Raw genomic sequence first — 144,179 nt, 5'->3', positions numbered from 1 at the left:
ATCAACTGGAAACCGGATAAAGATGTGGTTTTTTTATAAAATGGAGTACTACTCAGCCATAAAGAATGAGAAACTAGAGTCATTTATAGCTAAATGAATGTATATGGGGCCATATTCCTAAGTGAAATAAATAGGACACACATATGTGAATACCAAATAGTTTCTCTAGTGTGAGAAACTGAGAGTGTAAATAAGGATTAAATGGATTAATAATGAGTAATTGATACTTTGAAATAGGAAAAGGTCCAAAGGGGTAGGGGTGGTGGGAGGGGATGGGGAAAGGAAAGAAAGGAAAGGAAAAATTACGAGAAAAGGAAAAAAATGGAAATGATGACTATGTAAATAGGGAAGAGTGGAGGGGGTGAGGGGCACCCAGATAATGGGGGGGAAAAATGAAAACCAAGATACATCATGTACAGGTACAAGCACCCAATGATAAATATAAACTCATTGTATACCTAAAACATACCAATAAAAGAATTTAAGGGAAAAAATAATTTATTGATTAATAGCAGCTTGCCAATAAGTAAGAAAAATATATCTGAAGACTTTATGAAATAACAAAGACACAAGCAAAGAATTCCAAATGGTTTACAAGGAAAACAATAAATAATAAAGAATCAGATAGTCTTTGATTTTAATTGATTTTAATTCTACCTTTGAAAAAGTTGGTATTTCTCAAATATCCCTATTCACTTAATATTTAATATTTTTTATTATGAGTGAAATGTTCTTTTCTAATAATTTTTTGAAATTAACCTAAACTTGGAATTTGTGAATTAAGATGACTCTTATTACTATATTCTATCTCTCCATTTCCTATCAAAAATGCTATTAAAATGGAAGAATCCTGCTGAGAAAAAAAGAATATTTAAACTACAGATTGTCAGATCCTAGAAGAATTATATGTATAACACATTCATGGAGCTACAAGAAAGTCAAATCCATGGCCTGTGCACAATTAGACCTTGAAACAAATAGGCAAATATAAAGAGAAATGAGGGAGAGATTTTAAAGCATTTTATTTTTTGTCTATCAAATATCAAAGCCAGAAACTAGGAAAATGAAGCAGCTACTCCTTTACTGTGGTGAAGGACATTTTCTTAGATGTCCAAGACCTGAATGGAGCTTTCCTCCTTTGAAGAAAAGAAATACTTAAGTCTGGATTAAGAGATGAAAGGAGGGAGGAGGAAAGGGGAAGGAGTTGAAGCAAACGAATTCAAATGCGTAATGTCCATGTACTGACTACCCATAAAGAATGTAATTACTATTGTACTGGAAACAACTATTAATGAAAAAAACTGAAAAAAAGGAAGAGAAATGCAACTATCATAGAAATCAAGCAGACAAACATTTTTAAAAGGTAGTAAATAATGGCCATGTCTTTGGAAAAACAATTACTCTCAATTTTTGCCTCACATCATAGCTTCAACAAATTATATTTTATAAATCCCAAATAATAAAATATAGAATATAAATCTAATCTTAATTAAGAAATGAATTTAAAAGCTTAAAAAAGATCTTTCAAAGAGAAGATGAAATTATTTGTAAATAGTGTGTATAAGATTAATCATTTCAATATGTATTAAGCTGATGTCAATTGGCAAGAAAAATATTAAAACCCTCTAATAAATAATGGGAGATGTACATAAAGCCAAATAAAGATGCATGCACATGGAGAGATGTAAAGAGCAAATGAACACATGAATAAATATTCAAACTCTGCTAATTTAAAATGGCAATGAAATGTCACACTTTGCCTTTCAGTGCTAGAAAAGATGCCATTGAGCTAGGCACTTTATTTTTATAAACTTCTAGTACCCTAAATAACTGCACATACTTGATTAAATAATAGTATTTTGAGAGGTCTATTGTAAATATGGAACCTAAAATCCAAGCAAAAGAGTTCCATAAAGGTTCACTATTCAAGTAAAAATCCTAAAACAATTTAACTGTACACCATTGATAGTGAATTAAGTTATTCAACACCCAAATAATGACATTTATTATCAATGAAAGCCATCTTTGTGGACTACTGAAATGACAGGGAAATGCTCTTGGTACATTAACTGAAAGAAGTACTAAGCCTAAATATACACATGTAAAAATATAAATGTCTAGAGAAAAAATATCAGCAATATTTTATAATAGATTTATTCATAGTTAAGGTAATTCATTTATTACTGTGTTGTAAATATTATAATGGCTAAGAATTAATTTCATTGGTATATTTACTTATTTATTATGTGTTTGGGGGATGGAAATATTTACAAGCCATCTCATTCAAAAGGGTGAAAATTTCCCTATCAAAGCTTGACCTTAGGGTAATCAGATGTAAACAATATTTTTAATTTCTTACATATACTTTCAAAGACCCTCTATGTGTATAACAAATAACCTTTAAAAATATATGGTACTATACTATACATATGGATCTGATATGTTCATATTTCATCCTTTTATTCACTTAATTTTATATTGGAACTTACTTTCTGGAATTATACCATTTATTTTTCGATCACTGCATGTCATTACTCTGTAGATGATTTCTAACCTTTCTCAGTACAATATTCACATTTATTCATAATATCTGGAGGATAAACACAAGAATGAATAATTTGATCAAAGTCACATGAATTGGTAATTTAATAATTATTTACACAACCTTCCATAGAGATCACACCAATGTATGCAACAAGTATTAATGTATAATTTTTACAGTGAACAATAATGTTTCCTATAAATCTTTTGTTTTTTTAGCCAAAAATAACATTATATTTCATTAGTATTTTGTTATTATAATAATTTAATAGTTTTAATAGGTAAACTTTACTATCACTCTCTAAATGATTTGTCCTACAAAAATCATCTTTGCTTTACATTACAAAGTTTTCCCCTTTACTTTCAATTGTCCTGTTCTTAAATTGTAGATGGGCCTATTGCTCACACATTCCACCCAAATGTTCAATCAGAGCTCACTCCCTTTTAAACTTAATGTTTCAAAAGGACATTTTAGAAGAGAGTAGAGTTGCCTACAGTCCTACTCCTCACTTTGACAGCTTCCTCTTTGGTGTTAAAGATACAGGTACATCCAACCTAAAACTATACCCTTTCCTTCAATAGAATAGCAGTTGACCCAGGAAATAGCTTTCCTTTACCTCCCTCACTTTTAAATTTTTACTCATAATTAAACACAGATATGAAGAATGATCATAACTCAGTTATTGACCCACCCTAGACTGGGCTGGGTTGTGATGAGAATTGGTCCCATAATTAGGCTGGGAGTCATGTGATTGAAGTATAGGGTCAGTAGCTAGCTAGGTCTTACAGGCCTGTTCTCTTGTACAGATCTCAGAAGTGGAGATACCATTTCACGGATTCCTATATACCATGAATGATACTCCTGCTACTGTATTATCACCTAAGCAATAGAATGTGATGACATTTTCAAAATAATTCCCTTTCCTTCAACAGAAATGCCAGGTTAGAATAGCTCCAGGTGTTTGTTTGCAAGTGTTCCCTGAAATCAAGGGGCATGAGATGCTCTAAGGCTGGGAACTAGGACCATTTCTCACCTACATCTTGAATTTAAAGGTAAACCATTAAGGGGCCAGGGATGTAGCTCAGTGGTTATGCCACCTGCCTTGCAAGTGCAAGGTCCTGAATTCGATCCCCGGTACCAAAAAAAAAAACCAAAAAAAACCCCCAAAAAACAGATAAACCATTAATAGAAAGGATCTTAATTTATGCATAATGAATCAAGGAGAAGATCCTAAATTAATCCAGAAGTCATTCTAATTTCATTTTAAAGGTCAAGAAATTTAGCGTGACATTACATTAGAGCAGTTTATTTGTAGAAAGATAGCTGTTTTCTTTAATCAACCTTTTTAAAAGGGAGCTATCTAATCTTCATCTGCCACAGAAAAACAAGAGGGGCAACTGAAAGGTTGTCAACCAAAATATTTTGGTTCTGTTTTCCAAAAGTACCTGAGCATTGTAACAGTAAACTTTCCTGTTGCCAGCACAGACATTGGACACTCACAACTTAAAGAAGAAAATGTTAATTTACTTCATGGTTTCAATCCGTGGTCACCTGGTTCCAAAAGGGAACATCATGTAGTTAAGGTGCTTAGTTCACAGAAGCTGAGGGGTGGAGCAGGGAGCAGTGCCAGAGAGGAAAGGAAGAGGGGCTGTACCTAGTCTCCAGGGTCCTGTCTCCACAACCACCCAGATACACCCAGGAGCCAGGAGCGTCCTTTACTAACCAGTCAAAGTAGAAACTTAAGCCTACCAGTCCCAGTCATACAGCACACAGTTTTCAGTGTATCAAATCACACTTTCCTTCTGATTATTCCCTTTATCTTTCAAATCATAGTACTGAAGACTACAAAAAAGTAATCCTCTCTGGTGTCACTTTACTAATTCCAAAATTCAAGGAAACAATGATTTACAGGACTTTCACATCTTGGGAAAATATCCAAAAATCCTACCAGTCCGTGCTACCTGACCTTAAATATCCTCCCAAATGAAAGGAAGTCCAGAGCAGGCCCTACTTTTGGAAATATCCAGCAGCTTGTTGATTTAATTTCTTAGTATCTTTTTTCTATTTTGGTGTCTGATCTCAGTTCACTGCTGACAAAGTTCTCCCTCCGCCCTTGCTTGAGTATGTTACACTCAACCTATTCCTATCATTCTGGCATTCCATCTATCATCCACTGACCAATAATTCATTACTTTTGCAAGCTTCAAGTTAACCAAAAGTTCTGCATTCCCTCTATGATGTTTAGATGAGATGGAAGGAAATTTACAAATGATATACACTACCATCCTTTTTTATAGATAAAAAAAAACATCCTCCAAAGACTAAAGAAACAGCAAGCATCATTCTATAGCCATGTTTTGTGTTAGTGCCTAAACAGGGATAAAATCAAGGCATGTAGATGCTGGCTCTGGGCATGTGCACCACAACATGCCCCTGCCCAATAAAAATCTTTTCCTCATTTTAATTCTCAACAACCTGGCCTAAAATACTTTCCACTTTCTTTGTAAATGGGCAGTGTATTGCAGTTACACTTCAGAGTAGAACTGAATTAAACACAGCTATCACCAGAGGTTTTTCTTTTTCAAAATTAATTTAAGATAGTGATTCAGAAAAATAAGAGAATTCAGTTGTTATGAGAATTCAGTAGAAGAAGCGGTAAGGTCAGTTAGAAAGAATCATCTACCATCTGAAGATTACTCTCAAATGTATAGACACGATTGTTTGCCCACTGCCCATTTCTACATAAGTATGGAAACATTGTCATCATAAGAATAATAGCTGACAATCACAATGGTATCACTCTGCTAGTTAACAATCACCACATTCCTCAAGCAGGTGCAATTATGATGTCCATTTCACAGGCACAGCGCAGTCATTAGAGGCAAACACAGCCAGATCCGAGCCGTCTCAGTGGGTACCATCAACAATCATAATCCCGTGAGCCAAATCTTGTCTCCCCCTATTCAGTGATTCATCCTTAATTTTTGTATCCATATTTATATCCCTATAAATATCGGCTAAGCCAGACCCTGTTAATTTCTTATCTGAATTATTACAATCGTCTCTCATATTTGTTTCTTCAGTCAAATCTGTGCTCTTAGATTAATCTTTAAGTGCAACCTTTTGGAGATGTTCCCAGCCACCACTTTAAGTATGTTTTTATCTGTACTAATGGTTCTAAATTTTTAACCGAGACGTCTTCTGAAGAAGAGGACTTCCTTACTGAGAAAATAAGTTTTAAAACTACCGTCTATAAAACTAAACTAGAAACTCTTCAGTATGGCACTTAGACCCTCATTGTCAGGTAAACCATTGTCCAGCTTCTGTATCTTCAACTTTTCTTCAAGTCCTACACTTCTGCGTACTGAACTGTCCACACTTGTCCAAATGCCACATTTCATTGCGCCGCCATGTTTTGGGTTGTACTGCTGTTTTGCCCAGAATTCCCTTTTTCATCCTGCCCAATTCCTTCCAAGAGACCACACCACCCAGTAGTGTAGCTGGGGGAGGGCTGGGGAGGGCGCAGTCCGCCGGGGTGGGGGGGCACATATTTTGATGGCATTATTGGCTAAAAGGAAAATTATAACAATTCACTCCATTTTAACACAGCAAAGATTTGCTTATATCAAAACAGGAATGTTACATTTGTAGTTTATTATGCTCTTAAAATTTTATCTTATTTTTTAATGAATGCATTCTTTGCAACATTTATAATTTCTGTAAAGAATTCTTTTAAAATATTATTGCTAATGCGATTATTAGTATTTACTCACATCAGATAACTACTATCATACCTTATGATGAAGCATGATAAAGTATGCTAATAATGTATGGTTCTTTTGAACTGTATTTGATGTTAAGCTAAGGTTTGCTATGTGCCTCTGCAGGCAGCCGTGTCTCCAGCCTCCTGATTGTGTGCACACGAATTGGGTTGAGCGGTTTCCATAGGCGTCTCCACACGGCAGCCGCCCAGCGCAATTCCTGTGCAAACGTGGCGCGCGTAGAGACCACGCTGCGCTGACCAGTAGGCCGGCCTGGCGTAGAGATCACACTTGGAAGCGGTTTGAGGTCCCTTAAATATATTTTTCTAGCTGTAAGATATTGCGAGCATTTCGCAGCAAAATTATGTTAAACTAATAACTAAAACGTGGCTTGTGAGTGTGTCTACTATATTCTTATCTAGTTGATGCTTATAAATAATTATATGTGAAAATTTAAAGCAGGTAAGGTAATACAAGAAAAGAAACAATTGCGGGGAATTTAGCTCAATGATCCCACTGCCCGCCTCTCAAGCGAAAGGTCCCTAGTTCAATCCCTGGTACCGAAAAAAAAAAAAAGGAAATAATTACTTTTATTTATATCTCATTGCTGTCTCTGCTCATTTAATTTAACATATATAATTTTTACATATAGTTTATTGTTTTCAAATTTCCAGTTATACTCATTATAAATGAAGTGAATAAAGATAATTCAAAGAAAAGAGCAAGAAAATTAACATTCTAGATATTGCAGGTTTTCTATATAATGAATAAATCACAAAAATTATCTTAATTTTTCTGTACAGGTCCTTCTAATTTTTTTTACTTTAAATAACAATATAGATTACGGTATTTTTATTTAATAAATACTTGTAAAAATTATCTAAATTTTTTCTGTACATCATTTTAATTTTCCATTTAAATAACATATTCAGATAGGTTACATGGCTGAAAATTGAAGGATCCCCCCGCCCAGCGGCTACCACTGCCAAGGCCATTAATCTTTTGGAGTTAATCTACTACTGAAAGCTTTCTTGCCCCATGTGACAGAAATGAATCCACCTCGTTTGATTCAACTTATACTGATTTCAAGCATATACTTGTAGCATTTGCAACTAATTTGTAAATTTTTCTTCCCACACTAGACTGTAAGCTCTGTACAGCAAAAACTGCAAAGAATTTTTATTTGTGTGCTCACTGGCTATATGTTATCTGATACTGAGTGATTGTCAATAAAAGAAAGAAAAGCATAAAAATGAATGCTTTACTCTGGGTCTAAACTTTAGCTCTCATTTTGGTTAAAAAAAAAAAAAGGGAAACGAAGTCAACAAATTCATAGTGTTTTACAGAAATAAAAGGTGACTAGAGTTCAAAAAAGCTTATTATATAATTTATGAAGAAGCAGAGGAGAGGCGTTCAAAGGCTCCAGACATACAGAACTTACAAGGACCCTAATGTGATCAGTATGCACTATATGTATGTGTTGAAATATCACACTCCAATCAATAAATATGTACAACTTTTACATGTTAATCAGCAATTTGAAAGAAATGGTGGCTGATCTACAAAGGGGGGCAATCTGTGATAAGTGGGAAGTTCTATGAAAGACATAAACACAAATGCATGGAAACGGAAAGAGCCAAACTAATTGCTCTGGAATCCCTCCTCAAAGCCTGCATTTGGAAAGGGAAGCAAACACAGGGCCAGATCCTGTCTTGAACACAGAGGTCAAACTCCTTGGGCACAGATGCCAGACACAGCGGGGGCATCACTGAGAAGAGGAGACACTGATGCAGAACTTGGAAACCTCAAGGCCAATTTGGAGGAGCTGAAGACACTCTCCATGAATAACTTATATTTCTGCAGTTCAGGTTCCTGAGCGAGGCTATTCCCAGCCAGTTGAGGTTTCTATAAGCAAACGTTTCAGAATAGGAAATCTCAGATACTCCTCTCTTCAAGAGGTGGCCCAGGTTAATACAGATAAAGTACCCTCGTTGCCTTCCCAGAGTAAATTTGTTTATATTCAATACTTTATCTCTGGAGAAGAGAATGAACAGGTCACCAGAAGCTTCATATACAATAAATGCTATTTTGCTTTTTTTTCAGTTTCTAGCTTCTTCTTGTAATATACTTCATATCCATGTACTATCTGGCCTCACCAAATAAAGCTAAGTAGAATGGGATTTAGGAAAACAATATATACTAGTACTCTGGGTGCCATTTTACTGAGTAAGTAAATAACTGTATCTTTTTCTTCTGACTCAAAGATCTTCTGTTGTCTGTCATTATTTAACCCTATTTAAAATATATACATATTTTTCTATATGTAAATCATTATATATTACAATCAGTTAAGTGTAGCTTCTAAGTAGGTTCAATCTCAGAGCCTTCACAATTCTCACATAACCTCAACCTATACTTAGGGTCTGTTTACAAAGCAAATGGTCTTGCCCAACTTAGCATGGAACTGAGGGCAGAAAATTTAGTTAACAAATGGGCATTGCTCTACTTTATTTCCTTACTTTAATTTTTGATGACCTAATTTCTGTTTCTTAAAATTAATGAAAGGCAATTTCAAAGTTGCTTGTTAGATAAAGGAAATGTATCTTTTCTTAGGTTGAAAAGTTAAAAATTTTTAAATGGCATGAACTCTTCCTGATGGATGAAAAAGAGAAAAGCAAACTAAATAAATATGCCTCTATTAAAATGACTAAATTTTAAAAATTCTTTTTACTTGCAATTCTGGAGTTTATTCAACTTTTTAAAAAATTTAATACATGAAGTATAAAAATTCATTGCATGTGAACAGCAATAGTATCATGGCACATTCATTTGGAGAGTTAAGAAGTTTCCAAATAGAGATAGCTAAAAGAAACAAACAAAAACACTTCCATTTTTAATGTGAGGAATACCAATTTATAGGTGGAAGACAAAAAAAATGAATAACAGAGTTAAAGTAATCAAAAAGAGCAATCATTCAAATTTTGCTAATATTTGGGTATTTTACAGCAGGTAAAACATTCTTTCTACTATAAAGACATTTTCTAACCAAAATTGAAAATATTCTTATACTACCATATCTTCCTATGTTCCCTCCCACATCCAAGCACAGACTACGATTAAGTTATTGATTTCACATTAAAATGTAACCCTTGTTTAAATTAATCTAAAATGATATAATGTTAACAAAGGGTATAAACTTATTTATTTATTTATTTATTTATTTGATTGAGGTAACTCAATTATAGCAAGCTTAGTTAATATATTTTGAAAATAAAAGTAAACCAGGGTCCGCTTAACAGTATAAACTGAGGATCATGAGATTCTAAATTTTTAAATTTCTGGAAAACTACAAAAAGAATATGATTCCACATTGCTATTGGCATAGAACAATTTTAAAATTGACTTAAAGTAATTAGTTTCATTTGATTAAAACGGAACCATGTTTGAAGGCGTCTTTCATGGATCTATTTTCTTTGATATGTTTGTAGTTTAATACACTGCAGGGTACACTGTTGTTAAGATTTTTCAGATTTAATTATAGTTACTTTCATTTCATATAACGAAAATCTCAAATGGATATTCTGACAAAATTTTATTTCCCAACATAGAGCACTGTGCAGCACAACTTTCAGCTCTTTATCCGCAAACCACTTTTTCCTCCTTGTCTTCTACATGTTTGACATGTGTATGACACAAACTATGGTCAAGATATAGATTTCAAATTTGATTGTCAAAAATGTAACAAACTAAAACAAAAAATAACACTGCTGCTCTCAAAGCTGAAAAGACTGTAACACTATCTCTTCTCTCCTTTCAGACACCTGGCAGATAAGTAATAGGACTGCATGTAAGGACAGATCACTTGGTGAACTGCAGAGTCCTCTCCTCTAAGCATCCTCCTATGTCACTTTAATTTTTACAGCTGGTGAGTATCACGGGACGTGAAATACAAAGAAGTCAAGAATGGATGGTGTATTGAGTAATCCTCAGTGTGGTTTTAAGATCATCACTTAAAGAAAGCACTAGAAAAACAGTCATTTGGATGATGTAAAATTAGACTTTTTAAGACACTCAGGAATATACCTTAGGTAATAATGCCACACCATTAGATGAATTGATGAGTACCCTAATGGGTACATTTCTCATCAGCTTTTTAAATTATGCAAAATTGTGTGTCAAGCTTCTATATAATTTGTACAATTAGAAACAACTTCTGCCCTTTATTATGCATATTTTCCTTTAATTTTGACATATGTTAACACATTTGAATATCTTGTCCTTTTAAAAACTTGAATGTATGTACTTACGTTACATAACAAAGGCTGAGTCACTTTTCTTTGTCCCCTCACTTTGTTTCCAAATGATTTTTTTCTAGAGGACCCTTAACCACATAATTATTTTATGAGCAAGAATCTAAATCCACCATCACTTCCCTTTTCTGGCATTTCTAACCTTAGTGAATATATCTGTTAACAGTCTGGTGCTAATGACTCCAGTATTATCGACCTCTTTGCTTCTCTTCTTTATCGGTCCAGAAAAATTCTAATTTTTCTGGGACAGTACTCCTAATTCTAACTATACATCTTATAAATTAGCTCTTGGCTATATTGAATACTAAAAAGAAAATTTGAGTGGGAAAGAAAATATAGGATTGCTATCGTAAAAATATCTTACAAAAACTACCCTACTGACAAAGATCAACACACATGCAAACACACACACAAGTACCTCTTGCCATAATGTGCAAGAATATACACTTGACCTAAGCAAATGTAAAATCATAACTATATTAAACATTATTCATTAAGGGAAATAGTGTTTAGCTGACCACACAAGAGGTGTACCACACCGTGAGGAGACACTTAACCTTAACAAATTTTTATATAAAAACAATATCAAAGCCAGGTATACCTGTAATCCCAACACTCTGGGAAGCTGATGTAGGCGGATCCCAAGTTTGAGCCCAAACTAATTAATGTAGTGAATTAGTAAGACCCTTTCTCAAAAAATATTTAATGGCTGAGGAAGTAGCTCCAGTGTAAAGATCCAGGGTAAGGTCACCAGTACAAAAAAAAAATCTGTAATGTCCCTATTTCTAATTATATGTTATTAGTCACAGATTTAGTCAAGTGATATTAATGACCTCTCATATGGTCTAATTACTACTTGATTAATATTTCATATTATTATTTTCCTTTATTATTTTGGATCTAAGTCAAAGCTGATTTGGATAATATCTATCATAATTTTAGATTATATAAATTCACAGAAGATTGTATGCATGTCTATATATTCAGTATGATTACAAAGTATGTGAGAGTCACTATGCCATAATACTCTTCTTAGCTGCAGTAGACTATAAGTAACTTTATGTAAGTCAAAGATTTATTTCTAAATAATTTTTCAAATATGAATATTGATATAAACAAATCAATTCTTTCACTGACCTTTGTTTGTACCCATTATCATAAGTTAATTTTCTATTAAAGTCTTAAAATAATACTTTGTCCCAGATCAGGTGTATCTGTGTGTGCCTGTGTGTGCATCGTCTATTCCATTCTATTGATCTGCATGTCTGCATCTGTGTGAATACCATGCCGTTTTTATTACCACAGTCTTGTAATGCAGCTTGAGATCCTGGATTATGATTCCTCCTGCTTTGCTCTTGCATCTCAGGATTGCTTTTGAAATTCTGGATCTCTTCTGGTTCCATATAAACTTCAAGATTTTTTCCTAATTCTGTGAAAAATACTATTAATATTTTGATTGGGATTCCATTAAATCTATAAATAAGTTTGGGTAATATAGTCATTTAACAAAATTGGTCCTGCCCATCCAGGAAGAGAGGATGTCTTTCCACTGTCTGTAGTTCTCTAAGATCTCTTTCAGAGTACTAAACCTTTCATTGTAGAGGTCTTTTGCTTCCTTGCGTAAGTTAATACCTAGGTATGTAATTTCTTTGAGACTATTATGAATGGTATGGTTTTAATTTCTCTCTCAGTGTGTTCATTGTCAGTGTATAGGTACACTATTTATTTTTATGTGTGTTGCTTTTGTATTCTCCCACTTTGAAGAGTGTGAGGAGAAATGGCATTGGATTTCCTTGAAGTTCTTGTAGAATTCAGAGGTGAATCCATTGTGTCCTGGAAGGTTTTTTTATTACTTCATCAATTTCATTGCATAGTATTGGACTTTTGGTATTTTGTATCTTTTTGATTCAATTTTGTTAATTCACATGCATCTAGAAATCCATCCATTTCTTCCATTTTCAATTTTTTTTGAAGTACAAGTTTTCAAAGTAGTTACTTGTAATTCTCTGCAATTCATGGAGTACATTGTGACTTCACCTTTTTTATTTTTAAGTGCATAGATTTGAGGGGTTTTTTTTTCTTTTAGTAAGTTTAGCTAAGGGTTTATCTATTTTGTTCACCCTTTCAAAGTCTAGCTCCTCAATTTATTAAATATTTGTATTTCTTAATCTCAATTTCTTTAATTTCTGCATTGATCTTTCTAATTTCCTTCCTTGTACTACTTTTAGATTTGCATTGTTTTTTGTTTTTCTAAAGCCTTGAGGTGAATCATTAGTTTACCTATTTGGAATCACTGCTTTTCTGAAGTGGGCATTCACAGATATAAACTTAACCACTTAGAACTGATTCCATTGTGTCCCAAAAATTCCAGTATGTTGTACTGGCATTACTGCTTGATTCTAGAAAGTTTTTGACTGCTTCTGTGAATCACTGATTATTCAAGAGTATATTGTTCAATCTCCATGTGCTTAAATAATTTCTGTAGTTTCTTTTGCCATTGATTTCTAGTTTAGTTGCCCTATGATCTGATAGTACACATGGGATTATTTTCATTGTTTTGTATTTATTTAAGCATACTATGAAAAATAAACACATTGTACCAATTTTCTTAACACATTGTAGCAAAATTTACAAGCTAACAGAGACTTATAATTATTTTTCCAGCAAAGAGGTAGTAACGTGTTCACTTTTAAATATCCCCAACTTAATGGCTATAATCTCATGAGAAAGAACTAGCTTATATCAGTGTTGTTACCTATGCATAATATGGTGAAGTAATTTAAAATCTGTGCTAGTATATTGAAGGGAATTTTGGAAATTATTGCATTTCCAAGTGTAGAAACACTATTTATTTATTTATTTACAATTTCCATGACATTGAATAATGCTAGTTTCTTCCTATTCTTTGTTCCAACTCTTTTGGAAATAAATCAGGGCAGATGAATGGCACACACTTGTTTGTGAACCTGAGACAGAAGTATCCCAAATTCCAGGCCAGTCTGCACAACAAAAATGAGACCCCCATCTCAAATTCCATGGGGAAAAAAAAAAGAAAATCAAATATTTCATTGTCCATCCTACACACTACAATTATTTATGTTGTGTTTTCAGTGTAATGATATCTGGATGAAAAAATCATTCTATCAATTTACATTATATCCTGTTTGAAAGTTCACAAATAAAGGATTCCATCAATATTTTCACAGAATTCAGTGGCTTTTTAGATTGAAAATTCTCTTTCAATCAAGTAAATACAGTCACATAGCTATAAACCAAATAAATTAAATCATTCAGAAAAAGCACGAGAGGTCTGTACTCTCAATACATCACTGAATTTTCAAGTAAGACAATCATTCATTATCATGGCCTATAAAAATACTGACTCAAAGGATTTCCATTTTACTAAGTATGATATGATGACTGCCAACATATTTATATAGCCTTCTCTCATATTTTGATGTTATTAGAAAATAATGAAGAAACCAGTCAACATCATGAACATTGTTTCAAAGTTATAGGTTTCTACATTTTGAGTTGCAATTCTTTGTAAAATTTTCTACAACATTATTAACATACTTTAAAAATCATCTGCCTTTTAATGTATAGGAAATAATGCTGCCAGGGTTTAGTCTCTTTCCATTCTTTTGTTATCACAATGAAATTGTAGCCATTAAATTGAACATATTTGGAACATTAACAAATTTGGAGATTATACCAGAGAAACAAAGGCATAAGATAAAGTGAAATCCAAATGCAGTGTGCCTTTTGATGTATTATTAACTATTTTTCTTTAACACACTGTATTTCTAGCATACAGAATAAATAGCACTCATAATGTGCTATTTTAAAGACACATAGTAAAATGTTTTTGGCCTCTGTGAAAATTGTAAAAATGGAATTATTCTTATAAACATGATGCATAAATGTTTTAAATACCTATGCAATATCAAATTTAAAAAGAGCTATATTTCCTGAGCCAATTTGTGAATTACAAGAATCATCAATCACCCTCAGAAAAAGTATAGTTTTTGGTGCACTCATAGAAAAACCATTGAGATTTTTAATTATGGTTATGATTTTTTGATGATTATAAAAATGTTTCTTTTTATGGAGTTTGAAACAGCTGCAGCTGTCTTTTTCCTTCTTTCTTCCCTTTTTAGGTGTTTTTTCTTTCTTTTTTGGCTAGTTAAAATGAAGGGAATATTGGCTGGAAGCTAGAAATGTAATTCCATTGTTTAAAGGGTGGGAGCTTGAAAATATTTAAAGAAGAAAGTGATTTTCACTTGCTGCTACCATACAATAGCAGCAGCAAACTTTGGCAAGAGGTTTTGGGTTCCACGTTATCATAACACTGCAGACATGGAACTATTCACTGACTAATTTATCGTAACACAGCACTGGTATTATTTCCTCTGGGAAAACCATAGAAAGAGATGCAAGAAATTTTTTTATGTTTGAGTTAGTAATAGGTGACTATATAAATTTATTATAGAATCAGAATTAATGAAGCACAAAACAATTGATAGGTAACTTTCAAGGAGAGAAAAAGGGATGAACTTATCTAATTGTTTTATGTAAATTTTCCAACATCTTAGAGTTTCTTCTTCTCATTTGTTAATATCATCTTTAAGCATACATTTTCTTTGTATCATCATTATTTGTACTTTGATATGTCATAAGATTTTTATCAAGTGATAATAAAACTATTCAGTGAGTGTGGACTAAAAGAATCTCCAAATTCTATGTTTGGTGCTGTAACATGGTAACTGATAAAAAAGCAAGAAATTATCATTTTATTTTTTGGTTGTAGTTAAAATTAACATAAATTGACCAGAGTATAGAATGTATTCCATTGTGTGGGGTCAACTTGGAGTCATTAAGTGAAAGAACTATAATAAGTCAATGATTTTAACTTAAAGAGCATTTCAGAAGACAGAAAGTTTGAGGCCAAAATTGGGAATGAGTTACTGTTTTATTGCAGTGAATTTTCTTCCCCTACAGAGTAATAATGAGTATTTAGCAATGTACGACAGCAATGCATTTATTTTAACATATGTTATTGGTAGGATATCTTTGTAAAATGTAGCCTAAAATAATACTTTGCATAAGATTCGTGTCTTCTTCCTTCGTTGATGCATGTTAGTTTTACAGATTTATGGGTTTCATATTGGCACATATGTGTGCATGTAACATACTGTGATTATTTCCACCACCATTACTCCCTTGCTCTTCCATTCCCTCTGCCCCTATTCCCTTCCTCACCCCTAATAAGCCTCCTTCTGCTTTCCTGTCATCTCTCTCTGTTTTGTTTTGCTGGTTTTGGTGTTGTTAACGTTGTTGCTATTTTAGATTCTATTTATGAGAGCAAACGTGGTAGTTGTCCTTTTGACTCTGACTTATTTCCCTTAATGTGATGACCTCACATTCCATCCATTTTCTTGCAGGTGATATGACTTCATTCTTCTTTGTGGCTGGGTAATACTTCTTTGTGTAAATATGCCATATTTTCTTTGTCCATTCATGTATTCACAGGTACCTAGACTGATTCCATAGCTAAGCAATTGTGAATCAGACCACAATAAACACGGAAATGCAAGTATCCTGACAGGGTCCTGACTTGAAAATTTTCAGGATTATACCAAAGAGCAGTATAGCTGGATCAAGTGACATCTCTATTGTTAGTTATTTGAGGAACCATCATACAGTGTCTACATTAATTTACCTTTCTACCACATTATCTCCAGTATTTATTACCTTTTGGTGGTGCCCTTTCTGAGGTGACAAGGAATCTCAATATAGTTTTGATTTGTATTTCTTCAATGGTTAATGAAGTTGAATTATTTTTTCATATACTTATGGACCATTTCTATTTTGTCTCGTGAGAAGTGTCATTTTGGTTCATTTGGCACTTTCTTGCCTTTATTTTGGTGTTAAGCTACTCTGAGTTCTTTATATATTCTTGATATTAAACCTCTATCAGAACATTAGCTGGCAAATATTGTCTCCCATTTTGTAGGCAAACTGTTCACTCTGTTAATAGTACTGCACAGAAAATGGTAAAACTAAAAGTGGATATACCAGTATATTAACTTTGTGAAAGTGATTGGTAAACAAATAAATTATAACCAGTAAAATAATTTATCATTCTTCAAAATAAGACAAAATGGTTTTCAGGATCATGTTTCTAGTTCATCTTTTTAAAGATTATGTAGTGTTATATAAAACTCCAGCAAAATTTGTGGTATTTTTAATCACATAATGTTGCCTATGAAATCTTACAATAGAAACAAATCAGCATAGAAAAGTATGGAGTTTCTTTCTTTTCCTATGAAGAAATATTCAGATTTTATAACAGACTGAACACAATGAAGGATCAACATCAAAGACACAGAGTTCATAATACTGGGGAAAAAATAGGACAAATGCCTTATTTTAAAAATAGAAGATGCAATTATCCTTCCTTATGTACAATCCTCTATGTACAAAAATATATAGATATACATCTATCTTACATTTTATTTATCTATTCATCTGTTGCTGAGCATATAGACAATGTTCATAATTTGGCTCTTGTGAATTGTGCTTCTATGGATATGGGTATGCATACATCATTATAATACGAAAACTTTACTCTTTTAGGAAAAATGCTTAGAAGAGATACAAATGGGTTAATTTCTAGTTTTAGTTTTATTTGTAGGAAAATGAGTCTCTCTTGATGTCATAATTCTATGAAATTTTCAGATACAGAGGTTAAATATTGCATGTTTTCTCTAATATGAGAAACCCAAACTATAAATAATTTAAAGAGTAAAGTAAAAGAGAAATGGCAGGGAACACCAAGGTAGACTCTGTGGAGATGTGAAGGTGATCTGGAGGATGGGGAGAGGAAGACAGGGTGCGGGGAGGGAGTATCCATGATATGTATACATGCACCAATATGTATATGCACCAATTCCTCATGATGGATGTACTTACTATGTATCTCAAATATGTATCAATAAAAAACAAAAACATATAAAAATAAAATACCAGTCTTGCTTCCTGCAAAGCCAAGGTGAAAACCCAACACCTGACACCTACAATTTTTTAAAAAACAGGTTAAATTTGGCTCATGGTTTCAGAAGGTTCAGTCTGTGGTTGGCTGGTTCCATGGCAGAAAGATGGGATCGAGCAATGCTACTTGGTTCATGGTAGCCAGGAAGTAGAGAAGGTAAAAAGAGCCAGGGAGAGAAAGGCCCCTTCCAAAGTCATGGTCCAGTGACCCACCTGCAACTGGACTCCACCTCCTAGCTGCAAATTCAGCCAGGAACATCAGTGGATTAATCTCCTGAAGATAGGGCCCTCATGTTCTAATGACCTCTCCAGGAATCTCTGAATCCACTCCAGTTGACAATTAAGCTTAACAGTCACAGATTACTATTACTATCCTCTAATTAGGTTTAAGTCTATAAATTGTACAAAAAAATCCCTGCATGGAATAATGTCTGACACAACACTATGTATATGTTTTGATAATGGACTTGATATGACATTTTAAAATATTGTCTCTTATTTCTCAACAAGGTAGCTTTGGAAATTTTGTTCAAACTAGAGAAATTAATTACTTAGTCTTTAACAATTCCAGTGACTGGTAAAATGAAAGGGCAAAATACATTAATTAACTTTCCTGCTGATATGTAACACTGAGCTCCCACTGATTGATTGTCCAAAGGAAACAGCAGTTTTTCTGCAGGGTAGAAAAAGAACAAGTACTTTGATGAAAAGAAGCTAGGCCAAAGCAAGGAACCAATCAATGAGGGTAATTCAGCTAACTGAATTCCCTTCATTTGGCTAATCTTGCTGAAAAAAAAGTTGCAGTCTTGAAAATGGTGAAAAGTAGATGATTATGCTAATAGGAATTCAGTGAGGACAACATTTTGATAGTGTGTATGCTATTTCAGATAAGCATCATTCTTACAGGAAAAGGCTTGAAGAAAATATCCTAATGCTCAATAATTAACTTACTACTGTAAAAGACTTATTAGTTCTAAGGTGCTTCAATTTCAAAAAGAGACATCTCCTTCATTAACTCATAATTTGAAGTTTTTTGCTCACATATAGAGGAAGGGGTTCATTTTAAGTGTGACACTAGTGTTGGACATATCAATGGTATTCACTCAGGTTTCACACGTAGCAATCTTCAGTGAAGATGCTTGTAGCCCCATGTGTATCTACCCATCAAATAAGCAGGTCCTTCTTTCCATGTCTCTGCCTTGGTTTCCACTATAAACACATAAGAGCTCTGAGCACTGGATAAGAGACAGTAGTATAAAATTGCAGTCTTTCTGACTCTGGCTTTGTTCATCTTGGATCAAATCCCAGAAATAACAGTAGAATGGTGAAGGGTGAAAAACATCCCTTTCCTGTTCTCCAGCTCCATGATTTGAATGTGGGTGATCCTATGTGCAGTTCCAAAGACACAAGCCAATTATTACCCAACTGTCACTGGGAAATGGTCATTCATTCTAATATCTAACCTTGTGAAGATTGTCTATAGTTTAAATGGTGTTTTCTAATTCCTTGAAAATATTTATCTTGAGAATCCATGATAAATAAATAAAGCAAGATAAATTCAAGATAAATAAATAATGTTCCTCGAAGATCTTTCAGCCAATTAGCAATCATGTAAGTATACTGATGAAAACCAACAACAGACTTTCAAAATAAATATGGTCTTCCTTTTTCATATATTTGACACAAGGAATAAAAAGCTCACATATTTCTGATTAAGACACTTGAACGCCTTTTATAAAGCAAATAATTTTAGCTATGTTATATTCATTATTATCTCCACAATATATCTTGGTGAGACAAAATCTTAGATCTTTCTCAAAGGAAAGGGGATGAAGACATGGAGAGAGAAGGAGGAAGGGGAGGGAAAGGGGATTAAGAAGGAATTAAGATGTGGTGCTTATGTTCACCTGTAAACATTATTAATGAAAACAGGTATTATAAGAATATTATTAATGGGCCGGGGATTTAGCTCAGTGGTTTCACCTCCTGCTGCACAAGCACAAGGACCTGAGTTCGATCCCCAGTACCAAAAAAAAGAAAAAGAAAAAGAAGAATATTATTAATAGTCAAATTACATTACATACAAGAGTAAATAAAATAAATAAAGTAAGGGAATGAAAAAAAGTAAGACCTAATAAATACATTCTTAACCTCTTTGATGACTAAGTAAAGGCTTTTTCTAGAGAAATAAACAGAGGGACACGTTATTTTGTGTGCTGTTATAGGGAGATCGTGGTTGCCTCCTCCTGCATATATGCCCCAGCTTAGGAAACCCTCCTGTGAATTCAAAACTCTAAATCACCCAAGTACTTAGTTCCTTGTGATAACAGTGTTTCAAAATACAGTGGCATCCAATAAAAATAAAACTGTATTTTAATAATGAAAAGGTCTTTTGAAGGGGCATTAAAGGTACAGGGCCCACAAAATGATTGGATATACACTCAAAGAACACATCAGCTTTGCACAAGATGACTGCTTTGTTCCACAGAATATGATAGCAAATACCAGGAGATGTGTAGTTATAGTGTTTACATGACACTGTAAAGCACAGAGTAGAGAACATTTTGGAAAAAACATTTTCACACAGCAATATAATCACTTCACAGACATTGATTAGATTGCTTTCCCGAAGCTAAATGATTTTATTTCAGTGTTTTGAAAGCATCCTTAAATTTCCTCTTTTGTTAAATCTCCTTTCATACACTGGCTCTCAAAAGTAACCCTGTCAAGAGAAATGACCTAAAATAACAGCCAGAAAATAAAACGAACAATGAACCAGGAAACAAATTCCATCTCCACAACCCTAGTCGGAGGCAGTCCTTGAAAATGTCACTCTCAGTGAGCCGAGGGACCGGAGGGGTGGCAGGGGTATCCACAGTGTTTTAGAGGATCCAGGGCTTCCATAACTTAATTAAACCACACAAATACTAGTTCTTACTAAAGCAACTGCACTTAGGGAAGATGGATATTTTAATCTGACATGTCAGAAAAACCTCCATATTGGTTTCATATCATCCTAGACAGCATTTCTGTAATAATTTCAGGAAAAGTTGAAATAGGGTTTATATAAAAATAATAGAGGTAATATAAATTAATCACTGCAAAAAAGCTCAATCTACTTAATATGAAATTACCTTCATAATTCTAAAAGAGAAATATATGACTTATTAATATTGAAACAATGAAAAAAGCAAATAGGGTGTGATGTAGCACATAGAAGTGTTTTAGTAAGTTTAACATCATATTATCTTGGACAAAATAACTTAGCCAATGAGTATAGTATTAAAATTCTGTCTAAAAACTTTTACACAAGACAAATCCCCATGGTAACTCAGCATTTCTATAAAATCAAAGTTCATGTGAGGTCATCCTCTTCTGTGTAGTTCTGAGAACCACACGGCCGTATATAGAACAGATCCACATCATCTGATTTCAGCATACTCCAAATTGTAGAGAGTCATTCAGCATCCTTTAAAGAGTTCAAGTTAGATATTTTATGATGTAAAATACATAACAATTTCTTTGTAATATTGGCCTGAAGGAGCAATCTAATAAAATGTCTTAAGTATGGGTCATAATAAATGATAGCCATTATGATGAGCTCTATGCTTCTTTGAAAGGTTGACTGCAAACAAGTGAAACTTCTTATCCCAAGAGAAATTATCTCCTGGTGCTGAAAACACCGAATCACCCCACTGCAGACAGGCAGGTCTGCAGATGCAGTCCCAAGGTTGCCAGTCCTGCTGAAAACACTGAATCATCCCACTGCAGACAGGCAGGTCTGCGGACATGGTCCTGAGGTCACCATTCCCACTGAAAAACACCGAAGCAGCAATCCACTGGACCCCCACCCCCAACTCCTTTGGCCTCTTCTCTGTACAGCCACCTGGTTCCACACTAAAAAGATGCAAAGGACACCAGACCACTAGACCACTGTGCTGGAGCTAATCAAGTTCTCAAGATTGAAAGAATTCTGGCCCAGAGGTAAGGGGGTCCTGAGCTGCCATCCCACTGCTCCTGGTCCAGAGGAAGGGGCTTCTGGGCCACCAACAATCCCGCCACTCCCAGACCAGATGAAGGGGCTTTCAGGCCACAATCCCTACTGACGCTCCCAGCACCTGGCCCACCTCTCCCAGCTCAGAGGAGGTGAGCCACATGGGCGCCAACAGTATACGCTCCCACAATCAAAATGAGAAAACACGTAAACAACTCTCAAAACCAGACTTCCAGATCACCTACAGCAACCCCAAAGGGAAATGAGATGGAACACTCTGATACTAAACCACCTGGACCCACTGAACTGGCAACAAAAAGGGATCTGGAAAAAATGAAATCAGAAATAATATCTCAGATAACAGGAGAGATTGTGCTCCTAGTCCAACACATGATTAATAAATCCAGAGAGGAGCTGAGGAACATGATGGAATCCCAACATAGAATACGAATGGAATCTATAAAACAGATGCAAATAGATTTCCAGGAGATGAAAAACTACACTGAAAGTCTACACAGCAGAATGAGCCAATAGGAGGACAGAATTTCAGATACAGAAGATGAGATTACAATTAATGACCAGGAAAAGAAAAATTTTTTAAAAATTATAAGGGAGCAGGAGAAATCAATCCAGCAGCTGCTAGACAACACACTTCTGAATATTGGGTGAAAGAAGAAATTAAAGAAGAAATCAGAGAGTTCCTTCAATTAAATGATAATTACAATACAACATATCGGAATCTATGGGACACAATGAAAGCAGTCTTACAAGGGAAATTCAGAGCAGTGAATATGTGTATTAGGAAAAAAGAATGAGCCCAATTAAACAACCTGATGCTGAACCTCAAGCTTCTACAAAAAGAAGAGCAGGAAAACCCCAGAGCTCATACAAGGGAGGAAATTATAAAGATCAGGGGAGAAATCAATGCAATGGAGACTAAGAGAATGATACAAAAAATCAATGAAGCCAAGAGTTGGTTCTTTGAAAGAATAAACAAAATTGACAAACACTTAGCCAACCTTATCAGAAAAAGGAAAGAAAAGGCCCAAATCCATGTAATTAGGAATGAAAAGGGTGAAATTACAACAGACCCAGCAGAAATCCAGAGGATCATCAATACCTACTTCCAGAACCTATATGCCAATAAAATGGAAAACATAGAAGAAATGGACAGATTCCTAGATACATATGAATTACAAAAGTTGAATGAAGAAGACCTAAAAATTCTAAACAACCCAATATCAACCAATGAAATTGAAAATGTAATAAAAATATTATCAACTAAGAAAAGTCCAGGCCCTGATGGCTTCACTGCTGAATTCGACAAGACATTTAGAGAGGAATTACTGCCACTACTGTTTAAACTCTTCAATGCAATTGAAAGGGAAGCAATACTCCCAATTTCATTCCTGGAAGCAAGCATCACCTTGATCCCCAAAGCAGAGAAAGACCCAACCAAAAAAGGGAACCATAGGCCAATCTCACTAATGAACATAGATGCAAAAATCCTGAAGAATATACTGGCAAATAGAATGCAGAAGATCATCAAGAAGATCATATACCCTGATCAAGTGGGATTCATCCCAGGGATGCAGGGATGGTTCAATATATGCAAATGAATCAATGTAATACACTATATCAATAGAGCCAAGGACAAAAGCCATATGATTATCTCCATAGATGCAGAAAAAGCATTTGACAAAATCCAACATGCATTTATGATAAAAACCCTACAAAAACTTGGAATAGATGGTCTCTACCTCAAACTGATAGAAGCCATCTATGAAAAACCAACAGCCAATATCATACTAAATGGTCAAAAACTGAAATCCTTCACACTCAAATCAGGAACAAGACAAGGATGTCCACTATCACCACTCTTGTTCAATATACTTCTGGAAACATTAGCCATGGCAATTAGACAAGAGAAAGAAATAAAAGGAATAAAGATAGGAAAGGAAGAAGTCAAATTGTCATTATTTGCAGATGACATGATACTCTGTATAGAAGACCCCAAGAACTCCACCAAAAGTCTTCTAGACTTAATAACCAAATTCAGTATAGTAGCTGGTTACAAGTTCAACACACAAAAATCAATAGCTTTCCTCTCCACCAATGATAGACTCACTGAGAGAGAAATAGGGCAAATAATTCCTTTCACAATCGCATCCAAAACACTGAAATACCTAGGAATCAACCTAATGAAAGAAATCAAAGACCTCTTCCCTGAAAACTATGGCACTCTGAAAAGAGAGATTGAAGATGATATCAGAAAATGGACAGACATTCCCTGCTCCTGGGCAGGAAGGATCAATATAGTGAAAATAACCATACTTCCAAAACTGCTATCTAGATTTAATGCAATTCCAATTGAGATCCCAGCAGCATACTTCACAGACATTGTGAAAACAATCCAAAAATTCATTTGGAACAAGAAGAGACCCAGAAGAGCAAAAGCAATTCTAGGTAACAGAGACATGGCAGGGGGTATCACAATCCCCAACCTGCAACTATACTACAAAGGTACTGTGATAAAAACAGCATGGTACTGGCAAAGAAACAGACCTGAGGACCAGTGGAACAGATTAGAAGATGCAGAAACAACGCCAGACGCACTCAGCCATCTCATCTTTGATAAAGGAGCCAAGCACCCTCACTGGAGGAAAGATAGCCTCTTTAATAAATGGTGCTGGAAAAATTGGGCTTCAACTTGCCAAAGATTAAAACTAGACCTATATCTCTCACCATGCACTAAACTAAAATCAAAATGGATTAAAGATCTAAATATTAAAATAGAAACTGTGAACCTGTTGGAACAGAGGTTAGGTAGAACTCTTGAAGACATCGGTGTAGGAAAAGATTTTATGAACAAAACCTCAGTTGCCCGTGAACTAGCACAAACAATCAACAAGTGGGATCTCTTCATATTAAAATGCTTCTGCACAGCAAGAGAAACCACCAGCAGTGTATGTGGGAAAAAATCTTCACCTGCTCTTCCTCAAACAAAGGTCTACTATCTTGAATCTATAAAGAACTTTAAAAGATCAGACCTCCCAAATTTAAAGACCCAATCCAAAAATGGGCATCTGAAATGAACAGACATTTCTCACACAAAGAAGTAGAAATAACAAATAAATACATAAAAAAATGTTCAACATCACTGGTCATTCGAGAGATGTAAATGAAAACAATGCTGAGATTCCACTTCACTCCAGAAAGAATGGCTGCTATCATGAAATCCACCAATATCAAATGCTGGTGGGGCTGTGGGGAAAAAGGAATCCTGCTCCACTGCTGGTGGGAGTGTAGACTGTTGCAACCACTGTAGAAATCAGTATGGAGATACCTCAAAGAACTAGGACTGGAAGTCCCATTTGACCCAGCTATTCCACTGCTGGGGATCTTCCCCAAAGAATTAAAAGAATCATACCACAGTGATATATGTGGACCCATGTTCATAGCAGCACAGTTTGTGATAGCTAAAACTTGGAAACAGCCCAAATGCCCATCAACTGGAGACTGGATCAAGAAAATGTAGGGTTTTTCAAAATAAAATGGAGTACTACTCAGCCATAAAGAATGAGAAATTGGAGACATTTATAGCTAAATGGATGCACATTGAGGCGATACTCTTAAGTGAAATAAATAGGACACACATTTATAAATACCAAATAGTTTCTCTGGTGTGAGAAACTGAAAGTGTAAATAAGGACTAAAATGTATAATAGGTAATGTGAAATAGGAAGAAAAGGGGCAAAGGGGAAGGAAGTAGGAGGGCTAGGGGAAAGGATAGAAGGGAATGGGATTAATATGAGAAAACGGAAAAATAGAAACAAAATCTTTGTAAATAGGGAGGAATGGAGGGGTTGAAGGGAGGGCTGGGAAAGGGTGAAAATAAGAACCAAGAGAGACTATGTAAAGGTGCAATTTTCCAATGATGAATGTCATTATATTGTATACCTACAATGTACCAATGATTAGAATGAATAATCGATAATGCAAAATAGGAAGAAAAGGTCCAAAGGGGTAGGGGTAGTGGGAGGGGCAGAGGAAAGGAAATAAGGGAAAGGAAAAATGATGAGAATTGGGAAAAGTGGAAATAAAGTCTTTGTAAATAGGGAAGTGTGGAGGGGGTGAAGGGAGGGCTAGGAATGTGGAAAAAATAAGAACCAAGATGCATCATGTAAAGGTACAATTCCCAATGAGAAATGTAATTGTGTTGTATACCTACAATGTACCAATAAAAGAATTTAAGAAAAAATATATAAATTATCTTCTGAGCCCCACTTGAAATTACAACTAAAGAACCTTATTTTCTAGGAAACTTTAGTTGACCAAATTAAAAGTAGTTGATAAAGTGAAATACAAGACTACCATAGGCTTTCAAATTATATTGGCCTCATTCTAGCTACTTATTGAGGAATTTTTAGAAAAGTTCCTAAGTATGATTATGCCAGTTTTCTCATTCAGCACCATAGAGATTATATTACCACATAGATTTCATGGGAATATTAAATGAGCTAATTTTTTGAAAGAGCCAAATAATGGCTGGCACATAGTAGGCATTCAATAGAAGAGTTAAGAGTAGTGGGAGTAAAGCTGACAGCAGTGGTACTAAGCATAGCAGCTACATACCAATTAGTTCTTAATTTGCACAGATCAGATAGGCTTAAGTTTTAATTACTACATACAACTCTTAGCTCAATATGAAAAAACACAATCCTCCTAACAACAGGGCTCAAATTTTAGTTATATTTGATACATGTATTAAAAGTGCATAAAATACAGAGTTTACTGTTAAGTTTTTGGTCCACAAATCACACATAACTGACCCCCATCATATTAGTGATCAATCACCTCCTTTCCTACAGAGCACGTTGGTGATTGGTCACTGCACATCCATTAGTCACTTCATACATACACAGCAGTACTCAGTTGGACCTCCTTCCTCCCAGTGATATACACACAAAATGATGCAAAAATGGATTATCAAAGGAGGGAACTCATAACAAAAACAGAAGTGAAATGAACAAATAAAACTCTACCAGAAGCAAAATACAAATCAATGTAAATATGGTGATAGTTAATCTTGGAAATTTTGGCGTTGCTGACATTCAAGAGATTTCAGAGGAATTTACTAAATGAAGAAAGTCATTGTGACAAAGTAAAGGTGCCCCAGTGAAAATGACACTGGCCAAAAATAGAAAAACTGTTGCATTGAAGGAACTTACAGAGATAATTGATGGTTATTGCTAGCAGCAAGACCCCATGCTGAGAGCTGCTTCAGCCTTAGAAAGGAGTAGGACAGTTTTGCCAAGACTTTTGGTAGATGTTCACCCCTGCAGCAAGTTATTCAACAAGAAGAAAAAGACAGCACTATTCCAACTACACCTTACAAGTTTTACCTTTTCTCAACCTTTCTAATATTTTTAAACAGAGCACTGAATAATGTTAGTTTCATTATTTTTAAATTTTTTATACCTTTATAACACATAGTAAGAGTTTTCAATGCTGTAATAACAATCTTTAAGGGTCATAGAAGAATCAGAATCAACCCCATTCATTAATAATATGCTTTTGCGCAGTAAGTTTTGTGGTCCCATGCCCAATGGGAACCCGCTGTCCTCACTTTGAGAGGAGACTGCTGTGTATTCCGCATGCTTTGCATCTTTCACCAAAATTCCATCTCCTTTTAGGTTATATCTGGAAAGATCAGGGAGGAAGGATGAGAGAAGAGACATTATGGTCAAAAACTATGAATTGCAAAAAAAAATAATTATCTACTTTGGAAACAAGTAGTCCATTCTCACAGTATATATCCCACACTTTCATCTTTCTCTACCCTAAATATGCAGTGCCCAATAATTTAAAAAAAACATGAAATACTACTCAGCCATAAAGAATGAGAACCAAGAGACATTCATAGCTAAATGGATTCATGTTGAGGCCATCCTCTTAAGTGATATAAATAGGACACATGTATAAATACCAAATAGTCTCTCTGGTGTGAGAAACTGAAAGTGTAAATAAGGATCAAAATGTATAATAGGTAATGTGAAATAGGAAGAAAAGGGGCAAAGGGGAAGGGGAAGTAGGAGGGGTAGGGGAAAGGAAAGAAGGGAATGGAATTAACACGAGAAAAGGAAAAAATGGAAACAGTCTTTGTAAATAGGGAGGAATGGAGGGGCTGAAGGGAGGGTAGAGGAAGGAGGAAAAATAAGAACCAAGAGAGATTATGTAAAGGTGCAAATTCCCAATAATGAATGTCAGAATATTGTATACCTAAAATGTACCAATAAAATGAATGAATGAAAAAAAAGGAAAACATGTACATGAGTTGAGTAAACTTCCTTACAAATTAAAAAAAAGAAAGGCAGATTACAATTTTTATAATTGTTTTTTAAAACTTGGAAGCAATCACACAAAGAAGATGTAACAAATTTAATTAATCTCTATGCCTAAGCAAAATTATTCTCCTCTAAGTACCGTGTAATGCTTTATCTGGGCAGATTTAAGTATCCCCAGAGGTTGTATTAGAAATATTGTGCAGAAAAAGCCAGTTTTCTCAGCTTGCTAACCACACAAGTTGTAATAAGGATAAGGAATAGAAAAAATAATAGTCCCATTACTTTTTATTGAGTTAATCATATGATGATGACACACAGAAACAGGGAAACTGAATGACCGCTCCTTTCCCTTCATTCAGCGGCGGACATGGCACTGCCCTGGTGATTTTCCATGGTTAGTCCTAAGAGATTGTGATCCCCAAGGCTGCAGGTCATTAGTTTCCACACCAGTGAGAGACAGAATGGGAGGCTCCTGAAGTTCGAGGTGTCTGACCCTTTAAATACTGGAACCCTGAGTAGTGTTAAATCTCACGAGATGCTCATCAAAAACTCCTCTTCCTTCTGCCAGTTCCTGCTGCCATCCCTGATCTGCAATAAACATAGCTGCTTGCTACTTACTACAAGGTATGCACTTGGCAATTCTTTTCTTGTGTGTCCAAGAACCTGGACTACTTTGGCCCACTCAACTGTAACAGTGATGCTTTCTTTAGTGCAGATATTGTAATCATTTTATTTACTAGGGTTATATATGACACAGACAAAGCTGAGAAGTATCAATCCATTTTCTGGTCCTAAATGGCAGGTAGCCAGCTGTATATGTAGTTGTTATAAATGGTATTCATACTAAATTTTATGTAAGTGAACAGAGAATAAATTGTTCAATAAGAGGATATATATTTCATCTTTAATCTATGCATTGTAGTTTAATTTCAATATATGCACCATATTTTAAGAAAGAAAGAAAATCCAAAGGAAAGACAGACCAATGCTCTATTCTTACGTGCTATAAAAGTAAGGAAGACTTCAGCTCACATATTTTGATGACTTGGTCAAAACAAGAAGTATTTTTAAAAATTATTTTATTTAAATTTATTTCTCAGGACAAAACTTTTCTGAAACATAGTTTCAGGAGCTGAAAACCAGAGAAAATAATAGAGATTTTAAAGGTTATGATTACAAGAAAAGCTTTGAGAAATTTCTATAGCTACAACCTGAAAGGCATGTTAAGTCAGATTTGCTTTAGCTAAGCTTATTTAAGTATTCATTCTTCAACTTAGCTATTAGATATTGATCCACATCTTGGGATGATTACCAGCAGTGCACGTAGTTGAGGTTATCTTATTTATCCAATGCTTACCAGCTATGAGATGTGATGCAAAATATTTAACATCTTTGTGACTTGGTTTTTCCTTATATAAGATGCAAATAATAATAATATTTAACCCATATAGTTTTGTAATGGTTTTCATTTATTTCAAAGAGATAATATATATAAAGCACTTAGAGTAATCTCTACATAAAATAAGATCATTCATTCATATAATAAAAACGAGAGCCTACTAAAAAATAAAATGACTCCTTCTAATTTGGGGGGATATATTAGTGACCAAACAAAGCCACTCCCCTCAAGTAGATTACTATGAGGAAACAGGTAAATACATTTTAAATCACATACCAAGTCAATTACGAAGAAATTGAAGGAGGGAAAAATGAGATAATATGTAACGTTGGATTCCAGTGTGTAATATTATGCTCAGGAAAGACTTCTTTGTAGGTTAAATTTGACCACTGCTGTAGGAAATTCGAAAATGATCCCTCGTGCAGATGTGCAGAGAGAGCAGTTGGTGTGGTGGAAGCTGCAGCTGCAAGGCTCCAGGGCGAAAGTTTGCTGAGGATGTTCAGAGGCATCCAGGAGGCCAGTGCACCCAGAGTGCATAGCGTAGGAGAGTGGTAAGACATAAAGTGCTGGAAAACTAAGGTGCTACGTCACAGGGAAATGTAGCGGGATCACTAGGCAGCACAAAGCGCTCCCTTTGTCTGAATTAAGGAGAGAACAGCCAACATGATTGTGGCTATTTCTCCATTCACTGCTACCTGCTACTACTGCTACTTTATGAATTCCTTCAGATGTCAAATTCCTGAGCCCTGCTTTTCATCGTGCACCTTCTCCTACTCCACCACTTCGTCCTCTCAAATTGTTGACTCCATCCCCCTGGCCCTCTTTTTCTCTCCTTCCTTCTGATTCTTCTTAGTAGTAAGAGGCCTTTGCCACATATCATGAAACGATTTTTCAAATGTACATGTTTTCATCAGCAAAGCGGTATGACAAAATATTTCTGAGATTATTGATAGAACGTGTGAAAGTGTACATTGTATTCTTCACATACAATACATCTTGGAAAGTAATTGTTCAACCCAGTTATGCTCCCTGAAGTCCTAGCTACTTAGGAGACTGAGGCAGAAGAATCATTTGAGCCAGAAAGTGGAAGACCAGCACGAGAAACATATCCTCAAAAAATTGTTCAAGTTATATTCATAAATGTCTTAAATAAATTAATAATTGAGTCTGAAACTGTGTAGCGTTTGGAAATATATTTGAGGGGTTAGGGTAAAGTTTTCCCTGAACCACTGAAAAACTTACTGCAGTGTTTCCAGAAGTAATATTTGGTTTATTAGCAGCATTTTAATTATATAACACATTTTTTCAGCACTCAATATGTATAACTCTCTTAGAAATAACTCTATGTGGTATCTCTGTTATTAGTATCCCCACTTCACAAATGAGACAGTTGAACCACAAAAAGATTAACTAACTCACCAAAGTTACAGAGGCCATAAATGAGAAACTGGACGTGAACCCCGGAAGTACACCTCCTCATCCTCTCCCCTTAACCTGTCTGCTGTGCTTTGGTGAGATTCTAAGACAAGGCCTCAGGAGAGGAATATACCCAAGGACACAGCCACTTAAAATTAAAAGAAAAAGAAAAACAGCAGTACAATGGTAAAGAGAATAGGAGATGATTATTTAAAGTTTAAAAGAAACAAAGAGTATTGCACATCAAAGCAACCAAGAAGTAAATGGAACTGTTTTTCTCTAATTCAAATTGAGAAAAAGCAACGACACTGAGAAAAAAATCGTAATTTGTTCTCTAGTCTCACTTTTGCCAAAAAAGATCAGCTTATAATTTTCTTTATCATGGTTTATTACTTTTCCATTTGCATTTCTGTACAATGAGCCTAAACATTAATGCTGTCATTTATTGTTAACCATCTGATCTTCCTTATCTTTGACCTGATTATTACGTTCTTAGCTCATGCAAGAGCTTCTGCTTATTCAAGTCTTTATTTACAAATCCATTTACATACTATAATTGTGTACAATGCATAGACAAATACTGGAGGAAATTTGTAAATCTGACCAAAGTTGCATCTTTTCAGAGATGAAAGACAAATTAAAAGTAAATACTATATTTAATGTCAGAAATCTCAAATCAAAGTTTCAGTGACTTACATGAGGCCACACAAAACTACAGCTGTAGAATTAAAACTGGACAGGCTTTGGACTAACTCCAAATTCTGTACTTGGGTCTAATAATTTATTCTTCTCTCAAAGGAGGCACTTATTCAGATTAATGCGCCTGTATGTGTGTGAGTCCTTTTGCCATAACATTGTAGCACTGATTTTAAAATTTCTTAATTAAATACAATTAGCCTCTAAATATCAAAGAGTATATTTAATTTAGCTACAAATTAAACATGACAAAAAGATTTATTTTGACATTTTTCTTATTAAAGTGTTGATAAATGGATACCATTATTAAAGAAAGCCATTTACTACTCAGGGTCAACTCAAGTACAGGAAAAAAAACCCACAGAAATTGTCCATTCTTATACATTTGAAAGGCAGCTTAAAATCTTATTTTCAAAGGAATATTTTAAATAACTGGATAGTATTTCATTAGTACTAAAACCCATCAGGTGAAACCTCACAATTTTACTGGAATGGACATTATTTTCATTCAAGGTCATTTAATTAATAACTTAAACTACCATATTTTATCTTAATTTTTTAATTATTTGAAGTAGCATACAAAATATAAAAATTGCACACATGGATGGAGTACATACAAATTTTCAATACACATATATACTGTGCAATGCTTTAATGAAGTTAAATGTATCTTTCTCCTCAAACATTATCATTTCTTGACAGTGATCACACTCAGAATCCTTTCTTCTAGCTTTGGGAGATAGACAGCATATATGTGTGGTCCACCACAGTGTAAAAGCAAGCCAGAGCCTCCTGTTCCTACCTAACTAGAACCTAGGGCCATTGGTCAGCCTCCCCCACCCCACTCTCCTGGCCTCTGCTAACCACCATTTGCTACATTAATTGAAATTAGATCAACATTTTTGAATTCCACATATGAGTGAGATGGTGCAGTATTTGTTTTTCTGTACCTGGATGATTTCACAGATCATATTGATCTCCCATTCCATCCATGCTGAGCATATGACTAAATTTCCTTCTTTATGGTCAAATGATACTCTGTTGTGTGTGTACCACATGCCCTTATATATTCATTAGTTGTTGGATGTTAAATTGTTTCCATTACTTGGCTATTGTGAATAGTGCTACTGTAAACATACACCGCTAGTGGAGTTGCAGGCTCATATGGAACTTAATTTTTAATGTTTTGAAAAACCTCCATATTGTTTTCCATGATGGCTGTACTAATTTACACTCTCTTCAAGAGTGTGCAAGTCTCCCACACACACACATTTTGCTAACACTGGTTATCTTTAGTTTGGGGGGGTTGTTGTTGTTTATTTGTTTTGTTTTTTGGTTTGTTAACAGCACCTTTTCTTACTAGAGTGAGCTTCTATCCTCATTATGGTTTAGATTTAAATTTTCTGATGACTAGAGATGGGCATTTTTTATATATTTGCTGTCTATCTACATATATCTTCTTTTAAGAGATAACTATTTATACCTATTGTTCCTTTTAAATTGTATTACTTGGATCTTTGTTTTTGTTTTGTTATCACTTTTGAATTTTTGGGATTGCTTTTGTATTCTAGAAATTTACCCCTTGCTATTTGCATAGTTTGCAAATATTTTCTGTCAGTTCATAAGTTGTCTCTTCACTCTGATAGTTATATTCTGCTTTGAACAGAAGCTTTTTAGTTAGATTTTTCCTCATATTTGCCTATATTTGTTTTGGTTCCTTGTGTTTTAGAGGTCATGTCCAGGGACTCTTTGCCCATTCCAAAGGGAAGCAATTCCTTTTATTTTCCTTCTAGCAGTTTTGTTAGTTCCTTTAAAAAATAAAATTTGTGTTTAATCTGATTTAAACATTATATATACATCTACAGAAACATTGTATGGTGCCTAATTGATATGTAAAATTTTTATATTTATCAATAAAAAAGCAAATTTAATGTAAGTTATAAAAATAAATAGAGGGGAAGAAAAGGTACAGGAAGACTGATTTTAGGTACTAATTAAGAGTTAGGAGCAAGACGTCCTGAGGTGGTACTGCACAGTAAAGTGGCTGGAGAACAATAATGTACTGCACGGTGCAAAAAGAAATATTCCGAATTTCTTACAGAAACCATGGCTTCAAGTTAGAACCCCCTGATAAAATTTGCTTTGAAAATAATGAAGCAAGCTTACAAAATCAATAATATGTACATTTTTAATAATGTTTGTTTCCGTGTTAAAATTTAATACATTTTAATATAAATATTAATAATTAAAACATGGGAAAAACTTTCTCATGAAAAGATTCATTATTCAAACAAATGGATCATTCTACAAGATAATTCAACCTGAGAAAATAATGGGCCAGTAGCAAATTGACAGAGAGCAATATTCTGGCTGGTATAGACAGAATTTTCGAATGTGTAGATACATTTACAACTAGATAAACTATGTAAAATCTGCTACACTAATGTGAGCAGTTTCAAAAATAATAAAAACAGCTAACAACTCATGTCTAATTAGTCAAACAGACAAGGGACTACTTCAGCACTCCACGTAAATGGCCACTGACAATACTGAGAACACTATGCACATTTACTCTAATGACGAGGCAATAAAAACGTTGAAGATGCTTTGAAGCAGAACTTACTTAGCTGTTAGCACAATGAAGTTCTAACGTTTCCAGAGATGTCTATAAAAGTAAGTTCTCTATTGTTTGAACATGTTTTATCTCATGGAGAGAACTTTTATGTCCTTATGCTGATGATAAACATTTGTTCAACAGGTAGCACTGGTTCTTTGCCAGTGGATACTTTGTCCCCATAGTGGATGGCACATTAAGCACAAACAGGTCACCCCTCAGCCTGGTTTCCTGATATTGACTGGTGATCCAACTTTTGTCTCTTTCTCAGTTCACGCATGTTAAGCAAATGCTCAACCGCTGAATTACACTCCAGCCCCTAGTGATCCATCTTGATGATTCTCTCCTCTTTTTAAAAAAAATGACTTATTGGATTCATTTATTTAAATATTTTGTGAAGATGACTAATTACAGATGGGGAAAAAAAAACAAGCCAAACATTTTGTAATGAACTGTGTGTAGTTCATTTAACTAGAGCATAAAGATTGGTACTAACAATTCTTTTGGAGCTGCTTTAACCTATCACTTGTAAGTACTAAAATGGAAAGATTTATGTAAGATCCTGAAAGCTTACAAATGCTGTTGGATTTAAGAATCAAGCAAAGAATGTAAAGTAGATATTGTTATCATTTTAAAGAGTTAATTAATCTTAAAGGTCTTCAGTAACTAGTACAAAATGGACACCTGGAAGATGATAAGGCCAAAGCTCAAGTCTATTTTTGGCCAATTCTCAATCCCATGTTTTTAAAATGTTTCAGTGAACAATCCTTACAAAAATACAATTAATTCTACCTATGTCGTAATTATTTCTTTAATCATTTATGTAGACGAACATTATTTAATATCTGTAATGTGCTAGCCTCTGTTGCAGGTACTGAAAGTGGATTGAACAAGCCTAGAAATTTTTTTTTTTCCTTCTCTGGGAGCTTAAATCTGGCAAAAGAAGGGTTAGCAGTTGACAGATAAAGAGATAACAGACAGACAGACAGATTTATTTAAATGATGACAAGTGCCATAAAGGTCTAAAATTTAAAAACAGATCTTCAAAAATCTAGAAGTAAAACAAAGAATGGTTAGTAGAGGATATAGGCATACATACAAACATAATTTAAATGGTTATAAGTGCCAAGCAAATCTCAAATAAAACAAAAACAGTGAGGTGTAATTAACAGCAATAGTCAGGCAAGGAAATGCAGCAAGACCAGCTTGGATTGGTTAACGTTGAGAAGCACTTGGAATCACTGATATTTTAAGTGAGCCCTGAATGATAAGTCAGCCAAGAGAAAATTTTCATTATGAGGACAGCAGTGTGAAATGGGATGAACATAAACTCCAAAGCTAGAATATTTTATACCTGAAATCTGGCTCTAGCATATAATATCTCTGTGACCACTGGCAAGCTCTTCCATGGCACAGTTTATTAGTTCCCTCCTGAATAAAATACAGAAACTGATAAGATTTCCCTCAAATTTTTATTATGATATTAAATGATTTGTTTTACTTTTAAAAAATTGTATTTGTACCTAAACAGAACAACACTGTATTAGTCTAAGTAGCGATCACCTCAACCATTGTCCTTATTCCAAGCAAAATAAATTTCTTTTTAATATCTTAAAGCTGGAATAAGCTTGCTGATGTCACTAATATTATTATCATCCTGAATTTAGAAAAGACTGAGCCAGGCCACTGAGTTCAGTGCTATACTTCAGTCTTTTTCCATCCTAGTTTTCCAAGTATATTGAATAGAAATACACAAATGTTTGGTTAATTCCAGCTTATTATGTCTGAGACAGTCAAGGTGATGATGAGTACTGGCTTTAAGAATTATAAATAATGTGCAATTAAATGAACTTACAATAAAATTCCATATAGTAACATTTTACCATCTGTACCTTATTACCATAATATTAAAGTACCAATTCACCACAATGAATGTAGTCACTATGTACTCCAAACATATGTTAATAAAAATAAAATTTAAAAATGTATATTATAAAATACATAATCTAAAATTATAAAATATATAATCTATATTAAATGAACTTATGATAAAATTCCACGTATTAACATTTAACCGTCTATACCTCATTACTGTATTATTAAAGTACTAAATGAAGATTACACTACATTTTAAGTGAGGTGATCGCATAATTATATTAAAATATTAACACAAAGACAAAAAAGTCTGCAGGTACAGATTTCTAAAGTTCTTATTAGAGTATTACAGAATATATTTTTTCTATTTCTACCAATTTAGTCATATACTTTCATTCACATATATGCAAGTTAAGAAAACTAATTCAAGATATCTCAGTGAATTAACTTCCCTTGGATATAATTTTCCCCACAATCCGAAATAATTTGTTTATATAAAATGTTGATAAATAAGAGTGAAAAATGAAGTAATCTAAATAAGGTGATTGTCATTAGATTGTGTGTGTAAATAATTGCAATAGCAGATTTAGAACAACAACATAAATCTTTCCTAAACACAGAAAGATTGTGAAGTCCTATGTAACAGAAGTCTTTAAGAAGTGAATCCTTCCAGTACATTCCAGTTGGCAACATTACCTACCACTTTTATCTAGGGGGGAAGGTATACTTTCATATGCTGAGTTTGAGATCACAGAGGAAAAAGGCAAGCAAATTTCAAGTCATGAACAGATTACCAAGATATTTCACAATCATGTAACTGTCCTTGCCCACTCAAATTCAATACCTAAGCATTTTTTCAAAAGCATGTAGCATATGTTATCAATGAAATTAACTGACTTATGCCTTAATAACCTCATTTAACTGACTAGGAAATATATTAACAATAGTAAGGGAAGAAAAAGAGTGTTTAAATGTGAACGGCTTGGCTTATTATATTCTAATTTTCTGTATCACATCTTCTACCCATTTTCTCTAGTGTACAACCCAATAATATCAATTATAAGCAATTTTTCTTGGTACTGGTATTTAAGGGGTTTTAAAACATTTTTAATGTATTCCTTAACCATCTATTTCTCAACTTACCAAAGCTTTTATTGAAGTTAGTGTCAATTTTCATGCTTGAATGATCCGCACAGGAATGAACTAAAATGAGCAATCTATTTTTTTCTGAAGTGAAATAAATCGTAAGAAATATTCAATTAACAGAGAAAAAAATGCTTGGTTCCCTGATACCAGTAGGTACAAGTTTGTTGAGATGGTAGGTAGGTAGGTAGGTAGACAGATAGATAGATGAGAACCTACTTCTTTTTCTAGATGTTTACCTGAATCCAAACTTTTAAGGACTTTTATATAAAATAAAAAACCTCTACTTTCAGATAGTTATTTATTTTTATATTATTACTCATTTTCCCAGTCTTGAGAAAATATAGGACTGTTAAATAAAATATATTTTAAAGGATGAATTAGGTAATAAAATATTTCTAAATAATTAGCTCCCAAAATGAGTCTTCATATTACTTTCCAAAACCAAAACCAAATATAAATGTCGTGAGCGTTCATTAAAGATCCAGTCATGATTCGAAGGTTTCCAACAATTACTCATGTCTTTAACTGCAGGCAATTAAATAGCTTTGTTTATGTAGTATGAATTATGAAATAAAAATATAAATGTGGGATTTTTATTCTATCCTTGTAGCTTTCTGTTTGACACTGTCTTTAATGTTTATCGATGAAGAGAGTTGCAGAAGTATTCATGGGCAAATAACAACAAAGATATCAAAATCTTAAGACTGACAGACACTTTATTTCTGCATTGCCCCTAAACTGAAGGAAAGACATCACCTTTATTCTGCTACTGAAATTGTGTTATAAAGTTTGAAACACAGAGAATTTATGCACAATTTATGAGGAAGCTGGTATTTCACTTGCGATTTAAGATTCTATTCTTCTCCATATTTTCTTATGAATAACTAAGTAAAAATAAAAATCACATTATAATTATTTCTGTGAAATATTCTGCAGAACAAACATGAAGTGAACATTTGCCCAGCCATTTTGAGAATTAGGTTAATGGGTAACGTCTGACATAAACACATTTACATAGTGGAGGAAATTTCTAATAATTTCTTCTCAGATAAGCAAATTATAAATGGTACAGGAAATAAAGTTCAACTGATGAACGTCAGGACAGTAAGTAAAGAATTGAATATATTTTTTATTTCTAGGAAGAAGATAAAACGTCTAATCACCCATGAATAAAACATAAATCAATAATGAAAATAATGATTCTAAAATGTGCATTTGTGAAAAGAGAGAAACAGAAAGGTTTGGCCTATTCAAGACGAGGTAAAGTTTGCACAACCGGAGACTCTATGTGTTTTCCTGCACTACTGATTGGACACAAATCTACCCTCTCAGACTCAGCCCTTGCTAGAAATGGTTAGTTTGGGTTGAAGTAGATGCCTGGCATTGTACCTGTCTTAGTCAGTTCAAGATTCTGTAACAACAATGCCATAGACTGGGGGTCCACACGATGGAAATTTATGTCTCACATCTCTGGAGGTTGGGAAGCCCAAGATCCAGGTTCCAGCAGACCTGATTTCTCACAAGTGCCCATTTTCTGAGCTACAGACATTCATCCTCCATCCTCACAAGGCTGAGAGGAGAAAGTGGTTCTCTTGTGTCTTTTTATTATAAGGGCACTGATCCATTCCTGAGGGCACCTCCTTCTGACCACAGACTCACTGCTTGATACCATCACATTAGAGGTGAGGATTTCAGCAGATAAATTGTGGGTGAGGAAATCTATTCAGTACCTAACAGTTCCTACTCCAATGCAGGCTGGATGGAGCTAAGCAAGAATATAATAGAGGAATGGTTAGAATAGTAACAGTAGTTGAGGAATAATAGATGACAGGCAATTTCACAGACAGGAATTCTAATGCAGCCCTAGGGACACACACACACACACACACACACACACACACACACACACTCTGACACCCTGAACAGTTCTTGGATTGGAAAAGAATTCAGTCAGTGACTTAGATTTTATTATCGAAAACACAGACTCATCCAGTTGGCATAATCCTTCAGTTGAGGGGAAATGCAGAAATAAAGTGTCTGTCAGACTTAAGATTTTGATATCTCTGTTGTTATTTGCCCGTGAATATTTTTCTATCAAAAATAATTAAATTTCAGATCATGGATAGTAGCTCTGATGCAGAAAGAAATTCAATGTTTTAGGGACAAAGTTAAATGTTACAAAAAGTGTTTAATGTAAAGTGAATTAAATGAAAGAGACTGGATGTAGCACCCAGTAAATGACTTGCTATGGCAACTCATGAAATTCAAGCCAATGTAGAACAAAGCTGAGCAAGTGCCTCAGTGAATGTGCTGAGGCAAGGGAGAGAAAATCAAAATGTAATTTGAGGGTACACATGGAGAAACCAGAGAGAAAAAGAAAGTAGGAAAAGTCTTGACTTTGAGAAAAAAAGAATAAATATAACACTGAAATGCAATTTACTCAGACAAAAATATACTCTCCCATTTAGCATAGATTACATAACCGAATAGCATTTACTTACTCATATTTGTACTCCTGGGCCTGACACAGAGCTAAAAAATATTGTTGACTAAGTGACAGTTGAAGAAAAGATAAAATCTTACCTGTGTGAAGACTTAACAGAAGTCCAATTAGAAACAGAGGATTTAGTCACCTATAATGAGGTGGGCTTGGATAAAAATCCCCAAACTGAGATTCGATTCCTTCTAACTGAGAATCTCTAATCTGAATTGGATGTTTCATATGTGGTGAGGAAAAATTTTACTTATAAACAATAGTGAACAAAATGTCTTACTTTAATAACAAATTTTAAGTTTAAAAAGTTTATCATTTTCATCCTTCCTGCTAAACTGACTGAACGTGAGTTTTCCTATCTCAGTCAAACCTTCCTTGAAGACTTATGAAAGGAAAAACAGGGTTATACATTGCAATGAAGAATATTAAAGTCAGATTTTGAAGGGACTTGAAGATGGGTCTAAGGATTTGGGGCATTCTTATGAGGAAAAACGGCATAACACGTCTGTGCCTTCTAAAGAATACTGTATCTGAACTATGGAGGATAGTTTAATGTAGACATATTACAGACAATGAAGAGATTTTATAGGATTAATGATACTAAAATGCAAAAAAGTAAAATAACAAGTTAAGTGACATTATCAGAAGATAAATGAGACAAATGCAGAATGTGGAACATTCTGAAATAGAACTGTTGTAGTCTGTTCAAAAGATACACTTATGGGAAAATATAGGAAAATTAAAAGATAGTTAAGAGACTTAATAAATGATATGAATAATATTTGGCTAGATAGTGCTACTCCCCCTAAAAGTGCATTTTGGAGACTATTGGGGAAATCTAATATTAACTATTTCTTTAAAGAAGTTCAAGAAATTATTTTTAATTTTGATACTGTATCAATGAATTGTCACATACCAGAATCACTTTATAGTTAGAGTTGTTAAAATGTTTAGGGTTGAATTGTTACCATTTTTGAAATCTACTGTGAAATTATTCAATTACAAATATATATACATATATATAGTGTATGCAATATACAAAGTATGTAACAAATATCAGAATATTAGAATATAATTTACATCATACTTATTTTACTATTCGGTGTATTTTGAGTATATTTGATTTTCTCAAAACAAATATTTTAGAGAAGGTATAACATTAGTCTTATTTTTGGAAAATGCCAAAATGCAAAGGACCAGCTGAGGAAGAGTCCAAGGGAAAAAGGATCTGAAGGGCATGTTGGGAAATGAGAAGAGAAAGCAGAGAAAAGAACAAAAGCAGGAGTTGGAGACATCGCTCGGTGACAGAGAGCTTGCCTTGCACGCAGGAGCCCCTGGGGTTGAGCCCTGACACCAAGTGAAGGGAGGGGCGGATAAGGCTGAGAATTTCATAAAGTAGGCAGTATTTCAGTGTAAGTCTTCAAAAGTAGGTAATTTTTTCATTCTTCAGAAACAAATCTCTGGACTTGCAGTATAAATCCCATACATAATCATCCCTAAAAATTACAATTAATAATTACATGGAATTTTAAATGCTGCTTTTAGAAAACGTCAAAAACTTCAAACTACTAAGAAGAGCAGCTGCACTTGTGTCTGTCCCCATGCCTTCTTTTCGTGGGTGTTTATTCACTTAAACTTGACCTGTGCCCGCTCTCCTTCTGTTTATGAGTCCTGGTTCCTGATTCTTGTGGAACTGAAGTGTTTTGTCTTCCAAGCACATCTTGCTGGGTCCTGAATGGCTTACACCCTAATACTCTAATTCTCAAAGGCTTATCTGCTACACTGATATCAGAGGATCCTTATGAAAGAAACATCAAGGGCCATCCACATCTGAAATGACAGACTCAAATTATGGAATGAGGTGCCTGTGTGACTGGAGAATTTGTCATAGTTTATTGGATCTGGGTTGCTCCTTTCAAGTCAGATCTAGGACAGTACTAACATGAAGCCGACACCACTAGCATGCACTGGCTACCAGAGTTTTGACCTGTGTCACTTACTCTAAAAAAGCTGTATTGATGCAGACACTCACTGTTCTAATAACAGGGTGTAATTGTCCTCTTTTGTTCACAGAAAATTCTGGTGAGCTGTGAAGATCGAAACAGTGTCTAATTTCTAAAATAACACTTTGACGGGAATAACAGTACTCCACAGTTAATGGCAATACCAACCTTCTCTGCTATACTTTCTTCCTTTTCTTAGAATAAAGGCAGTTTGGGAAATCAAATTTTAGTCAGTGTCTCTCTCAAACTATAAATACTTAAAATAAGTTTAAAGCAGTACAAATGACACAGAACCTCAGCATGAAATGTGTTATTAAAAAATCCAAACCAATAAACTAGTATCAAAATCAGATTTGCTTTAAAACTTTTTAAGGAGTTGGATTTACAAATAGCAGAATTGATATTTTTAATACTCTACATTGAAGGACCATGTCTAATACTAGGCCATAAGGAATAAAATTAAGTTAATTTTCTAGGTCCATCCAATATCTCAAAGATTATTTAAGTGCAAGAGAAATTCCATTTCTTGGTGAAAGAAATAATACAACAATCAAACAAGATTGCTCACTATTTTAGTTAATACAGCCTCTCTATTCTCAAAGAGAAAGGTGGTATTTCCAATATATGTGGAAATATTTTATTATACTAAATTTAAAAATTTTGATGGCATATTTAAAATGCCTGTTCAAAACATGACTGCATTGTAGGGCATCTGGCACAAATTTGAGACATTTTATATACAAAGAACTCTGAGATTATAATTAAAAATATTTAGGAAATGAAACCTAACAGTTGCTACAAAACTGGAAGTAATTATTATGTTATATAACAACACTTATTCTTTAGAAAATCACTCCATGGTGAGTCAGGTGAAGTGTGAGAAAGCCAGCTCCTAAGAGGCCCTAATTACAACCCAACTGACTGCTCCAAAGAAAGAAAGTGTGGTGTGACCACACTGCCCCTTGGGAGACTTGAGTGAACAATGTCCCAAGGACCAACACAGCATCTCCCAAGGAATCATCAGGGTCCCCCATGGCTGTTGCGCTCTTCATTGTTTATGAACTGAGAAGATGAATTTTAGCACCAAGTGTTCTAGAAACATTAGTGAGTGTTCTATTGTTTGCTTTTTGTTTTTGAACCTAAGGATCACTCGTTTGTTAAAATACGGTCTGCTGACCTCTTGGGCTGTATATGCTCACCTAGACCACTGGCTGTCTTACTCCTTCTAGCAAATCTTTCAAACATGTTATGATTTTCTTATCCCTGTAGTATAAAGAGGTAGAAATGATAATCTCTTTTTTGCTATTTTAATTTAGACAAGGTAGTAGTGTACCCTTAATAGTAGCTTCTGTTTTGCTTGAAATTATTTTTTGTAATTGACTCTGTTACTGCTTGCTGACAGCTTAAAAGTTATTATTTAAAATAGATTCTGATTTTGCTCTTTTTCCTCTATCCTAAAAGAAAAAACACGACCTTGAATTAAATTATAAATGCTGGAGTCAGTTGCTTTGCAGTTCACATGGATGACACAATGGTTTTTATTTCAAAGAAGTAAGCAGACTAATTTCATAACTAATAATTCCATGTAGTGGTCAGAACAAAAAGGGAGGGACAGGAGCTATGGAGTATGTTTCAATATTCTCAAACCCGTCACAAATGCTATCACAATTACTTTCCACAATTCATCATATGTGGTTCTTCATTCTTTTTATTGTTGCATAAAAATTTTTCAAGATCAAATATCTAGTGAATGACAATTCTTGATCTGATCCAAAAATTTCTCTTATTCCAGTGTCCCGGACTCTTTTACCCCAAAGCCACACCTGTCCTAACTCCTCTCCTCTTCTTCTCTCTCTATATCCTTCCCTTTTCTCTCCTTATCTTTCCTCCACTTCATCTTTCTCCTCCTTTTCTTTATCTTCTTTCTTCCTTCCTTCCTGCATGAAATCCTCCCAGCTATCTTTCTTCTTGCAGAATTCCCCCAGAACAAGATGAAACAGACAATCAAACGAAAACAGACACTTATGTAAGTAGATTCTCAATTTCAAATTAGTTCTAGTTCAGGTGTTGCTTCACCTCATCTCTTCTTAAAAATTTTTAAGATTATTTATATCAATCAGAAGATTCTTAAAACTGTAAGAAGTGAAGGAGCTGATTTACAATTTGTTTTCCCAACAGCAACAAAATCCTGGATTTTATCCTATTATTTATACAAACATTTGAAATTTGATAGTATCAACACAGAATCCGCAACTAGTCCACACATCGGTGCACTGGAATGTTTCTCCTTACAAGGTTCCTTTTACCTGACACTCTGGTACCTTCCTTCTCTTCCAGTTACAACACAGTCCATCTTGCATAGCCCAATTTAAATACTCTTTTGCAAATTTTTCTGATAAAAATGTAGTCGTAACTAATCATTTGTTCCTCCATGCTTTTATGGGATTCGTGCTGACGCCCTTCTTCTGTCCCACCAGGTCATTCTCCTCCCTGCCTCCTGTGTCTCTGAACCTGCCCTTCATGGACAGCCCCCTTGCCTGTGACTTGATCCACTTGGAATCAGTCAAGGTTAGATTGATCACGATGGTGCAGAGGGATAGAGAGGATGGACATATTTATTCTTCTGGTTCCCACATTATGATATCTCTGGGTCACTCAACCTAGAGGAAAATCCATAAATTGTTCTCTTCCTCTGTCTCCATGAGTTCCAGGGACGATCTCCACCATCTATGTCTCTAAGCCAAGGCGGCAACAGTCCCACCGTCGCCTTGCTTCACTTCCTGCCTCCATGTTCAGGAATGGTTCTTTGATAAACTCTTTTTACGTGAACCAGTTTTTGTTCTCTTCTGCTTATTTGCTGGAGCACTTGCAATATTTTGTGTGTGTTTAGATCATAATGGTTAAAACACTGTAGCACATCTTAAAGTTTTGTAAATATTTATCTCCCCTCAAAAAATATAAATTATTTGAAAAAATCTTATTTGTGTCTATATCTCCTAGCATGCACACACACACAAACACACACACACACACACGTATATATGTTTTCTGTATATTAAGCACAAATACATGCTTTTTAAATTGAGAAGATGTACTGTGAGGTATTTGTTCTTCCATCTAAAGATAAAGAACAATCAAGTGCAAACCCTTACTTTAGAGGCTAACGTTTATCAGCTCATAGGCTTTAAATATGTGATTTAATTTTTTCCTAAATCACTCCTAGACATTGATGGAATTATGTCAGTTATTGGCGAATGCAGAAAACCTTTAATGAAAGGTCACAGCCATGATTAGAGAATCAAGGCTTAAAGGGCACTGTATGAAATTTCATGTTATATTCTGCGTAAGATTAATTTAAATGACTACCACTGTTGCCAAAAAATGCATTTTCTTTCCTGTTGATATTTTATGAGTTTGACTGAAATGTGTGTTGTAATGAAAGAAACAATCAGAGCAATTCTGTGATGGAGGAAATGCTGAGGATGACAGTAGCTAAATTCAATTATAGCATTGTTGTAGTAATTCAATATATGGCTTCTATCAAATTCTATATTAAATAAGTATATCAATTACTTAATACTTTGGAACTTTCATCTCATATTCTTTGTATGTTATTCTATAACAAGGTTTTATTTAAATCTTTAAATTTTTATTTATAGACCTACAGACACATACACTCACACACACATATAAACTCCAAATGGATTTTAATGTTGGTTAATCATAATATTGTTAACCCTTAATATATTTAAAGCCTTTCTTTAAATAATAAGCCAGTAAATTTTACATGACATGCTACACCCCCCAAAATGTTGCAAAGTAGGGCATAGATATTGACCAAGTGAATGTTACAAATACAAAATCATTATGGAAATTAATAAACTGTTAAAACACGTCGTGAAAGACTTAGGAAAAAGCTATAAAAGTATCTTGCAGAGTAGGAAATGCAGTGCACAAATACAAAGACATGGGGAAAACTAAAGAATATTTAGGGAACAAAAATGTGAATTCAGTATACTGACCAACATTTGTCCAATATTATGATAATTCAGATTTCGTCTTGAAAGAGAACAATAATGGTGAAGGAGAAGAACAATGTTTGAGTTGAAATTTGAACACTATATTTTAGGAAAATAGTTATTTGGTAAGGAAGTAAGTGTTCATCCACTGACCAATCAGATGGCATGGACATGGTTCCCAATTCAAATCTCTTTGCCTCAACTTCTTCAATTATAAAGTGGTATAAGAATGGTTTCAGGGCAAGGTAGTGCATGCCTATAAACCCAGAACTCAAGAAGCTGAGGCAGGGAGTTAGCTGTGAGTTCCAGGCCAGCCTGGGTTACATAGTGAATTCAAAGGCAGCCTGAACTACATACTATGACCTCGTTTCAAAATAAAAAAGTATTTGCCATGTAGGTTTGCTGCTTCAAATAAATTGGGTAATCTTTTTTATATACTTAGAAAAGTGTTCAACACATGATGAACCTCTAATAGTTCAGGTTTTTCAGCAATTGCTATTGCTTTTGTTGATGGTAATAGTGAAGCTGTAGAAATGCAAGAGGTTAGAATACACAGAACTCGTCTTCAATAGTCTAAGGATTAAAAAATAAGATTGTGATATAAAATAGTAGATACGACTGTAAGGTAATAACAGTGTATTATTTTAATCTATTAAGTATGTGGTGATATGATATGCCAACTATAAGAAACTAAAACAAATGGAAGAGGAATGCTGCTGTAAGAAATATCTAAAAATGTGGAAGTGCCTTTGAAATTGTGCACTTGGAAGAGAATGGAAGAAATTTAAGAAACATCATTTTAAAAGTCCACATTGCCTTAAATGGACTATTATTAAAAATATGAATGTTAATAACTGCTAGAAAAGTCAGGAGCAGAGAAGATAAAAGCCTGTGTTTTCTTACAGAATATTTAAATCATCAGAATTTGCCATTTGTAGAAATAGGGATAACAAAGATGCTGCTGGCTAAGGAAAAAAATATGAAATATTATTGGAAACTGAAAGCAAAAGGACCCTTGTTGTATAGTGACACAAGATGAACATTCTACAGGAAGGTAGGGGTTAGAACTTATAAAAACTCAACTTGGATATTTAGCTTAGATTTTCAAGCAAACTATTGAAAATGAAGACTATTTTTCTTGCACTTTATAATAAAATATGAGATAAAACCAACAATTGATGGAAGAGCTGTTGAGAAAAAGATAACCAAGATTTACAGGGTAGAAAATTCTGACCCTACATAGATAGCAAAAGTTGCTAAATTAGAGGGTTCATGTCAAAAGAAGTGTACTCTGGAGGGAAAGCCGAGGGTGTGTCTAGATATTTTACTAATGCCCTCAGAGAATCAAAAGATCAGAATATTTAGTCACGGAGAGACCTCTCTGAAAAAATTAGGCTCATGAATTCCCACAGCCATTTAACCAGAAATAAAAATCCACAGCGAGGTTATTTATGGGGAGAAACCAACCACTTGTCTAATGTAACAATCCCCCTGACATACACGGGAGACCCACAGGTTCCTGAAAATTTTATACCATGAGCTTTAGGCCAGCTTCAACTAAAACAGAGAGAAAAAAATAAAGACCATTATGGACCTCCAAAATTTCACATACAGAAAAGAAATAGGTTCATGAAAAAGCGAAACTCCGCAGCTGCGAGCATATGCCCTGTTCATGAATAAGGAAAGAGAAGATCAAAGTTATAGCTACAGACCACAGAACATTATTCTCACACATGGAAATCTAATATTTGTCTTGCTATATTCCAAACTTTCATGAGACTAGTGAGTGGCTCCTTGCTTACTTTCATTTTCAAATTTTTTTATTGAAAATGTCCCTATTTGTTATCTTTTGCTAATGTCACCTTATATTTTTGGCACAGTTAATTTATTTTCTAGTGTCACGGGTCTACAAATGGAGGAGAACTTTTCTCCAGGATAAATCATACCTAGAATCTCACCTATATTTGATTCAGATGCTGTAGAAGATAAGACTTAACAACTGATAACTTTTAGATAATGTATTGTACTTTGAGTGGAGGCTGTAATGATTTGAGACTTTGAGGAATATTATAAAGGAACAATGTATTTTACAAAAGGTACAAGTGAGGACATTTGGGGACAATGGGGACTCTGATAGGCAGAATAATGCCCTCTCCCCTCAGTGCTGACCATGTTTGATGAAAATGCTATCTCATAGGGTAAAAATGCAGGTGTAATTAAATGGAGGACACTGAGATGGGAACATTGTACTGGATTCTTTGTGAAGGTCGCCAGGTGCCCCTAATAAAGGAGTGTCATTGTAAGGAGACAGATTTGAAGATTCTAGCAGCTGGTGTTTAAAGGGAGGAATGAGCTCAGAACCAAGGTATTTAGGTGGCCTTTAGAAGCTGGTATACACCAGGAAAATGACTTCCTTGCAACTTCCAGAAGGAATGTGACCTGCTGACACTCATTTTATTCCAGCAGGTCCTGTTTTGCACTTCTCAAATTTGTAACTATAAGCATATAATTTTGTGTTGTTTTATACCAAAGTGATTAGGTAACTTGTTATGTCAGTAATAAGAAATTAATACATGGTGGAAGTTTAAAGGAAGACAATATGATGAATCAGCACAAGCTGGTGACTGATTTAGATCTTGAAAGTGGGAATGAGTGAGGAAGTTAATGACAACACTACCACTTCAAGCCATAGTGCGACAGGGGTGTTGCCTTCACAGGACTGGTTTACAGTGGACTTGACTTGCGAACTTGATCAGTTCCCAAAGGCCAGCTGTAACTCAAGTTGGTTGTAGGCTAATACAGCTGAGATCTGGATGTTTACCTGGGTACACGCTATAGATAACAAGAGGCAGATGAATCTTTCATTAACCTAATTAACCCAAGTAGTTTGTAGGTAAGGCCAGTTGTAAATCGAGGGTACACTGTATTTGGAATACTCTATTATTTTTAAATCCTTTCTCTATTCATACTACACTTTGAAGTTCTATTCTATACTTTGTCTCAGGTATAACTGTCTTTATAAATTCTGATTTATCATACTTATGTTAATATCTCATCTTTATAAAATACCAGTGAACCTGTGATTCTTAGCATTTTGATATAAGGATTCACTTCTCTGTTGAAAATAATAGCAGGAACATTGCTCGCTTACTCTACAAGACAAAATCGAATTAAATGAACCTTGAAGTGAAGAACAATTGGAATTTTATTCACTAAATGTATTGTGCCTTTATGACAGACCAATTTTTCTGTGCTTTAGGAAGAACAGAAAGAATATTTCCATTTGACCCACAATTCTATAGGATAGATTCTAATCACCTTTATGTAATTTTGTTTCTCTGTTTCTGGAATCATTTTTCTTACAATGATTGAGACAAGGGATTCAACAGATAATTTCTTAAATTATTGTGTCACATCAATTCAATTAATAGCCCTTTGCTTTACCATTGATGAAAGCTATACAATGATTAAAGGGGAAAATTCACATAAGTTGGTGAATAGAAGCTTACACATGCTGTGTTGCTTTTAGGCTCCTAGCACCTAGCTGTCCCACTAGATTTCTCATCCAATTTGATTGTATATAAAGATTTAGCCAGTAATGCCAAGTATATTTTATGTAATCGATTCTCACTTAGGAGACACGATTTAATTTTAAACTCATGTTTCTTCCAGTGAGGCAATACAATAGGTCATGAAGTTTTACTCACACACACTCAGATATAAACATAGACTTACAAAGCTTAAATGATCACTGAATCTAGAATAAACAGGACACTTTCCATGCTGAGGAAACGTATACTCCACTTGTTCTTTGACGCTTCTAGGCAATAACTAATCAAGTAATAATTGTGTGTACTTTCTCATTCTGTATCAAGAACATAGTTAAGTGTTTAACAGACTTCATGGCAAATATGAGTGCTGTAGATTACAGACCAAACCCAGAAACATATTACACAGTTTTGGAGGGAAAATCAGAGCTCTTCTGACTGGATTAGATGTAAATCTTAACTTTTTCTAATGCTTTTTGAGCATTAACTTGGATAAGTTAGAAAAACTCTGCTTCTTGATCCTTCATGTACAATTTAATTTTTTTGATACCAGGAATCGAACTCAGGACCTCATGCTTGCCAGGCAGGCACTGCACTGCTATGCGCTAAGCTACCTCCCCAGCCTTCACGTACCATTTAAATAACAATACCTACCTTGCGTGATTTTTAGGGTAAGTAATATTGTACACATTACATAAATAGCACATTGTAGAATTTCTTAGATAACATTCTTCACTGTACTAAGTTGTCTGAGAGATGTTACAGAGCTTTTACACCTTTGATTTAAAGTTTAATATGCATATTAGACATAAAACAAGGAAATTCTAATTTGAGTTATCATGGATTCTTACTGATATAATCAAAAATCTATAATCACTCATTAAACTTTACACATGAGTAGGGAAATGTGGTTCCTTTTTCCACCCAGGATTGTTAAGAAAAGCATTATCCTCTTTAAATAAATTATTTTGTATTATCCACCTGAAGCAATTTGTAGTAAGTGTCTTGAATTTTGAGTTGAAGTTAGAAAAAAAATTGTCAATAAACCCCAAAGTTCAGGTAAAGCTAAAAATTTATGGTGACTGATTGGCAACTAGCTAGGTGTTTCAAGCCTTCAGAAGTAATCGCCTCTACTTAAAAAAAAAAAAAATCAATGCTGTATTCAAGGTCACAGTTCAAGAATAACAGAGGTTGTCAGGGACAAGCTGAAACAAAGTCATTTTTGTCTCATTTCTTTGGTAAAATAAATGCCTAATGCATTTGGTTATAGTTTCATTTTCATCTACTTGTTTCAACTATAAATATAAAAATTAAACCTGCGGATGGTCTATTTTAATTTCTCTCTTTTTTTTTTTTTTTTTTTTTTGGTACTGGGGATCAAACTCGGGTCCTTGCACTTGCACAGCAGGCGGTTATTTTAATTTCTTATTCCCACTTACCACTTTTACTCAATAGTTCAAAAAAGGAAACTGGCTGTATTAATTATCATCATTAACAGAAATGATTTCAACATCAAGCAGTCATATAATTTGGACAGTGTTTCCTATGATTACTTTTACTGATTGCTTCTAAGGCCCTACAATATACAATGTTTGAATGTTGTGAGCCCACATTTAATTTCTCAATAGGATTTTAATTAAGGCCAGTACAACTTTGAATGCATTAATTTTTTTAAATTCTTAATGAACCAGATTTACCTAAAGAATATATATAGTTTATAAACTACACTGATTTCTCAAATACCTTTCCACTGTGATTTTATATAGCTAATGTTTTTCCATCTTATGTTTGTGGCATTTCATTTTTATTCCCTTGTACTCTAGGAAAAGCAGATAAATATTTGGGAAAGAAATTCTCTGGTGCATATGTAGGCAGGTGTTCATTTATAAGTGTGAGAATAAAACCATCAAAGCTTGCAATTTAAATTTCTGTGTTCTGCTTTATGGAGGATCTAAATGCTCTGTGATAGATTGCCTGTAAATGCTCATAACCAAATGAGAACAATGGGAGACATGAGGTTTAAAGAATCTCTTGTGAAATAATTATACTAAATTTAAGCTGACAAGTGTCATCAAATTAGGTGAATTCCCCACCTTGTTATCTACATCATCTTCTCTAACCTTGACCTTTAATTCTTTCCTTTCCAGCTTCCTAATGTAGTCCATTTCTCTTCATATGGAAATTTTGCATATTTCTGAGTATGTTCTATAGTACCAGTTTGAAGATATTAATTTAGTCACAGAAATGTAAAGCAGAATTGGTCTACTATAGTCCCAGCTACTGTGGAGACTGAGGTAGAAGAAACAATTAAGCTGAGGAATTCAAGACTAGCCTGGGAAACATAGAGAGACCTCATTTCAACTCAAGAAAACAGAAAAAAAAAAAAAAAAAAAAAACCTGTGAGATGATGGAAAGATTATTTGCTTCAGTTTCTTCTCATTATCATTTACAAAAATTGTTTATAAATTAAAACTGTGCAATTCAGTCTTAGAACAGTAACCTGAATATAGAATTCAAAGCTAAACAAATATTTTGATGAAGAAGAAATTTATACTGCTTAAGGAAATTGATTTCACTCAGATAACATTAATCAAGGAAATCAAAATCCTATTACCTTTGCAAGTCATTTAATCCAGATTAATTTCAGTTTCAGATAGAGTTCTAGATAAGGTTAATAGTTAATACATTAATAAGGTTAATAATACATTAATAGGGTTAATGGTCTTTAAGGAAGGGCTAATACTATCTGGCTTAAAGGGCTTTGAAGGTCTTATATGTATAAGAAGAACTAGGTCATATCTCTCACTCAGAAAGGCCCAGAGAAGATGCTGAATATATGTCACTTTCTTAGCATGTTACCTACATTTCATATGTGTACTACATTTTTAGAAGTTCCATATATCCTATGATATGCAAAATAACTTTACATCATTTTATACAAATCATTCTAAGGTAAGTTCTTAAAATATTGAGCCCTTTCATTTAACTTCTGTACATTGTAGCCACAGGCATGACGTTTCTGACTATCCTTTATTTGGAATTTGCATTTTCTCCTAAGTTGTTATAAATGACATGCCAAATTGTTTTACATGCTAGATCCATAATTCAAAGAGGGAAAACACATATTCTGTACCCAGTCAGAGAAATTTGCTATGCTTGTCCAGGTTTGGTGACAACCATAATTAATGCCTTCATATGTTTAAGAATTTCCATTTGAGGTGAATCAAAAACATGCAGTGAAGTAGGTCAGAGTATATTTTTCCTTATATCACTTCACACAGGTAGTTACTTATTAGTTTAGGAAACATTAACATGGAACATACCAACCCTAGAACTCTTTTCAATGTGATTGCCCATATCCTTCTTACAAATCTCAATAGAACCTTTTCAGTTATTTTAAGACATTTTGGGATTTATTCCCATATCCCTGCATCACATGATAAGGCCAGCTTCTCAAAGTTTAGTTAAAGTAGCAATTTCCAAACTGTAATCTGTTGACCCCCACCCCCACCCCCGGGGCACCAAGACCCACTCTGAGCATCTAAAACATCAAAAGAATATTCACACCATCACTAAGATACTATCGGCCCTTCTGTGCTGTGTTGTTGCCTGCACTGGTTGTACAAAAATCTGTCCTGATGAAAGTGCTGGCATTTATTAAAAACCAAAGTGGAAGCCTCAAATTGTACCGGTCCAACTAGCATTAGAAAAAAAGGAATGATAAGAGGAAGAATGTATTCTTGATAGAGAATATAAATCAGAGTTTCACTGGACCTAAAATAGCATGTACTTTTTGCTGACCCACCAGTTTAGTTTAGATTGAAGTATTGGAACCATGGGAATAAAGGTTCAGCATCCTTGATTTTTTTGATATTGCCATTAACAATCAACCTGCTAGAAGAGTGGTCTTTGGATTATTTTCTGATGTGTGCCCCAAAACATGCAAGAACTTTCTTTTTTCTTTGTACAGGAGAAAAGGGAACAGGGAAATCAGCTCAGAAGCCATTACATTATAAGAGTTGTCTTTTTCACAGAATTGTTAAGGATTTTATGGTTCAGGGTGGTGACTTCAGTGAAGGACGTGGAGGAGGAGGAGAATGAATCTATTTATGGAAGATTTTTTGAAGATGAGAGTTTCGCTGTTAAACACAACAAAGAATTTCTTTTGTCAATGGTCAACAGAGGAAAAGACACAAATGGTCCACAGTTCTTCATAACAATGAAACCAACTCCTCATTTAGATGGGCATCATGTTGTTTTTGGACAAGTGATATCTGGTTAAGAAGTTGTGAGAGAAATAGAAAACCAGAAAACAGACACAGCTATCAAACCATTTGCTGAGGTACAGATACTGAGCTGTGGAGAGCTAATCCTAAAATCTAAAGTTAAAAAAGAAGAAAAGAAAAAACATAAATCATCATCCTCTTCCTCTTCATCTTCCAGTGATTCATATAGCTCAAGTGATTCTCAGTCCTCTTCTGAGTCTTCTGATTCTGAAAGTGCTTCTAAAGAGAAATAAAAAAAAAAGAAAAAAGAAAAAAGAAACATAGAAGAAATTCCCAGAAACACAAGAAAACAAAGAAGAGAAATAAAAGCAAGAAAAATGCATCTATTGAAAGTGAAGCTGAAAATCTTGAAGCACAACCCCAGTCTACTGTCCATCCGGAAGAGATGCCTCCTATACCAGAAAATAGATTCCTCATGAGAAAAAGTCCTCCTAAAGCTGATGACAAGGAATGGAAAAACAGAGAGAGAGAAAGAGAGAGAGTGTGTAATGTGCCTAACTCCCAGCCTGCTTCGTACCAGAGACGACTCTTAGTTACTAGATCCAGCAGGAAAAGTAAAGGAAAAGGACCAAGGCGTTATCGAACTCCTTCCAGATCCAGATCAAGGGATCGTTTCAGATGTAGTGAGACTCCTCCACATTGGAGGCAAGAGATGCAGAGAGCTCAATGAATGAGGTTATCAAGTGGTGAAAGATGGATCAAAGGGGATAAAAGTGAGCTGAATGAAGTGAAAGAAAATCCAAGGAGCCCAGTTAGAGTAAAAGAGAGAAAAATAACTGATCACAGGCATGCATCTGAAAGTCCAAACAGAAAAAATGAAAAGGAAAAGAAAGTTAAAGACCAAAAATCTAACAGCAAAGAGAGAGAAATCAGAAGAAATTCAGAAAAAGAAGATAAATATAATAAAAACAAAGTGAAGAAAAGGGCCAAATCTAAAAGTAGGAGTAAAAGCAAAGAGAAATCAAAGAGTAAGGAAAGAGATTCAAAACATAACATATGATGAAAAGAGGTTGAAGTCGAGGAGTAAAGAGAAAGATCATGAGAATATTAAACAAAAAGAAAAGCAATTTGATTCTAAAGGAAAAGATCAAGAAAGGAGTAGATGTAAAGAGAAGTCTAAGCAGACAGAATCAAAAAGTAATGAGCACGATCATAGTAAAAGTAAAGAAAAGGTTAGACGCACACAGTCCAGGAGTAGAAAACGTGATGTAATTAAAGGTAAACACAGTTACAATAGTAGAACAAGGGAATGAAGCAGAAGTAGGTACAGGAGCAGAAGAGCGCGATCCAGAAGCCATGAGAGAGATCGAAGCAGAAGCAAGGAGTACCATAGATACAGAGAGGAGTACAGGAGAAGAGGAAGGTCACGAAGCCAAGAGAGAAGAGGAACACCAGGAAGATCGAGAAGTAAAGAGGAGGAGGAGGAAGAGGAGGAGGAGGAGGAGGAGGAGGAGGAGGAGGAGGAGCAGGTGGTGGAGGAATGGACGGAGCTCAGAGAGAGAAGAAAGTCCAAGCAGAAACAAGGAAAACATAGAAACCAAGAAAATAAGAGCTCACACAGAAAAGAAAATTCTGAGGGTGAGAAAAGAATGTACTCTAAAAATCGTGATCATAATAGCTCAATTTGTAACAGGAAAAAGAAGGGTGATAGAGATCAAAGTCCATTCTTAAAAATAAAACAAAGCCAAGACAGTGAATTAAAGTCCTCCACATCGAAAACTAAGGAGAATGAGGAGACCAGATCCTCAGTGGAAAATGAAAACCAAAAATCAAAGGCTCTAGAAAATGATCATGTACATGATAAAAACAAAAAATTTGATCATGAATCTAGCCCTGGAACAGATGAAGACAAAAGTGGATGCATGGGGTTTCTGGCTCTTGCCTGAGCTTGGCCTTGAACTCAAGATTTCCCTGAGCCTCCTGAACAGCTGGGATTACAGGCATGCACCACTGCACTAAGCTTTTTTACTTTAAATTTCACTCCTAAACATTCCCTTAATACTACACTACCTTTTTGTTTAATGCCAATTTATAATTTTTACACCTTTTCCCCCTCTCTTAGTGTTCAAAATGTCTTGGTTTCAGTTTATATAGATTTCTCTTCAAATTAAATTACAGCCATTTTTATACTATACCAGGTTTTCTGTAATTGTTTTGTAATTTGCATAACCTTGTACTCTAGTCATGTACTCTTATAATGTACTCTAAAAGTTCAGCCCAATTGAAAGTAAAATAAATTGTATATGTAAGGGGAAAAGGAATTGTGCTGGTCCATTCTTCACCATAATATGTACATAGTTAATACAAAAAAAGCCATGTTCACTCAGTGATATTCTTCACACAGAGGCAAAAGTTACTAATTTTATTAAATCTCTCCTTAAGTACATATGTTCTTCATCTGTGTGACAAAGTGAGAAGTCTACATGGAGCAATTCTGTCGGGTTTCAAAGGCGAGCCCTTGTACAAGTGAGTCGCAAGCTTCTGAATTAGCTGCTTTGTTCATGGAATGTGATTTTCACTTGAAAGAACAAATCACACATAAACCATGGTTCTTTAGACTTGGGTATTTGGCAGACATTTTGTTGAAAATAAGTACAATGAACCTATAATTTCAATGAAAACTACTGAAAATATGTATTGCCAATGATAAAATTTGAGATTTTGAGAGAAAACTAGAGTATCGGAAAACATGTCTTCTACTGAGAGCCTGACAGCTTTGAAGTACTTAAGCACATTTTTCATAAGAACAGCAGTGATATTGATTAATGCTAGGTTTGAGACATTGGTTATATGTAATGAAATGTGTTAGCATTTAGAAAAACTATATAACTCATTAATGTTTTCCAAATGGCCAATGTGAGATAATACACAATCGAGCATAATTTAAAGTCATTTAAAGTTCTACTAAGGGAAATTAATGTATAGTACAGTAAGTTAGTTGATATGATTTCACATATTGAACTAATCTTTAGGAATGTATCACTATGCAAGGTCTGGTTTAATATAAAAAAAGAATATTTGCAATTATCTTAATGATCAATAATATACTCCCCTTTTCTCCAATTAAATATATATGTGGTCCTATTTTCCTCATATCCTTTAACTCATCTTACAACAGATTGAACTTCAAAGGAGATTTCAGAATCTAGCTACCCTCTACTAATCTACACATTAAAGAGTTTGCCATAAAATACTTTCACTTGTCTCACTAAAAATTTTTAAATATAGTTATATTCACAAAAGTATGCTGTTTTCTTAACGTCAGTAAATTTACTATAGTTTGAGTTGGGTGAATTAATACAATTTTAAGTCTCAATCTTATTTTTAATGGAATAAATATAAATTGCTATGCTCTATGTAAACAAAAGCTTTAATTTTTGTCTCATTTTGTTTTGTTTCTCAAAAATTTGCAAGTGTAAAAGAAGTCCTGAGATCAAAAGTTTGAGCATCACAGAGTTGAAGAATAGTGTGTGCTCTAAAAATAGAGTCTTTATCTCTGTTGTTCTGAGACATCACCTTCATGGATTTGTTCTACTTTTCTATTGGCTCCTTATCAATCTCCCTTTCAGGTGTTTCTAGTTACCTGCTCTTTTCTTCAGTGTTACGGATTTCGTAGTTCTTTCACTGGTTCAGTACAGCCTCATTTGTATTCTCCTAGATCTATCCCAGGATCTTTAAATGTACTGATCACTCCCAAGTCTACATCACCAGACCAGAACCCAAACTCTCAAGTTCTTCTCCTATGTCTACAAACCCATTTCATATTTCCATTTGTATGACCCACAGATGTGCTAAATTTCACAAATCTAATGCTGAGCTCATCACATGAATATCCTTCTAGACTGTAGCCTCTCCCTCACTCCCCATATTCAGTCACTATCTACTATAGATATTGCTACCTGAATAGCTCTTTAATTATTATTCCATATTTTTCTCCACTGTTGCAATCTTGCTTAAGATTGCCATTAGTTTTTATTTGCATTATTGTAGGTTTGCTGTTTCCAGTAATTATCTAGAAAAATCCATTTTCTAATGTAGCAAAAGCAATATCTGGTTTTTCTCTGATTAAAAAATTCTCCATAGACTCCGGGATAAAATTAAGTCATTGATCATCAGAACTTCATGGTCCAGGCCATATCCAACTCAGTACCTTCATTTCTCCCCACAGCTCAAAATAAAGGACTAAAATTTCAGTGATCGGGTTTCTGATAATGATTCCACATCTGGTTTCTAGGCAACATCAAAGAATACTTGAGTTGAAAGGATCTTTAGAGATAAAATAACCATATAATTTATCCAAACCAGGACACCTTTGAGAGTAAAAAGTGGTGCTATTAATAATTACATTAGGATAAACCAGGACTATCCTGGGCAAAGAACCCCGTCTCTTCACACTCTTCTGGAGTTAAACTACTCTATGAGACGACTTGAGAGTTTTGGGGGGTTTTTTGTACCAGGGATCAAACTCGGAACCTTGTGCTTGTGAGGTAGGCGCCAGAACCACTGAGCTAAATCCCTGGCCCAGAACTTGAGTCATTTAAGTGAAAGGGCTCAAGCTGGTTTCAGGTCTCGATGAGGACTGAATTGGAACCAGCCTTTCTTATCTCCTTATCCAATGATTTTTTCTTCCACGTTGTTGTGCTTTCCAAATAATTCTCTTAAAATAAGCATCAAGAGTGGTAAAGGTATGTGATAAATTTATTTGCGGTCAAAACTATCACTTTCAAGGGAAGCTCTGTAGTGCATAAGAGAGATAAAAGGGATCAATGTTTGTAGCCAAAAGTAAGTTCCATTTCAATAGGAAAACAGCATGTTGTTTGGTAATGGCAAAAGAAGATTGGGATCGCAAATCCCCAAATATTGACTAAATAACTTCATAGCCACTGATACTCCAGATGAGTTATCAAAGTATGTGTTGTGTGTGTGTGAGACAGAGAGAGAGAGAGAGAGAGAGAGAGAGAGAGAGAGAGAGAGAGAGAAACAGAGATACACAGAGACAGAGAAACAGAAAGAAAAACAGAGAAGATTCCACAAGTTTCTCTTCCAACAAGAACTAGACTGAGCAAAAAAAAAAAAACACTCAAACTCATTCACCCTAGCCCTTCGCCTAAGCCTCCAGACAAGCATACACAGTTTTTCCTTGCCTTTCTTCCTCTGAGTCTATGTGGACCAGGCATGAATTCCAAAATCTAAGTGATCTTTGATTTGAACATTGTTCCAAATTCACTGTATCACAGCATGTGCATGCGATGTAGCAGCCTGTAACACAGCAATAAAAATGGTCTTACAAGACAGGAGAATTTGTCACTCTCCTTTCCTATTAATATTTCATTTCTTCATCAATTAAGCTGTAAACTTTACTTCATTTTTTAGATTATGTCACATCAAAATTTCTTCTTGTTGGTGACTATATAACAATAGAGAAAATCTTGAATTGCCTTCAATAATAATATTAGAAAAACAAGGTATTCATCAGTGAATGCAATGAGATGTCATTTTTCCACTAAAGCTTCCTGGCTCTAAGACGAGATGCTGTAAATCAGCAGTTCCCAACCTTTTTGGTATCAGGGACCAGTTTCAAATGTTCTCTTTGGAAAATCCCAGCTGCTTAGCCATAAATGCCTGCTGTCAAAACACTTGCACTGCTGACGAAAGTAGTAGTTTAATAACGTTTTCTATACGTGATCAATACATACTTTGTATTGACCTATGCTATATTTAACATCTATATTAAAATACACTAACCATTCCTTTCCCTAGATTCTTCACCAGTTTTCAACCCCTCTTTGACACTTAGCTTTCACATAGGGCTTGGTTTCCCCAAACCACCCCTTCCTGCTGATCCTAGCACCTTCCAAACCAGCTAAATTAACAAATCCTGTCAACTGTCAACTCTGAGTTTGCTTCTGCTTCAGGACAAATATAGTATGTTTTACTCTCTAAAGTATCTAGGATGATAACTATTCCACCTAAACAATAAACCGTTATTAATAGAGTCATCCTAAAAACGCATTTTCTTTCTAAACAGAACAAGTGCTTTCTAAGCTGACACACTTCCATTAGTGGACACCGGTTAGCTCTAAGGCTAGGGACAGAAGGCCCAGGTAAAGGCAGAAGAAGATAGAGTAGGACTTCAGAGAGCCAGTGATGCCCCCAACCTGTCATTAAAGTACTCTCAGGTAGTTCATTTATTTCCTTAATTCTTTAAATATATGTTGAGTTTCTATGTAAAATATTTCAGGCACAGGAACTGCAGAAATTGTATTTCCCTTTCCTTGGTAATTCATAATCTAAGAGGAAATAACATCCACATACAGTAACATCTCTGCTTAAGGAATCTCACTGGATATATCACATATCTTAAAATATTAAAACCAGAAGGGATTGTGAATGCCATATAATGCAACTGCTTCACTTGATAGAGGAAGAAACAGATTCAGGCAAAAAAAAAAAAAAAAAAAACTGAATTAACTTCTTAGAAAAGTCTAAAACAGATTCATTTGTTCCATCTCCTAGTCCAGAGCATTTCCCACTAAGTCAGACAGATCTGATCTAAAACATTGCAGAAGCATTAAAAACATTCACGAGCATTTCTTGGGATTTCTCCCATTACAAGTGATGTGATGTAGTTTTCAAATGAAGCGCTGAAGTGGACAAGATGTGATTGGAAATGGGGGTATTAAAAATCCTGGCATGATGCAATGGTCTCCAGCCAATGACCATGGTGCTATAGAAGTGTCACGTGTTACCTTTCTCTATGTGTTGGGTAGACAGAGGGGTCTTCAGCCCACTGCACATACATTCGAATTTCATACAACTAGTGGTTTGCAACTAAGCTACAGAGACTGTGAAACAAAGGCAAAAGTATATGAGATGAAATAAGAAAGAAAAAATGCTCCCGAAACAGATTTTCATAAGAGACTGCTTTTAAAAAGCTATATGGAGCCATCTAGTGACAGGATTTTGTGCTAATGGAATTATATTTGGTCATAAACAGAAAACTGAAAGATAAAAAGAAAGTCACAAACTGAAAGATATTATAAATGATTAGGTCAAGAACAAAGCCTGGTTTTGTGTGTATGTAAGACCTCAATTGCAAAGGAGATAGGATTCATCTGTCAAAGTTTTCATTTTTAAATTATTTTTCTTTTATTGTCAACAGAAAGCTTAAATGTGGCTTCTGCAACAGTTCAAAAATTTTCCAATTTAATAGCTTTTCAACAAAGTGTACAAGTTAGAGATAATTGGATTCCATTTTTAAATTCTTGTATTTCACCACACTGAATTAGTCTCAAAAAGTCAATTTCTTTAAATTGGAAAATATCTGTTAATGTTTCCAAACAGAATAGAACAGGCTTCTTCCCCCTATGAACTCTTAAGAGTCTTTTATCAATGAGACACAGTTTAACAACAAAGCATCAAAGGATGCTAACATGGTAGAAAATTGTCATTCCAATTAAAACCCTTTGTATCTCCAAATGGAATAGACATAACAATTGTATGTACTTATTTAAAGGGATTTATGCAGGCTCACATCTAATTGCAACATTTTAGACCTGCTGTGATAGAAGGAATCCTGAGTCAGGATCACACTAGCTTTTGTTAAACCCCCAAATCTCTTTCTTTCTTGTAAGAATTGATTAATTATGAATCAGTCCCAGCATCTTCCAGAATGATGGATTCTTAATAATAAGGATAAATGCCAAAGATTGATAACTTACAGAGTTGCACAACTAATTTTTCAACCCCTTATGTGAAAATTTATTGAAAAACTTCTTAATTTTGTTAATGAAATTAAAGAGTTTGACGTAAGTTGATTCATGGTAGTTTATTTTAGTTTTTCTTATTCTTTTAGTTGACCAAAAATCAACTTGGAAATATTTTTTTTTGAGAACTTAAAGTAAGGATTCTTGATGCTTGTGCCCCTTGCTGACTGAGCTTCTGTCCCGTGACAGAAAGGGCAGAGGCAGCAGCCTTTGATCTGTATCTTTAACCCAAGACAATGTACACAAAGCGTGCACTGATTTCTGATTAATACTTTATTGTACAATAGTGAATATGAAACATTAGCATGCTGAAAATATCATATTCCTGTTTATAAGCAGTTCTATTGCACTCACCTACAAGTCATTCAAATAATCATGACAAGAAGAAAAATATCTATAAAACTAAAATCTTGGGCAAAATGTTTTTAAAGTATTCATAGAAACAATGAAATGCTACAGGAAATCCGGACATAGGAAAGAGCTACAGCAACCTAGAAGAAGACATATACCTTTGATTAAATGTCTGTGGCATGCTCGAACCACATAAGTGATGCAAATGTCAGCAGGATGCTGAGGCAGTCACTGTAGCTACAAAACCAAGAATGCCCACCTGCATGTGCTATCCAGGCAAAAGCTGCTTACTGTGGATAAGGCTATTTCAGTGGCTCGACATGGAACACAAAGGATAGTAAGGTAATACTAGCTATCATTTTGGAATACCTACTGTGTGTCTGACACTAGCTAGGAGTTTTATAAGTACCATTTCAGCTAATGTTTGCAAAACTCTCAAGCTGGTAATTTCTCTATTTTATTGGGGAAGAAACTGAGACTTAAGAGGCATTCTAAATTCTTCATCTGTCCCCAGAGCCATTCTCTCTCCATTGTATGTATTGAATTATGCAGTAAATACATATATGCATGATATAGCAGTATTACAAAACCAAGATTTTATTCAGTTTTGATTACCTGAGAATAAAATAACCATTTTTTAAAGATCAGAATAGAATTCATTATAGGAGATAAATTAATGTTCACTCCTTTACATCAAGAAAGAGAGCCCTAGCAAGATCCATACTTCAATTTGAAAATAAAAATAATTTTTAAATCAAAGATACAGTTTTGTAATTCACCTCTACAATGCCTGCTTTCATATTTGTGAAAAGAATTTATCTTCTACATGTGTGGATGGATTTTGATGGATTAGTCTGAAGCCCTAATTTATTCACATTCATATAGAAGAGGCCATAAAAATCACTTGTAAGGTTATTCAAAATGTAGATTCCTAGATCCCACCCATCAAAGATCCTAGCTGAATGGTACTGAAGAGCCTAGAAAGCTCCACTGCTATTCATTGCTGCCATCACCATTCCATGAGTTGCTGAAGCAGGCAGTCCACAAGCCATATGGATTGTTTAGTCCTTTGAATTTTGGGTTTATTTTCTCAAAATTTTTTGTCATGTTATCAAACTAATTATTTGCCTCTTTCTTTGTTTATTGCTTTATTCAACTTTTTTTCCCATGGTAGGCCTTGTCAAAATTTCTATTTGATCATACTTACAAGGAGAAAGGATCAAATGTTGTGGTTGATTCTTAAAATATATTTACTATATAAGAAAAAGCCACTTCTTATTTTTAGAATTTCAAGAATAAACTATATATAAAGTCAAAACATCCATAAATTCTATTTTGATTGTTGAGAGGTCTTTGTCTTACTTTACTATATTAACATTTTATACATGTAAAAATTTACTTGTGCTGTCATCCTTGTCATTGTGTGAATGAGCCAAGAGAGTCTAGGACACAAATTACCCTGATCCTGCCCGGACCAGCAAGTAAAAATAGCACCAGATCCCACAGTGCTCAATCCAGTATTTTGCAGGACACTCTTCCGTGATTTAGTATATGAGTATTCATGCTCAAAACTGAAATTTAACACAATGTTGCACAGGGTCCTACCTTGTGTCAGAGTATCATCAAATGATAAAATTTGACTCTTCCTCTCATCTCAGGTCCCACAGAAGCAGAAAATAGATTAATTCAAATGACCCTCTACAATAGGAAGGTCAAAAAGCAGAGGCAATTTAACTATTTCTTGTGGGCCATAATAAAAGAGATTTAGACTAAAGGTTTGTCCCAGGAATTTCCTTGTGGAAAGAGGAACATGGAAAGGAAAGGAAAACTCAATTTCTCATACGCCCAAAGGTATCTAAGCAGTTGTTTAACACCCCAACTCTTAGTTATAGCCACTGGATTGCATATGGATCCTTCAGCGAGGATCCATTGGTACTCAGAATGCAACATAGTCTCGTTTCCAGATGAGTTCTGTCTTTATGGGTCTCCTGAAAGCCCATTTCCCATAGTAAATTATTTTCTTCCACTTCATAACATCAAACATTACTGTACTGTGCATATGTACTACATTTTTTTAATCCATTCATCCACTGTTGGATGCTTAGGTTGATTCCACATCTCAGCTATTGTGAATAATGTTGCAATGAACATGGGAATGTAGATATCTCTGACATTTTTATTTCAAGTCTACCAGATATATACAGCACAATCTCACTTATATGTGGAATGTAAAAATATCAAACTCATTCAACTAGAGTGATTTCATGGTTACTACAGGCAGTGGGGACAGGGGAGAAACTAGGAAGATGTTAGTTAAAGGGTACAAACTTTCAGATAGGTAGAAGGAATAAGTTTTGATATCTATTGCACAGCAGGGTTACTAGAGTCAATAAAAAGATGATGTAAAATATATTGTATATTTCTTATTAACTAAAAAGTAAACTTCAATATCTTACCATAAAAATGAAAGGTATACAAATGATAGATATGATAAACAGCTTGATTCAACCATTTCATATTATGACAAAACGTGACAATGCACCTCACCAATTTATGCAATTTTTATTAATTAAATACTAATTTTTTTCTAAAATACAAATTTCATTTTACTATTTTTCACCTTGAAAAATCATAAATATGAATTCTACCAACACAGAAAGCACATTTGAGTGAGCCTGAAAGCAGTGTCTATGTATCTTCTCTACTATTTTCATCAGTCAGAGTACAATTCCACTATGTTATAGACATGATGCCAATAATCATGCAGGTAACACCTGACTGGCCTTTAGAATCACTTATTACTTTTCAGATCTAGATAGTACTGTGATCCCAACTTATCACACTTCCAACTTACACTTCAAAATGAGCAGTACATTTAATTGTATTTCTTTGACGTTTTTTTGGTACCAGGGATAGAACTTGGGTCCTTGTGCTTGCAGGGTAGGCAGCTGAACCACTGAGCTAAATCCCCGACCTCTTTCTTTGACTTTTTCAATAGCAATGTACCCACAGTGACATTCTTGTATAAATGTCCCAAAACTCTAAAATACTCCCTTGTTCTCTTTCCTGAGCAGTTCCATTTTCCAGTCAGCTCATGAGTTCTGCCCATCTTGCCTTATCCTGATCTAGCTAACTGGTTCACTCTTTCCTGCATCTCTAGGCTACTTCCTCCCTGCTACCACCAACAGCTTTTGTTGATTATCTCTCTCCTTTCTTTCCTGCATCAGGTTAATTTTGGAGAATGAATCTGCATTTCTTAATATTTTGGTTAGAAGATAGCTCTTACCTAGGGACAAATACACAATGCACTTCCACATGCTTCTGGAGATGCAATGATTGGATCTTATAAAAGGCTGAGCTGTGGTACTTAGATGTTACACTTAGTGTGAAAAGGAAAAGTCAGTAGGAGAGTTTCATTTTCATAGTTCAGTAAGATAGTCAAATTCTGAAATGAATATTCATATGTTTGGTCAGTCAAAACCATGTATTAATTTATGTCTTAGGTTATAAAACAATAAAATATAACTTTAAAAATACTAATTTCAGATCATTATTTATGTTTTATTCATATACTACCATATAAGGTATTCAGAAGAACCTGGATATTTTCTCAAAATATTGATTAAATATTCAAATGATAAATGAAATTTTTCATGTTTATTTAAATATTTATTATCCCTGATACCATCTTTTTATTGGAGCTTTTAGTCTATGGCTGGCTAAATTTGGGTCAAATAAGAAGTAAAACCACATATACTCAACAAAGGTAAATTAGAATATCCAGAGGCTCAGGGATGGAAGAATGAAGTGATAAGGTTGGGATGCCAGTTGAAACTCACCTCAATTTTTCTAACTGAGAAACTCACAAACTACTCAAAACACAGATTTTTTTTCCATAAAATATCAATATAAATACCAGTGTTAAATAGTGGTAGAAATAAAGGCACTATTGATAAAGCTCCTAGTACCAAAGCTTTCATAGTCAATAAATGGCAGCTAGTGTTCTCCCATTCTGAAGTTATTTTCTTGCTCCAATTTTCATGCCATGTGTACAATGATGCAAGAGTCTTGAAAATCAAGTTCATCTTAAATTAAGCCACATCTTGCAAGCAAGCTGCTTTAACCTGTATGAGTCAAACTTCTCATTTAAAAAATATAACAGCCTGTGCTATCTCCTTCAACTCATGAACTTTTATTTATTAAACTTCCACTCATAAAGTAATAGGCATCAAAGTGCCTATAAACACAGAAACATCTCTTTGATGCCAAATTGCTGATAGGAAAAGGAACCTAATTTCCTCTTGAAGCCAATAACTCCATCTCACATTTGCTTTGAAACAAAGTGGACTTTATTCACGATGATGATATTTAGCAATTTTAAAATGCCTGAAATGTACTTTTCAGTGCTCTAAATAATAAGATAAACATTTTATACATCTTTATTGAAGAATTAAAGAAATGAGCTCAGTATGTTCATTGTACAGAAGGTATTCTAATACAAATGTATTTTTTCATTTGGAATAACTCACAGAATGTACACATTGAATGTTTTATTCTGGTCCTATAATTTTTTGAAGACTGTAAGCACCAAACTTTTAAGTATAAATAATTTTTACTTTTTCAGTGTCACATTCTACTATTTTACTCTAGTGTGTTGAAAGTACATCTGACTTTTGAATTTTAATGTTTAAGCAAAACAGAATAGGGACACGATTAGCTTTTTAATCAGGCATATATTAAAGATGCGAGGTTACATTACCTTTAATAGTAAAGAAAGAGTTGCTACTATATAATTTCTACTCAATGTAGGACACATTGTTATAGCAACTTGAATGGACTAAAACAAACTGGACATAAAAATAACATCAAAACGTGTCTATTTTGCAGTATTTTCAAGTAAAAATGTTAAATAACACACATTACTCAGGGAAAAAATAATACAGAAGAACCTCAAGTTTAAAATAATGAGTTAACACTATTTCTCAGAACATGTAGCATTTTATTTGTGTGTCTATAAGATTCTAGTCCTGTTTCATCTTTCTTTTTTGCTTCCACTCCTCATATGCATGCCTTTTGCCAACCCAGTCATACATTTTAATGTGGTGAGTACATCATTCCTTGTAAAATATAAAATACCATTGTGTATGTGCCTTAGGGTTTTATTTATATAACATATATGTTGACAAGGATCATGATGTATATATTGTGTGTGCTAGTGCTGGGCAGAGGATTGACTGCATCACACTAACTGCTGTGAGGATGAAGAATAGCTTTGAATGGACCAAGAACAGAGTCGGGGAAGGTATAGTATGAAAAGGAGACAGGGCAGTATGTCAGGTAAGTGGCTTTGGCAAGGCAGGTGGTAATGGGAAAGCTAAGTCTCAATAGTTTCAAAGGAAAACTCAAAAGATCGACTGATAAATTTCATGTAGAGTACGCAAAAAGGATGGAATCAAAGATGACTCAAAAGTTGGGGGCTAAACTGAATAATGTAAAGGGCTAATAAAGGAGCAGCATTATTTTGAGGGGAGGACCAAAAAAAAATGAAAGTTCTGCTGCACACTGGCTGTTGAAAGTGTTTATTTTGTATGCAAGCAGAGCTAACACTTCGACATTTCAATTATTTGGATATACTGTTCATCTGGAGTTTGGTAGGAATGATAAGACAGAAATATGAGTACTGTTATTAAGTCATTGGTTTACATGAGATCCGTTAAGAGAAAGAAAATAGGAAATCTAAGTATAGCACCCTGGAGCATTCTAAAAATTTACAGTCCAAGAAGAGAAATCTCTGCAAAGGAGACTTTGAGGGATTGGTATGTGAGTTAGAAGTCAAAGCAAAAATGAAAACACAAATTTAAAACATGAAACCTTTGCTGATATGGAAGCCAACTGAAGAAAATATTTGAAGGCAGGCCAAGGAATTAGCCCAGTGGCACTGCACCTGCCTTGCAAGCACAAGGTCCTGAGTTCAATCCCTAGTACCAAAAAGCCCCCAAAAAACAAACAGAAAATATTTGAAGGAGAGGAGCTCTGTTGGTGAGCAGCTCTGCTGGGCCCTGCTAAGTGGCCCCTGGAACAATGGAGACTGAGCTGTGTGGCAACCCTCACAGGACGGCGACCATTCATCTTGACAAAAGCAGTTTCAATACAGTGATCAAGATCAAGGTCTTACTAACGTGAGTGAAAGAAAATAGTAGGTGGGGAGATATAGACAACTTCTGACAATGCTTTTAAATAGATTTTCTGTACAGGAGAGTAGGGAAAGAAGATCAAAAGAGAGTATTTTTCTTTTTTTCTTTTGAATGGTGGTAAAATAGTCGTGATGCAAAATTTACCACTAGAACCATTTTCTAAGTGTGAGGTTCATTGTACCCATGAAATAACAATTCCTATTGAAAGAATTTCAGACTGTTTCCATGGTGATGAGAATGATTCAGAAAATGGAAGGATTTGAGTAGTCAGTGCTGGGTAGAGAGGAACATTGGGGGACTAGCATCTTGTAAGAGTAGGAGAGGACTGTATTGTATGCAAAATTTGAACCTTGCCTTAAGCAGTAACAATACCCACCCATTTTTAATGGTATCTTTCCATGCTCCTTTCCTGGAAAAGCAAAATCTCTGCACAGTGTGTTTTGAAAGCATTTCTCATAGGTCCTTTAGCCTCTCCTCCTACTCCCCATAAGTCTATTCTCCATCACTACAGCAGCCAGCGCAACACTGCCACTCTTTAGAACACTGTCATTTAGTAGTAAACTTATATTACTATGGGACTGAAATCCAATGAATAAACTGCTTTAAGTTAGTGCTTATAGGTTGTTTTTTCAAAGCATGATCTGAGGTCCCCTCAGAGGGAATGCTGTCATTTTATACATGTGAATCTCTCAGAGGCGAGGACCTCTTCAGTTGGTTTCTGAAACTTACTCAGGAGTCTATTACAGCTACACTTTTCCAACTCTTTCTCTGTGTGAGGTCAGGTATTCTTAATGCATTTAAATCAAAGCAACATACTGGAGCATACTGAATACATAAGCATCAAGTAGAAAAATAGAATATGTGTGCTACCACAGTGCCTATGACGTGCTTCTGTTAGTCATGTAAGCTTCAGTCAGACTCGCTTCTTAAAAGAGCCAATTGAGGGATTAACTATAGCCTGCACAGCTTACAGCCTCTTTGGGCATAATCAATAGGGTGGTCCCCCACACTAAATGGGAAAAAATGTTACCAGCCACTCTTCAGACAGAGGACTAATATCTAGAATATATAAAGAACTCAAAAACTCAGATCACCTAAAATAAAAGACTCAGTTAAGAAATCGGCAAGTGAAATGAACAGACACTTTCATATAAAGAAGTACAAATAGCCAATAAACATGAAAAAAAAGTTCAACATCTCTAGCCATTAGAGAAGCACAAAGCAGAACAACATTAAGATTTTATCTTATACTAGAAAGAATGGCAATCGTTAGGAAGTCAAAGAACAGCAAATACTGATATGGCTGTGGTGTAAAAGGAAGTCTTCTAAACTGTTGGTGAGAATATAAACTAGTACACCCACTAGGGAAATCAATATGGAGATTTCTCAAAGAACTAAACTTGAAATTTCATATGGCCCAAATATTCCCCACTAGTATCTTCCCAAAAGAGTTAAAGATATCATATTACAGTGGTACATACATACCAGTGTGTACAGTGCCACAACTCACAATAGCTAAATCCTAGAAGCAGCCTCTATGTCCATCAACAAATGGATTTAAAAAATGAGCATCTACATACAATAGAGATATATACATACTTGGCTATAAAGAAGGATACATTTGAGACATTTGTAGGAAAATGGATGCACCTGGAAAACATAATCTTGAGTGAAATAAATCAGATACATAAAATTAAACACCATATCGCATCTCTCATTGGAGTAAGGCAAAGCGCAAACAGAAAGCAAAATACAACAATGGATAGAAGGAAACTAGGGGATAGATCTCTTGCAAATGGGAAGAGGTCCAAGAGACTGGGGGTAGAAGGGTAGGAAAAACATGAAGATTGAAGATATTCTATGTCTAGGTGCAAAATATATACAATAAATATAAAAATCATATGTAATAAATAGTAGCCAAGAAGAAGAAGAATAAGAATGAAAGTGCGGAAACGGGATTTGAAGAAAGAGGGTGGGGTTTGGTGAAAAAGGGAAGGGGATAAAAAAGGAAACTTTGTGATGTACATAGACCCACTCCCCATGATGAACGTAAACTTCATGTACTGCAAATATGTACTGGCAAAACTAAAATTTAAAACCGTAGCTGTTGTAAATAAAATATTTATTTGTTTATTATTTCTAAGTGAATTAATAATGAAATATCTTAAGAATTTCTATTTTAATGTTAATATGGACAGATATTAAACCACTAAGTAAAAGCTCTTTGGGATGGCAATAATTGCATGGGGTTCTTGAAAACGAAAGTTTGAGAATCATCATATGAGATGATTTCTAATGTTCCTTGTCATTCTAAACTAACACGCAGTAGCTCTGTACTACCTTCAAATAGAAAACAAGAGGGCCAGGGATTTAGCTCACTGGTTCTGCCACCTCCCTCACAAGAGCAAGGTTCCAACTTCGATCCCCGGTACCAAAAACAAAAAACAAAGAAAAGCTTTGGGCCAGGGATTTGGCTCAGTGGTTCTGCCGCCTGCCTCGCAAGTTCAAGGTCCTGAGTTCAATTCCCCGGTACCAAAAAAAAAAAAGAAGAAAAAAGGCAAAATCATTAAGTTTTAAAGATTGTTTGGTTTTATGTTTTTCCTTCTTATTGTGGATGGATTAAAGGCACATATTTTTTTTACATTTCCAATTAAAATTAACCCAAAACCTGTGATCAACAGATATTCGAATGATGGTCTTAACCTAAGTGAGTGCTATGGCTTGTATCTAGATGTCCCCACAAAGCATCATGTGGTCATAGGTGGGGCTTTCTCAGAGGGGGCTGGATCTAGAGTGTGTGACACTGGGATTGATACATTGTGTAATGCTAGGCTCAAAGGCAATAAGATGAAGGGTGTGAGTGCTGCGAGAATGCCCTAAGTAGCCTGGATAGGATATAAGGGCTACAAAGAGCAATGGTCATCTCTTGTCGCTTTGTTACCTTCTGCTCACTATGCCCCTCTGCCATGCCACTCTGCCTTGGAGTCAGCTGATTATAGACTGAAAAATCTGTAATCTATGAGCTAAATAAACCTTTCCTCTTTTAACTTTGGGTGCCAGGAATTTTGTCTCAGCAATGAGAAAATTAACAGTGAGAGATACATCTCCTTGGAAAAGAGGTAAACTGTCTATCAGAGAGAAGCACTGGCCTGGCTCTGCTAGGGCTGGGCCTTCGGCTTTCTACCCACTGGAGTTCATATGTCCTCTAGGTCATAAGTAGGTTTATCATGGTAATGGAAGAATCATTTATTTTCCCTAAGAAACCATCAAGAGTGAAGCTCAAACCCTTGAGACTAGTCTTGAGTTTACATCCTATCTCTGTTACAAAGTATAACTTTGGGTAGAGTGCTTACATTGTTTAAAGCTAGGGATACCATACTATTACCCTATCTAAAATGCTAATAGCAGTTCTTGGCTTAATTTCTCATTGCATATTTTGTGGAAAGAGCTCAAAATTTTTTAACTTTCTAGTAGCTGAATTATAGAGAAATGGGACACTGACAGCTAGGGTTTAAGATAAAGGGATTGGGAGAAATCAAGGTCACAATTATTTACCAACATATTGACAGTGTATTACATGGCCAAATGGTGTGCACAGGCTGAGCTGTAGTCAATTGGTAATGTAGTCATTGATACGTGACTGCCTCAAACTCACCACCAGATGCATTACAGTGAAATAGCTTCTCTGTTTCAACTCTGCATTCATTTGACACTGGGAGAACAAGCACAACAATAATTATGTAAACTGTTGAAGGAAAACCCACTCTCTGCTCCAAGGTGACCTTTTGCATCTTTCACGAAAGGACCATTCTGAAGAGGATACAAAGAAGAGCTGATGGCGGGAACAGCCAGTTTGCAGCAAGGTCAAATGAGAGAATCTGCTGTGATGTGGAAGGGTAGACCACTGACATGATGCTGCCGGGCTTGCGTGTTTCTCATTCATGAAAGAGGGTAGGACCTATACAATCTTCCTCATCCAACACCTATCGTAAATGACACTCATTTCATCAATGTGAAAAAATGCCATCATCCCTTATAACAGCATATGCCCTTTGATACAGATTTCAAGAATTCGCAGGTCATAAACAAGGGCTGATTTTTGTTAAGGGTCTTCAAATACTAAATAATTGCCCCTCTGCTAGAGATTTTGCTTACCTTTACCTACCTGCAACTTATGATTTATACTATGAATTATTTTAAATGACCAAACAGACAGTTAAAACATGATTGTGAACCCTTCAACCATGCCAAGCCAATGGTGAGACCCTCCTGAAAAGCTATCCTCATTCATTCCTTGGCTTTTGTTCCACGTGTGCAATGAGCTCCAAGCACACTGACCCAGATGGCATTTCACAGGCACAAGTGTGGGAAGGGCCGTGGATCTGTTATGCTCAGCAGATATCAGCTGTTCACAGAGGTATGTTCTATCCCAAGTGCACACAAAGCCATGTACCTCAGAGCAAATTACCTGCCATTCACTCATTTGTAATCCCTGCTAAAGTTAATGGGAAGAGAGCTTTAAGGTGATAAGAAGGGAATCTTATTTAAAAAGATGAGATGCCACTGAAAGCAAACTGAAGGAGCTTCTGTATATTCTAACTGACATTGTTTTAACTCATCTACTTTTTTAAAAAAGCAAAAATTGCTTGATATTCATTAAGGCCTTTTCACGTGAGGAATATTCTAAGGATATTTTATCCTGAAACGTATTTTATCCATTGGATTGCTAAACTGAAAAATGGATTCAATCCAGAGTCCAAGAGCTATGTATCATAAATTAAGTTCGTATAGTTAAATCTCCAAAGGGTAAATATATCTATAGGGTAAATACATGTATAGAGTAAATATGCTTTAGGGTAAAAATGCAAAATTACCTAACATAAGTAATTTCTAATATCCAGGTGAAATAATCTCTAAAATATTTTTTAATTTAAGAAAATAAAATATTAACACATATTTCTGTTTATTATTATATTAATATAATAATTTATATTATATGATTCTATGTTATAATGTATAGCTGATTATATATCATTATAATTATATAATAATAATTTCTATTTATTGTTATATTCTGTTTATTATTATTAACATTTCTTAACATGATTTCCATAGTGTTTCCTGTGGGTTTTTGTTCCACCCCATTAACTTTACCAGATATCAAGATGTTCTCTTCTTTGTGCAGAAACTATGTTCTTTCCCATAGTCCCTTGACGTGGTGAGTCCAACACATGCATACTTGTGTCAGTCATTCAGGATGTTTACCAGAGTCTCCCAGGTCTGCTTCCCTTCTAGGTACATAGTGGACTGAAACTCATGACACCTCTGAGAATGGGTATGGTTACTTCTGGCCAGTATGTTATAAACAAAAGTGGCATATGTCCCTCTCAGGTCAAAGTATACAATGACACATGTGAAACCACATCAGCACCTCTCACCTGTGACACACAGATGGGACACACCTGGCTTTCCTGAGCTGTATTGAATGAAGAGGGATTTTCTTGGGCTACATATAAAATATATAATCTAGTTAATGTATACAATTAATAAAAGTGCTTTTATAAAAAAATTTTATTATAGCACAGTCATTCCTAACCCATTGGCCATGAGTTCAACATGCTTGAGAGCTATTTTTATTTCTTCCAGCATGGCTAAAATGTTTCACGATAGTGACTACTCTGTCTGCTGGATCTCTGAATGACCACAAAACAAAGCCCACCAGGTGGCATATGACAAAGGACTAGCTTAAGAAAGAAAGAAATCTTCCTTATGAAGTGAAGGACAATTAGGCTGTTTATTACTGCAGCATAATCTAGCTCACCCCACCTGAACCTCCTCCTGCCAAGTGGACATGTAGTTTCTTCCTAGGGCCTTTGCCACAAATGTTAATCCAGCAAGAGAGGCTTCACATGGAAAAAGCTTGGCTGTCAGCTCTGCCCACCTCCCTTTAAATTAAATCCAGGTCCAAGTCCCAGAAACCCATATATATATATATATAATTTTTTTTTTTGGTACTGGGGTTCGAACTCAGGTCCTTGCGCTTGCACGGCAGGAGGTGAAACCACTGAGCTAAATCCCCAGAAACCCTTTTTATATTATATTATCAGAGTTATACTGAGTATAACTCTGTCCTAGAACTGCCCCTAAGACTGAAATCACTTCCTAAAATGACAACGTGCTCAGTCTTACTTCACTTACTCAGTTAGCTGTGGAGAACAAGTTTGACCTGACTGTGGCCACCTTTACGCAGAACAGCACCCAAGTCAGCACAGTCTATTTCCCCACACAGTCATCCTGCACACTGTAAATAAACAAAACTACTAGAGGGCTACGCAGAGCTCTCCGCGTGGAATCCAGCGTCCTCAGCATCAGTACCGGGAAAGAGCCTGATGTCCTTGACTTTGGCTTGAGATAGACCAAGCACATTATGGCTTGGAAAAGTCACTTATGCTCTGATGACGATATGAGCCTCACCTAGAAATCACATAGATCCACTGCTCTTGCAAGATGCCACCCTTGACCATAATCTGTTGGTATGTCACTCTGTCATCCTCCATCTCTCTACCTTTTTCTTTGGTATTAGGGCAACTTGCAGTAAGCAAGTACTTGTACACAGGATCGGAATTTTCTATTACACTTCCAGCCAATTTTGTAAATCTGTATAAGAAAAATAAACTTGATCCCACCAAAGTTTCCATACTTCAATTTTTTTATCTATGTGTGTGTGTGTGTGTGTGTGTGTGTGTATGTATTTTTACCTTTCTTGCATCTCATAATGTTGGAAACTTTTAAGAATGATTCATACATCAGCACCAACTCTAACAGATTTTAGCTGTCCATCAAAGCCCCCTAATGTCGCACATTATAGAAATGTGTTTTGACCCAGGCTGGCTAGTCAGAGAGGATTACTGTGCAAGTAACATGATTTGCACAGGGATAAGAACAGGATTTAAAGCCAACCAGAATCCCTCTGGAGCATTAACGTAATTTCTGGTCCGAGGAGAGTTGTGCTCTTCTGCTAGAGTCACAAAATGTGTGTTCATATCCACCCGTAGCAACCACCCTATTGCCACATAGAGAGCAACTGTCTAAGAGATGACAGCACAGAGAAAACCACTTTGAGATAAAAAGCAGGACTGGGGATGTCTAACGGCATTAACCGGTAGCTGTGTCATCACTACCTTCAGATTTCCTAGTTTTGAGTAGGTTTTAGTTTTTTCTGTGTTTGCTATGTTTGTTTTGTTCTCTTTTGCTGGAGGTAGTTTCAGTTGGATTGCAAGCAGAAGTGTTTCTTCCCCAGACTCTCTCTGCCGCAAGTGTCTTCACAGATCCCTCCCACAACCCCACAGAAGGTACAGTCTTCAGGACACAGCTCACTGCTGTATCTCCCTTGTCTAGTTTAGGTGTTAGTATATTTTTATCTTATGCATGGATGGACAAATGAATGCAGATTTTAATGTGCTATTTTTCCCACTTAATTCTACTTATTCCCTGGATCCACAAAATCTTTTATCTATATGGTTAATATAAAAACTTTTTGACTAGGTTTAAATAGATAATAATCTTAATTTTCTCACTTTTTCTGCCTAAATACAGTTTTTTAAAAAATTTTTCATTAAGTTTATTGGTACATTTTAGGTATAAAATACAGTTACAGTCATCATTTGGATCTTGTACCTTTACATGATGTATCTTAGCTCTTATTTTTTCCCCTTCCCCTGCCCTCCCTTCACCCCTCCATCCTTCCCTATTTGCAAAAACTTTGTTTCCATTTTTTTCCTTTTCTCATATTTTTTCTTTTCCTTTCTTTCCTTTTCCCTAACCCTCTCTCCTCTACTCCTTTAGACCTTTTCTTCCTATTATACAATATCAATTATACATTTTTAAACTTACAATATCAAGATTTAGAAGACAGCACCACAGATTTTATAGAATTTAAAAGGATATAGAAAGCATATTATAAAAATCTGTTTTGAAATAAATTTGACAACTTCTAAGAAGTACCTTGGAAGACAAATTAATGAAACTGCCTCTGGAGAAAATATAAAATTTGAATAGCACCTATTAAAGAAAGTATATTACTAGCTTGAAAACTTAACTATATGAAAACAACAGCCTCTACATTTTAACTGATAAATTATATCAAACATTTAAAGCACAAAAAAGAAGGAATACTTCTCCCCTCATTTTAGGAAATCAACATTGTGCTAATACTAAGACTGGATAAAGATAATAGAAGAAAAAGTATGAACATAGATAAAAATTTGTTTAACAAAACAAACTATTAGAAGTCAGATCTGCAGGATGTAGAAAGTGGTTTTGTTATAGGGATGGCAGTGTTGGTTCAGCATTGGAAGATCAACCCCCAAAAGTCATCATTTTAACAGAGGAAAGGAAAAAGCCATATGATCTTGTCACTAGTTGGAGAAAAAGTATTGGACTAAATTCTACAGCTATTCATGGTAAAAGCTATCAGGACACTAGAAGTAGAACAGAACCTTCTCAACAGATTAAAGACATGTACTCCATACTTCCAGCAAGAATGCCTTATATGAACAGAGAAGATACAATGCTTTCTCCTTAAGGTGGGGAACAAAGGCAGATATGCTTACTCTTTATCTGTTCATTAAACTTTGAATCCTAGGCCCAAACCAAAATAGTCTGGCAATAAAATGACACAATTAGGATAGGATTGGCAAACTAGAAGCAAAATCTTTATATGTAGATGAAATGATCATCTACAGAGAAAATACGAAGAAATCTCTAGGAGCTCCTAGAATTTGTATTTGAATTTAGCAGAATTAGAAAACACAAGGTATATATAAAAATTCAGGTCTATGTATACTTGCTATAAATGAAGAATTGGATATTGAAATTTAAAAGTTATGTAGGAGTACAAAGGACCTAGAAGAGTAAAAAGCAAAAAAAAAAAAAAAAAAAAACAAGCAAAAAAACAGTGTTGGAAGACCATTTACTACCTAATTTTAAGACTTCCTCTAAAGCTACAGTATTCAAGGCAGTGTTGCTGTAAGGAAAGACATATAGATCATTGGAATAAAACAAAGAATCTAGAAACAGAACCACACATCTATGGTCCACTGAGTTTTGAAAGATTATTTAACATTAACATTTTATAGAACATAAACTCAATTCAAGAGCAGAGGAAAAGATAGTGTTTTCAGCAAATGGTACTAGAACACCTGGTATCTGTATATAAAAAATTAACCTCAACCCTTTATTTCGATACATAAAAATAACTTGAAAGGATCTATGAACCTAAATATGAAAGACTAAAACTGTAAAATTTTAAGAAGAAATTATAAGGGAAAATGTTCATGAATTTAGGGTAAGTGATGGTTTCTTAGGATACAAAAAACATGGTGTATAAAAGAAAGAAATTGATAAATGAGATTCCATCAAAATTTAGAACTTTAAATGACATCGTTAAGAAAACGAAAAGTAGTCCTTAAACAGACCATATTTATAATATATATAACCTATGACCAGAGTATATAAAGAACATTTACAGCTCATTAATAGAAAACACAATTAAAAAGTAGATGCAAGAAGATGATAAATACCCAGTACAGCACAAGGAAAAGTGTGCAACACTAGAATCAGAAAAATATTAATCAGTTCAATAACAAGGTTGTATTATACACCCATTAGGGAGATGAAGTTAAAAGTTTTAAAAGAACAAATGTCAGCTTAGGTGTGAACCAGTTAGAACTTTCTAACACTGCTAATGTGAATGTAAAATGATAAAAACCTTTTTGGAAAACAATATAGAAATTTCTTGTATTACTGCTAAGAACCGAAAGTTCTGTTCTTAAGTTTTTACTTAAGAGGAATGAAAACACACGTTCACAATAGATTTGTATATTCAAGTTGACTATCCTTTGTCTGAAATTCTTGGGACCAGAACTGTTTCAGATTTTGGTTTGAAATCCACTTGATCAGCAAAGAACATAGCTACTCCTGTTTTTTTTGGGGGGGGGGGGTTCCTGTCACATGGAGTATTGTTTTCCACCGTTTAACTTTCAGTCTATGAGTTTCTTTTTGAATTAAATGTCCAGCATATTGTTGGATCTTGCTTCTTGACCCATTCTGCCTATTTCTTTTGATTGGTGAATTGAGATGATTAACACTGATGGTTATAATTGACACATATTGACTTATCATTGTTATGACTTTTTCTTTTTGTTGAATTCTCCCCCTTTGCTTTTAATTTCTTGTCACACCTGATGGATTCATTCTGCTGGGCTTCCTAGGGTTGTCTTTTCCTAGGATATTGTCTAAAATTTTTTGGAGTGCTGGTTTGGTATTCATGAAGTTCCTAAGGTGCTCTTTTTGATGAAAGTGTCTTATTTCTCCACCAATTTTGAAAGATAGTTTGCAGAGTACATCAATCTGGGTTGGAGGCTGTTTTCCTTTAGGGCTTGAAATACATCACTCCAAGCTTTTCTTGCCTTGAGGGTTTGCACTGAGAAGTCTGCTGTGATTCTGATGGGCTTTCCTTTCTTTGTGATTTGTTTCTTTTCTCTAACTGCTTGTAGAATTTTGTTCTTCTGTTGGGTTTCTGGAATCTTTATTATATGCCTATGTGTAGATATTTTTGATCACGGCTATTTGGAGTCCTATATGCCTCCCTTATCTGTATGTCAAGCTCTTTTCCCCTGCTTGGGAAGTTTTCTGCCATCACTTCTGTAAACAGTTTTTTTATGTCATCTGCACTCTCTCCTGTTTCTTCATTGACTCCGATCAGTCTTATGTTATTCTTCTTTGCATCGTCTTGCAGCTGCTGGATTGATTTCTTGTAGTCCCTTACAATTTTAAAACATTTTTTTCTTTTCCTCGTCACTAATTGCAATCTTATCTTCTATATCTGAAATTCTGTCTTCACCTTGGCTCATTCTGCTATGTAAACTTTCAATGGAGTTTTTAACCTCCTGGAAATCTATTTGTATCTGTTTTATGGATTCCATTTGTTTCTTATGTTGGGATTCCATCATGTTCCTCAGCTCCTCTATTTTTTTTGTCTCTGTCCTCTCTAGATTTATTAATCATGTCTTGCACTATGGGCCCAATCTCTGCTGTTATGTGAGAAATTATTTCTGATTTCATTTTTTCCAGATCCTCTTTCTTTGCCAGTTCAGGGAGTCCAGGTGGTTAAGTATGAGATTGTTCCCTCTCGTTTCCCTTTGGGGTTGTTTTAGGTGATCTGGAAGTCTGTTTTTGAGACTTGTTTATGCGTCTTTTCATTTCAAAGGGGGAAGGAGGGTGCTGCTGTTGCCCACGCGGCTCACCTCCTCTGCACTGGGAGGAGGGGGCCAGGGGTACGCCTGCCCAGAAGCCTCCTGCTGGGCACTGGGAGCAGCTCACCTCCTCTGTGCTCTATCTAAATACAGTTTTTGTAGCAAATCTCACTGCTGTCTAACTTCATTGTAAGAAGGTGTATTTACTTTCACAATTATCCAAATATTATTTAAATTATTTTTTCAGTACATTTGTATAGGTTTAGTACTTAAACACTTTAAAGGACTAATTTACCAAACTGCACCCTTGTGACAATAAAAAAAAAGCAACTTCTTTGAAAGGTGTCCAAACCATTAACATGAAATAATAAGGAATACAAAATTTCCACTTATTCCTTGATTTTCGTCACTAGTTAGCATCATAAACCCTTCTCCACAAACTACTTTCATGTTCAGTGTGATCAGGATTACAATGGGGAACCCAGTGTTAGTGGTGCATACTTGGAATCTCAGCCTCTAGAGAGACTTAGGTAGAAAGATGAAAGTTCAAGGCCAGCCTGGGCAACTTAGTGAGAATCTGCTTCCAAATCTGCAAAGAAAAACTGGGATGTAGCTTAGTCAAAGAGGGCTTGCCTAGTGTGTATGAGGCCCTTGGTTCAAGCTCTACTTTAGCAGAAATCATCTAAATTAGACATCTAGAGGTAGATATGTACTCTGTGAAAACATAATCAAATGTACTGTATGTGCATTTACATTCACCTACAAAATGATGTGTTGTGTCAAGAATTTATAAACATAAATTAAATCCAATTCTAAAAAAGGATTTTTCAGTTTTGAGAACACACAGATTTGTTCCTATCATCATCTTCACAAAAGGCAATTCTTTTAAAAGGCCGATACACAGAAAAGGAGTGAAAAGAGAAACAGCAACAATATTATAAATTGAAAAGCAATCGAAAAAAATCAAACCTCAAACTGTAAAGAGGAAGACCAAGAAGGAAACAACATAACCACATCCAGACCTTCTGGAAGTGAGGGTGAAGAGCACTCATTATTCAGCAGGAGTATTAATGAATGACTATTTAAGGAACAGTAAAGGCAAAACTAAAGTTTTGCTCTTTGTAAAGAAAAAGAGAGCATTCTCGTGTGTTAGAGGACTTAGCGATTGATTCAGTTTTAGGGGGCATTCTTTTTAACTCCACTGCTGCATATAAGACGCTGAGACTCTGACCAACTTACTTCTCTTGTCTCCTAGAGTGCTGACATCCAGCCTTTTCCCTCCCATAGGGAAACAGCTTCTACTGTGAGGAATATGAAGAGCTCGGCTATGCAGCCTTACCAGACCATCCTACAATCAAGTTCACAGAGGACAAGCCCAAATATAGGCTCAGAGTTCCCGGTCAGCCTCAAGTTCCTCCCTGTTTCCAAGGAGCAGCCACCAGAGATTACTAAATTCTTGAAGAAAGTCTCTGCTAAAAGATGGAGGCAAAACCAGAGGGCAAAAAAAGTGCTTTAAAGAAAACAGAAATTTTTCAGTTAGTATACACATACCAAAAAAAAATCAAAATAATATAATGGACTACTGTAAAAATAAAATTGTAAGAAAATTTAAAAGAAGTGGTATTGAAAACAATTTTAAATACAACAGCAACATTCTTTTAAGAACTTAATTTGAAAGTTAGAAGGGAAGATTTATGATGTACTTTTGGAAAGTTTTTTAACTAAGATAGTAAGAAAAAAAGAAGAAAAAACAAATTAGTAGGCCAATTAAATCCAGTAGTCAAAAAATAACAGTTCCAAAATAAATGAACAAAAGAAGCTGAGGGTGAGAAATATTCACCAAAACAAATAAATATGCCAGCAAATAAGAACATGAGTTTCCACACTGCAAGGATTTATCAAGTGCCTTCCAAGATGAATGAAAACAAAGACATATTTTGAATTTTTAGAACATGAGGGACAGCAAATAGCTTCCTTAATCTTCCAAGAAAGGAGGAGATGACATGTACTTTGAATATAGCTTTATATCTCACAACAGGAACATAAGAAATTCATACAAACATAATTTCAAATTTAGAATTCCATATCTCTTCAATCTTGCAGATATGAAACTCATTCCACATGGGAAAAAGAATTCATCATAGTTAGTTGTAAGCCTTATTGCAGGGTATGAAATGACTGAAGTAACAATGCAGGTTGGGTTTTTAGGAATAACATTCAGAGCTTTGCTCCAAAGCCCACCACCAAAAAAAAACACACCAGAAAACAAAAACCACATCATCCAGTGAATCTCCCTCTAACCAGAAGTCACCACACTTAGGAAAACTTCGGGACCAAAAGATTCCTTCAGGGTGCTACTTGCCAACAAAGCTTTGTTTTCTCCTCATGTGCACATTTGTATGTGTATCTCATTGGCACAAACTATAGCACTTCCTTCTTGTTCATGTTTCACTATTTCTTGGTTTGTTCAAATATATCTTCCACGAACTTGCAGGAAAAAACAAAATATATATATATATATATTTGTATTAAATTCTTTTATTGGTACATTGTAGGTATACAACACAATTACATTTCTCATTGGGAATTGTACCTTTACATAATGCATCTTCATTCTTATTTTTTCCCTATTCCTAGCCCTCCCTTCACCCCTCCACCCTCCCTTCCCTATTTACAAAGACTTTATTTCCATTTTTTCCATTTCTCATCATTTTTCCTTTCCCTTCTTTCCTTTCCCCTGCCCCTCCCACTACCCCTACCCCTTTGGACCTTTTCTTCCTATTTTGCTTTATATAGCTAAGTGGATGCACATTGAGGTGATACTCTTAAGTGAAATAAATAGGACACACATGTATAAATACCAAATAGTTTCTCTGGTGTGAGAAAATGAAAGTGTAAATAAGGGCTAAATGTATAATAGGTAATGTGAAATAGGAAGAAAAGGGGCAACGGGGAAGGAAGTGGGAGAGCTAGGGGAAAGGATAGAAGGGAATGGGATTAATATGAGATAATGGAAAAATAGGAACAAAATCTTTGTAAATAGGGAGGAATAGAGGGGTTGAAGGGAGGTCTGGGCAAGGGTGAAAAATAAGAAGCAAGAGAGACTATGTAAAGGTGCAGATTTCCAATGATGAATGTCATTATATTGTATAGCTAAAATGTACCAATGATTAGAATGAACAAAATATATTTTTGAGATTTTTTTTTTTTTTGAGACAGGGTCTCGCTGTGTAGTTTAGGCCGCTCTTGAACTCACTGTGTAGCCCAGGCTGGCCTCTCACTCACAGTGATCCTCCTGTCCCAGCCTCCCAAGTGCTGTGATTACAGGTATGCACCACCCTGCCTGGCTATTTTTGAGATTTCTGTGTGGTAAACATAGTAAACCATCATTCAGCATCCATTCTAAACTTCATTTAGTATGCAGAAAGCTAAAATCTACATTTCTCAAACTTTTGCATAGTAGAAAAGTCCTTTCTCATGAGAGTCTTTAGATACACTCTCATGTCCTCAATAAGTTCAAAGTGTTTAGCTTTCATGATAATTTTGATTTGGAGGAAAAGCCAGAAGTTGCATGGTGCCAGATCTGGTGGATGAGGACACAATATAATTTTTTTACCAGCTGTCTTTCCTTTGGATGGCATGCCACAGAACAAGTCACTATAGTTTTAATCACACTTCTAAAGTTACTCACGAAAGAGAACTTTTAGAGTTGCTTCAGAAAGTGGCAAGAACAATGAGATAAGTGTGTTTGAAGAAAGAGAGGGTCTTTTGAGGAGGATTAATGGCCATAAGTCTTTTGTTGTAATAATTTTTAAAAGGAAATCAGTCGCATATTTTCAATTATCTCCTGTAGTAAAGGCTCAAAGACTATAAACAAGATGACATGATTCAGTAATAGCTTAAAAAATGATCATCTGCTATTAGTTTTTGAGAATTCATTAATCATTCACTAGATGGGGCTAACACACTGCAAGAGGTGACAACTGTCTAAATTATGCCATTTTGTAAGGCCACATTTGAAAGGAAACATTCTGCAGATTTGTTAGATAAAAACATGCAACTATACCACATGTTATTAAAATTCTATTTTTTAAGATGCACAAAAATTGTTCTATATATAATAAAAAGGAAAGTATTGTAAAATCTTGATTTTTTAAAAAATAAATTTTAGTTACAACTAGTTAAACTCCCTGATTCTGTGGATAGAAAAATGGTGGTCCAGAAACAAAGGGCTCTTGCCTGACATACAGCTGGGTTAGGGGATGGGCTAATAACTCATCGCCTCAGAGAAATCCACTGGCAGGAGACAGTCGGTCAGCTCACAACACAAAATAAAATATATATCAACCTTTGCACTTGACACTGGGTTTAGGTCAAGTATAAAGATAATCAACACATAATTTCTGCCTAAAAAGGAGTGAATAAATTAGTGAGAAATATAAGCACCCTGAAATACAAGGTGATTGAAACAAGGAACATGTATGAGAGAAGAGAGACTGACTGCATGTCTAGTGTGTAAGCATCTGATTTATGAATTATTTATGATTTCCAATGGAAATCTGGTCTTATCAAGAGTAGTTTGAATCCACTAGTCTGGGAACAGGAGAACCAAATAGTTGGAGGGGCTGCTTTTATTGAGATATAGTATTTCAGCATTGCAATAAATATGCTTCATAGTTCTTAATCACTAATATTCATCTTATTAAAACAACATATATTTTACCTTCACCAAGACACATTTGCCAGTTAAAGACTTAAAAAACTGCTAATGTTCCATGTTGCTCAGTTTGCAGATACACACCCTCATTCACTATGAGAACACAGATTGATCTAAACTTTGCCACTGTAAATTTTAAAATATTCATCTCATTCAAATTTCCTCGGTATTTCATTTCCTGAAATTTGTCTTAAACACTGATGTACATAAATGTGCAAAATTATATCACAAAGATATTTACTGAAGCATTCTTTATAATAGCAAATTATTTGAACCTAAATCACTAGTAGGTGTGAATTGGACAAATAAATGTTATTTATTCCAGACTGTCACGGTGTTCTTTGTCATTTTATTTGCTAGGAACCGTCCTTTATTCTTATCTACCTGTAAATAACAACAGAATCCTAGAAGTCTTTTTATATAATGACCTTACCTCATTAGTCCCATTAGAATCAGGGGAGTCTGGGGCTGGGGATTTAGCTCAGTGGTTTCGCTGCCTGCTGCACAAGCACAAGGACCTGAGTTCAATCCCTGGTACCAAAAAAACAAAAACAAACAAACAAAAAAAAGAATTACAGGAGTGTAATTGTCTCTAGGGAAGAAAATACAGATAAAGAGTAACAAGGTATACCTGTTTTCTAACTCTAATTTTAAAGAATTACAAGACTATTCTTTCTGCATTTATGCTTAGCAAAAAATAAAAGCTTAGGGAAAAGGTCAGAGAAATGTATTACAAGTCTTCATATTATCCCCATTATTTTTAAATATTCTTTCTTATTTTATTTTTTATTTTTCATTTTTATTACTACATGTTTGCAGCATGATTAAATCCATCATGGGAAATTGATACACATACGTAACACATCTTTTTATGGTCCCTTCCCCTTTCCTCCTTCCCCTCTCTCTCCATCACTTGGTAGTTTTCTCATTTTCAAAAGATCTAGCTCCCTGTTTCCTATTATCTATTTTTATTTTTCTCTTTAATTTATTTATATTTCAGCTTTCTCACATAAGAGAAACTGTGAAATTTAAGCTTGTATGAGTCTGATTTATTTCACTTACTATTATAACAACTCAAGACCTATTCATCCCTTCTGTATAATAATCTACTCATACCAACATTTTCCGAACTAAACCATATTAAATTTCTCTCTTTCAACTTTGGCTATATCTAAAGTTGTAATGGTTCAAACTTTATCTAAGTCATAGTAGCATCTTGCAGCCCAGAAAAAGGGTCATTACCAATCATGAGAGAAATGGGAACATCACATGCTAAACTCCAATATAGAATTATCCAGTAAGGTTTCAAATAATCCCTCCAACATGTTTTAGAAATCAAATATTTGAAGGAGTATTAGATTTGACAGTGCAATTGTGCAGCTGTAGGAGACATCAGCCTTTCATAATGAATGCCATTATTGAAGATCAGTACCCAAAGATAGGTTGGCAGCTGACCATGAAGATTTGCTTGGAGAACTCTGTTGAATTTAGATACAATATCCAAATGCTTTTCCAGTCAGAAGCACTAGGAGGACTTCAGTTGCTCCATAAGAGACAACTGTTGCCCTGAAGTCATTTGAAATATGCAAAGTCCAATCACTCCAAAACCTATTGCTCACCCTATAGAAGACTGACTTCCACCCTACATCACTCAGACTAATTTGGCATAACTGAATGCTGACCAATCCTGGAGGAAATTTCATTTTGTTGCCAAGCTAGAGAAGGCATAGTTCCAAAAACTTGTTCATAGAAATTGTGGCAAGAATTGGATACTTTCATCAAATCAAATAAAATTGCGCTTATATTGCATAGTGTCCATGTTGCCTGGAAACAAATCTGAAAACTTCAGTGTGTGCAGCTCTTGCATGTCATATCTCCATTCCTTTTTATTGAAATTGCTATGAAAATTATCTCATTTTTACAACCAAATCCTTATTTCTCTAAGCTGATTTTGAGTATATTATTTTAGAAAATAATATCCTTGTTATCACCATAGTCTCCCCTTATCCACAGTTTCACACTCCATGATTTAAGTTATTGATTGTCAACCACAGCTCAAAAATAGTAAATGGAAAGTTTCAGAAATAAGTAAGTTTTATACTGCACAGCACTCTGAGTAGCATGATTGTCTCCTCTGCTGTCCAGCTCCATCTTCCCCTGGATCAGCCATTCCTGCATCCAGTGTATCCATGCTATATACATTACCCTTCTATTAGTCATTTAGTAGCCATCTCACTTACTAGAGCAATTGCTGCTGCACTGCAGTGATTGTATTCCAGTAAACTCTATTTTATTTAACAGTGACCCAAAAGCACAACAGTAGTGATGCTGGCAATTCAGATATACTAAAGAGTGGTTCTTTTAAGTGAAAAGTTCAAAGTACAGTGACATATTTTGAGAGAGAGAGAAAGGGAATCTGCATTAATATAACTTTTATTACTGTATATTGTATTAATTGTTCCCTTTCATTATTGGTATTGTTAATCTTTTTCACTACCTAATCTGCAAATTAAACTTTACTGTGGGTACATATGTGTAGGAAAAATCATAATATATGTTAGATTTGGCACTGAGTTTCAGGCGTCTATTACAAGCTCTTGGAGCACATCCCCCTTAGATAAAGAAACGCTACTGTAATTGAAGATTTTATCTCACATTTCCTTGCCACTCCTTCCTTCCTCCAACACTGAGGCAGCAATGACAGTTTTCTATTTATACTGTCTTGAAAGTGTAGCCAAGAATAGATAGTTCTTCATCTACGTAGTTCTTCCCTGCAGTTAAACCTATGACCTGCTAAGAATTATTTCCCTGGATGCATGGCCTCGTCTAGAAAAGAAATATATTGTTTCAGGCAAAAGTACTGAGATGCACTATCTAGAATCTAGTGAATCATCACTATTATGGGCTAAGGAATCCTAGGAATCAGTCTTATAGATTGCTCATATGCTTGTGATTTAGTCAAAGTATGCACCAGTGGTGTACCTTGATGTGGACCACATAAGATAACTGTGTTGAATTTCATCTCTGCATTACATGATTTACACCTCAAGTAGAAACTTGTGTGAAGTTAGGAAGTCCTTATGAGTATCACTTTCCAATTATTCCAACCTAAGGAAAATTTATATACTTATATATTTACATGAAATAAGTATGTACATATTTATATTAAATATATGCATGCATAATAATCTTGTGATACATTATTTGTGGTTAATAAATGAGCAATACTAAAGACTAACTAGTCCATTTATACTTTCTCCCATCATGGTGGTATTATAGCAAATAGAATTGTAAGTATAACATGAATTATTTTTGTGAGATAATAATGAGGAAATAATACATATTTGGAGCCAGTAAATTTGGATTTTAAAAAATGTTGTCATCAAATTCTAAATTCATATCTCAGCAAAATGTACTCATTATTAGTAATAATAGATGTTTTATTAGTATTTCAGGCCAGATTTTGCTCCAATCTTGATGCTTATATTGACTCATTTTATTCTTGTAAAACCTTTTTGATTTAGACAATTACTAAAAATTTCACAGATAAAGAAGCTGAGGTATGGAGTAATTAGTATTTTAGATAAAGTCACATAGCAACAAGATATGGTCAAAATTCCATGAAGGTTTATTTTTTTAATTTATTTTAGCAAAAAACACACTGCTATTAATTATCCTCAAAATACTACCTCTTATTCCAACACACCAATATAGGGAACCAAGTAATCAAAAAAACAATAAAGGGCAAGTAATCCAAATAAGTAAAAAAAATCCAAACAAGGGAAATATTATAACTCCCAACCTGCTAGCTATCTCAAATGTGAGTTCATGTTCTCTAAAATTAGAAAACTCTAGGAATTCTAGGAACAACGGAGGCTAAGAGTAGGAAAAATTTATTGAGAGAAAGAAAGCTTCTAAGAGAGACAGAAGGGGGACTGGAAAGTGGGTTGCCCCCGCACCCTGCTTTTCAAAGGTGTTTTATTGAGCAAAGTCACGACTTGAGGCAGGTTCCAGGTGAGACAAAACTATAAGACCCAATGGAAAATTACAAGGTGAGCATGAGATGGGACAAAACCATGATCAACCAGTAAGATTACAAGTACAATCACCCAGATAATATTGATTTAATGGGGATTAAATGGAAAAACAAGTCCTTTACAAGGAATTTCCAGAAGTGAAATGGGTTAGGGAGATTGATGTTTATTTAGAATATTAATCACTACCATTCATCCTCAGGGGAAGTCGTCGGATGCAGTATCTTTTCTCTTTTCATAATATTAACCAGCAAATGTGCCTCAATTGTTTTTCTATGCTGAGGGCCCAGCTTTGTCTAATTAACTTATATAACTATCTTAGCTATCTGCAATAACACTAATCCCATTTTTGTGCCACTTTATGAAGCAATTTTGGAAGTCTTTCCTGTCTTCAGTTGTGCTGTCGTGGCTCCTCCAGTATCCTGAATAGATTCATGTTTACCTTTCATGGTTATTTTGAATTTAGAAAAGAGCCAGAAAAGACATGGTGCCAGATCCAGTCCATGACACGAATGAGAACACCCCATAATAATTATATGAGCCTACTTTTCTGTTGGATGATATCTAGTGCAGTATTCACCGTATTTTTAAACATGTTTCATAAAGACAGTCATGAAATAGGACTTCAAGAACTGCTTCAGAAAGGGGCAAGAACACTGGGATAAGTGTTCTCAAAGAAAAGGTGAGTATTTGAGGGAGATTAACATCAATATGTCTTTTACTATGACACATTTTTAAAATAAATTTTATTTTTTAATGTTATTTTTATCATGCCTTGTAAATGTAGAATATGAACTAAGGAAGCAAGATTCCAAAGTCTACACACTAAATATTACTGTGTTACTTCCCTTGGAGTTAAAAATGGAATCAATTATATTATTTCTAAAAGTTTTTCGAAGTTGTGAAAAAGAGAACATATATAAAACACCCAAGCAGAAAAGGAATTGGCAAGTAGAAATCAATCACTGTTACCCTAGTAAATTATAATTTTGTGACATACAAAATGGTCTCTGTTTGTTTAACTATAGTCCATCAGAAAAAAAGTGGCTCTAATGCCTAAGTTAGTGGAATGTCTTAACAGTTTTTATAGCTACTATGTTGTATGCTCCTAATCGTGACTTTACAGAAAAAGTTGTGAGAAGACAATGATTCTAATCAGTAGTATAAGATGCTAGGCTAAGAGGCTAAATAATTTGCCTCATTCATAAAACAAAGAAATGTATGATTAAGAACTTTCTCCCAATTCTGGCCTCAAGAGTCCTTCATCAGATCATTGGCCAAAACCTCAGTGTACACTGCTGACTCCTGCAGTCACAGGACATGCAGTTCTGACATGAAGCACTGCCCTACTGCATGTACACACACCAAAGAGTAGGGTCTAAGCCACATTTCACTGGAAATTATGAACTTCATGAACTTCTGACTCAATTAGTGACAAATTCTTCCTAAATTCCTCATGGAATGAGTCACATACTTTCTTTAATCATCTTTCTGGGTTAAGGAACAAAAAATTATTAAAACTAAGGTCAGTGTGAATGACATTTCTATGCCCATAATTGTTATATTCTTGTCAGATATTTTGTACAGATGAAAGAAAGAGGGTAACTTTAGATCAAAAACTTGGTTTAACAGTTTTTTCTACCCTTCAATTATGATCTGTTGCCATAGAAATGAAATTGAACCCATCCTTTAAGAAAAAAAATTCACTAAAGGTATGATTAGGAAATATTAAAACATTTTTCTATTTCCAGAATTCGCTAATTTACCTAAATCTTAGTAAAAACACAATAATTCTGTTGAAGATGATCAAGGGTTACAACTTTCAGTTTTAGGGTGAACAAGTTCTAGGAGTCTAATCTACAACAAGAGTGCTAACGGATGTGCTATGTAAATTGATTGTGGCAATCATTATATGGATATGTTGGTCAAATCATCATGTATAACTTGAATACATAATTAAATTAAAACAGTGCTGAAGCCCCAAAAAAGCAAGTGGAAAGATCAAGGCCAGTCAGCCAGTCAGAGATGGATATTGAATCAAAGAAATATCAATGTTTTGGAATGAGTTATAATTCAGGAAACCAGCAATTAAAGGCAATTTTTAGGAGGGAGGGAGAGAGAGAGAGAGAGAGAGAGAGAGTTGAAACTGTGGGAAACCTGAGGGCAGGAAATATTGTATACTGGCTAAACCTTTGGGAGCTGGTTTTAACTGTCTAAATTTATATCTAACCATCATTTATTTGCTGTATGACCTTAGGAGATTGCTTAAAAATTCTAGATCTTAGGCTCCTTGCCTATACAGCAATACTGACTATACAAGTATCTTTGGGTTATTGTGAGAACTTAGTGAACTAATGTCATAACATTCGTAAGACTCCAAACATGAAATCTAAGAAATTCTTAATTATTATCAGGATGACTTCATTTGACTTTGAGAATAGTCAATGTCTATATTTTGGAAAATAGACAAGATAAGGGAATGTCACTAAAGTAAGAAAATTACTTAAGGGAGGTTTTTGAACCATTCCAATATTGAAGGAATTAATGTTGGTAATCAGGTCCCATGAAAAGACTATTTAGCAAGAAATGTCCAGAGAATCATGAAGAAATAGAGAAAATACAGCATCAAGAGAGCCAGATGTTTCAACAACCAAAATTTTCTAGAGCTGGTGAAACAAATCCTTAGCAATTTATTTTCCTATAAGATTTCTTTGACATTAAAGTGTTTCCAGCTTTACTGGCATATAGGCTACATAAAAATCAGTCATTTTAAATGAATAGTCTGGTGTGTTTTCAATGGTAAATTAATGGCTACCTTTAATATAATATGAACTACTTTTGGCAAAGATTTTACTTAATTTAGTGAGAATCAGAAAAATCTCATGCTATTTCTAAGGCAAATCCACAGAAGATATATATATATATATATATATATATATATCCTCAAAAATACAGTGATACCTTGGTTGTCAAACGGCTCTGAGCTCAAACTTTCCACTACTCAAAAAGCGAAATTCAAAAAAATCTGTTCAGTGTTAATAACTTTGCTAGATAATCCAATGGAAAATCTGACTGAAAAAACCCTGCTGGAGACACAAAAGGGGTGACCCTTCAGTCTAATAACTGCTCTCACCCACACAGCATATAGTGCTTGCGCTAGTGTGCTAAAACATTCATCAATTGTGCTTGTGCTTTTTTTACACTTTATTTGTGTAAAATATCATAACCATGGCTCCAAAGAAAGTTGGTAATGCCAGCAGTAAAGCTAAGAAGAAAACTATGAGAACCACGATATAGTTAAAGAAAGAAATCACTGCAAAATTTGTTAAAGTCTTGGCAAAATGAATTTATAAGTGTAATCTTTGGGCCTCAGAAACATTATTTGGTTTTCCATTATTTCTTATGGGAAACTTAGTTCTCAAACTTTGCAGTGTTCAAACACAAATTTGGAGAGAAATGAGTTCAATAACCAAAGTATCACTGTACTGAGATGAATTTGCCAGTTAATGAAAGGTTGGTAAATACCTACACAGCAATAATCAATTGTTTTCAACCTGACAAATCATCATTTCAATACATAAGAATTATTGTCTATGAATTATCTACAATTGCCAAGGTTGAAGAAAAGTTCAAAGAAAATGAAAAAGTACAAATGCCAATCAAGTAACTCAAAATGGTGTCCTCCAAACAATGCATTGATTTCCACTGAAAACACTCAGCAAACTTTTAATGTTTAAAATTTCTCCACATATTTTCCTATACCACTTCTGCCAAAAATATAGGCTATTTCCATTCTCCATAAGATTGTGCATTCTTCTTAAGAAGACCATAAATAAGATCGGAAACAAATCAGCCAAGTGCCACTTTATAGCTTTAATTAAGAGTTCCAGACTGTGATGTATGCAGAGCTCACCTGAGTGCAATTTGGCTTTCCTCAGAGTTACACAGAGCAGCCTGCTTCTCTCTCACTTGCTTTTTTAAATTTTGAATTTTTCCTTTTTTCATTGGTACATTTTAGATGTACATAATGATGACATTCATAGTGGGGAATTTTTACCTCCACATGATGTATCTTGCTGCTTTTTTCATTGTTCTCCCCTCCCTTCAACTCCGCTTCCCCTCTTTTGTTACAAAAGCTTTGTTTCCATTTTTTCCTTCTATTCTTTTTATCTCTTGTCCCTTCCTTTCCCCCAACCCCCTCCTTTGTTCCCCTTTTCATTTGAACATTTTCTTCCCATTTCCCAATATCTATTATACATTTTTGTCCTTGCTTACACTTTTGATTTCTCACACCAGAGAAACAAAGCAGTATTTAAACATATGTGTCTGATTTATTTCACTTAAGAGTATGGTCTCAAGGTGCATCCGTTTAGCTAGAAATGTCTCAAGCTTGTCCTTCTTTATGGCAGAGTAGTACTCCACCGCATAAAAAAAAAATCTTCTTTACCCATTCATTGGTTTATGGGCCTTGGGACTCTTTCCAAGATTTAGCTATTACAAACTGCTGCTATAAACATGGATGTGCATATATCACTGTAGTATGATGCTTTTAATTCTTTCTGGAAGATAATACAACTGTAATGGGGGAACTCAATCCATCACAAATAGATCAACTAGACAAAAAAAATCAACAAAGAAATATCAGAATTCAACCAAATTTTTGCAGAAATGACTTAGTGGGTGACTACAGAATGTTCCACCCCAGAACATCAGAATATACTACGTTCCTCTCAGCTGCACATGGGATGTACTTTAAAATAGGCCACTAGCTCACAGAACATGCTTAAGTAAATGCAAAGGAATGGAAAATATCCCATGCATATTATTAGACCATAGTACAATGAAATTCGAAATCAATGGTAAAATAAACCACAAAAACTTCATAAACACATGGAAATTAAATAACACCCTCCTGATCAGCCTGCTTTTCTTGAAGTCTCAGCTTTAGAAACAAGACACTGTGGGTGGGGGATTTAGCTCAGTGGTTCCGCCACCTGCCTTGGAAATGCAAGGACCCGAGTTAGATCCCTGGTACCAAAAAAAAAAAAAAAGAAACAAGACACTGTGCAGGGGTGGTGGCCTTTGTTCTTCTAGGCTTGTGTCTCCTAACACTGAACCTCTACCTACAATTGGGCTGCAAAAGGGTGGATGGGTTCCCAGCATTCTCAGCCTGCTGCCCTGTAGCCCCTGGATAGAGTTCTTCCACACACTTCCCTGCAGTCTGACCTGGGCAGCACCAAGCTGGCCTCTGCAACAAAAGAGTGGACCCGCCAGTGCCTGCCATGCCCAGTGAGATGCCATGGTCCTGGACAGAGGAGCTGGGAGCAGAAGGCCTAGTCCTCTTGGACACATCTCCCCGGGGTGGATCTCCATGCACTCTGCTGGGATGACACCAACAGTCACAGACTCTCGCTGTTCTTAGATTCAGTGGATTTACTTGCATCCATCTTTCTCCATTTGCTTTATATGTCTAGGGCAATTTCCAGATACACTAAGTTTGGGGGTTTTTTGAAAATAATTTTTGCCTTTCATTGTTGTTTCCCTGGATGTGGTCCACAAACACCTCACATTCTCATTCTTGAAGTAGAATTCACCTTCCGTTATATTATATGGCAAGAAATAAACTATAGGTGTGATTTTAAAAGTCATGTATTCTCACTGAATTATTGTTCTTTCCCCTCACTGGAAGCTCACAATTAAGTTTAAGAAGCATTCCCTCTTTTATAATTATGATATTAAATGAACAAAAAACTTTAGTTTTTGCCTGGCTATCTTTTAAAAAACATTTTGTACTCCCACATGCCAGTAGAAGTAGCATTTGAAATTGAACTTCAAGAACTCTCACTCATTTTTATCCAAAACATAATTGTCATTTTTAAGAGGAGGCAGGAAGTTCACATCACAAAGTTAATTCAGTCAAGTGAAATAGACTTTGTATCTTATCATAGAAAGATGAGTTACAGAAGAGCTTTTTCCAATTTCCTTCCATCTCAAAGTGCTGTCGACACCATTTTGTAGTCTGCTAGTTCCTTTCAGTTGCAAGACCCAAATTAGCAGCAATTTAATACTAACCGCTTACTAATTAATGCATATTCCCTTGGGGTTTCTCATCTATTCAGATAGACCTCAGTTCTAACAAAAACTGGCCCACTTACAAAATATCTTGTTCTATGAAGTTCATGTCATTAAACAATAATAATAGGGAAAAATCTAGCCTATTTAAACAATTCTTTTTTTCTGTATCCTTTGATTAGCACTGAAACTAACCCCGAAAATTAATCATAGCTAAAATTTCAAATTAGATTAAATTTACCCTTGCTCTCTCCCCAAATAACCTCACTGCATTTTTTCTCAGTCCCTAACACTTTTCTCTAAATGTAATGCATCACATAAGCCCAGCTTCCCTTGAAATCCCCTCACATTCCAAAATTCTAATCCCACAGCTTGCTTCCACCTCTAGGTTATGACACTTTCAACCAATTGATGTTCACTTAGCTTCTAAGTGAACAAGAGTTCATTTCTTTCCTCTTCTTAGGGCTATTTTATTTTGTAAAATAGTATTATATTTGGTAAAACATTATTATACAATATATCATTTGAATTAGTCAGCTTTCCCATCACTGGAAGAAAACACCGGACAACCTCAACGCAAAGGCAGACAGGTTGAATTTGCCTCACAATCTCAGCCTGAGGTCTGCTAGCTTCAAAGCAGGAATCTTAAGGCAGAAGCTGCAGCGAAGATGCTCTCTTCACTGCAGCCAGGAAGCGGGACACAAAGAAGGACAGCCCCCAAGAGCAGCCCCTTAGGGACCCTCCCCCTCCAACTGGCCCGACCACCTAAGCGCACGTGCAGCTAGGAACATGGGTGGGTTAATCCACCAATGAGTATAGCACCCCATAACCTAATCTCCTCTCCAGGAGTCTTTTAACATTGTCAAGTTTGACAATTAAGACTAACTGGCATATCGTTTTAAAATAATGTTGCTAGGAATTCAAAGACAAATTAAATAAAAGTTCTCTAACTGGAGTGAACTTAAGTTTCTATTATCATGAGGCATATGTATTTGCTAATAACAATATCTAACATTTATTTTTAATTTTTTTTCCTTTTTTTCCCAATACCGGGGATCGAACTCAGAACTTTGCACTTGCAAGGCAGGTGTGGTGTCACTGAGCTACATCTCCAGCCCCATACCTAGCATTTATTAAGCCTCCATTGTGTACCAGGCAACATGTTGAGTTTTTGTTTACATTTTCCTTTTTATTTACATTATCCTTTTTCTTTACATTATCCTTTTAAAACCTCACTGTAATAATTATTATCATCCCCATTTTATGAAAGAGAAAATGAATTCTCAGAGAACAAATTTTCACATCTCCTAAGAGATCACATCAGAATTTGACCCTAAACCTGTTTCCAAAAGCAAGGGTCCTCAAGACTTCTGTTACATTATCTCTCCTGTGAGAAAAGAAAAATTTTACTGATAATGTAAATTTAATTACAAAGACTGGAAAATAGAAAGATATAGAGGAAGTTAGTTAGTTGTAGGAGAAACCAATAAAAAATATCTGTCTGTGATAAAATGTTGCCTTCGACCCCATTACAGTGGATCACCAGCCTCACCTTGCCCTGTGAAGTGGCCACAAGCTCCCCAACAATGGCTTCTTAGTGGACTGCTCCCCATCTAAAGCTGTCTCTGCTCTGCCATCACCCGTCCCTTTCATCTGTGACCAATGTTATTTTTCTACCCCCAGGTTTATTTTAATAAATGCTCTAAACCTCAATCCCACACACATTTTTCCATCTACTACTTAACCCAGTGCTATTAGTTGTGAAAACTGGTGCAGCATTTGGCATCTTCTTTTTCTGGCTAGAATCTGTGATATCTCTGTATGACCTTCAGCTTCACAAATCCTTTGATCTGAAGAGTTTTGGTTTAACAAATACAAAAAAAAACCCCAAAAAACCCTCACAGATAGTAATACAAAGCATTTTAGTTTGTTCTGATCATTGTGCTAAGTATTTTATATCATAAGTACTACTCATCGCAACCCTATTATGTAAGCACCATTATTTTTTAGATTTTTAAGTAAGGACACAAAGACTTTGATTAATTTGCCCAAAAAACACATAACTACTATGTCAAGGAATTAGTATATGAACTCAAGTTTAGTCAAAAAAATTGAGGGTCACATCAATAATCTGATATATTTAGGGAAAATAGGAAAATATCAAAATATCAAAAAAATCCATTCATCTTTTGAAAAACATGATACTGAGGGCCATTGGAGTGCTAATATCTGAGTTAGGGGAAGGGATAGGACTGACTGCAGGATAGAAGGTAGGACAGAAATACTCCTTACAGTGAGTTGCAGTTGCCATGGAAATGACAGCTAAATAAACAGGCAGCAGCTCTGAGGGACCAACTCAGAGGAGCCATGGGATAAGAAAAGAGGAGCATTTATCTTGGATGATTGAGTGGAGGAAATACATAGGCTAAAACCTAAATGATACATAAAAGCCAGGTAGGTCAGAATAAAAGGGAAAGTTGTCCTACCCAGGTAATGTGAAGGGTTAGATGGAAAAGAGAACAGAGACTCTTTCTCAGAAATGGGGATCACAGTTGAGTAGGGCTACAGCAAACAGGTGAGAGATGCGTGAGAGAGGACTCTGAAGACACTTTGGGAGTCTTGATGAGGAATTGGGAAAATACAGTTATTCTGAAAGGAACAAGCAGTCATTAAAGGGTTTAAGTAGAAGAACAAACAGCATAGGTAATGCCACCGTTTAGAAAGGCTATTCTAGCTGTTAAGGGGAAATGAACTAGAAATTGACAAGGAGTGACATTTTAGAGAAATTAATTCAGTAATCTATGAAAGACATAGTAGTAGAGTAAAAGTTGGTTCACATGACCTCTATCTTTGGACACTATTATCACTGAAGGGAAATATTTCATATATATATAGCTTATAAGAATTTTGAGGGCCAGGGATTTAGCTCAGTGGCACCAAGCCTGCCTCACAAGCATAAGGTCCTGAGTTCAATCCTCAGTACCAAAAAAAAAAAAAAAGAATTTTGAACAGTGGTGGCAATAGTTCTCTAAATGTCTTGTAGAATTCAAAAGTGAAGCCATCAGGACCCGGGCTTTTCTTTGTAGGTAAGTTTTTAATTACATTTTCGATCTTCTTGTTATTGAGTTGTTTAGAATTTTTAGGTCTTCTTCATACAACTTTGGTAATTCATACATATCTAGGAATCTGTCCATTCCTCCTGTGTTTTCCATCTTATTGGTGTATAGGTTCTCGAAGTAGTTATCAATGATCCTCTGGATTTCTGCTGGATCCATTGTAATTCCGCCCTTTTTATTCCTAGTTGCATGGATTTGGGGCTTTTCTTTCCTTTCTCTCTCTTTTTTTTTTTGTTTGATAAGTTTGGCTAAGGATTTGTCAATTTTGTTTATTTTTGCAAAGAACCAACTCTTTGCTTCATTGATTTTTTTGTATCATTCTCTTAGACTCCATTGCATTGATTTCTGCTCTGATCGTTATAATTTCCTCCCTTGTATGAGCTTTGGGTTTGTCCTGCTCTTCTTTTTCTAGAAGCTTGAGGCTCAGCATTAAGTTGTGTAATTCAGCTTGCTCTGTTTTCCTAATGTGAGTATTCACTGCTATGAATTAAAACTAGACCTATATCTCTCACCATACATTAAACTACAATTGAAATTCATCAAAAATCTAAACAGTGAAACAGAAACACTAAACCAGCTGGAAAAGAGGTTAAGTAGAACTCTTGAAGATATTAGTGTAGGAAAAGATTTCATGAACAAAACCTTAGTGGTATGGGAATCAGCACAAAGAATCAACAACTGGGATCTCATCTTATTAAAAAGCATCTGAACAGCAAAAGAAACCATGAACAGAGTGAAGAGACAACCCACAATGTGGGAAAAAATTTTTACCAGCTGTTCCTCAGATAAAGGTCTACTATGTAGAATATAACATATAAAGAATTTTAAAAAATCAAACCTCCCAAATTTAAAGATCCAATCCAAAAATGGGCATCTGAAATGAACAGACATTTCTCAGACAAAGAAATAGAAACAGGAAATAAACATATGAAAAAATGTTCAATATCACTGGTCATTTGAGAGATCCAAATTAAAACAATAATGAGATTCTACCTCACTCCAGAAAAAATGGCTGCTATCAAATAATCAACCAATAACAAATGCTGGCGGGGTTGTGGGGAAAACAGAACCCTTCCCCACTGCTGGTGGGAGTGTAGACTGGTGCAACCACTGTGGAAATCAGTATGGAGATACTTCAAAAAATTAGGATTAATGGTCCCATTTGACCCAGCTATTCCCCTACTGGGTATCTTCCCAAAAGAATGAAAAGAATCATACCACAGTGATATATGTGTGCCCGTGTTTATAGTGGCACAATTTGTAATAGGTAAAACTTGGAACTAGCCCAATCTACTGGAGACTGGATAAAGAAAATGTGGGGTTTTAAAAAATAAAATGGAGTACTACTCAGCCATAAAAAATGAGAAATTAGAGACATTTATAGCTAAAAGGATGCACATTGAGGCCATACTCTTAAGTGAAATAAATAGGACACACATGTGTAAATACCAAAGAGTTTCTCTGGTGTGAAAAACTGAAAGTGTAAATAAGGATCAAAATGTATAATAGATAATGTGAAATAGGAAGAAAAGGTCCAAAGTGAAAGTGGGAGGTGTAGGGGAAAGGAAAGAAGGGAAAGGAATAAATACCAGAAAAGGAAAAAAATGGAAACAAAATCTTTGTAAATAGGGAAGAGTGGAGGGGTTGAAGGGAGGGGAGAGGAATGGAAAAAACAATAAGAACCAAGACATATCATGCAAAGGTACAAATTCTCAATGATGAGCATCATTATATTGTATACTTAAAATGTTCCAATAAACTTAGTGAAATTTAAAAAAGAATTTTGAGTAGAAATTTTATACATACCTTATAGACCTTCAAATGCTTGTAAACAGCAGATGTCTTATTGATAAATTAGGGAGATTTTCTTGCAGAATTTGAATAATTTGAATCATAATTATTCATGCATGTAATGAGTATTTTCATATTCCAAAATTGTTTAAGGATGGATTACATATGTGTTTGCATATAATTAAAATCTGTGACCTTGAAAAACTGAGAAAAAATATTCAATGTTGGATGCAGGCCTTTTTTGTCCAGATAAATTAAAAAGATAATTACTCTTTAATACTTCTTTGAGTATCTTGTGAGTTATTATTAATTTCATTGAAGTCTACAGAAATACCAAACATTCATAATTGACTGAATAAAATGTCTCTAAGACACTATCTAGAAAACTAACTCTAAGACACTATTCACTAACATAATAAATTAAGGTTCATATTGGTGTAGTTGTAAGAGATAATCTAAGAGAAATGGAAGTTACTTTTTTACAACAGATTTGAGATTGAAACACACATATAGAAGACAATGATATTTGATTTAAAAAACTTACTCTAATAAAGAGATATTTTTATATTATTTCCACTTGGTTTCCTACATATAGATTTAATTGAGCTTTGTGGTATGACATAGAACTCATAAGGAAAGGGAGCTCGGTATCTTTTTATTGTTCTTCATATTTCATCAAAATGATTTAAAGATTGCTTACACAGATAAATAAAAGACAGAAGAAAAATAAAGTTTAGGAAATAAGCTAGATCTAAGTGAACAGAAACCTACTAAAGTTAGGCTACAATCACAATTTGGTTCTGAAATTTTTTGGGTTGTATGCCTTCAAATGACCATCCTTTATTCTCTCAGTTTCTTCATCTGTGAAATAGTAACAATGCTTTTGTCACAGGATTCTGAGAATTAAAATGAAAGATTCATGTAAAGTACTCTGTAGGATAACTAGCTCATGGTACGTGCTTGATGAAGTGTAATCGTAGTGTTTCCAAAATGTCTGTGAATAAGTCCTCTATACTCCAAAGTCTATGTGTCAGAATAAATCCATTAAAGAACATAATTTCACTGAGAGTAAAGATGATTTTTATGGAGGAGGTAGTCAGAGAGAGGACCCTATGTTATGGAAAGGCTCTTATCCTTAATATCCTTCTAGCAAGTGAAAGATGAGGAGCGTAAGGCATTTTTCATAAGGTCCATTAACATAGACCATCAAAGATGCACAAAAATATAACTCTTAAAAATATTTTACACTGTATCAATTTGCATGATCCCAATGAACATCTTGATGATTGTATTGCTAAATCAAAATATAAAATTTAGAGGACAATAATGAGCTAATACTTTAGGCAAATTTCCACAAATTTTTTTTCAGTATTTTTAATTACTTGATAGGTATTCAAGAGCTTTGAGCTTGACCATATACTCATTATTATTGATATAACACAAAACCTACATCTAATTTTAAAGGCTCCAAGAGATTTCCTAAACCAGAAGAAAAGTATCAGTAGGAAAGGAAAAGGTGGCATATCTTTTCAGTGTTCTAGGAGAGAACCATCAATATGTCCCACAATTGGTCCATTTAGGAGAAGGTATTGGCTTTGGCTCTGGCATGAGTTGTAAATGTCTATAAACATAAATAAACAGATTGTACTTATAAATGTATGTGAATTTAATATATAAACATATTATATATATTTCTAAATATCTTGTTTATGATACACACACACATAGAGATAATTTCTAAACCTCTGCTTGAGAACTACTATATTTCACACTAACATACTCAGTTTCAATAAACAATTGTGCACAGTTAGCAAACATTTATTGAGTGCCAATTGTGTGATAGGATCTGACAACACAGTAGGGTACAATAAAGGGAAGACCGCTGTCTTCCTGGATCTCACATGGTTGTGCTAGAGAGAGATAAGTAGATATTAAGTATTAAAAACACCCGTTCCATCCACACCTTGTAACTGACTGACGTTACATATGATGTAGGAGGTAAGTTACATAAGATAAAGATGCACCGTTTGTGTGGTCACAAATGCATGGTGGGAGAGATCAGTGAAAAGGGCAGAAGTCTTGAGGGGCTTGGAAAACAATTTACTTTGATTCTATCTGCAATGAAAGGGGATTTTAAAGCTTTTAAATAGAAATAAGTGTTCCATGATTTAAATTTTTTAAATGTTATAATGGAATCTATAGAAACTTGGTAAAAAACAGTAATGGAAAAAAAACAAAAAAAGACACTCTCAGTAGATACCAAGAGTTGATATCCCAAACTAGAATAATGGTGAGGAAGTGTTGGAGTGAATGGATTTAAAATAGTTTGAGGCAAAAACAAAGCTCTTTCATTTTATTTAGTTCAAATATATTCAATTAAAAATGTACCTTTTATAAAACATTTCTTAATAGCCTGAGAATTCCAGAAGATTTGGGAAATGTCCATGGAAATAGCTCATCCAGTACTACCTCCACCTCACACCTTTGACTACCAAAAGCAAGTAGGGAGGACTGTCTATGGCGATAATACCCCTCATCAACAAGAAAATGATAGAATTCTAAAATTGGAAAGTAGGCTTCTCTAAAGTACCTTCAGATCCCACTGGGTTAAAACTGTGAGAAGAATGGGAGCAGTAAGGATACACAGATATCTGAGATCGATGGTGAACTGAAGCAGAGCAGTAAAAGCCAAAGAAAGAGAACAAATGCCGAGGCTGTGCACAATAAATAAAATTCACTGGCTGCTTGGAAGACACAGCGGTTGAGTGTGTCCGATGCTGAGTAATCAGAGACCAACTGGTTCTTTTTGTGTCTAAGAATCAATTTTTGTGACTAAGAATCAAGAAGAAAACGGCTGCCATTTGTGTGGATGATAACCCCAGAGAGAAATGATTACTGGGAATCTGCTACTTCTTTTATTTTTTCAAACAAGTAAATATTAGTAAATTATCATTTACTGATTATTTATTGGTAAATATTGGCCATCACTAAATATTAGTAACACTTTTATATTTTATGTCCAGGCAATAAAAATAATAATAAAATCTTACGGCTTTTTAAACGTTCCACATACTATCTCACTTAATTCTCCGATATTCCAATCCTTGTGGACCTATCAAACTTTCACCACCAAAAAAAAAAAAAAAAATGGATGCCCTGATTTACACTCCTCATTTTTTATCTTGTCCTTTTTGCCTGTTTTATGGAAACACTCCTACTACATCTGTTTCATCTATGGATACTCAGCGGAACAATCTGCAAACGCTGTTTCTTAGCAACCTAATCACGCCACCTGATCTCAGACCATCTTTGAACCATTGGAGCTACATTTAGCTTCAGTGTTGCTTCCCAGTGAGTACACAAAAACTTTGCTAGGTAATCCTTGCCTCTCGGGCTGTTTCTAAAGATTTTTGTTTTTTCCAATTTCTTGCTTCAACGTTTAACCTGTCCCTCAATACAAATGACTGAAAAATAACAAGTGAAATGTGTCATTTTCAGTTCTGCATTGCTAAGGAAAACTTTTCACCGTATGTTACATTTTCAAGGTATATCTACACGATTACCAATATCTCTGAGCCACAAGAGGCACTATCTTTTTAAACTCTTTAAATCTACTAAAGGTGAAAGAGAATAAACAATAGTAACAAAAACTGTGAAAACTGAAAAGATTAAAAAATTACCACGAGACAAACTTCAAACATAAGTCAAGCTCTGGTAAAGGTTATTTTGATTTCCAATATGACATTTTACAACAGAAGCATAAAGAGATCAATTAAGTATAAAAATTCTAAAAGATGCCCAGAGATTCTCTCGTGGTATTGGTTTCAGCGACAGAGCTAATTCACCTCAGACAGGCCACAAGACAGAGAACATGTCTAGTCAGCGCGCCAGGTCCTGGGTATTGTTTTGGGTTCTCTAACTTGTGTGATAACTCACATATCATTGTCACTTTCTGCAATTAAAACATCTCCAAAGCTTCTACCAATTCTGAATCGTGCCATGTTAATTCACAGTTCAGGAAATATTCATCTTGCAATACTTTTCTACAAAAATCAAATGTGCTATTTTCATTGTACATAACAAGTGCCCATTAATGATGCATTTATGAGGAAAAACATGATAAATTAAGCAAATGTAGACTAGTTATAGTGAAAAGAGACTTTTGTAAATATGTCATATTCCAAGGAAAAATATTTAATCTTAATTCTATTACTATTGTAGTGTCTCAGATAATCAGTATTATATAAATTATACAGAACTCTGATTCCAAAATTCAAAGTTTAATAATAATGTTTAAAGAATTTTATGACTAGTACAAATATAATATATATTTATTAAATCAGGAGTAAAGTTTGGAATATTCTTAATAAATAGTATCACAAAAGACTAAGGGACATTTGATTAATGATTTGGACTCATTTAGTCATTTTTATATGCAAAATAATTCCTCTCATGTGGATTCAATTAATAAATTTAATAAAAGAAAAGCCAAGTTGATAAAACATAGGGAAGTGGACAGATAAGGACCTCAAAGACATTCTGAAAACAATGATTCTTGTACTCAAAGTACTTAGAGCACTTGTGTACTTAAAGCTGCCGACCCTCAAAGAAATTGTTCAGACTATTCTATCTTAGAGAGAAGGCTGACCGAAGGGATCAAAGATGATAATAATTTCACCTATTTATAGTCTTCCAGAAACCCTGAGAGTTCACTATGGGAATACATGGTAGGCTATCTCTGTAATGTGTGCGGAGTTCCAAAAAGGTTCTCCACTCAGTGAAGCCAGGTTGGCACCTTCTCTACAATTACCACAATAAAACCCAAAAAGAATTCCTACGTGTTAAGCACACGTACTGACTCTTCACAGTGAACGCAATCATTATGTACTGCAAACATGTACCAATAAGAGTGTGCTGACAGAACTCAAAAATAAAACTGTTATCTAACGGTAGTTTTTAAATATACATTCATATATATAATATGTTCTATATAACATTTTATATTATATAATATGGATAATATGTTACTTCTGTGCTTAATGTGGCGTTCCTGGGAATGGTAAAATAAAAAAATCACAAATTTGAAAATGTAGAAACATTTTAAAAGTGATTATAATAATTTTCATTTTTCTGCCTGCTCCCTGACTTTTTTTCAGTCAGACTAAGGCATCCATCTGGAGCATTGTGGGAAGGCTTGGATAATTAGTGTCGCCTTGGTTATAAAGACCATGGCTAAGCTGGAAGGCTTTCTTCCTGAGAGTCTGAGGAATTTGTGACATAAAGCAGTGCTCTGCATGAGACAGCATTTGGAGAATGGAAGTTCTTTATTGCTCATACAGTAAAGGATATTTATCATCTCTAGTCCTGGAGTAGTAATGGTCAATAAAATTCTCCAGTCATTATGACAGCTAAAAGTATCCATCCCTCCGCCCCAAATCCCCACCAGGACTGTATTTCCAAATGCCTCTTTAAGGAGGCAATATTAACACTGATTGAGAAACCCTGATTTAGAGGTAGAGGGGAAAAACACATGAATAGTTATGAATAAAAAAGTAGGGAGATAGAGGAGAGATAGGAAAATCAAATTGATTTTCAGGGTTCCCACATCGTCTATAAATAAATATACATGGATGATGAACACCAGCTGTTCAACAAAGGTCATTTGGAGGTACAGGTAGCTCAGTAACATGTGTGTTAACACTGGCATTAGTGTTAGCGAAAAGCTACAGGCTCTAGCAGGTTTTCTGTGTCCAGCCACTTCCAACACCTAGCAGGTGTAATTACGTGGCAGTCACAATGGAAGATCACAGATAAACTGGAAGTGGCCGCTGACACAGGGAGAAGATACAGAGATGAAAACCTGGGGAAACCTGATGAACCAATTATAACCTGAGGCCAAAAGGAAAGGGAAATGGTCCAACCATGGCCTCCAAATTTTCTCCTCCATGAATACCCTAGGAGTCACCAGTCCAAGAAGCCCTGCTAGTAACCAGTGATCCAGTCCATCCCATGCAGACCCGAGAGCAGGACCTCAACTTCCTGGGCAGATGGAGAAAGGCATAAAGAAAGGCAAAATATCTGAAAGACTGAGCATTTTTACCACAAAAGAGTATGCACTACCTAAAAAGAATATTTGAAACGGTACAGTAGATTAAGGTTACCGGTTTATACTAAAGAGAAAAGTTTACCTTATACCTATTATGAAAGAATTTATAAGAAATAACTAATCAATTGGACCTAAAATTTATTCTATTTTCTCTGCATATCTAAAATATGTGTACATTCATGCATGCATATTTCTATGTGTATCTTTATATAAGGTTCAGGAAATGTTTGTATGAAATCTTACAAAACAAAGCATTAAAATTGTATACTTCTGTCTTTAATTCCTGAAAAATATATACCTAAATCCTGTACTTAACTGGTACAACTGCTTATATCCCTTAACACAATAGTTTTCAAAGTGTGCTCTATAGAGTCCTGAGGCTTAATGAGACCCTTTGAAGGGCTTTTGATATTTCCAAAGGTTTTTTTCACTATTCTGGGGCACTACTCCTGTTTTCCTTTTGTACTGATGGGGCAAGGTAATGATGGGTAAAACTGAATTTTTGAATTTTCAGGCCTCTCAAAGCAGCGGCACCAAACTATGCTAGTGACTTTTCTCTTCACATACTTTCCAGGGAAAAAGATTCACCTAACAAGCCCCATAAAGAATGATAAAATATTATTTGCTTAATTAAAATATTATTAATTTTATTAAGTACTATGACTAAGTACCTGTCTATTTTTTTTTTATTTTACTAAATAGAAATAATACAGCCTGCCCCAAGTCCACGGTTACTGGAGGAAAAGCATTTGTGTGACCGAGTTACAAAATGACATCTCCACTCCCCAAGAATGACTATTTTTACTTGAAAAACAATGACTGATTAACAAGCTATAGTCAGAGATTTATGAATAATTTCCTTAAAATGAATGAATGGTATGTCTCCAAATAATTACTTTTTAAAAGGCTGAGTTTGTAGCTCAGCACTCCCTGGTTCATCCCTGGTGGGGGTTGATGGATGGGGCTGCCACCGTGAGGAGAGCTAGACAATATCTGTTGCTGATAAAATTTGAACTTATAAGTGAAACTTTAAATTTTGGAAAATGTATTTATTTCTACCATAAAATCTTTCAGAAACTGCCAGGGCTTAAAAGCTTTTTCGATTAGTGATAATATTAATTAAACTGACTTTTTTTTTAGTCTTTAATGAGATGTGTCACCTTTCATAGTCTGTACAACTAAGGAACAACCACTGGGAGCAATTCACGATATAACAAGATCGTAATTTTTTAGAAATCATTTCAAGAGTAAGATAGACCAGTGCACCCTTATGGGGTGTTCATTATATACTCAAGTGGTCTCCATCAGTTCACTAGAAGGAGGTGGGCGCACTTACTTTGGGACTCTTAGGACCCCAGGGTGAAATTCTGATTGAAGTAGGAGGAGAAAGTAGATTCTCCTTTCACAAGGAAACTCAGCTCCACCACAAGCAGTGTTCACCCGCTAATCACGTGACAGAGATCCATGGTCTGTCACTGCAGTCTAACCCAAGGTCTTGTGTTCAAGACCACCCACACTTGCCTTTCACTTGTCATTAGTTATTCAAGCCGCATTCTACTAAAGACTACACTGCCAGCTATTAACATGTTATTACCAAAATAAAAGAGAAGCATTTAAAAGTTAATCATTTTCAAACATGGGTTGTTTTTCTTTTCTTTTTCCTTTTTTATTTTTTGCACAACGTCTCACTGTAAAGCTCAGGGCCTTAAACTCATAACCCTCTCTGCCTAGGCCTCCTGAGTGCTGAGATTACAATCACGCGATACCACACCCATGCAATAAATTTTCTTTTTAATGTATGATGTGAATTTTTGACATTTTTCTATTTATGAAATGATATAAAATGAAGAAACATAATTTTAGTATATTTATGGATTTTGTAAAAACTCAAATTAAAATACTAGCTCCATATACACACAAAAATACATTCACCCATAAAAGATTTGCTTCCATTTGTTTAGTCGTAATTCCCCTATTCTTGATTCATTTTAAGCTTCTTTTATCAAAATTAAGACATTTGGGACCCAGAGTCACCCTAAATATTGAACCTGTTGCAAAGCTAAAGACCTCCTAAATTCATCTCCAGAATTCTATTTATTTCATCTCTGGTCACTATTTAATTGAGACTTGTTTCCATTTTTTAAAAATTGAAAATGCATGAAACCAGATACTTCTTTCTGCCACTATGAAAATAAAATATTCCCAGTTTCTAAAATGGATAAATTAGACAATATAGAAATAATTTAAAAAAAAAAAAAAAAAAAAAAAAGCAGACCTAGGACACATTTGTTAAGCTCTGACAGCCCTCTGGATTCCCATTTGGTTTAGATTTCCGGGAAATCTGTTTGTGGGAGAACTGTGAGGCCGGTCTAAAGCTGAGATGTCAATCAGAGGCAGCAGTGTAGGGGAGAAGCCAGATGGCTCACTGCTGCTCTTCACATTGGAAGAATGACAAGTGTGGGTATGCAGTTATCTCCAGTCTAATTCTCTACTGTGTAGGGGAAATACATTCTGTAATTCAAGAACTGATCTCAGGCTCTTTTTTCGAATCGACAAGATTGGTGTACACTGATTCCAAATCCATATTTCTGTCTTTTGCACCAGTGGAAAAACTTCTAAACAACTAAAGCACAGAGCTATGTGTAAAAAGAGCATCAGCTCAGGTGCTGAAATGTGATTGGGGTTATCCCGTTTGCGTGCAATGGGTTTAATATATAAAATATTTATTTAAATTCATGTTTTTCTATGTGCCTTATCTGACATTAGAATAATTTTGATATGTTAGAATGATGTGTTCCGTACAGCTTCACAATCCAGTTAACAAGATTTGGGCACAGATCTCAGCATATGTGTCCTAAAAATGTACTTCATGTATTTCTGTAATTAGATTGTGTTTTAAATGCCACGACAAAACTATTTAAAGAAATTATACTACACAAGTGAGAACCATTTTGTAGAAAAAAATTGCCTTTCTCCTCATTTATCTTTTTCTTATTTGCCTCTGATTGCTCACTACATTTCTTGCAATATAATGCCAATGTGATCCCCTGACTTAGTACTCATTGCAAACTCTACAGTATTTTTTATTTTTCTTGTGTGTGTAGTGTATCCCTATATATTCATATGTATGATATATATGATGTACACATATATATATATTAAAATTATGATATACATTCTATTTGCACATACTTATGACCATCCCCTAAAGCTTATAAAAGTATATTCCGACAAGTATTTACTGACTGATAAACTTTTGATTTTTATTTCATTGCAGAAAACCCAAGGAAGAACATTTAAAACTTCATGACATGAACAGGGTGCAAAGATTACCTTTCTTTCAGTTGCAGCATGAAATTCAAGTTTACTGAGGGTCCTGATAATGAAAGAAAGCACTCTTAGAAAGATAAATCCAAAGGCAATGTTTCTTCTAATGTTAATAAATCTCATACATTCAATGAAACAGACAGGCTTTAATAGTTCTGTATGACTTAACCTCTCAATCAATATAAAGAAATTTGATAAGCCTGGGTAAAAAGAATTTAATCGGAATTTTCAAATTCAATGTTGGGTTCACTTAACAGCTCTCAGAACCGGATGAGCAGAGCACATGCCCTGCCTTTGCTCCATTCCCTCAAATATTGTTTACAAAAGCTTAATTTCAATGTAATTATAGGAGTTAATCCAGTGCCTGATTCTAGAAACTTTCTTGATAATTCAGGTAAAAAATGTGACTTTTGTCCTTTGAACATCGTTGTGGCATAATGAAAATCAAATAATGATTCAGCAGTTACCAGCTTTATGGTGATTAGAAGAAAAATCAGTGCAGTGGCCCACAGCTAAAATTGCAGCTTCTTGGAAGGCTGAAGCAAGAGGGCTGCCCCCAAGACCAACCTAGGCAATTTAATGAGATCCGCTCTCAAAAAGGGGAGATGAAGGGAGAGAGGAAAGGGGAAGGGAGGAAAAAGAAAAGAAAAACAAAGGAGGAAGGAAGGAAAGAAAGAAAGAAAGAAAGAAAGAAAGAAAGAAAGAAAGAAAGAAAGAAAGAAAGAAAGAAAGAAAAGGAAAGAAGGAAAGAAAGAAAAAGAAAGAGATCATAGGCAATATATTGGTATTGGTGGTGATCCTTAAAGTATAGTTATTTCTTAATTATTTAGAGAACAGAATAAAACTTTTCTCTCTCTAAAGTTATGTGTAAAGAGAAGAACATCCCTTTTTCTTTTTCCCTACCCCTCCCACTTCCCCGTGAAAGGAATAAATATGAGAAAAGGAAAAAATGGAAACAAAGTCTTCCTAAATTGGGAGGGATGGAGGGGTTGAAGGGAGGCCAGGGGAATGGGGGAAAAAATAAGAACCAAGATATATTTTGTAAAGGTACAAATTCTCAATAACGAATGCCAGCATATTATATACCTAAAATGTACCAATAAAGTTAATTTTAAAAAGAACATCTCTAATAGTGATTACTCATTATTGTGCTATTTTTATATTAATGTCCTTCAGAGAATATAGGCTTTGGATCAAACAAATATGCTCAAGTGCTATCTGAGTGGCATGTGTGAAGTGATTTGCACATTCTCATCTACAAATGTATAATACTAATATTACCTTTTTGCAAGGTATGGAAATATAATTAACATGAGATGCTTATGAAGTTATCACATAGTAAGTACCAGGTAAGATGCAGAAGAGAGAAGTCAGAAAACATTTCTAAACCAAAATAATAAAAATGTGGCAACAAGAACAATGGCACTGCACTGCACATTTTATATGGATTATCTCATTTAATTTTAAAACAACAGCATAAAATACCATTGTTATTCCTATTTTACAGATAGGAAAAATAAGTATTATGAATCTTGTTAATGTCTCACAGCCAGGAAAGGGCAGAACAGGGATTGAATACGTAAAGATAGCAACTGTTATTGTCATATTATTAACCTTATCATCTCCATCATCAATGCATGCTATCTCTGTAGCAGACTAGGCTATAAAAGTGAGCTCTTGGGTACTTCCAAAGATAATTGTCTCCTCTTGGAAGGAATCCAGAACAAGCCCACATTCAGCTAAATTCTGCATTAGAGTGGGCTGTCATGCAGTTGGGAGGATTTATTCCAAGCACCTAGAAGGCACATGAAAGATGAATAGATAGAATTCATCAGATTTCTTTTTTCTCTAAACATATCCCCTTGCAATGAAGACAAAGATGATAAAGCCATTTTGTCTCTACACAAAAGCACCTTAAACATCCCTGTAATTGACTTTCCCAGTTGTAGTCCCTGGGAAAACAAAGAGGATGAAAGATACGCATACCTCACCCTCACCTGAATACAGTGTGTATTGCTCATGAATGAAAAAAAGTAAAAAGATTTAATATAAATGTATGAGGATAGAAAGGGGATTGAAAAGGAAAAAAATGTAGTCTATCCAAGTTGAATTGTATGAAGCTCTTTATTCATGACTATTCGCTCATTGTATCTCTCCACTCTGCCAAAATTAAATGTAAAACTGTAGAATTTTGGATATAAATTAACAGTGATTATATATTTTTCTAAAGACAATCTTAATAACTTAAAATCAGATCTGTATTAAGATTTTAAAACAATTGGTATAAAAGATGATTTTACAGAAATATGTAATATTTTATCAAATCCAGATAAAGAAGCTATATTAATATAAATATTCTATTTCTTCAAAAATGAGAAAAAAAATTCCATATTTTTAATGACAAAATTTTCTGGAGTTCTTCAAACGATTTTACTTTTATCTTCATAATCGTCATCCATGAAGTCAGACATTTAAAGCACATCATAATTTTCTTTTGATCCAATTTTAAGACATGACTTTCAAAAACACACATTGTTCATTAATAAATTTAAAAGTACTTATAAAACGTGAAAAACTAGTTGAAGGTGAAGAGTCAATATTTAAATTGATATTGGGTAGACTTGACAAATGAAGTAAAAAAATTAGTAGAATATTTTGGAATGGAAAATCACCAGAATATAACATTTGATGACTAGGAAATATACTTAAAGCCATTAGATTGTTCATTTTCACACAGCAGCACTGCACAACCTCTCTCACACCATGTTGGAAAGAAATGGAAAGCAAAATCTCCCCACTGCCAACTACCTACCCATCAGTAACTACCCTGTCACTGTCTGGTATCTCTCAGCTCAGAATCAAGGCCCAGGAAAGGTATCATTTGAGTGGCATCTTTCCCATCTTGTCATCTTTCTGCCCCTTTTATCTTATTCAGACTACTTAGAGTGGGTAGCACTCACCCCCTTAATCCTAGTGCCCTAGGGCCTAGCCCCACCATGAATGGATCACCACTCTTAAATTCAGCTACCTCTGAGAAAGCCCCAGGCTTTCGGGGTAGAGCTAAACACAAGCCATAGCATCCTCTTTGACACAAAGCTAGGCAATCAAGGAGGGAGAAGAGCCAATAGATTTAAGGGAATGGGACAGGGCAGAGATTTTTATTACTGAAAACTATATTTAAAATATGTATTCTATGTGTATGTGCACCCAGGTGACTAGCAGTCAGCTCTCTTGTTATGACTGCCTTCATTAGCATAAATTGTTGTAACCCATTTGAAGCCCAATTGAAGAATGTTGACTCTTAACAGTTGAAGTAGAATCTGGAGTTAGAAAGATCATAGTTCAGTTACATTACACACCATTTCACAAACTCTCTATGGACACTGGAAAGCAAACAGTGATTGTGAAAATCTGAATTGACATCTGTAACTGAGGATGAAAATGCTCACTTCAGAATCATTGTAGGCTGCAGATGCTTAGCATAGGGCCTCACACCCTGTGCTGATACCCTATTATCATAGTTACCTCTTTAGAACACTACTCAGTGGGGCCAAGGCCCAGGATCTGGTGACAGAGGGGGAAACCTATAAGTCTCAGTCAGCTTCACTCACCTCTGCTTGGCTAAGATCTCTCTCCTTACCTGAAGTCTTTCTCCTGATTCTTCAAAAAACTAAAACAAGAAGCTCCATTTTTACAGCTATTCCCCTTCTTATGAAGAGAGTTAAAGACATCATATTACAGTGGTGCGTGCATACCCATGTTTACAACAGCACAATTCATAATAACTAAATCATGGAAGCAGCCTATTTGGCCACCAACAGATGAATGCATAAAGAAACTGTGGTATTTACACAAAATGAAGTACTACTCTGCCACAAAGAAAGATAAACTTGACTCATTTGTAGGAAAATGGATGCACTGAGACCACAATGTTAAGTGAAATAAATCAGACACACAAGCTTAAACATCACATGGATTCTCTTATATGAGAAACCCAAAATATAAGTAAAGAGCAAAATAGAAGACCATAAGAGGTAGGGAGATAGATCTTGCTCAAGTGGAAAAGGGAAGAAGAGATGAAGGGAAGTAAGAGGGAGGGAAGGGAAATGGGATGAGTGGATTAAGAAGCATTATGTACATGTACCAACTACATACCCTGCAGGGAATACTAACATTATGTACTGCAATTGTGTATTGATAAACAAAAAATAATAAACAAAGGTTTTCCTTCTTCCTGATCATTATCTACAAAGCTAGTGTAGACTTTTATCACTAATCATGATACAAATAAGGCTTAACAGAACTATGAACTTTTGTCTTTTTCACTACCTGAATTATCTGTAATTAAGATATTGGAGTGTTTCAGTTAGTGTAAAGGAAAGCTTTGTTAACTTGAAAAAAAGTACCTAAATATAATATAAACTATTTACTGAGGTAATTTCAGCCTCTCCATAGTTTCCATACGAAAGAGTTCTTTGCAGAGGTGAGAGTTAATGGACTGGACAGCTATCAGTAGAACCACAACCTAGAAATGTTATTGTGATGGTTCATTAGACAGCCGAGGGGATGAATAAAGTCCACTTGTGGGTGTTTCTGATGGGTCACGGGGATGAGACCTCCAGGACAATATCTAGTCCCTGGGCCCTTCCTCTCTGGTGCTCTTTGGCAGCCCTTCCATCATGATGTTCCTGCCTTGGAATCAGCCTACCATGGACTGAAACCTCTGAAGTCATGAGCCAATAAAGTGTTTCTTCTCTTTTAAATTATGAGTGACAATTATTTTTACAGCAATGGAAAGCTAACCAATACAATTACAGCTGCAAAAAAAGGCAATGAAATTATCCTTTTTTTCCTCACAGGATAACTGCAAGCGTCACAAGGACAGGGAAATTCTCTGTTTTCTTTACTGATGTATGTTCAACACTTAGAATACTACTGTCCAGTACCTCCAGGAACATACCTCATTAAACTATATCATTCTTTTTTAGAAAAGTGCAAAAGAAAAAAATTCAATCCCACTTTAATTTAATTAAAGATATTAACTTTCAAGCATTTTGCTTATGAAAGCAGCCTCTGGCATTTGGTCCTGGCTTTGAATTTGTATCATGTGAATCTGATTTCTGTGACTTGGTTTCCCCTTCTGTAAGAGAGGTGCTTTGCTACCTCATAGTATTGTTAAATATAGTACTTCATGAGTAAAGAACCTGTCAGTTTCCTGGTGTAAAGTTAGCACTCAATAAATGCCAAGTGTTTGCACTGAAACTGGAAATTTTGCTGAGAACTGAGAGCCATGAAATCAGTGGCCATCCGAGATCCCACAGCCAGTTGGCAAAACCAAAGCCAAACAACCACTTTCTGCCTAATCTATAATAAAGACCTTCCAATGCATCAAGCTGCCTGCTCTTCACACTGCATACCTTCTTAGAAGCACTTTGTGGAAGACAAAGATGCCTATGGTTCATTTTCTCTGGCAGGATTCTTAGATGTTTGCTGGAAATAATGAGAAAACCTTGAACTATGCCACACAAAGCAGTTAGTACACCTGCTGTCAGCCCAAGTTACTGCACTTACTTCGCAAATTTCTGAGCATTTGTGTGGACACACATTGAGAAGGGAAAGAGATAAGATCGCTCTTTAAGCGTCTTTAGGGTGAATATAATATTCAGTGTCACCGAGCGCCCTGCGTCCTCCCTCGGTCTCACTTCCCTCCCTCTGCTCCTTACACCTTCTCAGCTGGAGCGGGAACTTCCCGGCGGTGGCTCCCAGCGCTGGGCGGGGGCGGGAGCTCAGCAGAGCCCGGAGGCCGGGAGGCTGGAGGCGGTGGAGGCGCAGCAGCGAGGAAGCGAGTGCAGGAGAGCTCAGCTGTGAGCAGCTTCTCTCTGGACTGGTGAAACCAGACCTCACGTGGACCAGGAGAATCGAAGGAAGGCTCCACCGCCAAGTACCGAGCTGAAGGCAGCCAGGTGTGCCGGGAGCTGCAGGTGAGTCACGTGCCCCTCCCTCCCCACCTGACCGGCGTCCAACAGGTTGGCCTGGCCGGGGCAGGTCCAGGAGGCCCCGCGGCAGCTTCTCGTCTCACTGGGGCCCAGTTCTCCCTCAGGCGCTCTCTTTAGGGAGAGGTCGCTGTTATTTAAACTCCGGGTCCAGCCCAAGCCTGTTCTAATCTTTTTCTTTGATCGCCCCTTTTCCTGAAACGAGAGCTCCGCCGAGGGCTGGAGAGCGCGCCGGGACACCTGCGCCCGGGAAACTTGGGATGGGCGCGGGGCGTCTCCACGGGCGAGGGCACCCAGGGGCGTGGGGGCGAGAGCGGTGACCCCGAGTTCCGAGGGGCTCCGTGGGGCGGAGTTAGCGGTCCGCGGTCCCCGGCCTGATTTCTCCAGGAGAGGTCAGCGCCTGGGGGCGGGGGGTGTGCGGACCGCGTGGGAGACGGTCGGACTGGAATGAGAGGGAAACGGGAGCAACCGCGACTCCCCACGAGTGCGCACCCCAGCGGACACCCGGGACTCAAGTTAGGACTCGGACCTAGTCCCGGCGCCACTGCGTCCGGAACTTTGGATCTGGGTCCCTGGCGGCAGGAGTGAGCCCCGCCGCCCGCCCGCTCCTCTCCTTGCCTTCGCCCTCCCCAGCTTCCTCTCCGCTCCCTCCCAGCCCCTCCACCCACCCGCCCGCCGGGCTCTCGAACCCCGCGCTTCCCGGGCCGGGGTCGCAGTTACAAAGCTGAGGGCCGGGTGCGCACGTTGGGCGGGGACCTCGCGCCCCGCAGGTGGCCCGGGGCCGTCCTGCTTCCGCCCCCGCTCGCAGTCCCCTCGCTCCCCACTGGCGCCGCTCCCGCGCGCCCTCAGCTCTCGGGCGACGCCGAGGCGCACGAGCCGGGGGGTGGAGACCGGGAGAGAAGCGGGGTGCGCGAGGGGGAGGCCCCTCCCTCGGAAGCCGGGGACTCCCGGCCGCCACCGGGCGCCGCGCCGCCGCGCTCCGGGACCCGGGCTGCCTGCGCGTCCCCAACTTTGTCGCGCCCCCAGGCCTCGGCGATCGGGATGGAGCTACCTCCCAGCCGGCCGCTGCTGGGCTCCCCGCTGTCCAGCGGCTCGCTGACCTCTCTGGACTCCAGCGTTTTCTGCAGCGAGGGCGAAGGGGAGCCCCTGGCCCTCGGGGACTGCTTCACGGTCAACGTGGGCGGCAGCCGCTTCGTGTTCTCGCAGCAGGCGCTGTCCTGCTTCCCGCACACGCGCCTGGGCAAGCTGGCCGTGGTGGTGGCCTCGTACCGCCGCCTGGGAGCCCTGGCCGCCGCGCCCAGCCCTCTGGAGCTCTGCGACGACGCCAACCCCGTGGACAACGAGTACTTCTTCGACCGCAGCTCGCAGGCGTTCCGCTACGTCCTGCACTACTACCGCACCGGCCGCCTGCACGTCATGGAGCAGCTCTGCGCGCTGTCCTTCCTCCAGGAGATCCAGTACTGGGGCCTCGACGAGCTCAGCATCGACTCCTGCTGCAGGGACAGGTATCCGCGAGCGCGCGCGCTGGGTGGGAGGCGGCGGGGGCCGGAGGAGAGGCCTGGGTCGGGGCTGGGACCCAGGACTGCGCGCGGGGGGGGGGGGGGTCGGAGCGCCGGACCAGAAAGCCTCAAAGCCAACTTCAGGATGACACTCTGCAAATCTTTTTGTCCCTTTTGTGCAAGTGAATTATGTCACTTTTATGTGAGAGAAAAAGGGATTCAACTTGCAATAAATATTTGGTGACCGAATAAATAAATCAGAGAAGTTGTGCTTCAAAAGATATTTGTATACGTACAGGGATGAAGATTTTGATATGCAGTATTATTTATTAAGCCTGGAACACTAACTTGGAAAAACTTATATAGAGAACTATTTTAAATGCAGAAGAAAGTTGATTTCTTGATTGAATGATTGTGGGGCTTGAATGATAGCTTCGCTGTTATCTTGCCAATATTCCCATTTCTTCGTGACTACTTTCCTTTGTAATCAAAAAGTTCCATATGGCAGACAGCTGTCCCTGTTACCAGAAAATGGATAATAAAATGCATTTGGCCAAAGTCGCTTTGTTACTCAGATATCCTTTTCTGTACATTTCCGTTAAGAAAATGTCACTTTAAAAATCATGATTCTGGGTGAGAATTTGTGAATACAGGGGAAAGACATGACCTGGGTAAAATATAAACAGATATTTTCTATCTTTTCCTGAAATAAAAAGCGTGACTTGCCTGTCAAGTTTAATTCTCTTCCGTTTCTGTATTTTAAAAAGTTAGACTGATCACCAAATTGTCTTTTCCAAAAGATACTTCAGAAGAAAAGAGCTGAGCGAAACTCTAGACTTTAAGAAGGACACGGATGACCAGGAGAGTCAGCATGACAGTGAGCAGGACTTCTCACAGGGACCTTGTCCCACAGTCCGCCAGAAGCTCTGGAATATCCTGGAGAAGCCTGGGTCTTCCACAGCTGCCCGAATCTTTGGGGTCATCTCCATCATCTTCGTGGCCGTGTCCATTGTCAACATGGCCCTGATGTCAGCAGAGCTAAGCTGGCTGAACCTGCAGCTGCTAGAAATCCTGGAGTACGTGTGCATTAGCTGGTTCACCGGGGAGTTTGTCGTGCGATTCCTATGTGTGCGGGACAGGTGCCGCTTCCTAAGAAAGGTGCCGAACATCATAGACCTGCTTGCCATCTTGCCCTTCTACATCACCTTGCTGGTAGAAAGCCTGAGCGGCAGCCAGACCACACAAGAGCTGGAGAACGTGGGCCGCATCGTCCAGGTTCTGAGGCTGCTCAGGGCTCTGCGCATGCTAAAGCTGGGCAGGCATTCCACAGGTATTCAGATTTCCTTGATGCCTTTTGATTTGCAAGGGTTGGTGATTTGACTACTCACTAATCCTTAGTAAGCGTTAGTAATTTGAACATAGTTCAGGGAAAGCAACTCGGAAAGGATAACTCAGAATTACCGATTTCCATGCTTTACCCAACCAGGACTGCTAAAAAGGTGTTAGGAAACAAAACTTTTGTAAGAAAGTCTCTCACACACTTTCTATAATACATAGGGGAACATTCTGATCATTCATTAATTCCGATGTCATTGGAATCCAAGGCCTAGAAGATTCACAAAAATTAACTATATTCTGTCTCTAGAAGGTTCTAGACAGAATATGCATAAATGACATGTAAGACAATACATATAAATGCCATGATACTTAGGGACATAAGCTAGTTTGTCATTTATATCTAAGTGCTTGTTGACTCTGTATATTCCTTGGCTAACAAGAAAATCAGCCCTCCAGTACTTACTCTGGTTCTGCAGGAAGAGAAATGACCAAGTGCTAATGGCCTTCCCACAACTGTTGAAGAAGCAGTGGAAATATCTTGCTTTGTAAGAATGAGAAGACACTAATTAATAATACTTTACCCAATATTTGAGAATTTTCTTTTTCCTGACCTGTGATGTATGAGATTTGGGAGGGAAATGGGAATTTCTTAGTTTTTTTATGTGTTAAAGAGACTTCAATAATCAAATGACCATTCCATAGATAAACATCCCCTCAGCACAAAACACACACACACATAACTGTACATAAAGGTTATAGTCATTGTCCATGGAAATCACACAGGTGAATTAAAGATGCGTCCCTGAGGTGGTGATTCTCGGTGGCTGTCCCTGCAGCTGCTGAATATTCTGGCATAACATATGAATTATCTTATGTCAGGCTTTAAGAAAAATCGGGATGCCCTGACAAACTTGTTGAAATGCAGATTCTGAGTCCCAACACACAGAGAGTTGGATTTTAGTATTGAGGTTGAATCCGGGAGCATTTTTTATTGCAATTACTTTTGATAAAAGCAATTCTTGGACCACACTTTGAGAAACTCAGAAGCAGGATGCCCTATCAATACAACACATGTTCATACAAATGCATACTGGTACCTCTTCCAGCCTTATTTCCTTAGAGATGTCCCTGACTAGCCACCTGAAGAGGATGATGGTAGCTGTGTCTCCCTGTTAATTTCGGGAGAAATTAACTTCTTCTGGGGTTTTTTTTCTGCATCTCTGTGGTAATTAGAACTTATCCTAATATACTTTTGGTAGTGTATTTTTCTAGCTAGTCTCACATGCCAGGGATTTGATAATGGGGTTTCCAACAACTTTTATAAGTAGCACTCTTTGTTTTCTGACACACATAATGGGATGCTTTCTTTAAGTATTTATAAACTCTTCACAAGATTCAATTTTGAAAGCACCCAGCAAAGACTACATTTTTCCCACATGAAAGGAAAAGGAAAATAACAGTAATTTCTTCTATGTTACCTCTTCAAAGTTTTCTTATTTCCAAATGAGTATAAAGGATTACAAAAGCCTTAATTTCATGAAAATATATAACAATCTTATGCTCGATCATTTTTACCTCAAGCATAATATACAGTAAAATGTAGACATAGACAACATACGTCCTCACACATTAATTGTGAGTAAAAATCGAGAGGTACTATACGATAATAGGTAGGAGGTCAGACAGGCTGGATTCAAATTCTAGCTTTGCAGCTTGGGACTAGATAAGCTAATTCTCTATGCCTGACCTCCTCATTTGTAAAATGATACAACAATGACATCTGTCTTGATTTTTGAGGTTTGTCTGAATTCATAGATGTAATAGGCTAGACATATAGCCCCCTTTTCTGTTTCTTTACAAAAATGTTTAGAACATTTCATCTTTTAAAAAAAAAGTTTTCTCAAATAAACACTACACTTCTCATATATTATGAACTTATTTCATAAATTTCATTCTATAAGACACATTAAGGCTAGTTTAATAAATAGGTATTGTAAAGGTATTCTGAAAGAGATTCTTTTGAAGTTAATCCTCAAAATGAATATTTATTGATCTTTAAAAGCAACTCATTATATATCCAAGATCTAAAAATTTGAAGAGCAAAATTCAAACTAAGGACAACATGAATGCATTTCAAATCATCGCTAGCCAATGAATGAAAATTGAGAAATGATTCCAAGGAGTTTTGCTTTGAACTCCTGAAGCAATGTCCCTGTGATGCCATGTTGATATCATTTCAAAATGTGGATAAGCTTTTAGCAACTAATGGTTAATTCAAACCCTAGTTTAGTTTCTAATGGGCTCTTCCCCCTGAGGGATTAGCCTCTTCACAGGTAGGACTGGACCCTCTTGGGTCTGTCACCAAGGCTCAGTAAATCATCAGATCTAGAGTGAATTCCCTAGTGGTTCCATTCCCTTGTTCTTTTGCAATGGGGGAATATTCTGTATTCAGCTGTATATTCTTACAGGGGCACAGGAAGAAAACTCCCTGTAGCTTTGGCATTAAGAACTAGGACTTCAGTTGGTGGTCCTGCGGTGTCAGGGATCTTCTCCGGATACCTGATTAAAATGTCCCCCACAATACATTTGATATCAGTTTTGTCCCCAGTGCCTAACTTGATTTGGCTGCTTTACTTCATTGCCATGGTACACACTCTTCACTTCCTCTAGCTTTTGGGAAACGAGGCAGCTGATTACATTAAACCTTATCAGGAAGATGAAAAAAGCAGGTCCATAAAATATAAGAAGACAAAATAAAACTATCACTAGAAAGAAGTGCTGAAACGATGCTTTGAAATTCAGGTTTAACCAGCTGAGACCTCTATCTGCAGCACTACAAAGATATTCTGCTGAAAGTACAAAACTCCTAGTATACACCCTCTGCCTGCCTGATAGTCTTATTTCTCACCTTTTAAAAATATGAATCAAGCAAGTTCAAAAGTTGCATGAGTGAGTTATGTTTTTCTCTATCCTCTCTATCCCTATCAACTAGATATCTGCTTCCTGAAGGCAGGGATTCTGACTTAACCATCTTTCTATCTCCAGAACACTCCCCAGTGTCGAGACATTTAAGTGTGCAGTGCATGTTTGTGGGTGGACAGCTAGGGCGGGGAGGGCCGGGAGAGAGGAAGGTATCAGGACGATGGTGACTGATGCCAGGTGCTCTCTTGCAGGGTTACGCTCCCTTGGCATGACGATCACCCAGTGCTATGAAGAAGTCGGCCTACTGCTCCTATTTCTGTCTGTGGGAATTTCTATATTTTCAACTGTTGAATATTTTGCAGAACAAAGCATTCCTGACACGACCTTCACAAGTGTTCCTTGTGCATGGTGGTGGGCCACCACATCCATGACCACTGTGGGGTACGGGGACATTAGACCAGACACCACCACAGGGAAAATCGTGGCCTTCATGTGCATATTATCAGGAATCCTTGTCTTGGCCTTGCCTATTGCTATTATTAACGATCGCTTCTCTGCCTGCTACTTCACCTTGAAACTCAAGGAAGCAGCTGCTAGACAGCGGGAAGCTCTGAAGAAGCTTACCAAGAATATAGCCACTGACTCATATATCAGCGTTAACCTGAGAGATGTCTATGCCCGGAGCATCATGGAGATGCTTCGTTTAAAAGGCAGAGAAAGAGCAAGTACAAGGAGCAGCGGGGGAGACGATTTCTGGTTTTAAATTGGTTTTCAATTTATTTCCAAAAGCTGTGTACAACTAACTCAACTGATAAAGCCTTGCTATGAATGCTTGCATTGCCGATGAAGAATCCTCTGGGTTCTACCCACTTCGTATTTGATGATACATTATTTGGTCTAATAGAATATTTCACACCTCCCGTAGCAATTACACATTACTTTTGACACAGCTGTCTCAAAAATACTCAATTAGCATCAGCAAAAACAATCAGGACAATTTACACCTGTCTGAATTGTCAAATATGAAATAACATTATTACAATACATGCAGTATAGTTAAAAGTTGTATACTTTTAGAAAGATTTTTGCACCACTAATTTTTTAAATGGAAGTTAAACTGCTAGTCCAGAGATATGATAAGTAAACATTTAAGAACACTCTGAACATCTTTGCTATTTAAAGATATTCTCTGAGTAAACTACTCCTTTCTCCATCAGTTCCAGTTGTTGAGTGTAACAATTAGCTTTGTGAAAATAAAACCCACCCTAGAGGTTACAGATTGTGTCCCCATCTTCCACCTGGTGCAAATCACTGCTCACAAGTGGCCTCCCATCCTTCCTGCTGCAGATGGGAGTCCCAAACCTGCTTAGCCTGCAGTAGATGAGTTTGCACAGACTCCAGAACTGCACACTTCATTCTCACAACTGAGTGTGATACGTGAAGTATAAAGCAGTTTATTTCTCGGTTCTTCATGAAAATCAGATTAATTTTTAAGACATCTCATTATAGATATTTTATTTAATTCATGTCTTTAAAATTATGAATATGTAAAAGTGAAGTTGTGAACATCCTAAATTTATGAGCTGAATTATTAGTCTTATTTCATAAAAGGAAAATATGTTGAATGACATCATTGGATGAACTTGCAGATCTTTAATTTGTTACCAAAAATATTATGGATAGATTTCTGGTTGTTGGGGTAAATAACAAATGTTCAAACTTTGCAGGCATTTTGACAACATTTTGACATTCATGATAATAATAAAATTCCTAGACATTCTGTTACATAATTAAAGCCAAAACCTCTAAAGCTAAGAGTGAGCTCATGATTCCAAGTATTTCAGTAGAGGAGATTTTCTAAAGTAAGAAGAATAACAAGAAATGTATCTCTTTGTTTACTCACTTTAATCACTTTAATATTTACTTCATCAGTACATGCAGTCCAATCCCTAAAAGGAAAAAATAGTTTTTGGGGTAAAATTTTTCTTCTTCCAAATAAGACACAGATATAAATTCAATATAGAAATAAATATCTGTTACATTAAAATTTCATGGAGACGAATTTTATGAAAAAAATGCCTAGAAGGTTACTTGCTGAGGATGGGCATTGATAAATCTTGGAAAATGTTGCCTCAATATATAGCTTTAAGATATTTTCATCAACTATATTTAAGATACCCTCTATATTATGAAATATCAAAAAGGAAAATGCCAATTCATTGTAGGATGCTGTGAATTGTAGAATGCAACCAGATTTTGAACATGTCAAATGTAATATACATCTTTAACCAAAATGAAATATCGTATGTACTACCTTCTTTTTACTGGTATGCATGCTTAAGCTCTGAAGACTTTTCCATTGGTGGCATGAGTTTTAGATTATATTTGAAAGTACTTTAATCTACTTGAATTGCTTGCACTTTTAAATGTTAGAAAATATGGGTATTAACAGTTTTCCTCTTACAGCATGAGTGCTGGATTATGGCATAGTGCCACCAGTCCTAGTACAAAACCCATTCACTCTCTGAAGGGGAAATAGAAATTAGACACAGAAGACAAACTTATTGCGGCTTCTCTGGAGGTTTCCCTAATAAGGGTAGTTACTCTGCGTCAGTACCATCCTCTACCCATCAAGAACTATGTCACCTTATCCTGAAAATATCTCAGTTTTATATATTATTACTCTTATACTCCTCTATATATTTTATATATTTGATAGTTCAAAAGTATTTATTGAGTATCCTTCTAAGTGGTGGGCAGTGGAGATTCTTTGTTAAACAAGAATAAGTCCTGTTCTTTTGTGTTTAATATTCTATCCAAGGATATTGGGAGCTGCCAAACCTGAAATATTAAAATCTATAAATTTGCCTAAATACACACAGCCTACTGGTGGGAGAATCAGGACTGAACGTCAGTCTACCTGACTTGGAAAGTGAAACTCCTACACCCACATTATTGATTTTATTCTTCCCACCAAATCCATGCATAGGGATTTATTTTATAGGCAGGCAAGCCAGCTTCTTGTGCATGGTGACTTTTATGATGCCTTAAGATAAACATCAGTTTATTCTTAGAGGTAGAATGGTGCTTTTAGAAAATCATTGTAACAACTTAGCTATTGCACAAGAAAAATGCTGTAGTTAGAACAATAGTTGGAAAAATTTAAATGACTATGTATATATACATAGTCATTTATTTTTTGCCCTGTTACAGAGGATCTACACAAATGTGGTTTGTTAGGTTTATAAAATTTGTCAAGATGAAAACATTTCAAAAAACTTCCAAACTTCCAAAATACCATTGTCAACTTTGTCAACTTTCCTGTTATGTGAAATATCTGCGTGCTTGCTCAGTGAGTGTATATATAAGCAAATCAATTTTAATTTAATTTAATTTACATAACAAATCAAGACAGGAACTTTACCAATTTTATTTGCCATCATTTAAAAAACATTGAACATTCTGTGTTTTCTATCTTATTGGCGTATAGGTTCTCGATGTAGGTATTGATGATCCTCTGGATTTCTGCTGAGTCTGTTGTAATTTCACCCTTTTCATTCCTAATTGCATGGATTTGGGCCTTTTCTTTCCTTTTTCTGATAAGGATGGCTAAGGGTTTGTCAATTTTATTTATTCTTTCGAAGAACCAACTCTTGGCTTCATTAATTTTTTTGTATCGTCCTCTTAGTCTCCGTTGAATTCATTTCTCCTCTGATCTTTATAATTTCCTCCCTTGTATGAGCTTTGGGTTTGTCCTGCTCTTCTTTTTCTAGAAGCTTGAGGTTCAGCATCAGGTTGCAAAATCTAAGAATTATTCTGAGAAAATACTACTTCATTTATTTAAAAATATAAAATAATGGAATTACTGTCTTTCTCTAAGTTATTTAGAGAACACTAATTTAAAAACTTTTGAAAAAGGGCCGGGTATTTAGCTCAGTGGTTCTGCCGCCTGCCACGCAAGCACAAGGATCTGAGTTCGATCCCCAGAACCAAAAAACCAAACAAAACAAAACAACAACAAAACTTCTGAAAAAAAATAAAAATAAAAACTTTTGAATTCACAGAAACAATCTTGAGTACCTCAGAAGAGCAATTTTAAGAAATTACCAAAGACTCTAACAGGAAGGTCATCACATTCATATTCTATTTTCCCTCATATATGGAATACACATACACATGCAAAATTGTTGCACTTACCATTTCAATGAAAAGTAATATTAAACATAATGGATAATTCACAAAAGAGTTCACTGAGGTAGAAATATCAGCTCTGTGTTTCAATGTGGAATTCTTAGTCTCATTAGAATCTTTTGACCAGCTCATGAAGAAAATATGTATGCTTGCCCAAGTTATCTAAGCCAAGTGTTTGATTTGGTAAGCTTACTATTTTGACAAATATTTATACTGATCAATTTTTTTTTTTTTTTTTGCTTTGTTTGTTGTTGTTTTGTTTTTTTTGGTACCGGGGATCGAACTCGGGTCCTTGTGCTTGCAAGGCAGGCGGCAAAACCACTGAGCTAAATCCCCGGCCCTATACTGATAAATTTTAACATGCAAAGCTTCTGCTGAAAAATTAGTCATTAATATCTGTCTAACTAATCCTTCAGTTTGGGACCAAGAACTGAAAATTGGCTGGCTGAACAATAATGTGTTTCCATACTTACCTTGATGATTTTCCTTCCCAAAGCACCACCATCCCTAAACATCTCCCCAAGCCTGGCAGACGTAGAAGTGAAAAATATCCCACAGGGAGAGCTTCGCTCCTAAGTCCCACTGTGGAATGCTTCCATGCTACATCTTTAGGAGTGCTAGAATGACCTGGATGCTCACCATTCTCATGACCTCACTTCCTTATATTATAATCTATTTCCCGCTCTCCCTTTTCTCCACTTGACTTTCTCTTCCTTTCTGGTAATCAATTGGCAATACCCTAACCCTAATTAAACCCAATCCAGAGCCCACTTGTGCCTGCTCCTCTACAGCCAGTAATGGCAACAGAAAAAACACACAATGGCTACTAATTGCTTCATTTTACATCCATGTCTCCAAGCCCATTTGGGTTCTTCAGGCTGCCAGGCAATCACACCGAAATTCCTGAGTCCATTCACTTTCAAAATAAATGAAGACCTCAAACAGCTCAATTTGATTCCTCTTTCACTTGGAAAATTAAATGATAGAAGAGATTTTCTGCAGGAAACAGCACCCACATCTATCCACCTACCTCCATCTGTGCCTCTTCACTCTCCCTTTCTTCACTACACAGGTTGAACTTTCCAACCCACTCTTTTCTCCATCTCTGGGACAATGTTTCAGGAAGTCTCTCCTCTCCCCTACCCTACCTTCTCTTCCCTGCTCTCTATTGGAAATTTCTGTCAATATACAAACATGAATAATTTTTCCATCTTAAAATAATGAAGAAAAAAAAAAACCAAGCAAGGAAACTCTGAGTCTATGTCATTCTCTAGAAAACACCAAAAGACCTGCTCTCCTCCTTGGCAAAACCTGACAGCATTCTCTCTACTCATCTCTCCATTTCTATATTCACTGTTTCTTTCCAATTCTTTCTTTAAAAATCTACTCAAGTCATTATCCCATCTCTAAATATCCTATAAACCTGTTGTTCTTATTGTCAGCAATGGCCCCATGATTGTTAAATCCAATACTAAGTGTTCAGAATTCATACTGCTCAGTCCACCAACAATATTTTACAAGGTTAATTGCAGATCCTTCCTTAAAACACTCCCTCCCTTGACTTGACTTCCACTCTTCGCATTCTTAATTTTGCCTCTATTTCACTGCTTTTCTGGTTGAGGCAGTCAATCAGGGTGTAGTCTGCTGTTCTTTCTGCTCTTTATTTATACAGCTCCCTTGATAAAATAACTTGATTTCATGACTTAAATATTACTGAGAGTTGGTCAATTCCCAAATTTTTATGTCTATTTCTATTTCCATTCACTTTCTGCAGCTATTCAACAAATGTCCAATCAAACTCCCACAATTACTACATCCAATCTCAAATCATCAGCAGCATTTTGCTAAAACTCTTAAGTTTAAGTCCTCTGAAAAGCAGACAAAAGCAGATGATTTTTGCAATACTGATTACATGCAAGATATTTATTGTGGAATGAAAAGTGTGTGAATGATAAAAAAAAAGATATACAGGGTGAAGCAAATCTTATGATCTGGATGCAGATCTGATAAAGAAGGAGAAGGAGAAGGAGAAAAGAAGGAGAAGAAGATTGGGTAAGGAGAGTCTTTGCAGCCCAGTTCTAAGACATTTCAGTCATGGTGATGGAGTGACACTGAGCACAAGTAGCCCATTAAGGATCCTGTTACTGTTCTGGAGAATCCCAGGCTCTCCATCAATCATACTCCCTCAGGCGGGGTCTGGGCAGTGCATTTTCCTTGGCACAGTCGATCTGTATCCCAGGGCCTCTCTTTCTGAGGGGAAGTCAGAAAAACAGGCAGGTGGGGTGAACTAGAGCCCTGATTGCTGCAACTGGTCTGCGAAGCAACTAGTAGTCATTCTCTCTCTCTCTCCCACTATCTGCAGCACCACAGTAAAGCACACTGTCTCTCCCCATGCCATAAATCTTAAAAGAGTTATAAATTAAGTCTTAGCCTTCTCACATTAGCCTCTGAGACAGTTTATGCCCTAGAAAATACTTTTTTAAATCATTATTGTGCACTGATACACATCCTAATGGTTATGCTGCACAGATTTGCCATGGTCATGCTATTTACTTTTATTGTTGAACAAAGAAATAGCATGAATGAAAATGATATTTTGCATGGAAATTTCAAGATTATCTAAATTTCATTTTTTTCTTAGTTGGTAACATCACACCAAGTATGATATTATTTTAATGGAGACTATTAATAATCTGAAAACTACTTTCATGTTTATATATTAGCTTCTGTGAGACCACTGAGATAAATATGCTTTTAATAACAATGTAACTAAATTTGAAGTAATGGGGAAAATAAATGAAATTTTAAAATTTTTAATTTCATGCTCTACAATTGAATGGCAAGTCTCCCAATTATACAAAACTTTACTTCACATTATTTAGAGTCAGTAGCCTAAAAAGTTTGATAAAAAATAATAATATATATTTTTATATTATTTTATTATTTAATATTCAAATTATAACCAAAATAATAATTGAACTAAAGAAGATGACAAGTTATGCAAAGGCATATACACCAGCACAAAAAATACTAAAAATTTATGGCAAGAAATGTGGTTTTGAAATTATGTGAGAGAAAATCTTTATTATATATCAATAATCATCTCAGTACATCACACTGGACATATGGATAGAATTTCAACTATCTACCTAAGCAAACATCAACTCTTACTTTAAAAGTGATTTAAATTTCTCTGAACTAGGACAATATTTTCAAATCCCTGTCTTTGTACATGTCTTTGCTATACAGCAAAGGTTTTATCTTAAATGGTCTATAATTATCGTCAACTAATTCTAAATGGTACATGTGAAAATAAGACAGTTACGTTACTATGGAAACTATACTTTGTAGGAAGTTTATTTCAATAGGCTTTGCTTCTAAAGTTAAAAAAAGAGACATTTACAGACAATAGCAACACCTTGACCACAAGCCATTAAAAACATAATGAAAGTATAAAACAACAAAATAATTCTACATTTTACTGAAATCATAGCTTCTCTCTTCACATGAGCTTTATTATTCACTAATCTATTATCTTTATTTATTTATACTTCAACTGAAGAAAATTCTCCCTATGAAAATTCTTTGTGCATAACAGTAAAATTTTTTTCTAATATTAATTTTTTGTTTTTTTAATTTATTTTTCATGGATATATAAAAACTGTTCTTATTAATGGGTTACCATGTTCTATCTTGACACATATATACATTATGTTATATTTAGATCAGTTTGAACATTTCTATCTCTTTAAAAATTTATTTATGGTGGAAAGCCAAAATCATTTCTTCTAGCTTTTTTTAATGAGCAGTATTTTAGTCTTATCTATAATCACCATACTGTGAATAACACAACAGAAATTCCTGTGCACAAACTGTGATTTACACATGACTATCTTGCCCCACCCCTCCCTCAACCCTGCCCTTCTGTGGTTTTCATAAACACCATCCTATTTTCAAATTCCATGAAATCAACTTTTTAGATTGCTCATATGGGATTATGTAGCAATTGTCTTTGTCTGCCTGGCTTATTTCATTTAGCAAAATTATTTTAAGTTCTATCAGTGTTGCCACACGTGATACAATTTTATTACTGTTAATGGCTGTAAAGCATTTCACTGTGTAGATGTACTACTTTTTCATATCAACTCATCAGTTGATGGGCACTTGGGTTGTTTCCACTTCTTGGCTATTGTCTTGAGTGGTATAACAAACATGGAGATGAAAATATATCTGCAACATACTGATTTCGCGTCTGTATATATCCAGTAATCTGATTGCTCAATCACATGGTAGTTGAATTGTTGATGAATCTCAATGCTGTTCTTTTTTTAAAACTTTTAAAATTTGATATTCCACTTTGTATTAGTGTATATTTACAGTATACAGCAGCTATGTTCATTTGGGGGGATATATAGATATATATTCATATCTTGATCATTTTTTTTCTTTTATCCCCCTCCTTAACTTTCCCTTCTATTCCTCAATTTGATCCCCTTCCCTATTTTCATAAAGTCTATCTTTTTATTTCCTACCATCTCTGCTTTATTTTACTCTTTTATTTATTTATATTTTAGGTTTCTCATATAAGAGAAACTATGGAATAATTTACATTCTGTGTCTGACTTATTTCAGTTAACATTATGGTCTCAAGTTCCATCCATTTTCCTACAAATGACATAATTTCAGTCTTCTTTAGGGCTGAATAATATTCCATTATGATATATACCACATTTTTTAATTCATTTAATTCTTGGTAAGCATTTAGACTGTTTCCAGAGCTTAGCTATTGTGAATTGAGCTGCCTATGAACATGGGTATGCAGGTATCATTATATGTGTTTAACTCTCAGGAATTATTCAGGAGAGATGTAAGTGGGTTCAATGGAATTTCTCTGTTTAGTTTTTTCAGGAATCTCCATATTGATTCTATAGTGGTTGTGCTCATCTTTTGTCGTCGTCATCATTGTTGTTTTGTTTTGTTGAAACAGACTCTCACTATGTTGCTCAGGTTGGCCTTGAACTCATGGTGATCCTCCTGCCTCAACCTCCTGAGTGCTGGGATTGCAGGCATGAGTCACCATGCCCAGTTTGTTGTTATTCTTATTGTTGTTGTTTTGAGACAGGGCTTCTTACTTTGTGCCCTAGGCTGGCCTGGAACTTGTGATCCCCCTGCCTCAGCTTACCTAGTGCTAGGACTACTGGCATGTGCCACCAGGCCCCGCTATTTAAAATTTTAATTGATGCATAGTAATTATACATACTTGTAGGGTATAATGTGACTTCAATACCTGTATATAATGTGTAGCGATCAGATTGGGGTGAAGTTTTGTCTTTAGTTTTAAAAAATAGAATATCTTTGTAATAACAGTTTGAAGAAAGGTACTATAAAGAATATTTGACAAACTCTTTTCCCTTAATACACTTCCATTCTCCTTTTTAAAATAAAATATACTATTTGTAACAGCTAATCAAATGTGCTTAAAATTAACTCAAAGTGAAATAAGTCAGACACAAATGACACATACCACATGCTGTCCCTCACATGTGCAGGTTAGGAATCACTGATTGGGATGAAAAGGGAAGGGGACCAAGAAATGCGCAGAGTGGGAGAGAGAAGAGGGGAGGGGCATCAAAAAAGAATTAAGATGTGCTAGGGACATGCGCCCGGTCCTCACCATGAATGTGATCACTGTGCACTGAAAACACACACTAGTAAAATGAGAAGAGAGAAAGCTGGTCAAGATGTGTTGCGGCTGTGTCTAGATGTCCCCTGTGCAGCCTCATGCAGTTGCAGTCAAAGGGGGGCTTTTCTGGTGGTGGCTGGATCCAGAAAATGTGACTGATTCACAGTACAGTGCTGGGATTGAGGGTGCTGGGCGTGAGGGTGGGTGATTACTAAATCAGTCCACTGATTTGTTGGGCACCACTCTAATCCCGATAGCCTGGATACAATATAAAGGACAGAAAGAGGCTCGTCTTGCCCCTTGTTGCTTTGCTACCTACTCCCACTACGACCTGTTTCTCCTCTGCGATGCCACTCTGCCTTGGAGCCAGGCAGCTATGGACTGAAACCTCTACAAACTGTGAGCTAAATAAACCTTTCCTCCTTTAACTTGTGAGTGTTGGGTATTTTGTCTCAGCAATGAGAAAAGTAACTAAGACAAAGTATAATAGTGATTCCTAAAGGCTGGGAAGGAGGAGGTGGAGGAAACTAGAGGAAAGCTGGATAACAGGTAGCAATGCACAATTAGACAGAAGTAAAAGTTATAGTGGTGGACAGCACAATAAGGTAACCGTAATTCACAATAACCTAGTAGATGTTTTATGAATCTCTAGAAGAGAGGAGCTCAAAGGCTCCCAACACAAAGCAGTGAAAATGAGGAGGAAGCATTAATCTGATTTGATCAGTACATATCATATACATGTATTGAAATATCACTCTGAATCTCATAAATGCATACAACTATATATTAATCAAACAATTTTAAATATTTAAGGAAAGGGAATTTTATCTAGAATTGATCATGACACGATGTATACCTGTCTTCACACTATCTTCTTTGCTGAGACACAATATTCAGCCTCCACAATTAATGGAGGAGAGGTTTAATTTGGCTCATGGTTTCAGAAGTCCTGGTCCTTTCATGATCACCCTGCTTCAGGTGAGGGTCTGGTGGAGGAAAGCTGCTAACATTGTGAGATTCAAGGAGAGAATGGAGGAGTTGGGAGGCAGATATCCCCTTCAGGTCAGAGCCTCCGCAACTCGCCTCCCATGAGCAGGTCCCACCTCCAAACAGCTGCACTGTCCCACGATTCACCTATGGGAACACGAGGCCTTTGGAACATTCTCAGTCTAAGCCAACACCACACCATACCTCACAACGTTGTCCAGTTAAAATAATAAAAATAATACATAGATCAAAGGAGAAATAACTCAAAGAAACCAGTTTGTTTTGTTCCAAACTCCTCAATTTCATGGACCTGTAGTTTCTTTCTCTGCATGTGTGGCATGCATCATAAGACATTGCAAATAAATCTTCAGGTAACTTTCAGCACATATCTGATAATCTAATTAGCAAAGCCTTCTCACATATTGCTGACGCTGATTTTCTAGAACTGTTTTTCAGAGTTGAGCAAGACATTTTTATTTTATTTCTTTTGACATTCTCTCAAGGACATTGCACATGAGCAGAGAGTGAGCTAATTAATTGATACATGAAAAGGATAATAAATGATGTTGAAAAAAAGCACTGTGGCATAATTTTCCCATCCATATCAACTGAAAAGGACAGTATAATACCAATTTTTTTCTACTTTCAAGTTTAAAAATGATTGTGATCAAAGAATGTATTCTATAAATGAAGCAAACACATATTTTGGAGTCTGAGATAGTTTTTAAAAAACAAACACTGGAGCTATTTTTAGTGCCTATAGAGTAAAGATATGGCTCTGTGTTCTCTTCTTAAGTAATTGTAGGACTCTTACTCCAAGATTTGGAAACAAGTTGAATTAGCATACAGGGTGTGGGAGTTATTTCTTTTTAACTTCACATCAAAAACCAGTAACAGTTTATGACACAAGTTGAATTAACTGATTTATGACTAGTACTTTTCTTAAATGGAGTTGATGAAATAAAATGCAATGGCTGGAATAGAATGAAACAATAGAATAGAATAGAATAGAATAGAATAGAATAGAATAGAATAGAATAGAATAGAATAGAATAGAATAGAATAGTGGATTGGGGTGGAGTAGGGTGTGATGTTAGAAGAGAAGATAATCTGGCAAAGCAGACCCCAGCATACAATGAAAGACGTTAAAGTGAACCTCATCACCCCTCATGGAATGGCACACAGGGGTAGGCTGTGAAAGCAGTGAGCTAGCAACATGCAGAGGATGTACTGAAAACACACTGGTTGGGAGAAAATGACTTGATTTGATTTCTTGATTTGATGGTATGTGAGTTCAACTGACTTTGTAACTGTGGAGTTAAGATTCTTTGATCGAACTTTATTTCAATGGAACTGACAATAGATTGTAGATAAAACAATTTTTATCCATTATTGATAAAACTATTATTTACTTCAAGGTGGTTTGACAGTCCTCTGATAGTCATGGTAACTATCTTAGTTGAATTGGAACAACTTGCCTATTGTGGCAGTAAATCTTAATTGTCAACTAGCTTAGATTAAGAGACTCTTGGAGAGCTGATTGGATCATAGGAGCACCATATTCATTAGTGGGTTCATTCACTGATCTTCATACATGAATGTGCTGTTCGGAGAAGGGGCCAGTTGGAGGTGGTGGGTCACTGAGACAGGACTTTAGAGGGTATATTTCTTGCTGGTGCTCTTCATGTTTTGCTTCCTAGCTGCTATGAAGTAAGCTTTGCTCCCTCACCTCCTTCCACCATGATGTTCCTGCCTTGGAGCCAGCAAACCTCCAAAACTGTGAGTCAAATTAAACCTCTATGCATTTAATTTGTGGATGTCAGGTAGAAATGGGAAAGTGGATTAATACACCCACAAAAGTGATTTCTTCATTAGTTTTTAAAACATAATGTGGAACTTCCAGTTTCTATGTGTGTAAGGAGCTTAGAAATCACCCCTCCATCCTAACAACAAGTAAAAAGCTGAACATACTAAAATTCGACAACTCTCCTTGGATCTGTAGGAGAAAAGAGGACACAGGCAAATGGCTGCTCCCAAGATTATAAAGGCAGACAGGGAAAGTTCATGGGCCTGAGACTCATGAGAGGAAACCACTGAAGAAACTAGCTGCAGCATAGGGAAACCTAAAATGTCATTAATGAATTGCTAGAGGCTCAGAGCAGACAAATCTAAAGGGAAAACCTCAGAAGGACTAAGTCATAGGGAGACCCCACAGTGTTGTGAGATTTATCACCAGGAGTTTAACCAAGCTACTCCAGTGAATAACAGAGAAATAAACCCTCATGCTTCCAGTAGGGGGAAAGGAAAAGAAGCTATTTTTAAATACACCAAACCACCTTGTTCTTAGCAGGGTCTGTCCTAGGAAACACTAGTTTGCACAACCAATTCTCAGTGACTAACCGCCTTGGGAGAAGGGAAATATCCAAGACCAGTCAGCTCTTGCCTTCCCTGTGAAAAGGAAAATATTCAACTTCAGCTCACTGTAACAAATTTGTCCCACTGAAGGTGGTGCAGAACAAACAGAAACACTTATGAATTCATGGTTCAGAGGCACAGGCTTGTTAAAAGACTGAGGCTAATTAGAGCACTGAGAATTCTTCCCTTCCTCCTCATCATAATGCCACTAAATGAAAATTTACATCAGTACATCACATCTGATTCCCATAGTAATTACTTCTGGACTCACTAAAGAAAATTGCAAGACATATAAATTAGGAACCATGAGGAATTTTTTTTCTGTAGAGCTAGGACTCAGAAAATATGTGAGGGTTAGCTGAGCTAAACATAGACAAGGTACTCAAGACTGACACAGATAAAACATGAGCTATTAACATTGATAAGAAAAAGTGCCCTGTAGCGAGTGTCTATATGCCACTGTCATCCAGATTTATCTGAATTTGCCAACAAATTACTTTTATATGCCCAACACAGGGAGAGATAGTTACTGTGTTTGTGTTCTTCAGAGAAACAGAGCCGAAGAAATGGGGGGGGGGGGCGGGAAGGAAGGAAGGAAGGAAGGCTGGCTGGAAAGTACAAAATCTGCAGGCTCAGCTGTCAGGCTGGAAACCCAGGCAAAGGTCACAGTTCAAGTCTGAAGGCACACAGCTGGCAGAATTTCCCCTTCATCAGGAAGGTCAGACTTTTTCTGAAGGTTTTTTATTGAATAGGTAATGATCTGCTTTTCTTGAAGTTTACTGATATTTAGTGTCCGTCACATCAAAGATATATGTGAGGTATTATTTAAAATGCGGTGAATGTTTAGATAAAAAAAAAATTATAGTAAAAGACACCTCACCAGTACTTCCCCTCAAAATACTCTCCCTTGCTTCAAACACACATTTATCCCATCTTTCTTACCTCTTTCTGAAGCAGATCTCAAAGTCCTCATTTGTGTCTTTAGTTGGACTGTCCTAGCTGTCTCAACAGACACAAAACTTTTACCTTTCATGATCATTTTGACTTTGGAGAAAAGACAGAAGTTACACAGTGCCAGATCCCATGAATAAGGTGGATGAGGGTGCGCCATGTTTTTATTAGACAGGCATTGTGGTACCAGAAGTGATCCCATGTGTGACACTGGAATGCTGTCATGGTGCAGGATGAAAGCCTTTGCCCACACTAAAGAGCACTTCCAAACCGCTTCAGAAAGTGAAAAGAACAATGAGATGAGGGTGTTGACGTGAGGGGGAGTATTTTGAGAAGGATTAATAGCAATTTCTATTACTGTAATACATTTTTATGTAAATATTCACCATCTATGTCAATCACCCAGTGTATAGGCATGTAGAAATTTGTATTCATAGAAATTCCCAGACTATCATTTGACTAAATACTTAGGTACGGAAACCTAGCTAAGATAACATAAAAAAGTATCACACTCCTCTAAGGGAAAATTCTAATTATAGTTTGTCATTAGGTAATTTCAAATTAGAACAACAACAAGATACTATTGTATATTTAAAATCTGATAATATCAAATTCTGGAATGGATGCAGAGAAACAGGAATTCTCAATCTTGCTACTGGGAAAACAAAATAAAACAGCCATCTTGGAAGACAATTGGGCAGCTTCTTAGCTAAAAAGCCTATCATACAATTCAATAAACACATTTGTAGGTGTTTAGATAACTGATCTGAAAATATGTCCACATACAAACCTGCATGCAATTACTCATATCACCTTTTTTCATAATCACCAAAAGCAGAAATAACCAAGATGTCCTTCAGTAGGTGAACACGTAAACAAACTGGATATTCATAAAATGGATTATTATTCAGCCATACAGAGACGTGAGCTATCAAGCCATAAGAAGACATGGAAGAACATGAAATGCATATTGCTAAGTAAAAGAATCAAGTCTAAAATGGCTCTTTGTTATCTAATTCTAATGATACAGTGTCTTGGAAAAGGCAAAATGGTAGAGTTAATACAAAGATTGGTGGCTTCTGAGGGCTTGGTAGAAGGGGAAGCCAAGCATAAATGAGTGGAGCTGAGGATTTTAGGTCAGTGATAGCGTTCTACATGATATTGTAATGGTGAATGCATGAAATCATCCATTTGTCAAAATCCATAAAGCTACAGCATAAAAATCAAAGTATAATGTATGCAAACTATTTAAATAAACAGATATATAATGTATGCAAACTATTAAAATAATAATTTAGAATATGAGAAGATCCCCAGGATTGAATCCAGACTACGACAACAGAATCTAACTATATTAATATACAACAAAGAATTTCACTGAGGAAGATGGGAAAGTAACTAAGCAACTTTGAAGTGAATCTATAAGATGAGATGCAAAAGAAAACAGATGTAAGGATGCCCTTTACAATTTAACAGGGCTATACATGTACACTGTAACTTAACAACTAAATAAATGGAAGGTGGGTGGTTGGAATCAAGTTCTACAATGTTGGAGAAAAACAAGGGAAATTGTCTAGAATGATCCACGTGGTAATTGATGAGAACTGTAAATATAAGTATCCATTCATGTTTATCTTTTTAATTAATTTTATTGGTACATTTAGATATACCAAATGATAAGATTCCTATTTCACAATATCTATTACACACTTTGGTTCTTATTTACATTTTCAGAGAAATCATGTGATATTTGAACACATGTGCCTGATTTATTTACCTTAATAGTATGGTCTCAAGGTGCATCCATTTATCTAGAAATGTCTCAAGATTATCCTTCTTTATGGCAGAGTAGTACTCCATTGTATTAAAAAAAATCACATCTTTTTTATCTTTTCATTGGTTGATGGGCATTTGGGTTGTTTCTAAGATTTAGCTATTACTAACTTTGCTGCTATAAACATGGGTGTTAATATAAACATGGAAATTAATTATTTCAGGAAGATACCAAGAAGGGGAATAGCTAGTCAAATGGAACCTCTAGTTTTAGTTTTTTGAAGAATCTCCACACTGATTTCCATAGTGGTTGCACGAGTTTACACTCCCACCAAGAGTAGAGATGGGGTTTTTTTTCCCCTCAGCTCTGCCAACATTTGTTATTGGTCAATTTCTTTGTAACAGACATTCTTTCTGGAGTGACATTAAACTCCACTGTTGTTTTTTTTGTGGGTTTTTTTGCATAGATTCTTTTATTGATACATTTTAGGTATACAATACATTTACATTTATCTTTGGGTGCTTGTACCTGTACATGATGTATCTTGGTTCTTATTTCCCCATTACCTATGCGCTCTTCACTCCACCACCCTTCCCTATTTACATACACTGTTTCCACTTTTTTTTTCTTTTCTCATAATTTTTCCTTCCCATTCTTTCCTTTACCCATCTTCTCCCACCATCCCTACCCCTTTGGACCTTTTCCTATTTCAAAGTATCAATTTTTAGTTATAAATCCTTTTAATCCTTATTTACACTTTCAGTTTCTCACACTAGAGAAACTATTTGGTATTTACACATGTGTGTCCTATTTATTTCACTTAAGAGTATGGCCTCAATATGCATCCATTTAGCTATAAATGACTCTAGTTTCTCATTCTTTATGGCTGAGTAGTACTCCATTTTATAAAAAAACCACATCTTCTTAATCCAGTTTCCAGTTGATGGGCACTTGGGCTGCTTCCAAGCTTTAGCTATTACAAACTGTGCTGCTATAAACATAGGTGTACATATATCTCTGTGGTATGATTCTTTTAATTGTTTTGGGAAAATACCCAGCAGGGGAATAGCTGGGTCAAATGGGACCTACATCCCTAGTTCTTTGAGGTATCTCCATACTGATTTCCATAGTGGTCGCACCAGCCTGCAATCCAACCAACAATGGAGAAGGGTTCCTTTCTCTCCACACCCCCACCAGCTTTTGCTATTGGTTGATTTTTTGAGAGCAGCCACTCTTTCTGGGGTGAGGTGAAATCTCAGTGTTGTTTTCATCTGCATCTCTCCAATGACCAGAGATGTTGAACAGTTTTTCATATATATTCATATATTTATTTGCTCCTTTTACTTCTTTGTCTGAGAAATGTCTGTTCATTGCACATGCCCATTTTTGAATTGGGTCTTTGAATTTGGGGGATCTGAGTTTTTTCAGTTCTTTATATATTCCAGATAGTAGCCCTTTGTCTGAGGTACAGCAGCTAAAAATTTTTTCCCACATTGTAGATTGTCTGTTAGCTCTGTTGCTGGTTTCTCTTGCAGTGCAGAAGCTCTTTAATAAGATGAAATCCCAGTTGTTGATTCTTTCTGCTAGTTCCCATGCTATTGAGGTTTTGTTCATAAAGTCTTCTCCTATGCCAATATCGTCAAGAGTTCTACCTAGCTTATCTTCCAGCAAGTTTAGTGTTTCAGTCTTAATATTTAGAACTTTAATCCACTTCAATCTTAGTTTAGTGCATGGTGATAGATATGGGTCTATTTTAATCTCTGGCAAGTTGAAATCCAGTTTTTCCAACACCATTTATTAAATAGGCTATCTTTCCTCCAATGAGGGTGGTTGGCTCCTTTGTCAAAGATGAGGTGGCTGAGTATGTCTGAAGTTGTTTCTGCATCTTCTAATCTATTCCACTGATCCTTGGGTCTGTTTCTTTTCCAGTACCATGCTGTGTTTTTTTTACAGTAGCTTTGTAGTACAGCTTCAATTTGGGTATTGCGATACCCCCAGCCATGTCTCTGTTGCTCAGAATTGCCTTTGCTATTCTAGGTCTCTTCTGGTTCCAAATGAATTTTTGAATTGTTTTCTCTAGTTTTGTGAAGTATATTGTTGGAATTTCAATCAGCATTGCATTAAATCGATATAATAGTTTTGGAAGTATGGCCATTTTGACTATATTGGTTCTTCCTACCCAGGAACAAGGCATGTATCCTCCTCGATCTCCTTTTTCAGAGTGCTGTAGTTTTCAGTGTAGAGGTCATTTGCTTCCTTTTGTTAGATTGATTCCTAGATATTTCATTTTTTTTGGATGCTATTGTAAAAGGAATTCTTTCCCTAATTTCTCTCTCAGTGAGTCTGTTATATGTGTATAAGAAGGCTATGGTTTTTTGAGTGTTGACCTTATATCTAGGTACTCTACTGAATCTGTCAATTAAGTCTAGAAGTCTTTTGGTAGAGTTTTTTGGGTCTTCTATGTAAAGTATCATATCATCAGCCAATATTGACAGTTTAACTTCTTCCTTTCCTATCTTTATTTCTTTTATTTCTTTCTCTTTTCTAATTGCTATGGCTAATGTTTCCAGAACTATATTAAACAGGAGTGGTGATAGTGGGAATCCTTGTCTTGTTAATGATTTTAGCCTGAAAGTTTTCAGTTTTTGACCACTTAGCATGATGGTGGCTGTTGGTTTTTCATACATAGCCTTAATCAGGTTGAGATAAAGACCTTCTATTCCAATTTTCTGTAGCCTTTTTATCATGAATGGGTGTTGGATTTTGTCAAATGCCTTTTTGCATCTACTGAGATGATCATATGGTTTTTGTCCTTGATTCTGTCAATATAGTGTATTACATTTATTGATCTATGAATATTGAACCATCCTTGCATCCCTGGGATAAATCCAACTTGGTCAGGGTGTATGATCTTCTTGAGGATCTTCTGTATTCTGTTTGCCAGTATCTTGTTGAGGATTTTTGCAACTATGTTCATTAGGGAGATTGGCCTGTACTTCTCTTTTTGGGTTGGGTGTTTCCCTGGTTTTGGAATCAAAGTAACACTTGCTTCCAGGAATGAATTTGGAAGCCTTGCTTCCCTTTCAATTTTCTTGATGAGTTTAAAGACTAATGGCAATAGTTCTTCTTTAAATGTCTTGTAGAATTCCGCAGTGAAGCCATCAGGACCTGGGCTTTTCTTTGTTGGAAATACTTTACTACATTTTCAATTTCACTTGTTGTAATTGGGTGTTTAGAATTTCTATATCTTCTTCATTTAACTTTGGCAATTCATATGTATCTTGGAATATTTCCATTTCTTCTGTGTTTTCCATTTTATTAGAGTACAGGTTCTCAAAGTAGGTATTGATGATCCTCTGGATTTCTGCTGGTTCTGTTTTGACTTCCCCTTTTTCATTCTCAATTGCATGGATTTGAGCCTTTTCTTTCCTTTTTTTGATAAGGTTAGCTAGAGGTTTACTGATTTTATTTATTCTTTCAAAAAACCAACTCTTTGATTCATTAATTTTTTGTATTGTTCTCTTTGTCTCCATTAGATTGATTTCTGCTCTAATCTTTATAATTTCCTCTCTTGTGTGAGCTTTGGGTTAGTTATTCTCTTCTTTTTCTAGGAGTCTGAGGTTCTGCATTAGGTTTTTTATCTGAGTTCTCTCTGTTTTCCTAATGTGGGCATTCACTGCTATGATTTTCCCTTGTATAACTGCTTTCATTGTGTCCCATAGATTTCTGTATGTTGTACTGACATTATCATTTACTTGTAGAAACTGTCTAATTTCTTCTTTAATTTCCTCTGTGACCCATTGGTTGTTCAGGAGGGTGTTATTCAATTTCCATGTGTTTGTGGGAGTTTTGCACTTTCTCATGTTATTGATCTCCAATTTTATTGCACTATGGTCTGATAATATACAGAGGGTAATTTCAATTCTTTTATATTGACTTAGTATGTCCTGTGAGCTAGCATGTGGTCTATTTTGGAGAATGACCTGTGTGCAGCTGAAAAGAATGTGTATTCTGGTTTTGTGGGGTGGATCACTCTGTAAATATCTATTAAGTCCATTTGTTCAATAGCTTGGTTCAGTTCTAGAATTTCATTGTGAATTTTTTGTCTAGATGATCTGTCTATTTGTGATACTGGGGTATTGAGGTCCCCCACTACAACTGTATTAGTGCTTATTTGGTTTTTCATGTCCATTAATATTTGTTTTGTATAGTTGGGAGCATTCATATTTGGTGCACATAGATTTAGGATTGTCATCTCTTCCTCTTGGATTATTCCCTTTACAAGGATGTAGTGACCATCTTTGTCTCTCTGAATTAGTTTTGGTTTGAAATCTACTTTGTCTGCAAATAAGATTGCTACCCATGCTTTTTTCTGGGTTCCTGTCATGTGGAGAGCCGTTTTCCATCCTTTTACTTTCAGTCTATGAATTTATTTTGAGTTAAGTGTGTTTCTTGTATACAGCATATTGGTGAATTTTGCTTCTTAATCCATTCTGTCAGTCTACTTCTTTTGATTGGTGAACTGAGGCCATTAACATTGATAGTTATAATTGATAGATATTGACTCATCCTTGTCATGATGTTTTCCTGTTGTTAGCTCTTATTTCTTTTTCCCCCTTTCCCTTTAGTTTCTTACCTTGCCTGGTGGCTTCCCTCTGTTGAGCCTCATGGAGTTGTGAGCTTCATTGCCTTTTTCTAGGATATTGCTTAGAATTGTTTGGAGTGCTGGTTTGGTGTTCATGAAGTTTCTCAGGTGTTCTTTGTCATGGAAGTATCTAATTTCCCCATCAATTTTGAAAGATAATTTTACAAGATACAACTGTCTAGGTTGGAAGTTATTTTCTTTTAGGGCTCGAAATACTTAACTTCAGGCTCTCCTTGAGTTGAGGGTTTGTGTTGAGAAGTCTGCTGTGATTCTGATGGGCATCCCTTTGTAGGTAATTTGTCTCTTTTCTCTAACTGCCTTTAAGATTTTGTTCTTCTGTTGGGTTTCTGGGATCTTGACTATTATATGTCTAGGTGTAGATTTTTTTTGATCATGGCTAGGTGGAGTTCTATATGCCTCACTTATCTGTATGTCCAATTCTCCACCTTTGTCTGGGAAGTTTTCTACTATTACTTCTGTGAACAGGTTTTTATGTCAACTATACTTTCTCCTGTTTTTGCATGGACTCCTATCAGTCGTATATTATTCTTCTTTGCATTGTCTAGCAGCTGCTAAATTGATTTCTCATGGTCCCTTACTATTTTTAAGAAATATCTGTTTTCATGGTCCTTCACTGCAATCCTGTCTTCTATATCTGATATTCTATCTTCAGATTCCCTTAATCTGCTCTGCATGCTTTCAGTGGAGTTTTTAACCTCCTGAATATCTGTTTGAATTTGTTTCATGGTTTCCATTTCTTTCTTATGCTGGGCATTCATGGCTTCCAGAATGTTTCTGAGCTCATCTATTTTTTTTACCTGTTTCTGTTCTAGAGCCTCTAATCATGTCTTTCACTCTGCTCACCATCTCTGTAGTTATCTGGGAGATTATCTCTGCTTTGAATTTTTCTAGAGCCTCATTCATCTGTTTTGTTACTTCCTGTGCTCTCAGTTCAGGGTGTCCAGGTGGTTGATTATCAGACTTTTGCACTTCATTTCCCCCAGAATTTGCCTTTTGGAGGATGGAAGTTTGAGTTTGTGGCTTGTTTAAATGTCTTCTCATTTTTGTTTTTGGTACTGTCCTTGGTTTAGTTCCTGGATTGATATTTTCAAGATGCTTATTGTAAGTATCTTTGTTGATGTATTTAGAACCCCTATGGAATGATTGTTTCTCAGAGGTGTCCTCCAGATATAGCTGGTCTTTAGGTTTGGAGTCTCTAATGGCACTGAGGCTATCTCATTTTCATTATACCAGCAAGGACAACAGATTAAATCAATTACAACACCTTAGCCCAAGTGATACAATCAGCAACACCATAGCATCAAATACATCTTAGAGAATGACAATTTGTGGTAGTTATTAATCTATCACCTTTAAAAATGAAGGGCTTCCTTCAGGGTATGTCTCTGCTGTCACAATAGCCAACATGGGCAGCAGTGTGCAGTTATAAGTCAGTGAGTCTCAGTAAGCTAGTCCCAGACCCATGAGATTCAGGCAGATTTCTGGCTGCAAGTCCCAAGTTGAACTCCCTGTCCTCCTGAAGGGTTGCATTCTGCAAGGTTCTCTTGCAGGTTTCAGCTGCCTTTTCCCTGAAGAAAGTCCAGGTTCCGATGGGAGCTGATGATCCCTCCAACTTACCAAGCATGGTGTTCTGGTGTGCCTATATTTCAGCCTCACTGTTGTTTTAATTTGTGTCTCTTGAATGGCCCATGATGTTGAACATTTTTTCAAATATTTATTTGCCATTTGTACTTCTTCATCTGAGAAATGTCTGTTCATTTCAGATGCCCATTTTAGGTCTTTACTTTTGGGGTTCTCACTCTAGATATTTGTCCTTAATCTGAGAAAAAGCTGACAAAACTTTTTCCCATTCTATGGGTTGTCTCTTCACTCTGCTGGTGATCTCTTTTGCTGTGCAAATAAGATGAGATCCAAGTTGTTGATTCTTTGTAATGATTCCTGTGCAATTTTGGTTTTGTTCATAAAGTCTTTGCCTACACCAATGTCTGCAAGAGTTCTGTCTATTTTATCTCCCAGAAGATTTAGTATTTCTGTTTTAATATTTAGATCTTTAATCCATTTTGATTTTAGTTTAGTGCATGGTGAGTGATGGGAGTCTAGTTTTAGTCTTCGGTATATGGAAAGCCAGTTTTTCCAGCATCATTTATTAAAGAGGGTATCCTTCTTCTAGTGAAGGTGTTTGGCTCCTTTGTCAAAAATAAGGTAGTTGAGTATGTTTGGAGTTGTTTCTGCATCTTCTATTCTGTTCCACTGATCCTTGGGTCTTTTTTTGTTGTTGTCTGTACCATGCTGTTTTTATCCCTATAGCTTTGTAGTATAATTTCGAGTTAGGAGTTGTTATGCTCTCTGCCTTGCCAAGAATTGGTTTTGGTATTCTAGGTCTTTTCTGGTTCCAAATGACTTTTAGGATTGGTTTCTCTAATTCTGTGAGATATGCTAGTAATATTTTGATCAAGACTGCATTAAATTGTCATACCAATGACAATTTTGGAAGTATGGCCATTTTCACTCTATAGATTCTCCCTACCCACAAACAAGGGATACCCTTCCATTTTCTGATATCCTCTTCAATCTCCTGTTTCAGAGTACTATAGTTTTCAATGTAAAGGTCTTTAACTTCCTCCATTAGGTTGATTCCTAAATATTTCATTTTTGAAGGATGCTATTGTGAAAGATGTGGTTTCCACCCTATTCTCTTTCATTATGTTTGTTATTTGTGTACAGGAATGGTATTGATGTTTAAATGTTGACTTTGTATCCAGCTATGGTACTGAATTTGGTTATTAAATCTAGGAGTCTTTTGTTGGAATTTTTGGGATCTTCTACATAGAGTAAAATGTCATCCACAAATAATGATAATCTTTTTCTTTTCCTATCTTTATTCCTTTTAGTTCTCTTGTCAAATTGCTCTGGCTAATGTTTCCAGAACTACATTGAATAAGAGTCATAATAGTGAACATCCTTGTCTTGTTCCTGATTTTAGAATGAATGCTTTCAGTTTTTGACCATTTAGTATGATATTGATTGTTGGATTATCATAGAAGGCTTTTATGAGATTGGGATAAAGATCATCTATTCCAATTTTCTGTAGGGTTTTTATCATGAATGAGTATTAGATTTTGTCAAAGGCTTTCGCTGCATCTATTGAGATGTTCATGTGTGTTTTGTCCTTGGCTCTATAAATGTGCATTACATTTATTTTTTCATTATATTGATTAATTTGGGTATGTTGAACCATCCCTACATCCTGGGATGAATCCTACTTGGTCATGGTATATAATCTTCTTGATGATGATATACTGCATTCTTTTTTTCCCCAGGATCTTATTGAGAATTTTTGCATCTATGTTGATTAGGGAGATTAGCCTATAGCTCTGATTTTTGGTAGGATCCTTCTCTAGTTTTGATATCAGGGTAATGCTTCCTTCCAGGAAGAGTCTGGGAATTTGCTTCTTTATCAATTTCATTAAAGAGTTTGAGGACTAATGACATTAGCTGTTCTCTAAATTTCTATTAGAATTCAGCAGT

The 144,179-nt window shown here is 35.8% G+C and overlaps 2 protein-coding genes, 1 long non-coding RNA gene and 1 pseudogene across 4 annotated transcripts; 3 read left to right on the top strand and 1 right to left on the bottom strand.

Annotated features, from left to right (window-relative positions):
• Positions 1-23,492: 23,492 nt before the first annotated feature.
• LOC110350345 (uncharacterized) lies at positions 23,493-114,217 on the bottom strand. The gene is made up of 4 exons (XM_087190701.1): positions 113,956-114,217; positions 113,650-113,722; positions 84,220-84,317; positions 23,493-27,363 (listed from the first exon to the last, which is right to left on the bottom strand). The coding sequence occupies exons 2-4, from the start codon at positions 113,692-113,694 to the stop codon at positions 27,144-27,146; spliced, it is 363 nt and encodes a 120-aa protein (XP_087046827.1). The 5' UTR covers positions 113,695-113,722; positions 113,956-114,217; the 3' UTR covers positions 23,493-27,143.
• On the top strand, positions 53,053-54,791 carry LOC101715925 (peptidyl-prolyl cis-trans isomerase G pseudogene; annotated as a pseudogene).
• LOC110350346 (uncharacterized) lies at positions 100,856-109,169 on the top strand. Its single transcript, XR_002396847.2, has 3 exons — positions 100,856-102,150; positions 104,758-104,940; positions 108,183-109,169. It is a non-coding gene; the product is annotated as an uncharacterized LOC110350346 (long non-coding RNA).
• On the top strand, positions 114,074-121,620 carry Kcnv1 (potassium voltage-gated channel modifier subfamily V member 1). Of its 2 annotated transcripts, XM_004850189.4 has the most exons (4): positions 114,074-114,213; positions 115,252-115,730; positions 116,525-117,054; positions 120,236-121,620. In XM_004850189.4, the coding sequence occupies exons 2-4, from the start codon at positions 115,267-115,269 to the stop codon at positions 120,745-120,747; spliced, it is 1,506 nt and encodes a 501-aa protein (XP_004850246.1). In that variant the 5' UTR covers positions 114,074-114,213; positions 115,252-115,266; the 3' UTR covers positions 120,748-121,620. The 2 variants fall into 2 exon arrangements, with proteins under 2 accessions (XP_004850246.1, XP_087046826.1); XM_087190700.1 differs by having other exon boundaries at positions 114,209-115,730.
• Positions 121,621-144,179: the final 22,559 nt, after the last annotated feature.

Source organism: Heterocephalus glaber, unplaced genomic scaffold, assembly GCF_053883595.1.
Source record: "Heterocephalus glaber isolate CG9 unplaced genomic scaffold, H.glaber_assembly_v1.0 deba00001555, whole genome shotgun sequence".
Lineage (NCBI taxonomy): Eukaryota > Metazoa > Chordata > Mammalia > Rodentia > Bathyergidae > Heterocephalus > Heterocephalus glaber.
This window is presented reverse-complemented; position numbering and strand designations above follow the sequence as displayed.

Excerpts from the sequence above, each read along its gene's own strand:
- Kcnv1 (XM_004850189.4), top strand. The coding sequence starts at position 115,267 with ATGGAGCTACCTCCCAGCCGGCCGCTGCTGGGCTCCCCGCTGTCCAGC. Across the intron at positions 115,731-116,524 it reads GACTCCTGCTGCAGGGACAG|ATACTTCAGAAGAAAAGAGC; the intron begins GTATCCGCGAGC and ends CTTTTCCAAAAG. Across the intron at positions 117,055-120,235 it reads GCTGGGCAGGCATTCCACAG|GGTTACGCTCCCTTGGCATG; the intron begins GTATTCAGATTT and ends GCTCTCTTGCAG.
- LOC110350345 (XM_087190701.1), bottom strand. The coding sequence starts at position 113,694 with ATGAACCATAGGCATCTTTGTCTTCCACAAAGTGCTTCTAAGAAG. Across the intron at positions 84,318-113,649 it reads CACAAAGTGCTTCTAAGAAG|GGATTGAACTCAGGTCCTTG; the intron begins GTATGCAGTGTG and ends TTTTGGTACCAG. Across the intron at positions 27,364-84,219 it reads ATTCTAATGGGACTAATGAG|ATATAACCTAAAAGGAGATG; the intron begins GTAAGGTCATTA and ends TGATCTTTCCAG.